The sequence below is a fragment of the Vidua macroura genome, chromosome 13, assembly GCF_024509145.1.
Source record: "Vidua macroura isolate BioBank_ID:100142 chromosome 13, ASM2450914v1, whole genome shotgun sequence".
NCBI lineage: Eukaryota > Metazoa > Chordata > Aves > Passeriformes > Viduidae > Vidua > Vidua macroura.
Window position 1 is genome coordinate 105330 of NC_071583.1, and position 123498 is coordinate 228827.

The 123498-nt window shown below is 41.2% G+C and overlaps 1 protein-coding gene and 3 long non-coding RNA genes across 10 annotated transcripts in view; 1 reads left to right on the plus strand and 3 right to left on the minus strand.

The window, feature by feature from the left end:
• Positions 1–11361, minus strand: part of LOC128814113 (uncharacterized) — a 15402-nt gene extending 4041 nt beyond the window's left edge. Inside the window, exons 1-5 of one of the 3 annotated variants that reach the window (XR_008439265.1) lie at positions 10998–11361; positions 8522–8590; positions 5587–7999; positions 4393–5502; positions 3025–3416 (exon numbers count right to left, since the gene is read on the minus strand). This is a non-coding gene — a long non-coding RNA (uncharacterized LOC128814113). Of the gene's footprint in view, positions 1–3024; positions 3417–4392; positions 5503–5586; positions 8000–8521; positions 8591–10997 lie in introns of those variants that run through there. The other 2 variants (XR_008439264.1, XR_008439266.1) reach the window with 2 other exon arrangements.
• On the minus strand, positions 1703–2793 carry LOC128814114 (uncharacterized). The gene is made up of 3 exons (XR_008439267.1): positions 2384–2793; positions 2277–2303; positions 1703–2169 (listed from the first exon to the last, which is right to left on the minus strand). It is a non-coding gene; the product is annotated as an uncharacterized LOC128814114 (long non-coding RNA).
• Positions 11362–38453: 27092 nt separating the features above from the next.
• On the plus strand, positions 38454–119500 carry FGD5 (FYVE, RhoGEF and PH domain containing 5). 3 transcript variants are annotated; one of them, XM_053989390.1, is made up of 21 exons: positions 38454–38624; positions 46067–49013; positions 67079–67208; positions 70022–70080; positions 70191–70221; positions 83135–83286; positions 85082–85238; positions 85667–85754; positions 88626–88676; positions 90200–90258; positions 94414–94512; positions 95984–96052; positions 101356–101439; positions 102972–103051; positions 107316–107415; positions 108926–109063; positions 110140–110242; positions 112263–112393; positions 114074–114202; positions 115884–116032; positions 116752–119500. In XM_053989390.1, the coding sequence occupies exons 1-21, from the start codon at positions 38612–38614 to the stop codon at positions 116786–116788; spliced, it is 4806 nt and encodes a 1601-aa protein (XP_053845365.1). In that variant the 5' UTR covers positions 38454–38611; the 3' UTR covers positions 116789–119500. The 3 variants fall into 3 exon arrangements, with proteins under 3 accessions (XP_053845365.1, XP_053845366.1, XP_053845367.1); XM_053989391.1 differs by having other exon boundaries at positions 94414–94485; XM_053989392.1 differs by lacking the exons at positions 112263–112393; positions 114074–114202; positions 115884–116032; positions 116752–119500 and adding an exon at positions 110847–110912.
• LOC128813930 (uncharacterized) lies at positions 61189–67986 on the minus strand. Of its 3 annotated transcripts, none has more exons than XR_008439211.1 (7): positions 67966–67986; positions 65895–65922; positions 65623–65697; positions 64401–64479; positions 62711–62853; positions 62062–62395; positions 61189–61322 (listed from the first exon to the last, which is right to left on the minus strand). It is a non-coding gene; the product is annotated as an uncharacterized LOC128813930 (long non-coding RNA). The 3 variants fall into 3 exon arrangements; XR_008439212.1 differs by lacking the exon at positions 67966–67986 and adding an exon at positions 67859–67942; XR_008439213.1 differs by lacking the exon at positions 67966–67986 and adding an exon at positions 67809–67896.
• Positions 119501–123498: the final 3998 nt, after the last annotated feature.

A 123498-nucleotide genomic window follows, 5' to 3' on the forward strand; every position in this document is an offset into this window, starting at 1 on the left:
GCTTTCTTTCCAAATGAATTTAGCAATACTTTCCTATTTTTACCAAGACCTATAAAAACGAAACATTTGCCAGGATTTAGTAGTATTCTACACACCCCCCTCCCTGTGCATTTTGGGGCAGCTTTGGGTCCCTCGGGGGGACGGCACCCGGCAGGAACCCCCCCTCATTCGCCACCCACCTGCTCCTCCGCCGCAGCGTGCGTCCCTCTCCTAGGGACCTTAGGGTGCCCCAAATGACACCAGAGCCCCGAGTCTTCACCCCTTTTTCCTGGCCCCCAAAGAAGGCACAGAAGGAGTCTAACTGCCCCGGACAGCAGCCCAGCACTTGCTTCCATCCCTTTCCACATGTACATCCCCCCCGCAAGGGACTCTGCCGCAACAAGAAAGGGGGGCAGCCCCCAGAAGGGTCGAAGCTCCTGCCCAGCCTCGCTGTCACGGGCGAGGGGCAGAGAGAGGGAGCGGCAGAGACGGCGGGGACGCGGCACGGACGGCACGGCACCGAGCGGGGGCCGCTCTCAGCGCGATGCCGGCAAAGCCGCAGGTCCGGCGGGGCCGGGCGGGGTTTGACCGGCACGGGGGGATCCGCCGAGAGCCTCCGGCCCCGTGCGGGGGGACTCCCGCAAGGGCCCGGGGCCGCCGGGCTCCGGCCCTCTGGGCTTTATGCTCCGGCGCCCCCGGCCCCGCGGCTGCGGGGAAAGAAGGAACGGGGCGACGGCAAGAGAGGAGGGCTAGCAGGGCGTGAGACAGCGTATGGAGGGAGGGAGGTCGGGCTGTGGAGGAAAGCGGGAGGGCAAGGGAAAGGCCGGGAGCGGGGAAGAGGGACGGTGCACAGAGGAGGGAGAGAAGAGGAATAGAACGGAGGAGCGGGGTAGGGACAGGGCAGTGGGGGTCGGGTTTGCGAGGGAGAGGAGGGGAGGGTCCGCGGACAAAGAACAGGAATACGGGGAGGAGGAAGGAAGGGTAGAGGGGGGCACGGGAGGGGAGGCCGAAAAGGGAGAGAAAGGTGCCGGCTTTGGGGAGAGCGGGAAATGGGGGAAAGAGAGAAAGAAGAGGAATACGGGGAGGAGGAAGGATTGGTAGAGAGAGGAACATGAGAGGGAGCCTCAGAGAGCCCCGACTCCACCCGAGCCCGCCCCGGCGGCCCGCCCTGCTCGGGATGCTGCGCTCGGCGGAGCGCGGCTCGGCGAAACTCGGCTCCGCTCGCTGCGTTCGGACCAACTCGGCTCGGTCCGGCTCAGCTTGGATCGGTTCCACTCCCTGGGGGCGGCGCCGCCTCCCGTGCAGCGCGCACAGCTCGGGGCTCTCCTGATGCCGAACCCCGCGGCCGGCCGGACCGTCGCACGGAAACCCCCCACGCCAGATTAGACCAAGCAGTTTCTATGTTAAACCCTTTTTGTCCTAGAAGAAAAAAACTTATCTACCTCCTGCGTTTTCTCATTTTTCTTCATTGATTTCAAAATCAGAGTATAAAAAAACTTCCCCTAAAAAGGATTTGGTAAGTAGTCAAGAAAGTAGTCCCGTAAATTTCGTAACCTGAAATATACTTATGTTTCCACGAAAACTAGACCACACAAGAGTCCTACTCACTATGTCAACCCTTATGTAAAATGCTTAAAAAAAAAAAACAAAACCAAAACAACCCAAGATAAAGAATTCCACAACCAAAACAAAACATACAAGTAACACTAACTAAAACCACCCATACAAACACACCATGTTTATTGGACACCAATCCTAAAAATCTATTTTCTAAATGCCTTGTTAAGTATACCTCTTCACATCTAACCTTATCCCTCACAGAATTCAAACAGTAAATACAAAAATTCCTCCACATAACATAAACTTAAAATAACATTTATACACTCTTATCCCAAATGACAATTAAATTACAATACTACAAATTACAAAAGACATTAAAAATAAATCCATGAAAAATAAATACATACAAAAAAATAAACAAACAAATAAACAAAAAAACCCCTGAAACCACAAAGAAGTTACCTCAAAATATCACACCTATAATTTAAAACAATAATATATCAAAAACAACACAAAATACCCACATATTCCAACAAAAAATTAATTCACAATATCAATTCCCACAGAAGTGAAAACCGGGGTCCATTGGCCACTTGCGGATGTGGTCTCGTTGTAACAGAAGCGGACCGCCTAGAGCACGCAAACAAGAACGGAGCCTAAGAGCTGCACCGGGAATTGAGACCGGAGCAAGAACAACTGCTGCCTGCCACCGCTCACTGCTCACCTTGCCCACTTACCTTGACTGCTAGTATCTGGTTTAGTTCCTAAAAATAACAACAAAGAAAATAGCTGTAATACAGAGGCACCATTTATACTCCCCCTGCAAAGACAAACGGTGACTGACCTTCTTGGGGGACCCCCTCACCCGGGACGGGGCCCTCTGCCACGGATTCCATCTGGCTGCGTCTGAAAGAACGTTAGCACAAAAGTCAGAGCACTGCAGGATAACTTAACAGCTCCAGGTAGCCTTCATCAATCTACAGATCCCATCTAGAGTCCAAATACACCCCACATTACAAATTTCCAGGCCCCAGGACATGCCCCATTCTAGACCTACACCAGGCTATGCAGCAGGGCAGAGCAGCTCCAGGCCAAATACCCAGACACCCGTGACACAGAACAAGACAAACAAGGGGACACAACAGGGGGAGAAAGCTCTGGGCGAGAAGAATGCCCTCAGGGAGCCAGAGACTGCAGAATGAGATGACCTAGCTGAGACTGATGGCGAGCCTCTAAGGCTCAGAGAACCCTGCAGGAACAAGATGCTAACTGAATGACCTATTCCAAGCAAGGCAGAGAAGGATGCCCGAGAACCCTAGCGTCAGAATGCTCTACGGATCTCCGCATCGCTACGAGTCCTAATCTGCTAGAACGCATCCTTGCCGTCACTATTGTCACAAATCACAGCTGTCGAGAACAGCCCAGAACAAGACCTCAAAAGACAGCTGACCGGATGCTACTCTGATGCCTGTCCGGGCTCCCGAGCCAAAGGTAAGAAGGAATCAGCACGGGGCCGAGGAACACAGAGATGAGAGCTGCAAAGATGGACGCCCGGGCTTCCGATAAGCCCCTCAAAGGACTAAGGCAAAAGACACAGAAGGCACGACAGACAAGTGACACACCGTGCACCGGCACTGCTCTGCCCTGAGCACGTCAGCACTGTGAGGTTTTTCCTTTATGTGGCCTAAAGGGCCACCCCCATCTCCAAAGCTGCCTCCAAAAGCCCTCCCAGCGCCTCGCTTCCATCCCCTCTCAGGGTCCCAGCCCTCGACTTATCTCTCGGACGTCCGGGGACGAGAATCCACGTCCGGTGCCGAGGAAGGCCGCCTCGCCCGCTGGCAGTTTCCTAGACTCACCGACTGTGGCCCCTTGCTCAGCTACAATCAAGAACACCAAAGAAACATGTTACCATAATCAGTATTTCACAGATTCTCTGCAACAACAAAACAAAACATACACGACAATCAAACAAACTAAATGAATAAAACCTCTATAATACAATTAATAATAATGCAATTTCCAATATTATAAATACCTTACTGATTAATTACAGGACAGTACCTAAAACCCATCAAAACGAACACTACATACTCACACTTATAAAACCCACTACAGCAGAATTATAAACCTACCCTCTACTTCATGGTATGACCCATATAACCGTTTGTAAACCTTAAACAACAAATCCTGTTAAAATTTTACTGTTTTAATTATATTTTTATAACATAAAAATATTACTACATAGTAAAAAAAAAAAATCAAAACAAATAAATCTAACAAATCCCACAACAAAAAATATTCAACAAAACTCAATCCCAAAAAACCCTTGCCATCAGCACCTGAAACAAGAACCATAACATTCAAGAAGTACACCATGTCCGTTATCATACATCAACTACGAACAAAATAAAACGATACAATCAATTCCTTAAAACCACCTCAAAATCACTACATCAAGGAACTTTGGAAAATTAAAAGCCGCGCTCCCGGCACCGGGCGGAAGGCGGCTTCCGGTAAGAAAGCGGCTCCTCCGGCGGCTCCTGAGGGCTGCAGGGGGCCCCGACGGCGCCCGAGCCCCGCGCCCGGAGCGGACGGAGCGGCCGGCACCGGCCGGCACCGGCGCAGCGCCCGCGCCGCCTCTCCCGCCCGCCGGCCCGGCAAAGCTCCCCGCGGCTCCGCACGCCTCGCTCCGGCGCGGCTCCGGCAGTCCCGCGCCAGCCCGGCCGCGCCCAAGTCCCCTTCCACCTCGGCAGCTCCCCAGGCAACGCCAGCAGCTCCCGCGCCACAGCCTTGGCTGCCGGGCCAGGGGCAGAAGAAGCGCCCTCCAATGCAGCGGCACAGCCCGATTCCAACCCTTCAAACGCTGCGAGAGCTGCAGCCTCCTTCAATTCAGCCCCCGGAACTGACGCCACACTCAGGTGCTCGCCTCACTTCAACAAGGGCAAACAAATGTGTTCTCCCCTTCAGTTTCATCCCCTGTAAGAGCAGAAAAGAAGGTACATTCCTCAAATGATGGTAAAAGGGGGATTTTTACCGCAATCCAAACCCTTTACAAGGACGGACAACACGTCCCCTACCAACTACCCCCTCCATTTAAACCTCAGGATGATGAAAATGGGGGGGCTACCCTCAAGTCAAAACCCAGCATACAACAACAATATTTTTCCCCTTCAATTTGAAATAGAACACAGGGATTCCCTGCCACCCCGGGATACCCCTAACACCATGGAAAAGGCATGTTTTCCTTCAATCAAGACCCTCAAAACCACGAGTGCATGGGAATCCCACCCAGTTCAAACACAGACAATAATGGAAGAGAAGCAGAACTGCTGCTGTACTCTTAGTAATCTCAAGTTTGCCTCCAGGACCATAATGTCAAAGGCAGCCATCAAAGTAATGGCTAAGTTGACCTTCATGGCCATGTGGATGATCATAAAGAACTGGACTTTGAGAGCTGGTGTTCAAGTCTCAGACTAGATAAAACATGTGCAGGAGCAATACCAGTAAAGCCTATAGACAAAAAGCTTGGTTGTTTTCTGCTTTAAAAAAACTCAGCTATCTAAATTATGGTTCAGTAACTCAGGTGAGTTCAGCCTGCCACATTCAGTTGAAAAAGGATCAACTAAGTCTACACTCTAAGATATAAAAAGCAGTTAAATTAAAGAGGTGGGACACACAGTATCATTCTCCCACTGAATGTAGGCCACAGAAGCTTCTCTCTGCCCCAGGAGCTGCAAGGAATTTGGGTAGGTGAATGACATCAGAAAATCACTATAAAATTCAAAGGCAGAAAGAGAAAATCTACCATTAAAAGGCAGAAAAATGGGAAAGGTTTCAGAAAACATCTTTGCAGCCCAAATAATTATTTCCAATTCCCCAGTGAGAATGGGAAACTGCAGCAATTAGGACCGCACAGTCCACAGCAAGAGCTCAGCACACATCCAGAGAGGCATTTTCCAGCATCTAAAATAAAAAAAAAAAAAAAAGGGAGAAAGAGTTGATTTATTTTGTTTTAAAGTTACTTTAAGTTCTTAAAACCAAACCAACCTTTGCTCTTGATTTTGGTCACTGACACACACACAGGAAGCCAGTGGTCACACAGGCCCTGCTTGCAGAATTCCTAATCCAAACCCTCGCCTTCCTTGCCCAGCGCTGAGGGAAATCTGACAGAGGAATAATAAAGAGCCTTTGCTGAGAGCAGTCATCACCCCTGTCTCCTGTCACCCAGCGGCGAGGGCCAGGGCGCTGGCTCGGGGGGCTGCAGTACCGCTCTCTGCCCACAAGGTGGCTGCACTGCCGCCGAAGTCAGCCCGGGGCTGCGACGAGCTTGAGGGGCGGGCAGAGAATGGACGCAAAAATTGCCAGAGCGTCCTATCCCCTTCAGCGCCAGCAGCTTTTCTTATGGTTTCAGGCACTTGATTGTTTCATTCCTATATAAAAACGTTATGGCATTATTTTCAAAAACCTGCACGTCTTGTCCGAGTTTCTTATATTCCTGTACATAATATAGTAGATAGAGAGGGCTTATTATAAAATGAATTTATAAATAAATTTAGATTGTTAATATATATAAGAAAGAAAAACTTGACAGGTTTTGGTATTCTATACTCATCCCTCCCTGTGAATCTTCTGGCAGCTTTGGGTCCTTCTGGGGGAGGACACCCAACATGACTCCCCCTGATTCCCCACTCACCTGCTCCTCCACTGCAGCATGGCTCTCCCACGGATGTTGGGGTGCCCCAAAAGAGATCTGAGCCCTCAAGCCTCCAACTCATCTCCCAGCCTTTTCTCCTCACCCCCAAAGAAGGCACAAAACGAGTCCCTGGACAGAAGCACATTGCTTTATATTAAAGCCATTTCCACGTGTACACGCCCCCAAAAAGAGGCTCTGCCACAACAAGAAAGGGCAGCAGCCCCCAGAAAGCCTGAAGATCCTCCCCAGCTCCACTGTCACAGGCCACCGGCCACCCCACGGCATGAGGGCAGCAGTTAGCTCATCCCTTCCCTACGACACTGCTGCTGCTGCTGCCCCCCGGAACGCTGCAGCACCGGCATCTGCGCTCACGGACCCGTCCAGCTGTGGGATGGGAGCACCAGGGACAGATGACGCGAGGCAGAAGGAGGGAGTGGGAGCAGAGAGGATACAGGAAGAAAAGGAAGAACAGGGTGCAGGATGAAATTGAAAAAAAACCCCAAACAAAACCAACAAAAAACTGGGATGGGCAAAAAAGAAAAAAAAAGTAAAACTCTGTGAATTAGACTGGATGGCCCAAAGTGTTGTTTTCCTTGTTTCACAGTACTGCCTACATGTAAGGAAGCTGCCTTTCCTTGCTATGACATCTAACACCAGCAAGGAAACTGTGGAAAAAATTAGGAAACTACAGCATTAGAAGCACTTCTAATACATTTAGGAAACACTTTCAGACGATCACAGAGAGCATATAACCAAAAATACTAATCTGCACAAGGCTTGAACTGACCAACCTCAGTGATTGTAAAGCTCATTTCAAAAACCTGAATTTTCACATTATTACTATTTTACCACCTATGAAATATAGTGCACCAGCCTTGATCTCAGAGCATAAGTCTGGAGTAATAGTAAATCACAGAATCATAGAATGGTTTAAGTTGGAAGGGGCCTCCTATGGCAGTGATATCTTTCACTAGATCAGGTTGCTAATGGTCCATTCATCAGACCCGTATCCCTCCAATATGGCAGTTACAATGCTGGGAGGCCCAAACCAGTGGATTTAGAGAAGTCCAGGTAGATGACATCCATAGCTTTTCCAGTGTTCACTAATGCAGCTACTCCACCATAGGACGCTTCTAGATCAGTCTTGCACAATTTGCCATTGGTGAGGTCATGTTGACTGTCTTTAACTGCCTCTCTGTGTCTCAAATGTTTTGACTTGTCTTCCAGGGGGATCTGCTCCATGTTCTTAGCAGGCATGAAGGTGAGGCTGACTGGAGAGCAGTTCCCATGGTCCTTGTTTTTACCTTTTTAAAAATGCATGTAATATTTCCCTTTTTTCAGTCACTGGGGATTTTGCCTGACTGCCATGTCTTTTCAAGTATCCTTGAGAATGGCCTGGCAATTACATCAGCCAATTCCCTCCGGACCACGGAATGCTACTGATTGCCTCCCATGGACTTTTGTACCTTCAGGTTCCTCGCATGGTCCCAAACCTGATCTTCATTTTCAATGGCTGTTATGTATTCCCCCAGTCCCTGTCTTGAGGGGCAGGAGCTTGAGAGATGTAGGAAGAGAGATTACCATGGAAAACTGAGATGAAAAAATTGCTGAGTATCTCAGCCTTCTCCACGATAGTTGCCTGTAGTTTTCCTGTCTTCCTTATGAGGAGAGCACGGGGAGTGTCATGCGTGCATTTTCTTTCCTTTCCTATTCAACATACTTTGTCTTGGCTTGCCTGACCTCATCTCTGCTCCAGGCAGCATATCCCTACAATGAAAGAAAAGCATACACTGAAGACAAGTGTGAGGTTGCAAGTAATTTGGAATTCAGCCATACATGGCTTCTAGATTTACTGCCTATTTAAGTGCACATATTCCAGAATTTTGCTTATTTCACATTCACAGAGGCATGTTGCAAGAATAGCATGCATATTCAAGAAAGGTCCAGTACAGCTGCCCTGACCTATAAAAACTGGCACTCAGCAACTAGCAACTACACGGTTATAGTGCTAACATTCATTGCAAGAAGCAATGCCAAAGCCAGCTGACAACAGAGGACATAAATCTGGAATTTGATATTAAAGAGACATCTTCCAGTTGTAAACTGTAGTATTCTTGTTAATAAGGGATTATACAGACCTGCAGCTGCACTGGGTCTTCTATAGTACACAAAGAAATTAGGTAAGTAAGAAATACCAGATTTGGAATGTAGAAGTAGAGATTTGCATTTAAAACTTCAAAAACTTGAAACAAATACCCATGATGTACCAGGCATCTAATGTATTCTTACCTTTACTGGCTAGTAAGTCTTTTGTGTGGACAGGCTTCTTTACCTTCTTTACTTGGCAGCTAACAGACGCTGTATGAGGAAGCAAAGGAAACAAGAAAATCAAAATTAAATTAACAAGACCTGTTTTATGGCTTTTGAAATGTACATCTCCAAATACACGTAGTTCCATCATCAATCGTATTCTGGAGAGGCTAATAACAAATGCCACATATTAAACAGTCACGAAATTGTAAACCTAAACCTCGTAACTGTATAAAGCCAATGTGAAATTAGAAGCCCTGTGTTACGGGTTTCCCACGCTCTTCATTTCATTCAAAAGCTGGAAGCTTTTGGAATGCCACTTATAACATGACCTGTATCAGCTGACTTTCTGGTATTACCTCTCAAGCACTGCATCAACTTAAGAGGTATGAATGAATGAGCCATGTGTGAAGGATTACCTGTATAATGCATCTCACTCATACACATGTATACAGACCACTGAAGGGTTAAAAAGGATGGTGTTCTGAAACTCTCAGGCTCCCCAACCCTCTTTCCTTAACCCCTTCCTCAGAGTCTGGATGAGATCAAGTGGTTGTGTTGATCATGACAATTCATCCCCAAGAGGCAGATGCTGGACTGCAAGGACCAAGGCAGTAACCAGTCTCCTACTGAACCGTATTCAGCCTTTCAGCACTTACACACTGCAAATCCACTTTTGCTGGCTCAGGACTCGAGTCAGGGAAGGTACGTAACAACCAGTGTTCATTCAAAGGCGTAGTCCTTCTATCTATACTCATTATTAATTCAACTTATTCAGTATTAATAGTACTAGAGGTCTATAATTTTACAACAGAACAATTATAGAGTAAACTGCCACAGCTGCTAAAAAACGTTAATATGTGGCATGGAATATAAGTGAAAAAAAATTCAGCAATGCACAGCTCTGCTCTAACACCTGGTGTCAGGGCCAAAGTAAGTGACCAGGTCTAACTACAACTCCCTCCTTTGATTTTCAGAGAGGGAATTTTTGGGGGTCTTACTGTGAGCTGGAGGGAAAGTCAGTCTAAATATCCACCTTCTCAAGCTGATGGTACAGCTTCTCAGCCAATCCACAACTAAATCCACAAGTTTTCACCCCTGGAGGTGGAAAACGGAAAAAAGTGTAGCTGTCATTCATATATTCCACTGCCCTCATCCCATTCACATGATATTGGACTCATACCTTCTGTTTTGAGGATATGTTCTAAGGCATGTTTCTTTTTCCTTGGCTTCAAACCCATCACTTGGCTTCAGTATCACCATATATATTTAGTCTCACTTACCCCATTTTTTGTTTCTTGCTTCTTTTACTGCTCCTTCCACTAGAAGCTAAACTTCTTTTTTCTTATCTTATAATGTCTTTCCCATTGCCACTGATCACCTTCAGGATCCTTAGGGCGTCATGTCCATGTGGGGCATGGGCAGTCCAAACAAAACATGCCACAGATGTAAACTGGTGCATGAGTTATTGCTGCTATTCATATTACTTTTAAATGCCAAAGGAGCTTGTAGTTATTGCTACATCATATTACTATTCATAGAGCTGCTAACATCAGTGGTTATTTTTCAGACCATTACTCAGGATACTGCCCTATAATTTTCTTGAACTTAATTTTAGTAGTCTGCTTCATTCTTTTTTTTTATTTCTCCTGAGTGCTGTGGGTGGCAAAATGTAAGCAGTCTTTGTTTAATTCCCTGCTTATTCTTGAAGGCTTGAATTACTTCACTTACCAAATCTCCTGCTTTTCTATCTCCTGGTCTATCATTATGCTAGCCAGTGATCCATACCTACAGTGAATTTCCTTTGATAGATATTTTTTTTACACTTACAGCTGCTGTATTTCTTTCAGCGGGGAGTATTAAACCCATTCCAAAATGATGCATGCGATGATAAGCAGAGACCTTTTTTTTTTTTTTTTAACTTAGAGCACTTTATATCATCTATTTGTACTCTTTACCAAGGTCCCCAGGCTCTCTAATGCGAGAGATGGAAGCTTGGTTGCATTAGCTTGCTGATAGGATTTGAGGGGGGGAATGAGATGGCAGAAAGCATCTCACGGCAGCACAGTGCTCTGACCCCCGCTCGTTCAGCAAACACAGCCCACGGCACTGCACGCGTCACCCGCGGCCAGGGCCTGCCCCTCGCTCGGGAGAAGCCGCCGCCGCGGTGGCAGCGTGCGAGCAGCCACGCGCCCGGGGCAGGAGCTCTGCCCGCCGGCCACAACCCTGCTCCAGCCCCACGGCTCCCCAGCGAGCGCAGGCACGGCCACGAAGCGGGCGAGCGGCCGGGGCAGAGCCACGGTGGGGAACGGAACGCCGAGCGGCCCCCGCCCGGCGCAGTGCCAGGCCCCTCTTCACCCCCTCTTCTGCCCCGGGGCGGGGGGGGGGGGGGGACGCGGGCACGGCGGGCAGGAAACACCCCGAGGCCCGTGGCCACCCGCGGTGATGCGCTTACTCGGTCGGGGTCCAAGCGCGCTGCCGCTAGCCGGGAGAAGAGCGGCAGGGCCGGGCGGAAGCGGACACGGGTCCGACGGAAGCACCGCAGCACACGGGGCCCTCCCGCCCCGCCCTTACGGCTGGGTCGTGCTCGGGTCCCGCCGGCCCCGGCCGCGCTCGGTGGCGGGCGGGTGCTGCCCGGCAGGGAGCACAATGCACGGCGGCTGCGCTCTCCGGAGTGACAGCAGCGTGCGCCCGCCGGTCGGCAAGACGCAGGTTTGGGGTGGCCAAAGTGTTACCGCTGGACATCGGCGCACGAAAGGGTGCTCGGTTCTCTGTTCCGGGCCTCCCTCGCCGCTGCTCCTGATCTCCAGCTAGGAAGAATGTGTAGCAATGAGAGCGCCAGATACTGCGAAAAAACAGATTTGAGAGCCCTGAACAAAACAGGAAAAGGAAGACGTTTAGTCTAAGCCAAGATTCCAGCTGTAAAAAATACATCACTTTCCAGCTTTCAGTTTTGGTGGGTTACCTATGTTTGTCTGAGAGTCAAAAAAAAAAAAAAAAAAAAAAAAAAAAAAAAAAAACAAAAAAAAACCAAAAAACACAAACCCTCCCCTAACACCCAAACACATTTTAAAATGCCAGCTAATCACTGCAAGTGTTACAGCAGCAGAGGAAAAAGGAAAATAAGCAGCCTATCATTTTTATAGGCTCCTTTGTCACATATGTACTTAAAATAAATCACCCAAATAATGGTTTTAATTCCACATTAGTGCATACAGCAGTTTACTGAGTTTATGGCTGGTGGTTAGGCTTTATGAACACCGTATTTCAGTGCTACAAGGAAGGAAGTGCTGAGCACAGATGTTTGCAAATAGCGATAATAGGATAATAAATTACTGCAAAGTAAAGACAAACTCTTGATGTCACAGACCTACTCTCTTATTTATGCAGAAAAAATATCTTAATGTATTCAATAAAAAGGTATAAGGAATTCCTGGCTGGTGCTGCAGTGGGCAGAGATACAGTGGGCTATGCCTGATCCCTTAAAGGCTGTTCTGTCCTTGTTTGAGCTGGCCTGGTGGAGGTATGTCTCAAATCTAATTATTTTAGTTTTCTTTAGTTGACAGCTGTAGCTGAAGTCCGATGATAAAGAAGTACATTTTGGAGACGGCAGAGGCTGGAGGGTGCTGAAATAGTTTTATTCTTTCTTGCAGGGCAAGGCAAAACCATTCTCCTCATCACCACAACTCACAGGAATTGAAAGCTGGGGAATAAGAGGGTTTTGAAGAAGTGAGATGGATGGCTCCAGTAGGAGCACAGGATCTGAGCCCCTTAAGATTTGATAATGAAAATAAAATTGCTGTAGGTCTATGCCTAATTCCTGCTTCTCTCTTTTTACTACCTGTTCCCAGTGTATGCTCGTTCTAGAGTATCAAAACTAGATAATCTGTTTCTGAGACAGATCTGTTTTTCACAGCACATGCTCATCCCAACTAACATCATGCTGCCTGCAGGCTTTCCACATTTTCCTTGCCAGGAAAATATCACACCTACTTTTAAGACATCAATACAAGTCAAGAACACTTGTTGATCCTCTGCTCATCCAAGCATAATTTTGGAGATTCAGTGTGGACCTGCTGGGACAAGCAGGGGTTCCAAGCAGCCTCTCTGATGTGAAGCATGCCACTTCTCGCAGTCACCCTCCTGTGTATTAGCTATTTCCTACCAGATGAGAGGAGGTGTGCAAATTCTTCTGGCATCGACTATTTTATGGCACATGCCACCTGGGCACATTCATCAGTATGCTTTTGGCAGCTGCCAGCTCTCAACACTGCTTAAATAGTTCTCTGCCCCAAAAGAATTTACTGATTTTCTTGATTCTTCCCAGAAGATTGTAAGTGAACCTGATGGAGCAGAAAGTGAAGAGAACATATATTCGTGGGCACTGGTTTGGAGCACAAAATTTAACTTCGGCTCAAAATCTTTTTACAAAGATCTTAGAACACTACCAAACTACAACAGAGGCTCTGCAAGTGAGTGAAAAAGCACACCAAACCTCCTTTGCCATTTAAAAGACAGAAACTCCCTAGAAGGCAATTATATTTAGCAGTCATGAGAAAAAATATATTAGGAGCAATCAACACAGAAAAGGTCCCCTTCTTTTTATGCTGTGTTGTCTACTTTCCTGCTCCTTCTTTAAAATAGTTTCTCTACATCTGAGACAAAATACAAAAATTAAAGCAATTTTCCTGTGTCCCTCATAGACAGGAGATGGTGATGTGTTTAAACACTGACCTAGTGTACAGAAACCCTCCTCACATAGCCACAGGGACATTATATATGTCTCACCTTCCTAGCGTAAGTTACTTTTAAGCACCTCTCGGTGGAAACACAGAGACAAATGCAATCCCGTGCATTGTGCTGCTTAGACCCTCTCTCCCACAGAGACATTTCCCTCCCAAGAGCAACAAGATACAAGGGGCCACTATAAGGTCAAACGAACCAGAACACAATGAAGGAGGGGGAGGCTCTATAGGCAATATATTCCCAGTATTGTCTGCTCCTTCAATAGCTCTTAAGTGCAAGAAAGTTAGCTGTGGCTCTTTTGACATGAAGTGCCCACCAGTGGTACTGAGGTGTTGCTGGATTGGAGTTCCAGAACTCACAATATTTCTGTGAAGGAGTAAGAATGTTAGGTGTTTGCTCCTGAAAGCTTCTTTCCCTCCAAACAGGGACTATCCCTCTGAGAGAGTCACAGGCATCTCACGTGGTTGTTTTTATTTATTTTTGGGGTTTTTTTTTTGTTTTAATTTCATTTCATTTTATTTTGTTGCCTTCCTGTTATTGGCAGAGGTTTTCCTTCTTTGACTGACTTACTTGTGTCAAGGAGCACATGTGAAGGCTCCTTGCTTTGATCTTTCTAAAACAGGTGGCAAGGCAGAAGTAGTGAGTGAAATATCTACTATGGCATTGGAAAGGCTTCTGTTGCAGTTTTATTATGTAGCTTCTATGCCAGTGGAGAGGCTGAAAGTGCTATTTCCAAGTGAAAGTGTCCATATTCATGTCTGCTATGTCACCTCATTTTACCACATTAAATGGTTGAACCCACATTTTAATTCAAGCTTATTGATAATGTTGGTAGAGAAGGAGAACACCAGCAACTACAAGCTGAAAATAACATTCTCCATACTTTTTGTCACATGTGCATGCTGTGCTGAACCTAGAGGTATTGACTGAAGAGAGACTTGTTCATCCAAAACAGGCATAGTCCATTGCATAGTTTATCCATATGATCACTCTGTGGTCACTAAGCCTGGTTTCAGAATTTAGTCATCACATTAGGCAACCAGTTACTGGGGACCTATACTGACAATTTTTGACTGACTGGCAGAATTAGACAAGGATCCATGTGGGACTGGGAGAAACCTAAGCAAAGCAAAGGGGACTTTTCTAGCTCTACTATCAGCTTCATGCCAAGTATACAGCAGGAAATACTGAATAGTCACTGTTGCTTGCTTTAACTAATGTGATATTTCTTACGCTCAGGAGAGAGACTGAGAGGAGGCATTGCAAAGCCACCCTTGTCACATCCTTCATTTTAAAAGAGGTTTGTTTTGTGGAAAAGGCACAAATTAATGATTTCCATCATTTTGCCCTCTCCCTCCTCAAAGTATTTCAGGCAAACTGGCCTTTTCCAACAGAAATTCCTTTTAACCAAAGTGTCCTAAGTAGCTGTTCTTGTAAATAGGGAACTGAGATACCAGGCCATAGTCACAAAAAAGTCTAATCTAGTCTATTAAAATCTTGAGTGGAGATTGATATCCACCTCAGGCAGCAACTGTTCCAGGGGCTGGAACAGTAGTATTATCTCCCTTTTTAAATGACTAAGCTCTGGAATGGAGAGGTTTTTTTTCCAGAATTTCTTATCAGCATCTTGCCTACATGAGCAACTAAATAAGGGTCTTACCACTCCCATTCCAGGGATAAGATAATTCATATATAGGTAACCATTTTCTATGCATCTTGTAAATACATTGGGAGGAGCCTAAATTTTCTCTTTAGTTGAGACCACTCTTAAAGAGAATTGGTCCAGAAAGAAAGGTTTGAAAATGTCTCAATTTCTACAATTTAATTTATTTTCCCTCCTTTTGCCTGAGAAGTTTTAAAGCCAAATGCCTGATTATAGTTTTCCAGTTGGGAATGTAATACAGCATTGGTGGACTCACTGCCAGTCACAGCTATCAACACAGCTTGAATGTTTCATACTGGAAGCTCAGAGATAAGTCTTCACTCATAGAGTTATTTGGTTTAATATTTTTTAAAAATGGTTGGGCAATTTGCCATCTGCCTAAAGCACTGCTCCAAATTTATCTGTTTTTTTCATTATTAATTGGTATATAATACTCTAAGGCAGATGGCATATTCACGTAAAGCAGAATGTAACAAAGGAAGGAATCAAATGCAGTCCTCTTGGCACTTTGTTTTCTTACTAAACCCTTATGACAGTTCTCCTTCTGACACATTCCTCATTATTTAGCTTACAAATTCATTATTTCCACTGTAATCTTGCTGGCTTTTGGCACAGGTATAGAAAAGCCAAGCAGTAATAACTGAACTAGGAATCTTGAGAACAGATGTCAATAATTACATGGCCATTTCAAAGTTCTTTGTGTTGAACCTAAATGTGAGATCTCCATTCTTTTCTTAGCTCTCCTGAGAGAGATATGATTGTTAATATTCATCTTCCTCTGATACGATTTGCTTTCAGAGGCTCCATGGGAACCAGCCAGATTAGAATAATATAATCATAGTAAATTGCTTGTGGCAAAAATTGTATATAAGGCCGCTCTAATATATACATTCAGTCTCTGGACAGCAACAAAGACATCATAACTGAATTAGACTTTTAACAAGATTTTGACAATTGATGAAGCAAATGCAACCTTTAAAACAAAAAGTTCCCTCCCCCTCTCCTTATCGTGTCTGAGCTGTCAACAGAGAAATCTGGTCTACCTCCTTCATGAATTAGTCTCTCTGTTTATGTATTGCCTTCCTCAGTGTTCCCATTTGCTACAAAGCTAGCCAACCCACTTAATTTTGTTTCAGCATTATTAAAATTGCTATTACCATTGCAAATGTTTCCAGGGGAGATAATATTAATAACAGTCTCTCCCATCAGATCCTGTCAGTTCCTAGGGTGATTAATATTCCTGTCTGCAAGAAGCGTCATATCATTTAGAGAGGGCATATTGCTTGACTCATAGGCTATTATTCCTCATGGTCTCTGATGAGTGCATTGTGATCTGCTATTATTGCTTTACTGGTTACATATCTTGAGATACCTCATAAAGCAGTTAGGAATAAGATGAAATTCAGATAGATTCAGATCTAAGAAATGAGACAACCTTACCGGAAGACCTTCAGCTGTTTTGTCCTCTTCATTCACCATGTCACATCCCCCCTGACCATTGCTGTCATCCTTTTCCTACCTAGGATGCAGATGGCAGCTGCATTTCTCTGTGCATGGCCAGCGAACATCTTTGCAAGTGCGATCACAGGCAGTCTGCTGGCTCCAACAACTTTTTTCCATGGGCTCCTAACAATTTTTTTCTACATAAATACCACATTGTGTCTGTGGGGAGCTGCTACTCTGTTTTGAGATGAGTAATTTCAACTCCTTGTCAAGAACTGTCTAGGAAGAATGGAGATCAGATTTTATTTTCATGGAAATAACCATAATCTGGATTTTCCCAGGAAGCCTTGTGATCCACTCTCACTTGCATAATACAGACTTGAGTGGAGCAATTTTTATTTTGAACACAAGGTGCTAACAGAGTCTGTTCCTGAATGCTCCATGAAAGGTGCACTTTAATTTATGCAGATTATATATAGCATGTGGGTTCAACAGCAAGTTGCCACGGCAAACCCGAGGTCAAATCTTGCTTCCACAAAGTCTGATCTGTGCCATAAACAATGGCTGATCTGATTTTCTGGTCTGGTCTAAATCAAATGTCTGGGAAGATTTGTCTTCTCAATATCAAAATCAACTATATGGCTTTAGGGCATATGTTGCAGATTGTTTACATCACCTGCTTCTCAAGTGTTTTCCCTCAAAAATCTTTATGGAAGCAGTCAAACCTTCCTGTCATTATGGGGTCAAAGCTGCACAGGAAATGAATCAGGGAATCAGGAGTGGCAGGTGGATTGCCATTCAGTGACAGGTTGGAGACAGATATTGAACTCCTTAGGTATGCAAAAGAAAGTTCACTTCTCTGCAGCACAAGATACAAGACAGCAGCAGCAGCAATGACTTCTTTAAGACTAAAGGACTCACTAACACCCCTCGTGGATATTTGCCCCTGTAGGCAAGTGTAGAAATGTCAGTGAAACATTTTCCCCTCTAACCCTGCAGCAGAATGCAAGCTGCGACCTTTGGGTCGCGTATCTAGCAACGGGGAGGTGTCAGGGAGTGGGCGATGTAGTGTCAGAGACCAGTCACAGCAGAGGGTGGGGCTGGGGGCTGTGGAACGACTTCATGCTTAGGATAGGCTGGCTGTACAAGATACTCTCTAAGCTACAAAAGACAGCAAATCCACTTCAAACATGAATGTAAGAGAGGTATTCAAACAACAGGGACTTATTAATTGTGTGCCTTTGCCAACAACTGCACCCGAATGGTGATCCTTACTTAATTTTTTAAAAGATAATAAATTAGGAAAAAAGTGAAACTTAATGAAAACTACTGGATTTGCTCAGGTCTGACAAATTAGTTTAACAATAAATCTAAGAGGAAGACCTCTTTGAAAAACAAGGAAAAAACCCCAAAACCTTCAATGCCTTTTAAATAAGTCAAAAAACCTAAAAAAACCCAAAAATGTTTCCTCTCAGTGTTCCCCCAGACAAATGTTTTCAACTCCTTATTTTGAAGGAGAATTTTCCTTTTAAAATCTGTCCTGAGGGTGGAACTAAAGGCTTTGGAAGAAATAATGACAGACATAAAATTGCATAGAATAAAAACTTATGCTTTCCATTCAAGTTTAAAAAAAGCACTTCGGATGGATTTTGAGATGACCTTTTCTGAGCTGGACTTCTGTTCTTGCCCAAAATAGTCAGTGTTAGTTTAGCTAACACTGGGTAAAATCAATCTTCCACATATCCTCTTCATGGGTTTTTAGACAAAACACTAAACTGAAAAATAAGTTTGCCCAACTGCACCAATGATCTTACAAAGCAGTAAAGCTCTCAAATACATTAATTGTATGAATTTATTTAGCACAATCACACCAAGATTAATATTTCACCAAAACCAGTGTGGAAAAAAATGAGAAATCCATTCTTCATTTATTGAAGACAGTCAAGGTGACTGTTTGCATTTTACAACTTTCCACCACTGAACTATAAGCACACGGTCAAACGTCCGGTCTGGAACACATTTTTATAGTTTGATTGTAAAGTCTTGGAAAACGAGGATTTATAATACAGATTGTGACAAGCCCTGAATATTCAGTGAATAAAATTCACCATCAAATGCAAAACCAATTAAATTCAGGAGACATATGTCCAGTAGAGATGGTCTGGTCACTGGTACAAGGCATCCACTTTGTGGACTGCAAGGGGGACTCCAAGCAAAGCAGACCATATGTAACAGAGGCAACAGAGAATTTGTGTAGCTGGGCTGGACTTATAGGCTCTCCAGAACATGAAGGGGTAGGTTGGTGACGGACACAAAAGCTGGAAGACACTAGATCCACTTTCAAGTGACTTACAGGATATATGGGCTAAAGCTTCCTAGGATAAAGTTGTTCTGTGTTTTGTATTGCAGTACAGCTTATTCTATAGGTAGACATAGAGACAATTTCCCATTAAAGACACTACAGCTAGCCCTGGACAATGAAATGAGAGCCAGCAGGGTTGAAACTCCCTTGAATCATTTATGAGGGGTCATCTAAATACAGTCCTTTCTGTTTGGAAAAGTGTAGTCTTTTTAGAGAAAGTATGCTTCAGAATTGAGTTGTTTTGTTTGTGGTTTTGGTTGGTTGGGTTTTTTTTTTTTTTTTTGTCATGGATAAATTTTTTACGTGAATTGTTTCAATATTTCTCCAATAAATCATCTTTATTGCACTCCTCAGGTCAGCATGCCTGCTCAGGTCACAACCTGAACTCCTGAGTTACATCCACACACTGACAAGTCCTTTGGAACCTGCACAAACCTGCGGGAATCACAAATATGTCTCTCTCTTCAGTCCCACAAAGAGCCTCACTTACAGGGATGCTCATTGACTGCTTCTTCAGGCTCTAAAAACAATGCATGGTGCTGGATTTTGGGTCCTTACCTGGCAGAATTCTGTGCTTTTCAACCTGCCTCATCACCTACTCCAGGCAAAACAAGGGGATACTGAAAGGTTCCTATTTAATCCCCACACCAGGTTTTTCTTTTGCAGAGGTGCACACACATTTGGATATCCATTAGTGTCACTCTGAATATGAGGTGCTCCTTGGGAAGCTAAATTAGCTAAACTAATCTTGAAAATCTAACATTAATCATATGTGAATTGTTCTGCTACAGGTGGAAAACTGTTCTTAACAGAGTTGAAGTAAGCCAAATACAGACATTAAAATTGGATCAAAGAGTTCTTACATACTGTGCTTGGTTTCAGGATAAGAAGGAGGTGTGAGGTTCTCTACAGCCACTGTACCTAAACTCGTCTTTCTGGTGATGGAGGCTGGCTATCCTCCTTCTTCAGTCTCTGCTAGCTGTACGTCTAAGGTACACATATCTGCATCATGCCCTATTTCCTCACCTGAGGCTAAACCCAAGCTTTTGGTCTCACTATCCACACATATGGAAGCACCACACTCTTTTTTTTCTACATTGGGAGTAGCCCAAAAAAATAAAAAAAAAAAAAAAAAAATAAAAAAAAAAAAAAAAAAAGTAAAAAGACAATGGTATTGACTTAACAAATCTTCACAAGTCACTAACTTACTATATTCAACTGATGTGTTTCATTATGTTTCATATGAGCCTGTCATGACTATAAATAAAAAATTGTGCAGCTTTGTTTACACAGAAATCTCTATCTCTGTCAGCACACTCTGAAGTAGTGTATCACTTGTCATGCCAAAGGCATGAAAGATATATAAAATGCATCTCCCTGAAGATCACCACAAGGAAACCATGCTTATTCATGCGGGCAGGAACAAGTTGTGCTGTGGAAGCAGCAGCATCTCAGTGTCCTATTATGTCAAGGTGACTTTTAAGTTTCCATTCAGATTTTAAACCCACTAGTTGTTACCTTGAAGCACTATCACCTCCAGGCTGTACAGAAAGCTGTTCCCTTTCATCCTTGAAGAAAAAGCAATGGCAAACGTGCCCACTTCTCAGTGAAGGCACACGTCTTTTCCGAGGCAAAGAATATGATGAACTAGTGAATATAGAAGGTACTTACAGAATTTCATTCACAACTCCTTTTATACTTGGGACAAGTATGACAAAGATTTTGCTTTCACTAAAAAGGGTATTAACACTTTGGTCTTTGCCATGGGGTTTACAGTATCCCTAAGGCTTGCACTGGAGTTTTCCTCCACTGTAAGACATTCAGAGCTGCCCGTACTAAATGTCAGGCACTTAATAGTGTTGTAAGATGACACCATTCAGCAGTATTAGAGAAGAGGCCTCTAAATTTCTATTCGGGCTCCCAGTGCAGCATGGGAAGAGCAACAGAGCATCACTGACTTCAGCAGAACTGCTTACAATTATATTGGAAGAGATTTCTCTCCACTAGTTGTACATAAATTACCTGTTTGAAAGGGATAAGCTCTAGTCATGAGCTTTATCCCTAATCTTCCAACTAACATTTACCTTCCCAACTGGAAAACTATAATCGGGCATTTGGCTTTAAAACTTCTCAGGCAAAAGGAAGAAAAATAAATTAAACTGTAGAAATTGAGACATGTTTTTTAAAAAATGTGTTCCACAAAAACATGAGTCACATTCATACAAAATATGCCCCCCAGAAAATCAAAACACAGAAAATTTGTTCCAGGAAAATAATTATTTCCCTTTTCATCATCAAAGTTTTTTTAGGGCAGCATATGCATTTTATTTTTTTAAATTACTCTAAAAAAAAATTGTCAGTGAGTGCATACTTGTATAAGCGTATCTATGTATATATTTATGCATGCAATAATCTGTGTATGTGTGTAAATACATACAAGTGCATATGAGTCAGGGGAGGTTTAGATGGATATAAGGAAAACGTTTTTCACTCAGAGGGTGGTTGAACACTGGAACGGGCTCCCCAGGGCAGTGGTCATGGCCTCAAGCCTGAGTTCAAGAAGTGTTCAGACAACACTCTAAACCCCAGTGTGGGGTTGTTGGGTTTCCTGTGCAGGGCCAGAAGCTGGATTCAATGATCCTGGTGGCTTTCTTCCAGCTCAGGAGATTCTATGATTCTATGCTTCTGCATGTAAATATCTATACACAGTAAACAGATTGTAATTTATATGCCTGACAGTTCAGTTGAACCTCATGAAAAGCCCATAGTCTTCAAAACTAGGCTGTCAACTAACAGAACACAGGAATTGTAAGGTTGCCTGGTGGCCAGGGCATACCATTATCATACGATGCATTACCTATCAGCCACCATGATCAGTCACTTAAGCTGACTTGACCCATCAGGAGTTTAAATGAAGTTGATTACATAATACAAAATAATGCCATTATGGGAGCATGGTCCTTGGAGATGGCTGGAAGACAAACACAGGGCCAAATTCTCTTACAGTGCAATCCTGGTGAAGCCAATGGAAACCTGCTGAGGATATGCATGTCCTATTAGGACACAAGAGCTGTGTGCTTGCTTGGTGGCAGTCATTCATCCCTCTGGAGGGCACCAGTTTATACTCTTGATCTTTCCAGGAGGTTTAGGGAAGAATTTCTGTCAAAGTCAGGGCAGATGATACCCATTTTGTCTATTAAACCTCAATCCATAGTCCTTATGGGCAGATACCATGGTTTCATTACTGTGGTAGCAAAACTTGCAGGACTACACAGCACTTGCTACAGACAGAACAGCTCTGTCTCTGTCTCTGGCTTATCCTGCAAAGGACAACTTTAGTAGCTAGGATGTTAAAAGAAAAAGCTGCATAATTCTTTCCAGGAAGTGTTTTCTTGTCATTCTGCCTTCTGGGCACATAGTCCACTCTAGGATCTACTGCACTGTGTCATTTTACAGTTGTTCTGCTCAGAGAGTGCTTAAAACTGAGCCAGTGGCAACAGAAGTAAAACAAACAAAAAACAAGGAACAAACTAGCAGGGTGGGGAGGAGGATGAGGGGAAGCAAGGGGCAGTCACGAAGTGAGGGATGCCCAACAGTATTTATCTGCTTTTGCAGATAAATTTGTTTAGCTTTTATTTAAGATGTCTACTCTTTGGGCAGGAAAAATATTTTTTTCCATGGCATGCATAACAAATAATAACAGCAAATTTCCAAGAAGGTTGTCAGGACACACTGCATCTTTATACATGTTCATACTTTGTTCTCCCAGAGATCCTAGTTGTGGGTTTAAAAATGACAGAAGTAAATTATTGTCCTGCTAATTAAATCCACATAGGGACCTGTGCTATACAGATTACATTTTAATTGGTTATTTTATCACTTTTTGCACTGTATCTGAAAAGCAGGTTTCATGCTAGATTAGCACAGATTGAGAAGATTAGTGTCTACGTATGTGTGGGCAGTGTATGTGATAAAAGGATGTGGATGGATAAATTGGCACAAAATTTTCCCTAGAATTGGATTTTTTGCAATTCACTTTCCTAAATTCTCCTTGCTGTCCATCAAAGAAAATTATTAACTTATTAATCTATATCTGGTCTACAAGGAAACTAGAGGTTGCTGAAAACAATTCAGGAGTTTACCCCTGCTGTAAATAAAAGATGGAATATGCAAATCATCAAGAAAGTCAGCTGAGCAAGGGTGTTTTATAGGTAGATCATGTAAATCAGCTGACTTATAAGTAGGAGAAAACCATGCAGTGAAAAAGTATTCAGAGAATAGAGACAGAAATAGGAGTGCTGAATCAATGATGTGAAGCAGAAGATAATGAATGAATTTGAAGTAAATAGGAGATAAGCAAGATTACCAGCTTGGTTTCATGTGGGCCACAATGGGAAAACATGACTATTACTAAATCTGAAAATGAAGAGGGTACAGTAACTAACACAGAAAGTACTAGGGTCTGGGTAACTTTTCTGTCTGAAAAAAAAAAAAAAGGGACAGTTAAATAAAAATCCTAGACGTGAAAATTATTCTGCAAAACCAAGTCACCATTGCCTTGTAGCATTCAGAAATTGTCTAAATTTTGTTTTAAGTTATAATTTGTATTTGATGGAGTCATTGCCAAAGAGATTAGCAAATCCTTTCAGTTCAGAGACATTTAAATTTAGCAGCAGGAAAAAGAAGTTTGTTGAGTGTGGAATCCACCCCTGCTGCTCCAAAACAATCAGAAACAGGAAAAAGTAATCAAAAGGGAGTTTTAATGAGTTATAGAGCTATTGTTTACTGGGGAGGGCTGAAAGCCTGAAGCCCAAGCCTGGAGGACCTCTGTGACCCTGTACTGCCTCTCGGTGGCAAAATATTTGCTTGAAATTACGTCAAAACAACACAATGTGTGTGTCTGAAGGCCAAGGGGGTGGGGGGAGCGCTGAGAAAAATAGTGGAAATTCCCTGAGTCTCTGAACGTACTGAAGGCTTTCCCTGAAAAACAAGGCAATAAACAGCAGCCGTATTCATACATTCAAGCAATGTACCACAGGCAGTGTCTCTTTCGGCTCTACCAAACCAAAGGCTTGCCCTTGTCAGACAGCCCCAGAAACAGCTGCACGCAGCTGTTTGCTCCACAGCCGCTGCTGAGCAGGGGTGGGCTGTGGGGCTGATGGTCCCAGGCACAAGCCTGAAGGGTCAGGTGCCCAAGGGGCATGAACTGCCAGAGTGTGTGCCAGGCCCAGGACCCTCTGTGGCAGCCAGGGTAAAGCAATACTGCCGTGGTCTCCTGAGCCTGCCAAAGTCAAAGCTTCACAGGGGGATCTGGAAGCTCTTCTGGAGAGGGGCTGAAAATGGGAAGCTAATGTTTCCAAGGAAATAATGATATAGAAGTGCTGGGGTTTTGAGGGAGGACACTTCTGTTGCTTTACCAGAACTCTCCCCCAGGTAAAAAAACACAAAATTTAGTGCACAAAGGCGACAGTTATGTTCCTGTAGTGCTCACCAGCAGTTACTTATTCACTAGTATAGGTCTGAGAGTAGCACCTACCTGGTCAGGGAAAGACTGTGTTCCTTTTTGTCTGTTCCTGTTGACTTATTGGGTGGAAAAATCTCTGCCAAAATGTTTGTGTCTTGCATTTAATGCAACTCATGCACCATGGAATTGGTATAGACACCTCCAGCCCTCCCAAAAGCATCCAAGTAAGAGGAAGACAACCAGAATGAAAATAAGCAAAAAGATGCAATGTTTCCTGTGGAAAATGGACACATTAAAATGAACATCACACCGCAAGAAATAGCAATGAGCTCTGTGACCTCTGCTCAGACAGCCATCAGTGATAGCAGAGGTGCAGAATGTAGTCCTGAGTTACGTAAAATAACAGATGACCTCCTCAGCCACATACTGCATAATCAAAAAAAATTGTCTACCTGTCCATCACAGTAATACTCCCAACAGAACAAACTGAGCAGGGTATAAGCCAGATCCTTGGCAAAAGTACAATCTGTGTGATGATCATGAGCTAGCTGGCCTGACTAGGCATTCCTCTCCTGTATTTTACAAACTGCCTTAATTCCATTCAGTGGCACCATGCACAGTTATGTGGCATCCCAAGAGATTCTCCTGGCAGCTGGAAGAAACACATTTTGCAATGTGGAGCTAGACAGGAAGCAACTCACAGCAGCTTCCAGGTTAACAGTCCCCATTAAAATTTTGGTTCTTCTAACACCCTATTAAAAGAAGGCTTTCCCTTTGTAAAGTACACACTGTCCAGCATCATGTTACTAACAACACTTAAATTTTGTCATTTTTAGCACAAACAGTCACCTGAAGAAGACAGATGACAGTTACTTCCCCTACAGGTAACAGGGAATGATAATTAAGACAGTACTCAATTTTTAATACAGATTGAAAGTGCTATTGACAAACTGTCAAACCAGACCGAATATTTTTATTTTACCAACACCTAGTACACTATCAACAGGTTTGTTAAGCCCGCAGATTTTATTTCACTTTCACCTTTGTTAAAATTCAAAATAGCCATGTTTTATCTGCACAAGATCCCATGTGGTCATATGGCTTTCCAGGGAATATAAAACAATAGCTCTGTCTAGAGTTGTGTCATTTTCTATTCACTCATATCACTCTGCCCAGAAGTTGAAGTATTTTAATTAGATATAATATGTAAATTCAAGTAAGAATTTAAAAGCAGAAAACCCCCATAAAGAGACTTTTAAAGTGGCCTCTAAAATGCAGATTCTTCATTTTTTTTGTAAGGCAAATTAAAGATTTTTAGTCCATTAACATCCACAGCACCTACAGCTGCCACTACAGCTGTAAGACAGCATTTCTGCAGCTCAGGATGGAACAAAATTGAAGCATTCAGGCCCACTAACTGCATCTGAAAATTTCATACACACTCAATAATATATGCTTCTACACTTATATACTGGTTTTCTAGAATGTGTGGTCATGAGCAGTACTTAAGACCCAATAAGATCTTACACTGATATAATTAGCACATCTAATTATAGTTGCATTTGGTATATCTATTAATAAAAAGCTCACCTTAATGTTGCACATGTGTGTAATAAGAACCAAAGTGGTTGTTATAAGACACTCTGTTACAATCGTAATCTACAATAACTGCAATATAAGTGAGCCAATACTACACAGTTTTTCAGCTTTTACCATGCTGAAAACTTAAGGTCCATTTTTGAATTCAGAATCAGATAATGGATTTGCACAGACCTACCAGTATGTGCAAGAACACTGTGTTTTCATTCATACAACAGATGCCTAATTAAATTAAATTAATTCTGAATTTTTTGGTCATATTTTGCTTATTTGCTTATTTTGTCATATTTTGCTTATTCTTCAAATTCACAAGCCCTCACAAGCACTTGTTCTGCTGTCAATCTGAAAAGTGCTAGCAGATCTCAAAATGTTACTTACAATTTAAATGCAAGACATCAGTTTGACTTTTGGAGCAGGCAAGGGAGGCAGGAATATATATATAAATTAAAAAAATATATATATATAAAATTTTAAGTCAGCAGCAAAATAAAATTTACTTTCTTGATGAAGAAAAAGATGGTTTGCCATGTCTTAAATCTATTAATGAAACTGGATGTGGGAAAAAAAAAGACATATAGTAATAGGGACAACTACCCCCACCTTCCTCACTGCTCACTCTCTCTCCTGCAATTGTGTAAAGCAAGGAAGTAAAAAGCTGGTAGAGAGAGAAAAACATGTTTTTCTTTGAAAGTCCATCTGCAGAAATATTTATCAGCTGTTGGCAAAACGCATACAAAATAATATTCTCTTTTTAAAAGCCAGGAGCAAATAGATCCTTTTTTCACTGAAAAATGGGGGGCATTTGAAGTCCCTGCTGTTGGAAAATGAAAAAACATGTTTTTAATTTGCTGATTTTGTGGAGATTTTTACTGCTCCCTAAAAGCTGATTAGGTCTTTTGCCACTCAGATCTGCAGTATTATCCGATGTATTTTTTCCCCTTGGTCAGTCAAAACCTTCCTTTTTCATGAATGAATGTCACCAAAGCTAACCATAGAGGAGATAATTAAAAAACCCACTCATTTATCCAGGTGCTGTAAATAAAGGCTAGATAATCAGGCAAGGATGGGTACATAGGCAGAAACATGCTGTGTGCACACCATTCACAGTAGCTGCAGCATTAGGAGCCTTGGCAGACTGCCCCCAGAAAGGTCCCGATTTTGGAGGGTGAAGGATGCACAGTGGGGGAGGTTTCTGTAGAATATACCAGATGCACAGTCCAGTCAAAGCCAACCTTTCCCTCATTTAATGTAAGAAGTCTGGCAGGTCTCAGCATCCAGGATGGTCTTGGGAACTAGGAGCAAAACCCTTTCACAGTTCACACTGACCTCTAGAAACAGACCTCTTTCTTCTCAGCCTCTCTGGCTCTCGTCTCTTCTCAGCTTACAGAAGAGAAAGTTCCTCTCAAAGGAAACATACTTGTTTTCAGAGTCCTTCCATACAAGTGCTCAAGAGGATCTGCAAAAATGGGTTTAAACTCATCTCCCACTAAGACGTACCCAAGGAAGGGAAAACATTGCTAGAACAAATTCTTGTTCTTAATTTCCCCACATCATTTTCTCAGTTCACACTATGCTGAAACCACAGAACTTCACAAGACTTTGAAGAATCCTTCATTATGACAGGAAGGACACTTAGAAAATATGTAAAGCTGCAAGAAATGCCCCAGAACTAGCATGACTTGAATTCTAATTTGGTGAAAAGGTATGCAGAGCAAAACAAGAAACTGTTTTTAAACAATTAAAAGTCTGTATATCTATCTGTTTTAATGATAGGAAATAATCAGCTATAATCACCCCTGTACAAAATGGTTTTATCACTGTTGTCTTAACTAAGGAACACGAAAATCCTGGAAAGTATGCTACTGCCATGGCTAAGCAAAAATAGAGATGTCCTGGAGTGATGGAAACTCAGGTAAAATGTTTTCTAGCTTCCTGGAAGGAAAAAAAAAAAAAACAACAAACAAACAAACAAACAAACAAACAAAAAAAAAACAAAAAAAACAAACAAAAAAAAAAAACAAACAAACAAAAAAAAACCCCCAATATCTTGATTTTAGGAAAGCAAAGTACTTTTATCCACATTGAGAGTATATAAGATAATGCCTCTGTAGCTTTGAGCGAACAATCTGAAAAATGGTGCAGGCTAAGAACCTGTGGAAGACTCCTGGTTACAGGAGAAAGGATAGAGACCGTGATGACATGAGGACAAGGATTTTGTCCTCATGAATCAAAACACTTAAGAAAATTAAATGGCTTTAAATATTGTCACCTGATTAAATTTTGTCCCTTTTTCTCTGTCTGGATCAGAAGTGGACTCTAGGACCTCTGACCCAGCTTTAAAGGTTCATAAATGCTACCACCCAGCATATACACTTGTGTGTCTTGCCACTTCAGTCCTCCACATTAAAACTCCTTCCGCTGAACTTTGTTACTCTCCTTTTGATGCTCATCAGTGAACATCAAAGTCTGGGATTGGCATGTAGACAAGAGAGGAGGAATCAGTACAGGAGAAACTGCAGTATGAGTCCACTCTTTATCAGACACTAGGGAATTCAGAAAGTTTTTTGTTTACAGCCCAGCTACAGGCAACATCTTTAAATCAGACTTCACACTATGTTCCACTTGAAAGGCAACCATGAATGACACAAATTTATGAGAAGTCAAGTTTCATTCATTCCAGGGCTCAATGCTTCTGAAAGAAAGTACTACCACAAAATGGGCAGAAGATACTCTTGCTCTACTTTGACAGAATGGTTGTACAAACACTTTCTTGTGGCTGTGTACACATTCTTCTCCTGGTGATGTCTAAAAATGTTCCAAATATATAACTGGGGACTGATTCATTCAGGAACAATGTTTATTTGGCAGTTCTGCCGAGAGGACATCAAAGAAGTGCTCCAAAGTAGGCTGCTCAGATACCTTCCACAGAGAAATTTCAGTGAAATGAAACCTAATGTCAAAATTAGGAATGAAAGGGATCTTTACACTCTTAAACAGCTGTAATTACTTAGAAATGCTTGCTGAAGGCAAAGCATGCCAGAGAGAAGAGAGAGATTTCAGCTCCACATGAGGAGCATTCCTGAGTGCGTTGGTACCATAAGGCTTTCATGCATCCTGTGTTGCTCGTTCACCAAATTACAATCAGTATTAGTGGAGCTTCTCACCATCCATACCAGTGCTCGGGAGCATGCTCAACAAGTTAATTGCCTGGCTTGATGAGAAGTTAGTCAGAACTGCAGGAGTGCCTCACATCTTTCCTCAAGTGTACTTCCACTTGAAGCAGATTGACTTGCACTGCAGCCAGGACATGGAATAACACCCTGGAACCACTTGGCCTCCTCTAGACATAGTAGAATAGAAAAAAATGCTCTCGGTTACCTATGAGAGAGACTGAAGAAACAAGGAGGGAGGTGCTCAAAATAGGAAATTTTGGGCATTTCACAACTTTTTCATCTCAAATAAGGATCCCAGCATAAATGGCCCCAGGGGATAGATATATCACAAGCAGTTTATCCCACAGTGCAGGCCACTGTGAAAAATGTTTTCATATTCTGATCACACCACTTTTGTATTACCTCTCCTCATGCAGCATAACATCACCTTTTAAGAGCTAAGTTTAAGTTTTTTCCTCAAAAGAACAAAGAAAAACCCATGAATTGGGAAATCATAGCAGCAAGCTTGTGTCTCATTACATTCTTCTCATATTTATGACTAGGCTAAAGAAAGAAACATTACATACAGCTTGTATTTAGCTTAAAACATACTGGTTTCTCCCCTAGTTTGGTGAGAGGACTGAAGGAGAGCTTGTCTGCCTTATGACCCAGATCAGTCAACTTATCAAGATAAATTGCTTCTCTTGGCAAACTTTGCTTCTCCCTTTAAAATTCACTTGCAGTGAAAGGACAGGCAGATCTGTGTGTATGAAAATCACAAGGAACAATGAGAAACCCTTCTGCTATAAGGCATCTCTATCCACTACTGGCAATTAAGGTGGCTTGGGTTACAGCAGGCATGAGCCACAAGTACATAACAGCTTCCCCCCGTTACCTGATGATTACCAGGGGTAGAGTCATAGGCAAAATAATTAGTCTAGATTTTGAAGGCAGCCACTCCAGGATCAACAGCATAGCTTGCTGGCAGGAAATCAGAGAGTCTGAGGGGATCCTCCATTGTAGCACTCTACTGTCAGGAAGTATTTGGTGAGAAAGTAGCTGAATGCAAAGGAAAGGGTGACTTCAAATGTTGCTATATCCTACTGCTCTCTTTCCTTAAGCCTAACACCAGGAAAATTACTCAGACATCCAAATTGCTCAGCTTTATGTGTGGAGCCGACAGGGGCTTTGCATTTGCTGTGAAAAGATGATCATGTAGGTAGAATTTATGTCCAATTCCAATAATAAGAAAGATTTCTCACTGTTTATAATTTTCATCTACTGTGTTTGTTTTTATGCTCTGAAACCCCCTACGCTGACCTGCAGGCTCTTTTAAAAGTACCCACCAAATCAGAGCTTTAGGGTAAAATTTTTGACACTCTGTATGAACTCAGAATTATAGAAGTTTATACTAATTTCAGCTATGCTTCACTGGCTCTGCTAGTAACAGGCCTTCAGTGATGTAAACTGCAAACTATAAGCATGCACATAGTTCTGTCCAGGAGTACAACAGGAGTTGCCCAGGAGTCCAGGACTGCATTCAAGCTGCAAGTGATTTGCTGAAAGCTCCACTTCCGACTACTAAAGGAGGCTTGATCATAAGTGGTAAACTAATCAAAGAGCAAAGATAAAATATCAAAAATATCAATACTTTTTAGTCAAATGATACTTGTACTGTCATTAAAAAATTGAAAAGAGAGAGTGGCAATGTTGCCGTGTTCAGTCACCTCTCCAATGCAAAGTCAGAGGGGCAATATTACAAATTTATATTCCAGAGATTGGTGGCACAGGATCAATATTTAATCATGAAGATGAAAAGTGTTTACAAATGCTTCCAGTGGATAGGATTATCATCTGCTAATTAACATCCAGACTGTTTAATGAGGCAGCAATGTAGGCACAGAGGTGGGAGCAGTGGTGCACAGAGAGGCACTTTGCAAGCTTTCAGGGTAGGTTATGGCTTGAATTATGAACTCCCACTATATCTGTTATGGCACCCCACTAGTTAATATGAGTCTTTGTCTATGGGTTGCTTCGGAGACGGTTCCTGTATCTCAGGAAGCAGGGAGAAGAGAAGTTTCCTGTTTTGAAGAAGGTTTAAGAACTACTTTCCTCCAATCAGGCAGCAGATGCCTGGGCAGGAAATGGAGAATGCAGCTGCCAACCCCACTCTGGGTCAGTGGTTGTGCTAATCAATGCAGCCAAGGTCTACCACGGCCAAAAAAGGCCCTAATGATAAGTAGGTTGCGCAGTTAAAGTGAGGATTTGTGGTGGAAGGTGCCTGGACTGAGACTTTCACTGGCGTGAGACCAAAACAAATCCAAGTTCTGAGAGGAAATGGGCGTTTGTCTTCCTCCCTATATGTAGCTCTTATACAACAGATTGCACCCAGTACATAGCCAAGATAAAATGAGGTCTGTAATTAATTGTTGTGGATCAAAACAATGCTCAGAGTAACCATCATTGCTGTAACCTTTTCTCTCATTGATGACCCACTGCAGTTGCATTTATCAGGGGGTATCAAATGCATGGTCCCATCACACAAAGGAAACCAGTCAAAATTTCTCCAGCTGGGTGAGTTTTTTTTGCCCCTTTTTAAAATGAAATTCAGCAAGAGTGTTTACTGACTCCAAGAACTGAAATTCAGCTCTGTCCCCAGTGCTGATGAGTTTCTTTAGGCCAAGTCTCAGCCTTTTTGACTTGGTGACCAATTTTAATTTCACTGACATCAACTTTACACCTGCATAACATTTGACTCTCAACGGTATTGCTCCTGACTTGCACTTGGTTATTTTGAGTGATGTCTGAAGCACCGTCTACCATCCTTCAGCTCACAGGTCACCATTTGATTATTTTTGATGTTATTTCCTCTTGTGCTTTGTATAACGGACAGTATCTGCAAGGGTGTGAAAGTCTGGAGAAAAACAAGTAACTGCAGTAGGCCAGTCCATCAAAATGTACTTTCAGCTACTTCTCTGTTTGTTGCCAGTAGAGCTGTATTGACATTTTCCAAATGCAGCCACCGAGTGTTTTAGAGTGCAGAACTGTCACATGCCATTGAGTAAAGATAGACATGTTTCTGGACACATCCTTGCCCAAGCTAAGTTACATTAAATGAAGTCATACCTGGGTAAGACATTGGCAAAAACTAAGCCAGGACATGAGAATTAGGTATATGGGCAGTTGAGTAGCAAAGAAAATTTCCATGGCAGTGAGCAATGAGTAGACCAAATGTGGGGTTTCTCCAATTTTGCACAATTGACTACAAATATTCTTTTCTTGCAATTATACTAAGCAGTAAAAAGCTCATAAACTTGATGCATCAGAGCAACCTTGATGGCACTGTGAGCCTGAATGGAAACACATAAATCTCCATCCTGAGAGGACTGGTGCTCTTGCTAGGGGCCCTGTACTGAAAATTATAAGTGAAGCAATCAGATGTTCATTTGATCAAGTGAGAGTCAAAGATATATTTGGAGTATTTCAGAATTGTATTCCTTTGTAAGGAATTAAAACACAGACTAGTTTTCCAGGAACTGACACCACTATCCTTGTAGCCTCCCTCTCCTACAGCACGCTGGGGTCTGTACACATCAACCATCTTTCAAAATCTAGTATCTCCTGTAGTCTGAAATGAGCTCTGTAAACTATGTAATGGACAGCACGTTTGCAGTGTTAGTCATTAATAATTGGTAACTGTAATCCCTTCTCTTTTATTGCAAAATAGTGCTGTGAAAAAATGTATGCTGTGAAGTAACAAATTGCTTGTATGGCACAGAATACTCATCATCTAGCTATAACTTTCCCATACTTGTTTTCCTCTCCACTCCCTTCGTGTTTGTCTTCATTCAGCTTCTCTTGCCTTTAATGAGGATGTAAAATCAGGGGCCAAGGCTATTGTGGTTACTGACAGTCTAGTCAGAAGGAGAGAGTCAGATAAACTTTCACAGGTATTGCCCCTGGGAAGTTTTGAGACAATTCAGAGAAAGACTTAAAATAATCCCTTATCTTTGTAGCTGGTGTTTTGAACATGTTAATTACTTGTAATATGTTTACCAGAAAAATGTTGTTCCTAATTAACCAATGATGTGAGGGGTGTTGATTGAGGACCAGTCAGGTCCAGCTTTATCAGAAGAGTCTATAAAAAGAAATTGATGTCTAATAAACTCAGCATTTTACCTTCTGAGACCTGAGAGTCTATATGTCGCTTTATTCACCTGTCCTCAATACAACAGCGACAGGCTATGACATCTATTCAACACAGTCTTTGCAATCAGTTTTGATGTAAAGAAGAACACAAATGTAGAGTGAAGGCAGCAAGCAAACTGTTTGTCATAAAAGGTATATTGGTGCTCAAAAATAGGAAAAAAATACCATTATATGCCAGGAAGTATTGTGCTGAATTGTGCTGAGATGAGCAGCTAATGCTGTCAAATTTTGATATGAACAAGCTTTGCTTTCAGACACTTCTGTTCTAGCCAGGCAATATGGGCTCCTGCAGGGTGAAGGATTCCATCTCAGTCTCCAATGGCCATGACAACATTTGTTTTAATTTCTGTCTTTCAAAGAAATTTTCACCAATAATCTTTGAGATCTCATCTGAGTGATGGTCCTTCAGCTTCCTTCTCTACCAAGAACTCTCAAGAGAATATTAACTTCACACTGAAGAAACTCGGAGTACTACAGAACTACAAATTTAAGACACATCCTGCCAATGCATCTCCAGTTCTAATACGACACATCTCTTGTGGCTTGCCAGGACACTGGGGAGTACTGACTGGTCAGGACTCTCACTACAGCACTCCCTACTATTCTGTCTCTGAGCCTGACTTGGTATCAGTCAGGCTTTTGAGCAGAGAGGAAAAAGAAAGCGAGAAAGTCTGAGAATGACATGCTAGTCACTGAAGGATATAAAGTTCCATAGACACTGGGAGCAATGACATCTGGCTCTAGTGTTATATCACAGAAAAGATAAATAACTGAAAAGTGTTTACCTACCAGTATTTACCATATTTACCTATTACAATGCTCAGCACATCACAGCTGCCCATATTTTACATTTAAATTTATCTGACATACCAAGGAATGCTTGTGGTTATTAAAAGATCTACACTTTTTTTTCATCCTGCTTTAGTAAATTATTTCACTTTTTGTGACATGCACACTTTACTGCAATAATTGAAATGCTTTTGTAGAATAACATTAAAGTAGGCCTGATCGGCATGAATCCATGCCAATGTAACAATTTTCCCCTACACATCCAGCCTTTCAGATGTCCCAAGCATACTTACAAAGAGAAACACAAGAGATTAGCTACCCTATGTATCCTGTGCTATAGATCTACACTCTTGCGTTTGCCAGGTCACCAAGAGAGATGTGCTGTTGAACCACTTCTCTCTGTCTTGTGGTTTCCTGGGTGGCATTCTACCAGCTATAATGCACCAGGTAATATCAAAATAATATGAAAATAGGTGATTTTTCAGGCAACTAACACCAGACACATATAAAGATTTCTAAAGCATTGTTGGTTTCTGAAATTCTACCTAATAGGAACTAAGAAATTTAGCCCAATGTCATTTTGAGGTCAAACACACCCTCCCCCTCCTCCACCCCCCAGTATTTTTAGTTCCATGCCAGAAAATTTCTTTTAGTAAGGCCACTGACACAGAAATACTGATAAAGAAACTCCAAACTCCAAAATGCAAACCTATAAACCCTAAAGAAAAAGAGACAAGAGGGTGAAAAGTCATGAAAAATATCCTGAAAGACTGCTTATAAAGAAGCAAATCTCATCTTGTCAAACACCTCTATGGAATAACATAAGGAGGCTTAAAAACAACAATTAGGATGCATAGGTAGTGTATTATGATAGATAGACACTATAGAGCTCCATTAAAATGGCAAAAAGAGTGCTAGCTTATGCTACAATGATAAAAAAATAAGACTCCAGCATGTTAGATAGCTCTGATCTAACAGGGTACTTAAGTATACAGAGTAACCCTACTTAAAACAGATTATATGCACTTGCTTAGATTTAAACATGTACTTAAAATATCTGCTGGATGGGGACCTATAAACCTGGAAATTCATCTGAGTTTTAAATTCATAAAATTAGTCAAATGGGTAGATGGGTTATGTTAATCCCTATTATGTTACATAATCCTTTCTTAAAAGACATCTCAGTATTAAAAATTAGTCAAAATTATTTTTAAATATATGTTTAATTTATTGCAATAGATGACTTAAGAAATTAGATGTGTTGATTTCACCTCTCATCAATTAAGTCATGGGTTCTCCCTGGGGAAAATGATTTTTCTGTTCTGAACTGTGCTTGCTTCAAGGAATGTGTTATGTGGTGTGGACTCCACCCTTTAAAACCTTAATTGCAGGATATGCTTGCAAAAGCAGAGATTCCTCTTCTGGCTGCACAAACTTGATTTGACCCTTAAGCATCTCCTGAACCTGTTCACATGCATTCACCTTCCCATTTTTCCATTTGTAATACAGATCATTCCCCATTATTTTTTAAGAGGATCACAGAGTAAACAGACAGATTTCAAGCAGTTCTTTTATGGTTCTTATTTGCCTTTAGCTACAAAATTCTCAAAACTTTTCATCATTTCAGTACAGGAAATTACACTCTGGATTGTCTTTTAGGCTAATAGTAAAAAGAATATAAGGCTTTTGCTTACTAAGTATACTTTAGTTGCACAGATTTTCGGGGGTTTTGTCTGTTGAATCCAAATTGTAGTCTAATTGCCCATGAAGCAGTTCTCGGAGCTCAAAATTTGTCTGAACTGCTCAAGAACACATTCCTTGGCGAAGAGTATAATATCTTGTAGCAGCGCATTGGTTGCATTTTTAACCACCACAAATCAGTTCAAAGTTCAAACCAATCAGATCTGATGAAAGAAAGGAGTCAGCAACTCCTGGAGGTACCCTGGCACCAGGCCCTTCAAATTAGGAAGCAGATTTGAGCACGGCAGTCAGAAACTTGTGAGAAGCACTCAGCCTCTACAGAGCTAGGTCACAAAATTAATCTCAGGCAATGTCTGCCCCTTAGCCAGGCTTTGAGCTAATGGCATGATGTCAGGAGTTGTCTCCTTGTCGTTAAGTATGGGGTTCCGCTGGAGTGCTCAGCTACTTCCACAGAAAAAGTAAAATTTTTCACAAATCAATTGTTTGGCTCAAAACCTATGAAGTACCATGGTTCTTTGTCCTATAGCAGACCAAAAAAGGTTTTGTGTGAAGGGCACTGTAGAAACAGTACATTAATTACGACACCATCTAGTCTATTTGCAAAATCACTTTTACAATGGCTTTGTTTAGATAGTAACATATTTAACCATTCTTCCATTATGTATCTAGATATGAGAAACTTTACAGTCTAGACTATGTTTTTGAGTTTATTAGGAAATTCCCCCAAATTCTGCAGCCAGCATTCTCAATTCTTCTGTGAAAACATATTTCTTGCCTTCCTGCTGCCCCTTTCCCTACTGTTTAGTTTTTTGCAGCTGCTTAACCAAAAAGTTATTCTCCTGGAAAACATATTCAAGGAATTTTTTTCCAAATCACTCTTACTGTGCTTGATTTTTTTAAAATTGGGCATTCTTTTTTCCATTGTGTCCCATAAACTTTTCCCCAGCATTTGCAAGATCTTAAATTTGTATTCTCAAAGCTATTTCATGTGCTGCTTTCTATTGACATCTTATTTATGTTGCTTGACACAAACATCAAGGCTGCAGGTGGCAAGAATAAAACCAGGGACCAATACATGAAGATGGGAGAAGGTTGCATGACAGCTGGTCATAGATGGATTCATTCCCTGCACCAGGGCACAGACCAGACACATTATGCTCTGAGGGACTATATAAGCCTTTATGTCAGTCAGAATAGTAATGAAAGAGTTGCTACTGTGAATTTATCCATCTCCAAAACCATACAGCATTGCAATGCATGCTTAGAGCCGTAGTGATACAACCAGGATCCTCTAGAGAATCAAAATCCAGCATTCCTGGATATCAGCCTCAGTGGGAGACACTCAAGTCCATGCAAAGAATTCCCATTTCCATCACTGCTACTTTCTCTCTTGAGAGGTCTGTGCACTACAGTGCAAGGCACCCTGCACTCCATCACACGCAATGAGACCGCTTTGAAAGGTCAAGAAAAAGAGCTTTGCCTGTACTATAGAGCACCTGCCAGCAGGATGATGTTAGTTATTAGGCCCTTTGCAAAAACACAACAGCATTTAAAATTAAGTTTCTCTGGATGGTGTTAGCAATTGTCATGGTTCCTGGGGGATTCAAAATGTCAAAGCAAGAACTGACAGCTTCAAACCCCTACTGGGACACTGGGCAGGAACAATGTGCTACTTCTCCCCATACCCAGCCTGCTGGCCTGCAGGACTCTGGGCTTGCTGCAAACAACCATCCTGCTCTGGGAAGGAAGGGTCTGTCCCCAACTAGGGAAGCGAATCTTGAGGTCAGCTCAGCCCTCCTGAGATTCCTTTGCCAGGGAAGGGAAATTTGCCAAGTTGTGCTTACTTGCGTGAGCAATACCAGCCCCACTGGGAAATGTAGCAAGGCCATATAATGCCTCCATTGAGAGGAAGAGGGCGATCCAATTTTGTTTGGGTGTCAGTGCTGCTACCAGCCCGAAAACTAGGTGCCTGCATTAACCTCATTTAGCCAGATGCTGGCTTATGGGAGAGGGCTGCACACAGCATCCTGCAGCTGCGTGAAACTGCTCTGAGCAAGCGTGGTTTGTATGCGAGGGACCGTGCCTGGCTCCCCTGCACTCAGATCCCGCTTCCAGCAGCAGGTGCTGTCGGCTCTGCAGGGATGCTCCTGGTTAGGGAAAAACGCCTGCGGCGGGGCGGGGGCCTCCCCGAGCCTCGTTCCCTAGAGGGTCCTAGGCTGGGACGGTCGTGTTCCTCGGGGAAATGGAGTGGGTGTGTGTGTGTGAATGAATAGATTGAGGGGGATGGATGGAAGGAGGGAAATTATGGAGAGATGGGAAGAATGGGCAGGAGGAAAAAGATGAAGAAAGGGAAAAGGATGTAAGGAGAGGGGGGGAGATGGAGGCAATATGGAGGGAGGAGAGAAAGCGGGAGAGGGGATGGAGAAGGGGCTGAAAGGGATCACGTAGAGCGCAAAGGGGGACCAAGGGTGGTGGAAAGGCAGTAAGGACACGAAGGGGGGAGGGGGGGCACGCGAAAAGGAGGCCGAAGGACCCCACCGCGCCTTTAAATATTCGCGCGCTTGGGCATCCGTGCCGCATCCATGCCCTCCACTCCCCGCGGGGACCCCCACACTCGCCTCGCGGCAGGCGCTGCTTGCACGCAGCCGGTCCTGCCCCGCCCGGTCCGGCCCCGCGCGCCGCCGGCCGTGCGGGGCCCCGGCGCCGCCACCGCCCCCCGACGGGCCGCGCGCGGGGCAGGGCGGAGGCGCGCGGCGCTGACCGCCCCCGGCCGGCACCGCCACCCGCCCAGCCCGCCGTCCGCGTCCGGCCGTCCCGCTGCGCTCCCGTGCCCCCAAGGGGCTGTAGGGCCGGGCGCGGCCTCGAGGGGCGAGGGCGGCGGGGCCCCTGGGGCCATGCGCTGAGCGCCCGGAGCAGCCGGCGAGCGAAGTTGGGGTGGAAGATGAACAACGCCGGTAAGTGCGTGGGCCCGCCGGGAAGGGTCTCTGCTTCTGGACATCTTTTCCCCGGGGCCGGCAAACGCCGGGCGGGCTTCATTCCTCCGGCACCCTCCTTCCCTCGGGCCGGCACATCCCATCGCCAGGATAGTACCCCCTGCCCGGGCACAGCTCCTCCGGGGCTCGCGTCCCCCTTCGTCCCGGCATCCCTCCTTCGGGGCCGGCAGATTCTGGGCTCTGCTGCTCGGGCTGGCACCTCTCCCCCGGGCACCCTCCGTCCAGGGCCGGCCCTCCTTTTCCCCTCGATCCGGCAGGTGCTCAATGGCTCCCCGAGGCTGTGAGTGCCCCATTGCTTGCCCAGCCGTTGAGGGATCAAGGGCGGGCGAGGTTAGGTGTTCCGGGACAACCAGGCTGGCAGACCGGCAAGGCTGCGCTTGCTAAGCGGCACGGGTGTGCGCCCACTACTCCCTCGGATACACTCAACTGTTCACGAAGTTCCTAGGGAATTTGCTGTGACTTTCTTTCCAAGAGTATATTTTTGGGGGAAGGTAATGTTTTTTGCAGAATTTGCTCTCTAAGGCAAACCCAAACCCTTCCTCCTCCTTTCTGTTAACTTTTCAGATTTTTCCTTGATGGAAACTGGGAAGGTGAAAGAGACAGAAAAGGGAACAAGGCATTCAACAGTTAAAACATAAAAAGAAGCCACTGGAAAATCAGGACAAACTTTAAACTGTTCACTAAGACTTTCTGATTTTCAGGGATGAGGCATGTGTGTGAAAAGCATAACAATACAGGAAACAATTATTGCTAAGTGGAATTATTTAGAAAAATTAAAAGCTGCTTCTAGAATTAAAGATGAAGAGCAACAGATCTTTTTTGTTAGCCCTAAAAATTTCCATTGTGTTTCCTTGCTCCGGGTGAATGTTGCTGGGCACCTCACTTGCAATGTATGGGTACATCCTGAAGCCCAGAGATTTTGCCACTAGATACCTTGCCCTACAACTGTTCTGTGTTGGGAAACTGAATCATTGTTTGCCAAAGCATAGTAGCATAGGATTGGAAAAGCTCTTTTCTGTCAAACCCAGCACTCCACTGTTGTATCAGTGTGTTATACCACTCCTCTGAGTTTAAAGCAAAAAAGTTCTCTTTCCTCTTGGAGTAGGGAGTGAGACACTTTCCTAAAATCTGGTGATATTTCCGTTCTATATTCTGATCCTGGTCTGGATTCTGTCCCTCCCAGGATACAAACTCATTTGAAAATGAAGCCAGCCAAAAAAAACTTCAGCAATGATGCTCCTACCTCTCTTTCTTCATCTCTCCATTATTTAAAACAGACCAGCTCTAATCTACTCCTGTTGTCAATGGAAGTGCAGGGTAAGGAATATTAGATGTATCCATTTGTAAGGACTTAAACTTTATTAGCAGTTTTTATTTTTGAGGAATGTAGGACCTAATGGGACTGCCTTCATTATCAAAAGTGGCACCCGTTGTTACTACTGCTTTTATTAATTCCTCCAATTATATCCTAAACAAAAACTTTTCAGGTAGCTCTCCTGCTACTCTTGGTTTCCAGACCAGATTCAACACCATTTATTCTTGTGATTACATTGTCCTTTTGCTTAAAAATAGTTCTTTTCCTCTTCTGGTGTTTACCTCCAAGTTGTATTTATAGAGTGCTCATATCCCTTCTCAGGCTTTGTTTTGTATGTTTGCACAATGCAAGGAATGTCTCCCCCATCAGTGCAAAGCAGAACTTCCTACTGAATCTGAAGGAGAGGGATATTTATTAACTGGTACATCTTGGGCACCAGCATTAGGCTATCTTTGTATTATAGTAAGTAATGCATAGCACCAGTAAGTAGAGTCATATGTGCAGGCATATATGGCAGCCTTGGTCCCACAGAAGTTAAAATAATGACAAACTGAGAACAGGAAGGGAGATATGGATTATCCTCAGAGATGCGAAACTGATACTGAAAAGATGAAGCAATCCACCCAAGGCCACAGGAAATCTGTGTTAAGAGACAAGAGACCAGACCAGCTTCATATATAGGACCTTCCAGCCTCTAGTAATTTTTTTGCCAGGTGCTGAAATGATGTAAAATAGTGTACAGACATTAGACTCCAGATTGTTCAGAGACATAAGCAGACTGTATATTCTTTCAGCTGCTACTGAAAGTGATATAGGAAAAGATGCTGTATGGACCTGTCAGAGAATTTTAACCATCTTCTTTGGCTTCTAGGAAGCAATATATGAAACAACAGGTTGTGTGCCTCAGTGTTAAGTTTCTGTTGTGAAAACAGAGCCAAACTGGTAACATCGCAAACACAATTACTTTAAAAAGAAATGTATGGTAGTAGTTTAGAACCAAGATTATTTGTCATGATGTGTGGTTTTTTGTTGCTGAGCCCACCAGCAAGACTTATATGTACAGTCTGCTAGAGACAGTGAAAACACAGGAGAATTTTTAGGATCAAGATGTTTTTGGTGTTAAAACATACCCCTTCTGATTTTATTGCCTTTTGATTTTTTTCCCTTCTCCAACACTGTTTCACTGTGGATTAGTATGCTGTTGTATTATATTTATAGGTGACTGCAGTAAAGCTATATAGTAACAGAAATTTGTAAGGTATTGATCTGATATCCCAGCATCATAATGCATTGATCTAATCATAGAGGATGTGTTCCTGTAACTGTACATAGAAGCATTTTAGTTCTGCAGAGTGGGGTGTGCTTTGACAGCCCAGCTGTTAATATTGCAGCTATGACTTCTAAGAGGATAAAATTCCTCGGGGAATAGTTGGGACAGTTACTACTGACTATAGGTCTATCTTCACACTGTGGAGCCCTCTTGCTATATGCAGAGTGCCTTTGATCACAAGAACACATACTGATAAGAGAGGATAGGTGCTTCTCAAAAGTATCAGACTTACGAAGAACATGAAATACCATTTTCGTAAATATCTGAGGCATTTAAGGGCCTGCTGATTTTGAACAGGTATTTCAAGTTCCTGAAGTCCAAATTCTCAAAAGCCATATAAGTATCTAATACCTGTTCAAGTCAAACTAGTACCTGAATCTGGACTGGAACCCAAATTAATAGGAAGACTTGCACTCCTATATAATTTGAAAATCCTAGTCTGAATACCTTTTCCATTTCAAGTGACTCCCATGCAACTGTTTCCACTTCTTATGTAATTTTTGTAATCTCAGACTTTTCTCCAGTAGTGTGAAATAAGTAATACAGCACTTATATACTGTAAAACAAAGAGAGCTCTTTCTGCATCAAATATTGCACAATTAATAATATGGAGGAAATAATAATAAATGGAATGTTTCAATGGAAGAAGCAATATTAAGTGCTGGAGATTGAAGCAAGGCAGCACTAACTGGAAATAAGGGCTTTATTTTTAAATGAATAATTAATTACAGGATTAAAATATGGTGATACTAAAGTGTATAGTCTACCTTTTGCTGACTTTAGACCAAAATTTTCTAGAAAATCTGTTTTAACTTCATTCTGATATAGCTATCTGAAATTATAAAGCTCCTGATCAGAGCTGAACAGGACTCTCTTGTGTCCTTGTCTGGATAGTCTCCCTCCACCTCCTGTTTCTCAGATACTTTCCATCTGTGGATTTCAATCCCTTCTTCCTGGGCAGAAGCAGTGGCAGACAAAACTGGTTTCTACCAGGATTCTTGGTCTGGTGCAGTCCCATCCCTCTGTTGCAATATTGTCCCTTCACCTGCCCTGTCACTTCCACCCAAAAGCTCTGTAAATCCCTGAACAATGCATTTCTGCCCTCTGTCCTCAGTGTCTTTCCCATTTTGACATATGTCTGAGTTGAATTAATGCCAAAGGCATGAAGGAAGCACAGGTCCCCAAAAGCTTGTTGGCCAGAAAAAGCTACTTTCAGCATCTTAAAAGAAGCGTGAACCAGATTGCAGCACCAGTCAAGGCTGGAACCTTGACTGCACTCTGCACTCTGGAGCTATGTACTTTCTTGAGCCACTAGCAAAGACCATGGCCCTGGGACATGTCTACATATATCCAGGCAAATGTGAAACCTCAGTGTTTAGTTAGTTCTTGGCGTTTTGTAGGTATGGTCCCTTATAAGCCCTAATTAAATTCTAGGCTAAATTTGAAATCCTAAATTTGAAAATATTTGAAAGCGGGTAGTTGCAGTATTTCTGGTAATACCACACTACAAAATGTATATTGTTTCAAAGAAACACTTGAACAGTAAAGGCTGCATGGGTTGCTTGCTATTCCAGGAGAGCTGTACCAGGTGACCTGCTAGACTGCTTAGAAACTTGGACAGGAGGAGACTAATGTAATGTAATTTCATATGGATCATAGCAGAAATGGAATTATGAAGGGTTGCCTGAAGGAAGGTGGGTAAGGAGAGGAAGCAGTCCTTGTCAGTACAAGGAAGCACTGAACAATAAGGGGAGGAGCAGGCTAAAGGAATTTGTATTCCCCAAGAGTTTCCTTTTAAGCATAAGGTGGGTGTGTCTCCCTCCAACATAAAATACATCCTAAAATAAACATGCACAATTATTTGGGAACATACACATTACTTATGGTGCAGTGTTGCATTTAGAAGTTACAGCCAGAACCTTTCAAGTGGCTCAGACAGCAAAGGAAGCAGAAATTGAAGCAGAATGAAATTGTGATAAAAGGCAAGAAGCTGTGGTTTCTTTTGTTTGGGTTATTTTTTAAACACTTGCACTCCTCCTGCTGCCCTTTCCTCACACTGCCACCAAAGAAAAAGGAAAATTATTTAAGGAGACTCATGAAAGGCAAGATCAATGGACAAAGCAGTTAGGAAAAAAGCTATCTAAGGAAACAGTAATGACCAGTAGTTGGCACAAGTGGGTAGGAGAAGGACATGACAATGCTTATTACCATACTGTGAACAGGATCCGTTACCATAAGTTCTCTTCCAACAGCACTGTTACTGAAGGTAGCTGTTGCACTAGCAGAAGGAAAAACTCAAGATTATTTGATCCTTTTGCTGTAGAAAATTATCACTGGAGGGAAAGTAGGTAATTGTTTAAGTTGTATTTCTTTTAAGTGATGTCTCCATGGTTATTTTACTTAAAGGAAATGAGTTCCTGTCATTAATTTTTTTCAAATTTGTTTATACAACAAAGCTTGGAAGGTTCCAGCATTCTCTAAAGTCCAGTCTTTTCCTCATTATTCACTGTTACAGTACAGACACTCTGAAAAGAGCAAGGATGAAAATGGAGAAACTTCAAGTTTTGTCACATTCCAGGAACAGACTAGTATTTGTATGCTACTCTTGGATATATATTCCTAGGAAAGGCCAGGCACTGCAGAGAGTGTTGTAGTACCTCCAAAATGATGGGTTTTTTCTTGGAGTTAGTCCTAAAAATGTCTTAGTATGGTGGTAAAGATGTAAAGACTCAGTTTTAGCTAATAACAAATTCATTCATTTTAGTACCAGAAAGTTAGTTTAGGATGTTCAATGATTTCAGTAACTAATTTAAAAATGCAAAAGGTAGCTCTCACTGGGGCACCAGGCTTACAAGATACTAAACCCATTTCTATTGCGTCCCTGTTTTTAACTGGCAAGAGTCTCCAGTACTCTGCAGTCTTCAGCTGCTGCCTGCAAAAGGCTACTTCAGCAAAGGTGGAGTGTTCAGCGAGTAAAGTTTCTGACTTAATGGGCAGGGAAAAATGAGTTACCCATTCTGTGATTAGACAGACACCCAACAGCCAATACTGTGAAACACCACAGTAACTACAGACTGGTAAATACACAGTTCTCTCTCCCTCCTTTTTCATTAGTGGAGTCTCCCACATGCCAGATGGATTGGGTAAAACTCCAGATACAGAATAATTCTTAAGTGGTATATGCGATAAGGCACCTGCTTATAACAGACTTTTTGTTCCTTCTGGGCTGAGATCACTGATTCAGTTTTTAACGTAGATGAAATCTCTCTGGTGTCTCATAACTCTAGAAAGACTATTTTCTGATTACATCAGAATGCCAAATTGTCAGCTTCTTTCTGAGTATCAGAAGAAATTTCAGGAAGGTTAAGAAGATCAAAAGAAACAGCCTTTTATGCCTCCCAGAGACTAATCAAACAAATAGGCCAGTATTATTTCAGTACAAATTACTCCAATTATACTAGGATAACAATAAGAAAAGTACTATGCCACCAAATATTGGGACAATCAAACAATCTTTTTTCAAGCAGTTTGCATTCAGTATTCCTTTATTCTTAGTACAGTGCACAGCTGTACTGTGCTGACTGCACTTCTACATATCTAAAGTCTGCATTTCAAAATATTCTAAATACAACAGCACAGTAGCTACACTTTCTGAAGCTCATACCATGATTTTGGATGGGTTTTCACATAGGAACAGTGTCCCAACTTTTGTCTTTTGAGATGCTGTTCTGTTATTTCTTGTGAGTTGTGCATGAAGATTATCCACAAAGAATTGTTTCTGTCTCTGTAATGATGAAATAGTTTGTCCTGTGCTTTTCTTTAGGATGGAGAGATCTCCTTTTTCCACCACAATACATAAATTAAAATTATAGTTTGAGATTTCTGATTGCTTAACTATGTAATTATCTATTGATGGCTAGGAAACAGCAATAGGAGGAAACCACTTCTACCTACTTCTTACCGTCTGTAACCATTTGTTATGCTGGCTTCTTCACACTACGTATTTTATCTCATAAAAAATCTCACAAGGGTGGATCCCTATTGCTGCCTATTTATGCAGTCTTTCAGCATTTCATTTAGTTTTTGAAGAATATAATTTCAGGACCAAGACAGCTGGAAATGGCTGTGGCAGGCAAGCTACTGAGTAAAATCTATATCATGATATAGATACAATTTAATTCACATAGCTTCAGTCTAATTTATTGCCAGTCTGCTTGATCTCCCCTACATATGTGTCAGCACTACCACTAGAAATACAAGGCTGGCCTTATGTTAAATACATAACAATAAATGTGTTAACATAAATATATTTAAAATACATTTTGATGTTCAGAGAAGTTTGTAGCTGCAAGGGATCCTGCAAGGCATTTACAGGAGGAATGGAGGATCTTTTGAGTAAAGGGCTGAAGAAGCTGTATGCTGAAAACATAACTTGAGTTTAAACCAGTAACTCTCTTCATGTTTTGGGTTGAAGTATGATACACCCTTGGCTCTGCAGCTGTACATCTTTCCCCAAGTGTGTTAGAGCTGCATCTAGTTCAGTTCAGATTTGACCTTAAACTATGCTCACTGGAATAGCTATAGTGTCACATGGAGGGACAATCCCTATGCTTTGCTCCTTCAGTTCTCTTTTCAGCTTTTTGTTGGCTGGACTACTTCTGCATTACAAGTCACTGATAAAGTGTATTGCAGGATATATTCTGCTGACTTTAATAAGAAACCAAGATGACTAACATGACTTTTGTCTCTCTTCTCCAGAAATCTCAAAACCACCATTAGCACCGAAACCAAAGATTATTGGTCATCTTTCTCCAGCATCTGTCTCCAAATTTTCTCCTTCACTGCCAAGAGCTGATATTCTTCATCACCCGAACTCTGTGTCTAGGGGTCCCAAACCACCTATTGCTCCCAAGCCAAAATTCTCAGCTGACACTGAGGGCAAATCCAGTGTTTCTAACAACAATAATTTAAATAAATATGCAAATGGGAAACTGGTGTGTCTTGATGGAGAGCTGTGTGAAGAAAACCAATGCAATGCTGATTGCCTAGAATCTGATGCAGATAGTGAATACATTGTAGTTCCTGAAGCTCAGCTGCCCAGAAAAGACTCTAATGATTTGGAACATGAGCATGATCAAAACCTAGATTCCTCTGTGGAAAATGAAGTCTCAGAAACTCCAGAAAAGGTAGAGAAGGAAGAGGATGACATTGCTAGTGATGAGAATACCAGTAATCGAGAAGTCATCGAAGATGAGCACCGTAACTCTTCAGATACTGCTGAACCAAGGGAACCAGACTCTGAGGAGCCATCCAGAGACTGTGGCCAGTCCAAAGCACTTTGTGAGGAGTCCTTAGATACCCCAGATAGGGATAACAATGCTACCAAGAATGTAGATGAAGATGAGGATGTTGTAGGTGATTGTACTGAAACCAAAATCCAGCAAGAAACTTCTTACAACCTGGAACTGGTCAAGAGCAGTAGTGATTGTGAGACTGACAGTGATAACGTCTTGAATAGAGATGAGAAACTAATGGGTGATACTTGTAGAGATATCATTGCAATGCCACTGCCTGCAGATGAATCAATCCCAGCTTGTGAGAAGGTAGGACAAGAGGAGGAGGAGGAATTGCCTGAGATTTTAGAAATGGCAGATGAGTGTCTAGCACAAAATGATGACCACAATGTGCATGCAGAGCTTGATTTGAACATGGAAGGGGACTTAGAAAATTATGACTCTGCAAGCCCTGACATGCTGCCTGAGGAGGCCAGTGAAGAAACAGGTCCTGAATTAGAACTGTGTGGAGATGAACTCGGTGCCAAAAATGGTTTAGCAGAGTTCATCCATGAAGCAGCAGCTGAAGACGAGGAAGTAGACCCAAATGAGCACAATAATACAAACACAGGAAATGCCAGTGATGACTGCCAGATCACTGAGAGGAAAAGTGAGAAGACATCAGAGGTAGCCTCTGAAGCAAGGAAAGACTCTGGAAAAGAGGAAGAAGAAACTGTAAATGCAGAGAATATGGATGATAGGTGTCAGATTGCACCTTGTGAGAATGAATGTCACAAGGAAATACCTGTGGAACATTCAGATGAGAATCTTCAAACAGAAGAGGCCTCTCTGCATGAAGATGGCATGATTTCTGATAGTCTACCTTGTAGTCCAGGGATGGAGCCAGACTTGGAAGTTGTAACCGTTGAAGAGCATAGTGAAAATACTGTGGAAGCCTCTAAGTCAGATGAGTTGCAAGTCAAAGAGAATGAGGTGGAAGCAAACAGCCTCAGCAAAAGTGTCCCAAATTCGCCTCAAGAGGTCCCACTTGAGGATGACTTAGAAATCTGTAAGCATGGCAAAATTGATGTAGAATGTGGGACCAAACATGTTGTGCATGAAAATCTAGCAGTCCCTGAAGTGGTCATCGTGACTGATGAATCAGAGGAAAGAGAAACTAGCAGTGATTCCCCAGATGATCCTTATGTGCTTCCTGAAGAAAATGATATTGTCCATGATGTGCAGACTGATTCAGGAGCTGATCACAGTAAAAGGGGTGAATTAGGCATGGATGGTGAAAACAACTTGCTGCCCACTGATCGTAAAAGTATTGTCACTAGAACACGATCTCTGTCTGGGAGAATGCCAGGCTATGTCCCAGAAACTGTTCCAGAAGAAACTGGACCTGAAACTGATTTATCCTCTTCCCGAAATGGCTCTGGGACAGAAGAATTGAGCAATAATTCCTTTTCATTGGAAGGAAAACCAGTGGAAGCCAACAGGGCTTTACCAACCAAGTCAAGACGCTTTATTTTATATCCTCGATCTTATTCTGTTGAAGGGAGAGAGATACCTATCTCTGTTTACAGAGAAAGTGATGTCTGTGTACTGGATGGTGTTAGAATAAAAAGGACAGAAGACAACTTGTCCTTGCCTTGTGTCAATGGTTCCTCAGGTAGTTTTTCCCAGCAAAATCATCTCTCATCATGTGGCATATCTACTCCATCCTCAGTCGTTGATATACCACCTCCATTTGAACTTGCCTACATCACCAAAAAGCCAATCACTAAAAGTTCACCTTCACTTTTGATAGAGAATGACTCACCTGCTAAGTATTCCAAGAAAAAGAAATCTTCTTTTAAGAGGTTTCTTACTCTAAAGTTCAAGAAGAAAACTGAAAATAAAGTTCATGTAGATGTTAATGTTTCTTCTTCAAGGTCCTCGTCAGAGTCCAGCTATCATGGGCCTCCCAGGCTGATGGAGCTGGAAGGAAGGAGCCTAAGTAGCTCACCTCAACTAAAATCGCATGTGGGGAAGTTCCGTGCATCTGAGTCTCCCTCAGCTGTTCTTTTCTATAAGGATGGTAAAAGAAAAGGAACACCCAAGTCCTTCAGCAGGAGTGTGTCAAGGGTGGAGTCCTTTGAGGACCGGTCCAGACCTCCTTTCATGCCACTGCCATTAACGAAACCTAGATCTATTTCTTTTCCCAATGCCGACACCTCTGACTATGAGAACATTCCTGCTATGAGCTCTGACTATGAAAACATACAAATTCCTCCTCGGAGATCCACTAGAGCAGGAACTTTTACCGAGTTTTTTGAAGATCCCAGCAGGGCATTATCTGCTGCTAATGAGAATGATGGCTATGTGGATATGAGCAGCTTCACTGGCTTTGAGAACAAGCAGCAAACCACAGACCAGGAAACAGAAAGGTACTGTAATAAATTATTATGTAAGACCTGCTAGACTTGGCCAAACAAGCAAGGCCTTCCCTGCTAGGTATCATAGGCAGATTCTCCATGTTGGCTGACTTACACCCCTCTCAGGAAATGCTTACAAGAAACATTGGAAGAATACAAGATAAGCCTTTATCAGTGAAAAAAATAAAAGACATCAAATTAACTCCTTACTTTGTAAATGAATACTGGATCTGGATCCTATGATTTGCAGGCAGAAACCAAAGAATATTCAAAAATATTTGGTTTATCCAATGGATCTAATTTTTGTGGCTGGCAGGGGAAATGGGGAGAGTTTGCTTTGTTGTTCAGTAAGAAGGGTTTCTGACTTATTGACTGAATGAGAAGAGAGCCTATGTGCTGGAAGTGGTCCTGCTTCTTTTTTAAATTCCTGACAATTTCTCAAAACAATAATATATACATCATTTATGTTTCAAAGTACATCAGTTAAATATAGACCAGAAAATCCGAATTCATTAACTAATCAGACTAGACAGTGAATTTTAGAAGTTGCTTTAAGGGCTATCATGGTCCTTGGACAGAGCTGCTAACTTAGAAATTAATTAAATAGTTCTGAAATCATTTGCACTGCTAACATGAATAGCAATCTTTCACCCCATTCCATTAGGTTATTTGCAAACATGAAAATGTCTTTTTCATAGGAACATAGGAGCAATGCATTCAACACCTTTGAATTTGAACTTGTCAAATTATAGCGTACAATCAGTGGAATGCAGAGATGTAAATAAGAAGAATGTTTTCCGTTAAGTTCATGTTTAACAGGTAATGAGATAACAAGGTGCAAAGCAAATGAATGAAAAGGAATGTCTTTAATGCAGTTGCATTTTGTTAGAGCTATATGAAAAAGATAAAAATCTTAAAAATAAGGTTTTCATGCCCATTTTCATTTATCATTCTCCAAAAGATTTAATACTTGTGTTTCTTTGCAACATTTATTGTTTCTGGTTGTCTCTCTTGTCATTGTGGATGGAACAAACCATGGGCATTTCACAAACCTCTCTTAGGGTACTTTAATCTTAGGGAGTAAAAGAACTTTTCTTTAACACCTCTGAATGAGTCTTGCAAACCATTTCTAAGACACAAATTATGTCAGATAGTGAGTAAGACATGGGAAAAAAGATTGCATCAAGGCTTAAGCAGTGGATCCAAACACACCTGAAGCTGAGGGATGTGGAACACAGGCCTGTGGTTTAGCTCTTTGTAGATGATGGCTGCCTGCCGTATTGGGAGCTCCAGTGATGCTGACACAGGGACATGGTGGAGTGCAGTGCAGCTTCACAGCACACACCACCACATCCCCAGAGCAGCAAAAGCTACATTACTCACTTGCTTTCAGTGGTTTGCATTTTACCCAGCACACTGACATTTGCTTTTGAAAAAGCCGGCCAGCTCTTTGTGTCCATGAAACACCACCCATTGTAGGTAGTTCTTGAAGAACCAAGTTAAAAATATTAGGACTACGTCAATTGCTGTGACTTGGGCCCATTTATGAACTTCCTGTGGAAGCCTGTAGTTTCAAAGGGAGAGCCAATCCAAACTGGTTCAGGAAGTCTCGAGGTCAAGGCATGAACATAATCTTCAGCCTGCTGCTTGTTGTGCATGCAGTTTTTGCCACTGGGGGTGAAATGAAGGCTAGGCTCCTGTACAGCCCCTTTATCAAGATAACCAGGGTGGAGGGGAAGAGCACCAGGCAGACATAATTACTGCTGAGATAGCTATTATTTGCTGTATTTGTCAGCATGTTTTGGACAAAGATATGCCTGAAAAGCTTTGATGAAATGTAAATACACATCCCGTGTACATACACATGCAGTCATATAACAGACTTGAAGAAACAGTGTATGGCCTAATTGTAAAGCAAATCAAATTGTACAAGCAGGTGCACCTATTTACACATGCATACATGATGTATGGACATGGATGTTTTATTTGCTGCTAAAGTAGTTTGGCCTAAAATGCCTTGCCATGGATTTAAGATTTCTAGTAAGAATACCTATCAAACATACCTCTACCACAACGGGATAAAAATTACTTTGAACTGCAGCTTGCTCCTATCCAGAGGTTTTTTTCAATGGTTTGAGAGTACAAGTGTGTTGGATTAAACCCTTGCAATACATGGTTTTTGAGCCCATGAACTTTTTTTGTTCATTCACCTGGAGAGCATTTGTGTTAAACATCTGGTGATACTTTATGGAATTGCTACATTTTTGATGAATAACCAAGTCCAACTCTTCTATCACACTTCAGAGAGCAGAATGTGAGTGTTATAAAAGATTATTATAAACCAGGAACCTTCCCTACTGTGTATGACTGGGGAACAGCAGGGCAGGGGGGGACTTCACAAACTCTCTGATGGGAAGATTCACTGTTTAATTTTCTTGCTTAAAAGGACAGACATTTGAAGTGTGCTGCTATGCAGCCAGCAGGAGAATCCTAACGGCAATACCAAGATTTTAATCAGCTCTGAGAAATACAGTTGTGGTATTGCATCAGATGGGCATGGAGGATGGCCACTAGAAACTCCTGAAGCCTTTCACTCCTTGGATAACAAATGCAGCTGAAACAATAGGTACAGCTGAAGCCCTGGATTGTTTTTTATTCAGGTGCAACCTGCCCCTTCCTATGACAATTAATTCAGGTGAACTCTGGCCCAAAGAAAACCGTAAGGCTATAGTTGTTTCTGTCCCAACAAAGAGCAAATGAGTGGGAAGCATTCTAGAGATAATCAAAATAACCTCATATACAAGGAGTAGTTGTGAAAGGAGAAGCAACACCAAATTTCCAGATGTTTCTGACATTTTCTAGAAAACATGGGCAGAAAAAAGACACACGGTTTATTAAGCTGGTTTTGACCTGTACAACACTTGCCCGTATGCTGACCATATCAAGACTTCTCATCCCAATGACCAGTTCAGTTACCATACTTTCCTGTTTATGGTAAAACTCCAGGAGAATTTTGTCAAGAAGATAAAATCAACTCATGCTTTGTTATTCTGCATGTCCTAGCTAGAGCTGCTCAGTACAGCTATAGCTCTGAGAGATTATCCAAACAAGATACACATGTTCAACGCAGTTCAAGCTGTCTTTTGGCTCACTGCTATGTATGATAATAGCAACGTTGCTGACATTACCCTGCATTTGTAATAGAAGCAAGCTATATCTATACTGGAGGCAAATCTACACAAAGCAGGCTTTGAGCTATAGATTCAGCATAGATTTTAGATAGTTGTTTTGGGAAAGATTTTCCCATCCTTTCCTTTTCTTGCTTACACAGGAAAACAAATCCCAGCTGCTGATTCCACTCAGTTCCTAGTTCTCTGCTTCTTAAATCCCTTTTCTGGACTACACTAAGCTAGCATCCACCCATAGCATTGATGAGAAGCTTTACAAGAGACAGAATTTTGGTTTTGTAGGTCTACAATTTGGTTTTGTAGCATTTCTCGGGGCTGGTGGATATATTAATGTTTGTTATGGAGATAGCACAGAAGTGGTCTACTAATGGGGCTTAGCTCCTTTAAAGACCTGTATGGGTCAATTGTAAGGAATTTTGCTGACAGTCATTAAGCTGAAGAGAACCAAAGTGATCATGAGCATTGTGAGAGGTTTTTAAAAGAAACATAATTTAAAAAAAATCACTCATAAAAATCTCTACATAGTTTTTTGTTTTTTTTTTTTTTTTTTTTAATGTCAGTGTGAAATGTGATGTGCTCTAGATCTTGTAGATGGGAGAAAGTCCCATAAAAATACTGTCACAGAGGGAAGGAGGATCAGGGATTGAGTTTAGAGACAAGGAAAAGAGACGTTGTCGCTTGTGATCTGGTGAATAGGATGGAAAATAAAATCTCATGAGCTTTCACCAGTTCTTGAATTTTGCAGCAGAAAGAAAGCTTTGTAAGTGCATTGCAGAATAAGGGATCCCGGTACTATACTTGACTTCAGGCCATGCACAACTTATTGCACATCTTGACAACAGCCGCAGCCAGCTCTGACACAAGTCATGTTTTTATTTCTGTTTACTTGAGTATTGTCTGAATTGCATCAGGGAATTTGAAGGTGACAGCGGTTAATGCAGAACTCCAAGCTGCTCATAGACAGGGAGCAGTCTGCTGGAGATAACCCATTGCTGCTGAAAGCTGGGCACGAGGCATGCTTCACCTTGCACTGTTAAGCATTAGAGACAGAAAATATTAAGTGCTCTTGGATGGCAGAGTTTTTCTAAGAAGCACCTCTCTAGAGGGTATCAGTAATGCCATTAATACCAAATGAATTAATACCAAAGAATGAAAGATTTTAATACCTCGCCCACAAGCAGATATCAATTTTTCAGCAGCTCCGCGACTGCTCTCCTGATTCGTCATATCCTTGGAGCTGTTTGTCTTGGTTCATGCTGGGGATGCAGATGTGTAGGGACAGTATAGGTCGTGAGAAAGCCCCCCAGCACAGCTTTGCATTGCACATCATCATCCTGCATACATAGCACAGCCGCAGAGAACTGCCGCTGCTCAGATGCAGCATGCTGGATCTCACCCTGGCTTTGTTTATGAGAAACTGCAGTCTCATATACCTCCCAGGAAATGGTCTGGAGACCTCAGCCGATGTTGGCTTTATTAGTAGATGGACTCCATTGTGATGGCTATTTTAATTATCAAAATACAGTGCAGAAAAGGAGTGTGTACACATCACCCTCTTCATGTCCTGGGTGCTTTTATGCCTGGGTCAACTTCTCTGTCTTCACTGTTTTCATTAAATGAACCAGAACTACATTTCAATGGGGTTACACAAGAGGAGAGAGTCTGCTGTGTATTGCAGAATTGTCCTGGATAATGATTATGGAGCCAGAAGTGATATTGGTGAGATTTAAGCATTCCTAGCACCATGCAGAAAGAAAGCATGTGTTGCAGACAGGGTGATGAAATGTTTGTAATGGTCAGACCTTTTACTGTCAATAACATGACATGTTATTGCATGCCTTATTCTATGCATACCTTTCTCCTCTCCCACCCCCACCAGGAGCCTCACTGAGAAGATTTATTGAAGGAGAGATTGCCCATTAGAATGCTGTAGCCTTTCCAGAATCCACTGCTCCATGACATGGGGTATATCTCTAGATTAGATATGTAGCAAAAGCATCAGAATGCTATTGCATTTTAAATGCAAATCCAGTCTAGTAGTTTATGTTTTGTTGTGCCACCCAGCAAAGTTATTTATAGTGCACAACGCATTTTTAATTATCCTACAAGAATTCTTCTTTTACAGGACCCAAAGAGGGGTTAATGTAAAAACTCCCTCTAAAAATTTGATGTTTAGTGGCATACAACAGTTAATTTTACTTTAATTGACCAATTAGAGTTAATGGATGGAAGAACATATTTAAGAGGTGCTATTTGTTTTGCCAAGAACCCTCTTAAAGAGCTTATAAAAGGATCCTTTCACTTGAGTAATTGGCTGGATTAATTAGATGCTATCCATTAAAAGCCTAGAGCAAACAGATTTAGACCGATCATACTCAAACTTTTTTTTCTCAAAAGAAATACAGCTAGGTACTGATGAATTGAGACAAGGGATAGCTGCATATGTCTGCTGCACAGTCTCCATCCAGCTATTCTCAGCTGTCCCAAATTATGTACCTCTTCAGTCTCTTGGTAGTTTGTCCTTATGCCTTGAATATGTTCACTAAACTTGGATATTAACCCACTGCATCCCCTGATGGACCCTCAAGGCAGGTGGACCTCATCAAGGATAGCTAGTTTGGTGTTTCTGATAAGAGTTTCTTATCCTCTTACATTTCAGGTCTCAGTCTGCATTCTTAGTTCTGAGAGTTGGCTAGAAGAACTCAGAAAAGACTCTTCCTTAGCACACATGTCTACAGAAGTAATGGACTGCATAGAGTACAACACAACTTTGAAGTCAAATCTTCTGGTCCTTAAATAGAAAAGGGCAGTATGTGAGGTAAAACTGGGCACCTCAAAATCTTTCCTTCACTCTTTCTACTTTCACATTGCTAGCCTTAAAAAATCCAGACACTGGCAGCAAGATAAAGCTACATCACAGTGAATATATCCAGGGTAAAGAGCCACTGTGAGAGTGACATATATTAAGCTGTCTGGACAAGTAATTTATCTTGCCATTTGATTGCAGTTTTAAGAAAAAACATTGCTTCAGTGGCTAAAAGAGAGATAAAATATGTGTGCCTAATTGAAAAGTCCAAGAAAAAAAACCCAACAAAATAAAGGAATTCTGTAGTTCACGACATTTTTCTGATTGCTTCATTTGCAAGTAAAAAAAATAGCTACTGAAGTAAATTCTGAACTAAGCCATATTTTTGAATTGCAGGATTAAAATGGTTTTCATTTTCCTCAATTATCTGGGAGAGGGGCCAGAAGTATTTAATGAATTCATCCCAGCCAAATATTACAAATCTGTGTCATTTTTAATCATTCCAAAGCTGATTTTCGAACTTAAAAAAACCTCAGCCAAGCAAAAGTACAGCCAACTCTTATTTTAATCTGGGAAATGAACCCGACCTCTTATAAGACAGAGGAGAGCATTTTCCTTCAGCGCTACAGATTAGCAGTTAAGCTCTGTTTCCCTCCTTCTGGAAGTACTGTTTTAACAACTGGGTGAATCTCTGAAATGCAAGAAAACTGAGTTCACTTGATCCTAGCTTCACTGCATTTTTCCCCTGGTTTGTCCCCAGATTTGGCTGCATGGTGTTGATAAAGCAATTGATCCTGATAGTACAGGGAAATAACAACTTGCCTTCCATATTAAGAGTCCTGCAAGGCAGAATGGTATTCATTATGTTGAACTTACTGTGAGTATTTTCCATGGAAAGTATGGAATAATGAACTGGCAACAAAATGAAAAGAGAACATAAAGACTCTGATACCAAGTTTTAGTGTCTAAATTACACTACCAAAAAATAAACAAAGTAATAATAATCAGGAGCATATCCCTAATCGCCAGTCTATGATATGTGCCATGTTAACAGTTTAATTTTGTGAAATGTATAATCTTTTTCTAAGAGGATCCAGGACTTATAGTCAGAAGAACATTAGTAAATGTGTCATAGTTGGAAAAGTGACTATATAAGTGGAATCTGGATGATAAATGATACTACGCCAGATGCTCATGTGGGGTACATCTGTACCTCTGAGGATGTGAACAGCCATTTGTGATTTGACTGCCTTAACGATTTGTGCTAGTAACTGAAATTAGAAGGAGCTGAAACATTTTCCAAAAGGGAAACATTCACAAAAGGACTGTATGTGAACCATACATCTGTTTCAACAGAATTTAAAGGAACTCCTATATGCTGTAGCCTAAGATACAGAAAACCTAGTCTCTGCGTCTCGTAGGTCTGCTTTTCCAGATCACTTTGAGTGATGACTTTGAATCAGTCAGCAGTGGTAATTAGGTTATGAGTTTCTCACAACCCAATGCCTAAAACACCAGCCACAGGGAGAAGGAAATACCTACAGGTTTTGGTCACAAGACCCAAAAACAGACACAGTCCTGTTTCATTTCTAGAACATCTGAAATAATTTCTTTTCAGTTGTCTGAGGTACAAAAATAAATTCCTACACCTCAGATGTTGCAGCAAAGAAAAACAGTGGTCTCATGGTCAAGTCCTGTATGAACTGAGCTAACACTCCAGACCTTGCAGTAATCAGAGTTTTTCATTCTACATTCTGCCCTCTTGGGCACTCTTCTGCTGCTGGATCTGACAGACAGATGTTGTTACTGCATTGAAGGGGATCTCTTAAAGCCATACATTACAAGTGTAATTTCCATTTTGGAACTGGCAATTACAAACCAAGGGTGTCCTACTGTTCCTAATACCAGTTTTGAAATTCCATGTTCTGCCCTTATTCTGCTATGTGCGTAACCAACTGTTATTCTACTTATGCATGAATGAAATTTAATTCAGTAATACTATAACAATGCTTAGAGATAATTCTTGTATTAGGACGCATTATTATGCAAGGTGTTTTTAACTTCACTCCTAAGCAAGGTACTATTTGTAAGAAATTAGTATTTTCTCTGTCATAGCAGATTCAGACTTTGTAAAGTATTGGTGCTATGTTACTGCTACTTCTCCTAATTTTAGAAAAAAATATGCTTTTTTTGAAAAGAAAGGAAAAAAAACTCTGAAAACTGTCATTATCTGCATTGGAAGTATCATTTTCTCTGTGGTCTAAAAGGCTCTAGGAATACTAATTTTAAGTCTTTTCCCAATACAACTCTAAAAAACTTTTTAAAAAGGTAATGTTCTCTACCACAAAAACCAATGCCTCTGTCTTCCACCAGTTCTGATGTCTTTTGGAATCAGATGCCAAGATTTCAAATTTGTATTAATAAACAGGTCACTAAAAAGTCTGTCTGCAGCAAATGATGATTGATTCAAGTTCAGTTTTGTGTTTGTGTTTCACTGACACAATTTCCAAGCTGGCATCCTCCTTTGAGTTTTCACAACTATTATCACTTACAATTATGTTAAACTGGATATTCTGAAAGGATTATAATGAGTTGCATCCATTTGCTGCTATGATGATCAAATTTGCCTGACACCTAATCACATCTCATCCAGACTAGATTCCAGAATCAACAGTGTAATCCTGGCTGTAGTCTGAGTTTCAGGAGTATTTGTGCAAAAGTACAGAGCAACTGCTGTAGTGTACAAACCTAGATTCACTAAGGAAGAGGACTTGTAAAAATATTCTAGTTCTGTGTAGCTCACTGTAGTCAATAAGCTCCTTGTGCAGCTATGAAACTGATCTGGAGCAGATTCTTACCTATGCAAAATTTTAAACCTGTTTATTATGCTTGTTAGATAGCAGAACCATCCATCAACAGAGAACATCTCCAGGGGATCCCTGTGTGTGACAAACATGCCTTGGTTCTGCTTGGCTCCATTTGCGAAACTCCCACACAATGATTGACACAGATCTTTTTCTGAATTGTCTGTCTGCAATGTTTTTATGAATTCTAATTCTTTGGACAAGTAGTACTGCTTAAATCTTACATTATTGATGTTCTCCAGTGTGAGCCTTTGTGCAGAAATCACCAACTTGGCTGCCTGAAAGCCACTGTCAGCCTACAACTCAAGAACCATCACTGCCAGCAGAAAACAGCAATACTAGCAAGCATGACTGTTAAATAGTTCCAGGTAGATTTCTGCAACTCAGCTTGGCCATAAGAAAACATTACTCTGTGCCTTAAGCATGGGCATCATCCTGGGGTACCCATCCCTCTGTCTTAAGGACAAAGTGAAATACCTTTTAGTTTGCAGTAAACAGGAAGAAGAGAAGTAAAACTGTGCCTGAAAGGAGATGGACAAAGTAGCTCTGGTTAAGACCCTGGCAGGGAACCACCGTGTCCAAAGCCTTCAGTCTAACCTGTGCTGTAAATGTGACATTGCTCTGGGATTACCCACTTTACACAAGTGACTGCCAAAGCACAAAGTTAAGAAACATGCCAAAGATCAAAACAAATAATTTGTAGTAGAGCAGTGGTTTCAGCTTTGCTTCTCAGACAGTGGTCTCCCCAGAGAAGTGTACTTCTCATATTCTGAGATGACCATCAGGTAACCAGCTGAAAGTCACTTCTAACGTGTATTTCTTCCTTCCCTTTATTAATGAAGTTCTAGGTGGTTGGCTTATTCTGTCACTGATTTATAGAGAGGAATAAGTCTTACAGAGGGTTGAGTGAAATCAGAGGGTCTTAAGTTGCTCAAAGATCACAAATACAAAGTGAGTCCACTGAAGTCAGGGTGCATCCTCCCCAGTTTTACATCATTGTATCCAAAGTCAGACTGTCGCTGAAATAAGTCATTTTATAGAGGAGAATAGGGAAAAAAAGTGCTGGGCGGTTTCATAGTCAGAGGCCATTTGTACAGTGACTAGGGATTACTCAGCAAATAATTTGATACCTATAATGATAATTAGTGGATATGTTCCTTGTTAGCATCTGTCCCTTGACAGAAATGCAGAATGTAATTTCAACATAATGCAGATGTATGGTGTGCATGGTCTGGGAAGGAAGAAGAGTTTCACAGCACAGTACTTCTGTCACTGCCAACCACTCAGGTCTTCATTATGCCCACCTCCTTTGCATTGCAAGGATTCAACATAGCAAAAGGTTACCACAGATGGGGAATGATAGGGTGATGGAGATCAACAGGGCTATGATTTAGCAAGGGAAAGAAGGAAAAGAGAAGCATAAAGAGAATCTTAAGGGAAACCTCTGCTGGGGCTGTTGGCTATAAAAGCCCTGGGGTGCCTGTGAAGCTAAAGATTTATTGAAAGTAAAAGGTCAGTGGTGGCTTACATGTGATGATATTAATACGTTCAAAGGAGTCTCTAAAGCATAGAGCTGCCTTTAGCAATATATTATGTATTATCGGCTGCCCCATTGTACCTTCTGGCACAGTGGGGCACTGGGTGTGGTGCAGCTGAGCGTCAGCCCTTGCTAGTTCATTGCCAGGTCATCTCTGGGGAGGAACTGTTCCCTGTTTACAGGAAATGCAGGACAAGGGCCAGAGGGCCGGGCTGAGCACAAGCTGAGGCCACCACAGCTCACTGCCTCTCCCTCATGCCTGGGAGAGCAGGAAGGAGGTATGCCACTAGTCCGAGGCCCAAGGACACTGTGTTTTGTTTCCTGGCATGTCCAGCTTTTACTGCTGCTTTGTTTTACCTAGTGTTTTAAAACCACAGGACTGGGGAGAGTAATGGTGCTCACAGGCAGCGGTGTACCCCAGGGTATGTCACTGAGCCTGAATTGTGGATTGGCTACACAGGTTCCTCAAAGCTATCCATCCTAGCACGTCTGGGACATGGCAAGTGAAACCTCACTCTCTGGCTCTTATCACTTCTCTACTGATAGCGCCTCAGGCTGGGCCAGAGGACATTCCCAAACACCTTTGTGCTCCTCACTTCCTCCATTCCCTTCCAAAACTAGACCTGCACCAGCACTGTTGATCTGTGACCATCTCCAGGAGCAGTGATTGAAGCTGGGAGAGTTTTGTCCCTAAAGTTGTCTGGAAAACAGCAAAAGCCTTATGCATCTGACCAAAAATCCTCTTCCCCTCTCCTGTATTCTGTACCACAACAATGCAAGAAAGAGCAATATTCATATTGAAATGCTTGTGGAATTAGAAAGAGCACCTTTCTGGCCTTGGCAGGCAAACAGCTTATGCCTCAGAGTGTGAAATGTGATTATCCCTCTGTTACCTTGCCTTGACAGGCTGTGTATGTTATTAGCAGGCCTCATGTCTTTCTTGACCTTTTCAGACTTCAGATACAATATTTGCCTTGATGGTCTGCCATAGGAAACTGACTGGCTAAACATATGCTGCACTAATCATTTCCTTTTATTGGCTTTAAATGCATTTGGACGTTATTTTCCTTTAGTAATGAGCCTTCCTTTTACAGAATGAATTAAAACAATCATTTATGGATTGGATGTAATGGATACAGAGAAATAAATAATGAGTTTTAATAAAACAGGGTACTTCAGCACCCCATTGCATCTCCCAAATTACTATCACTGCATTGAGTTCATATTATTTTAATTTTTTGCAATAAGAATGTCACTGTCTAAGAGTTTGAACTAGTAACTACTGGGCTTGAGACTTGAGATACTGCATGCAGAAGAAAGGTAGATTCAATCTTCTTGGCCCAACAATGGAGGGTGGGGATCTTTGCAGGTGTTGATTATTGTTCCTTCCCACTGGATGGCATCAATTTTATATATGTGAGTTTTGCATAACCCAGCTGTGTCCAGGTGAGATTCTGGTCTTGTATCCAATACGTTATAATTAGTTATGAGCTAAGATTCCTGTGACAGAGGAGTTTAAATGGGCGCAGGGTGGGGTCTGTGGATGGGAAGGTTATGGCACCAATTTAGTAGTCATTTGTAAATTTAGCATATGTGATCTGAGTTGATGTGTCAAGCTCATCACCACTCAGCTGGCTTCGGGGAAGATATACTTGTGGAGGATGTACTCTACAGAAAAAGAATAACTGCTTGTACCTTCTGAGGTAGTTCATATAAGCTTGCTTTGTGATTCAGGTCAAATAATTGCCAATGCAAACACCAATACACACAGAAAAACATTTCAGGTCATAACTGTTGTTCATTTCAGAGTTTTGGTGGATCTAGATGAACTCAACACCGCAGCCATTCTCTCTTTAGGAAATATTTGAAAGGATTGTCTTTTAGCAGTCCAGAAACATGGTTTCACTAATGAATGGGTGAAACATCCTAGACAAAAAAAAATTCTGTTACCCCACAACAGGCAGAGCAGAAGTCAGTGCTTACCTCAGAAACCCAGACAGTTCACTTTCTTCCTATTGCCACTATGTATAAACATTGAATATGGTGAGCCCTGTGTTGATAATTACTGGCAAAAGCACCTTTAATATACTGGTTTCACTGTAGGAATGGAACCAAGGATGTGATTTCTAGCCTCTTCTATTACTTTCTTCATCGTGTGGTGAAATTTTTGGCCAAATACTGTTATGATCTTTACTTTCAGACACTTTTGAAACCATAAGAAATTTTCAGAAAATATATCGGGGCTCTTTGGCCTTCAAGTATATTGGTGCTAATTAATTTGCATCATCCACTTTTCAGTTTGCAACAGATGCAAAGAAAATAACTACTCTTTCACTGTCCTGACACTGACTGAGGAGATAGAGTGAAGGACCACAGGGAGGTAATCCAGGTAGTCCAGGTATCTGAATGCTGAACAGATACCTGTTAACTAAATGATGTCACAATGGTTGAAACATCAGCACACCCTGGACACTGTTTTTGGGACTCATTAAGCAAGGTATCCTTTGCTGACCTCTTGAGTTTTATTAGCTGGGATCATCCTTTAGGCAGTATATACCTTATGGAGACAAATTATGAATTCATTTCAAATATGAACACAGTAGAGGTTCCTTAAGTGCTGCACTTGTTCATACCCTTCTTTAGACTGAAATACATTGAAACTTACTTCCAAAAGAAATCAGTTTAGTCCAGGGAAACTAATTCAGGTTGACTGGTGATGATGATTATTGATAAGCCACCCAGTGGCTTTCTTTTCCATTTTTTAATATGGAAATCCAATTATAGAAGTCCCCTGTCGTGGGACAGACACATGAGAATGATGGAGGTGCTCAGGAGCTGTGATGGGGTAATCTGGATGTCCTCACTGGCCACATCACACTTGTTTTGATTGGAGATGGGTTCAGTCACAGGAGTCTCCCACTGACCTGCTCCCTCCCATATGATTAACATGGAGGGAAACTCCCCCTCCTGAGACTCCAGCTGGAGTACTGCATACAGGTCTGGAGTTTTCAGCAAAAGAAAGACATGGACCTGTTAAAATGGGACCAGAGGAGTGGGGAAAAAAAAAAAAAAGGCTCAGAGGGCTGGAGCACTTCTGCTATGGAGACAGGCTGAGAGAGTTGGGGATTTTCAGCCTGGAGAAGAGAAGGTTTGGAGGAGATCTCATTGTGGACTTCCAGTACTTAAAGGGGGCTTTTAAAAAAAGAGGGTGTCTTTTTACATGGGTGGATAGTGATAGGACAAGAGAGAATGGTTAATGGTTTTAAACTAAAAGAAGGGAGATTTAGATTAGACATTAGGAAGAAATTCTTTACCTAGAGAGTGGTGGCTTGCCCACTTTCCACCCAGTTGGCAAGCTGTGAATGTTGGAAAGCTGTGAAGCCCCCATCCTTGGAAGCACTCAAGGCCAGGTTGGATGAGGTCCTGAGCAACCTGATCTAGTGGAAGATGTCCCTGCCTGTGACAGGGGGATGGAACAAGATGATCTTTAAGGTTCCTTCCAATACAAATCATCCTATAATTTTGTTCTATGATTCTGTGATCACTGTGGCAGTAAAACTGCATGACATCTGAACCCTGCACAAATGCTTACTGCTTCAAGGAGATGCTGTATTGCTCTTGACTGATCAACAAATTTCTAGCACACTTCCACTGTCAGCTGCAGAACTAGTTGCCAGGTAGAAATATGCTATAACTCCGTGCAACACACATGATGATACCTTATAGGCACTAGGGTGGATCTACTGCACTAGCATTTGAAGGGACATTGCCAGCATATTTCAACAGCCTAACCAGCTTCACTTCGTATGTACAAAAGGAGCCACTTGGTGGAAAGGATGAATACTCCACAGGTATCATAAAGCATAGCTGAGTATCATAAAGCAAAGGACTCCCCTTCTCCCCTCATGATTGCTGCTGAGGCAGAAGGCAAGTGAGATTTATGAGCCTTTCTTTAGGATGCATGGCTTAATTCATTGAAAGCAAACTGCAAACAATCTGATCATTACTGGTATCACCCCAGTGGAAGTCACAGGCCTTAAGTTTAGATTTTCACCAACTCAGATTTGTTTGGTTTGGTTTTCTTTGTTTGTCTGTTTGTTTTTTTGGTTTTTTTTCATGCAGTTGGTGACTCTAAAGAAGGAAACAAAACATCACATGGGAGTGTGGCCAAGAGATGAACATGCAGCCAAGTGCATTTGTATTGTTTTGCAAACAAGAATACATGCTCTTCATAGGCCATTATTATAATAACCTTGGCTGGGTACTTTTGCCACTGTTAAATCACTCACTTAAATCCTTGTATGTCATTAAAGCTGACTGTATAACTTCTGAGAATCTTTAAAAATTGATGTGATCATTGCTGAGGAATGGGTTAGAATTTGCAAGGTCATTTGAAGGACAGATGTGAAATTAAAAGAAGGGTATGTATCTCTCTTAGAATTGCACAATCAAGCAAGAGAAAATACAGTATTTTTCAATTTGTGAATAATGTTCTGTGAGTTCACACCTGTTGTGTATCTCAGCAGTGCTCTCTCATGCATGCACCATCTGTGCTCAAACTTCCCAGCCTGTGTTCTGCAGGGTTCACAGGTAGTAGAGACTTGTGTCTGGACTTTATTTAAAACCTTCTAGTACAATGATTAGTTCAGCTTCCCTCTCCGCGATGGCTTCACCTTCCCCTCAGTCACTGAGGTCACTTGAGGTCAAACATAAGCATTCTATAGGGGCAGGATAACTGGAGAGTCTGTAGACTCCAGAACACTTTTTCTGATGTAGCAATACATGTGCAGAGGCAAAAGTACACAAATAACTAATAGGGTGCATCCATACAGCTTTTCCCTACTCTATACCTACCAGAAGCTCTACTAATTATAATGTAACTGCTCTACTAATTATAATGTAACTAAAGACTTTTGCTGCACCATATCCTCCTGCATTTATTCAGTCAATTAAACGTCAGACTGTCCCAGAAGGCCCATTGCTCCCTTTGTTGTGGTGGCTTACTCTTGGAATGATGACAGCCAATTGCTGAGGAGCAGCAGATAATGTTCCAGCAATCTGTTCTCATCCAGCCAAATCATTGCTACAAGGAAGAGAATTCATTTGGGATTACTGTGTCTATTGAGATACTGCAAACTCTTGGACTATCTCTTCCCTTATTCTTCACACCCACACTTTTATTTGCATCTTCCATTGCATTTAAGTTTATTGCTTCCAGTAAGCTCAGTTAGCAGTGCTTTTAATGAACTAAAGATTAGTATCACTTAGTCATTCCTGGGCACAATTCAAGCCTTCAGAAGCTAGGAGTGCTAGGAGATCACAGGAGCATAGACATAAAAGATGACATGTGAGTTCATTGGATTAAGTGTGTGCAGGGTATCAGGAAAGGTGCACTTCCCAGGAGCTCCTGTGATGATACAGAACAGTCTCAGAAGTAAAGACCTGAGTGCTATTGGAGTGGTCAGAGACGAGGAGAATGGAGATAGTGGCACAAATATACCTTTGCCCATCCCATATCCAAATGAGATCTATGAAATTTTGAGACTTCTCTTTAAACTTAAGTTGGTGCCACTGGGATGCAGGTCTACTGCAAACAAAGCCTATGCAATAGTTTAGCAATATTGCAAGTTCTGCTGCTGTATGAACCTTTAATAATGCCATTCATAATGAGGCATACTGAGGCATTCTTCCCAAATTATGATGTGTTCTCATATCAACAAAATGCAGTCATTTATCAGACACAGAGAAAATAAAGGAATACCTTAATTTCATGTCTTCTGGGACAAACAATTACAAACTGCAGAAGGACTGTGTGAGTAAGGACTGAGACTGGCTAAATTATTAATAAGTCTCCTGAGCTGTTCCTGTATTTTTCTTGCTCTTGGGTTGAGGTGCCTCTGCTGCTGAAGCTGGACAGGTTTTCAAAAGTGTGGTGATGCCACCCACACTGAAAAACTGCAGACACTACTAATAAGCCATAGTAGACAATGGTGAGGAACAGAGTTACTGCTTGGCCCTTTGCCCAGCCATGACAAATGCACTGAGTGGCCTGTGAGAGCTCCTGGACTCTACGCGTGAGGGAAAAGCTGGAGGCAGAACAGAAAGGCTGACTGCCACACTTGCATGGGGGAGAGGTAAATGCAGATATGTAGGGAATTTCCTTTCTGAAAGGAAATAGGAATCTGGTCAGTGACCTTGGGAGTCTCATCATTGTCCTCTCACTTACATTAGCTCGTCTTTGCCCAGCCTTCTGTTACTCTAGTATTGGCTTTGATGCCTTGGGTTTGTTCACATCTGGGATCTCCAAGTAGACTAAAGAAAAATAAAGGGATGAAGCAGAGATGTGAAAGGAAGTTAGTGTTTCAGAGGAAATGAGAAGTATAGAAATAATACAAACTGAGTAATCCAGGCCGACATTACAGACTGACCTGGCTGGCCAACATGTCTCCTAGAAAACATGGAGATGTCAGATTTTGTTTCTCAAGGCAGAATACTCACCTTCTTGGCGGAACATGGGAACCTTGCCCTGGAAATGTAAAAAGCTTCGGGTCACTGTGGTCTATAAGGTGTATATAAACTCCCAGAATCACACTGTGGTCAAAAAACCAAATCTGATCCTTGAATGCAAAAACTCAGTAAAGTCAGGTAGGAATAGATGGGTATTACAGCTGATATTTGCGGCTTGGTATCCATCTTTTGCCAGTGCCGGAAAAATGAGTTATATGTTGCGGTACCAAAAGCAGTATCAAAACTGGATGGCAGCAAAAGCTGATGCCAAAATGATTGGTAAATTGAATAATGCTAATGCATAATTGGATAAAGTTCAGAGATTTTAGAATTATTAAATCATAAGTGGCATGGCATAGTAAGACACCAAAATCTTTGCCTATTTCATATAAAAGTTAAAATTAAGGGACAACTTGAATACAGCTTGTGAGTACACAGTAACAAAATCTGGAAGACTGGCCACCAGTTCAGCAAAGGTTTAACAAGATCCAGCAACTGGAATTTGGAGCTAGGCATGTATAGATCAGCTTTAGTCATGCTTTGTGGAGGTTTTGAGATCACTGGCAATTTTAATTGAAAATAATTTTTTTTTAAAAGTAAAATGCTGTGAAGCTGCAGGCCTGTATTGCACTGGGCTGTGTTTTACACCAGGTCCAGTACTATTACTGCACAGCTTTCTCTGGATTTCTGGAGCTGAACTCATGCCCCCTTGAAACAATCTAAGGATTCTGGAACCTGAGTATCTTGTAGTTTAATTGATTACATTGGTATTACCATTATACTTTTCTTGTCCTTTTGATGTTTTCCCTGAAAACTCATTGTCACAATATCTAACTTCCATTTTAAAATGTTAGTGTGATTTTACTGAATCTGTTTTGAGGGGTTGGTTGACTAGGGAGGAACAAAGCAGTTCTAGTTCCAACTAAGTATGACGTTTTTACTCCAAACTGGGCCAGAACACTGATCTCTTGGGGAAGCTTGAACAAGTTCAGTTAACTTCCCTTTGCTCCTTTCAGAGTCTTCTGCTTGTCTAAATGGTTGCCTTTGAACCTAGCAGCCAAAAAAACCCTGCTTGATAAATCTTGCTTTCCAAGTTCTGCAGGGATTCTATATGTCTGAGCAACAGTGAGTCTGGGAATAACACCATTGAACTAGTCTGTTCTATTTTTCTGCAGTGCCTACACTGAGCCCTACAAGGTTTGCCCAGTCTCTGTGACTCCAATGGAAGTTGTCACATCAGATGAGGAACAAAACAGTTCAGAAGATGATGAAACCAGCCTTGGTGATCCCAGTCTCACCAAGAAGGTAAAAAAAAATCCCTAAAAATGGTTAATGCATGAAACCTGGAGAGGGAAAAGCAATTTGCAGAAGATCCTGGATTCTTAGCTCTCTGCTTTTTGTCTGGTGCTCATTTAGAAATGGCAGAGCTATCGGTCCTTTACTCCCCCACTGCACTAGGAATAATTTACCTCTACAGCACATTGCAAAGGGAAAGAATGTAGTCTGAAGATGGACAGTGGAGGCAACATAAACAGCAAGAAAGGCCTGACTTGGATGTCAGGAAAATGTCTCACTCCACAGCATTTAGTTGCCATCTTGAGAATTTAAAATTATATTGAGTCAAAAAAGACAGGTGGAGAAGACCTGCACTGTGCACAAACAGGGACCAGTAAGCAGAGTCTCAAAGGTCTCAAAACAAGCAGTGCAGCTACTGACTCAAAAGCAGCAGTACATAAGAATATCTTTGCTGCTCCTTACACATTTTCACTGGTTTCCAGACTCCAGGAATCATTCTGTTTTGCAAACCTTTAACATATTAAAATATGCACTCATGTGCACACATACAAAACTGAAATGTTCTGGAGTTGGGAACTACAGATTTGTGTGCCTTAAGGAAGCGCCTACTTCAGATGCCTTTCAAGGGACAACTCTTGAAAGAAGTTTTATATAATTACGCAGATCCTCCAGGACAGCTGCAATCTAGCTCTTCAAGGATGGGATCTGGAAGACAGATATGGACAGATATGCTCTTCCTTCACTCTCACTGATTCACAGAGCTAACCTGAAAAAGTGAATTGTTCTTGTAATGCCTCAGTTTACTTACCATTGGCACTACTGTAAACTGCTGCATAGTGCATAACACTTACAAAAGGGGCATTATGAAGTCACTCAGCTACCGAGGCTTATAAAACTGCTATGAGCCTCTGATTGTGACAGTAGCACTCTTGTCTGAGTACAATCAAGCTACAATACAGCTACACTGAACCATCTCTGAAGTACAACACACACATAGTAAAATGCATGAGGAGATACAATTTGTCCATGTTAGCATGGCAAGTTAGTGGCACACACAGCGATGGAGCTTCTGCTTCCATGTTTTCACGAGTTGCCCTGCTTTGATATGCAGAGGGTACTCCAAAAGAGTACTCCAGAGAAGTGACTTGCACAATGCTTCTGGTTTAGAAAACGGTTCTGTGATCTACTCGTGCTGCTCTTAGGCCAAACAACTCCATCCTAGCCCCATGGAGGCAGCTTTGCCCCCAGCCCCACAATTTTTTTAAGCTAGATCTGTTTTGTTCAGTTTTTTAAGGAGACCAGTCTGGTTCTGATCAAGGTCATACAACCAGCTGGATCAGCACAACTGAGAGCTGGCACTATGCTTAGAGGGGAGTGACTGCCACTGTCACCAAAGTGCCATCAGTCTTTAATATGTCATAGGCAAAATTCAGGGACTTCAGTGTCACATGGCCTGTCCAGAGCAAGTCTGAGGGTGTCTCTATGTATTGTGTGTCTTGGTTTTATTTAATTGCTGTTTGTTTAACCAGGACATTAACTCTGAGATACACAACAGTGTCTCTATACATATTTCTGGGAGCAGGGGATATGCATGGGGCCTGCAGTGGGTGCAGGTCCCTCAACTGTTCACTCTCTGAAACAAAGTCCAAGTGATTATTCTAAGACTGCAAAGCTGCCAGCATTTTAGAAATCTTTACTCCCTGAAGCCAGTCATGTGCCTAGTCCTGTGGTATAGCTCTCTCCCAGCTCTCTCTTCAGAAGCTGCCCTCTGGCAAGCTTCAAGCCTTTGCTTAGCAGATGGAGGCCATGGCAGCCATGTAGGGACCCTTGACTTTCTGCTTCACTGAGTCTTCTTACCAGCATACTTGGTCTGGCAAGCAATGTCACAAAGACTTGATACTGCACTCAGTTCCCCTGAGTCCACTTTAGGTCACTGAGGGCTGCATTTCTTTGCAACTACTAGACCACTGTTTTAGCGCCTTACTTCATCACTGCTGAAAAAGTCAAACTTTTCCCAGTACATTCCTTTCAGTACATATTTCTATGCTTTGGCCATCTCTTACCATAAGGATGAATCATGAATTAGGAGCAAAATACTATTAGCCACTTGCAGTTCAGAGCCATACAGTTTGCTTCTTTCACAGTTATCTGTGTCTTCCAAGATGCCTTCCAGTTAAATAGATGCCTCTGAGATTTCAAATAATGTTGTCTGGTGAAGCACTGAACTAATTCTGGAGATATTTATGGCCATTTAGTTTAGACACTTTTTTTATTGTGCAATATGCAATAAATTATGCAATTAAATTATGCAATTTATGCAATAAATTTTTAATTTTATTTTTTTATTGCAAATTATGCAATAAAGCCCTTTGCCCCATTTGCTTCTACAGGTCTCACTGACAGCAGTCAGAACGGTTTGGAATATGACCGTTTTGATAAAGAATTCCCCTTTCCAAGTAGTATATCCTCAACAGCTGTGAAACTAGCCTGTTCAAAGTTAGGCACTTTCTGCTTCTTTGACAAATTTTGGTCCCATAAAAATCCACAGAAAATTTCACTCCTCCTTCAATAAGAAGACATTTTTCAAACTTGCCATCTGTATTAGCAGTTATTATGTTGTACTGTATTAGTAATATTTGAACTGGGGAAAATGGCCTGGAAAGTCATGGAAAGCCCAGGATGCCAGACACCAAACAACAAAGAATTAAAGTCTGGTCACTATTTTTACTATAGGAATACGTCAGTTTGAAGTGCTCTCTAACACTGCTTTACTTTGTAGAATGAGAAATCTCTTAATTGCTTCTGACTTCTTCTGTTGACAGAAAGAAGGACAGTCCAGAGCTTACCTCATTGCCCAGGAACTAATGTCATCAGAAAAAGTGTGAGTTTGTTTTTATAGTCTACCTGTTGTGCTTCTAAAATTAAAGCTATGCAGTCCACCCTTCAGTATTCATTTGATGGCAGTTAATAAAAGTTTGTCTCTCTCCCCAGATATGTGGAAATGCTCCAGTTGTTACGTATGGTAAGTAAATAATTTTAATCACTGAAACCTAGATACCCTTTTATTTAGCTGCAATTTAAAAGACATAAAAGCACTGAAGGGATTTAAGTGAATTTGAGGAGGAATGGCTTACTTTGAACCATTCAAATCTATTATTTGTCATTTAGAGGGAAAAGCATTGGCCAGCAGTCGGGGCTTCTTGAGACTGGTGTAAGATGCATAACAAGCCTAGTGCAGAGAAGGAGATGGTGATAAGCAGGGGTGGACACTCTCCCTTCAGAGTGAGACAGATGGGAATAGAGCTTTGAAGCATGGGGATTTGGTTTCAATGGATTCACTCTGCTTGCATTTGAACTTCTTGTTTTCTAATAATGCAGTATTGGTAATACCCGGTGTGCTCTGGGTATCCACACTGTGTCACAGTGTTTTGGTTTAAGACAATTCAAGAGGCAGATACTCTAAAATGAGTTACCTCCCCATTGATTTAACAAATCCCTTTCCACCAATAAGGAAAAGGAACAGGAGTAGATATAAGTGAAAAGATAGCAGTCTATAAAAAAGAAACAGCAACAGGCAAAAAATAACAGTAATCTTCACTAGTTACAAAGTTGCTGAGCTCTCACGAACTCCCGGAAACAAACTCCGAAGGGCAGAGTAACCCCTCTCCCAAGACGGCACCCTCCGCTGCCCAGAGCGTGTTGGAGACAAAGGGAATATGTCAGACAAACCCCCCTCCACAGGCAACTGCATGTGGGGAGACAAAGATGGCAGCAGCCCTCCCCCCTCTCATTTCTCCAACAGCAGCAGCTCCACTGACAAAGGTGGTGGCACCCTCAGGCATCTGGAGCTTGGGAACTCTGAATCTGCAGTGAATCTGCAGTGCCAGCCTCTCTGCCTGTCCCTAGGCTGGCAGCATCCAACCAGCATCAGCACTGCAGCCTCCAGGCCACTGGTGCTGGTGCTGTGCTGCTCTGTCGGGTCCCTGTTCTGATGGGGGCTAGGGAGAAAACAGACTCTCAAGCACACAAAGAGCAGTGGCTCAACCCCAACCAGGGCCAGCCTTGCACTGCAGGCAGATGTTGCAAAATTCACTCTGAAAGCTTTTGATTTTGAAATGCAGCCTCTCAGATTGCTACTGTTGCCACCCAGAAGCAGCTCCCTCCTAAAGCCAGAGGGGAAAAAAAAACAAACCAAAGCCTCTACCTGCACTGCCTCAGCTATCTTGCCCTGCAAGAACAAAAGGGAAAAGAGCAAAAGCGAAGAGAGCTCTGTTTGGGCAACCTGAACTTGAAAAAGATGGGCACCCTCTGGTTCTGCTTCTGCTGTGCCATGGGGTGGGTCTTAATGAGACTAACAATTTTGGTCTCGGATAGGTATGGAATACCAAAATATTCTGGGTTAGCCAAGACACACAGCTAATTACCATGGGGAAAATACAGATTCTGGTGCCAGGAACGTGTGAGAGAACACCCAGAAATAATCACTTTTAGTGCCTGATAGAGAATTCTTGCATGGCATAAACTGACTGGCAGCTTTGTCCTGGAATACTCTGTGTCTCTTTACCAGATCTTCCTCTGCTTCCCTGGACACTGGTACACAGCCTAGGTAACCTTACTGTCAGTATCTTTCTTGGCTGTTAGTTGAAAGGTAGTAAGGAATTATAGCCACCACACAAAGCATACTGCTGCTATTTCCACTGCTGCTTGAAAAATAAATTTCCTGAGAAGGGAAAAAGTAACCCCAGGTTGTCCTTGGAGGACACCCCAAACACTAGCAGTGGAACAGGAACCCTGATGGGGACAAAAGTAATGAGGTTAGAATTCAAAGGCTATTAAGTGTGATGATGTCACTGAATTGGGAGGAGCTGTCAATTCCCTCAAGGGCAGAAAGGCCTTGCAGACAGGCCACGAGACAGATGAGCCATCATCAACCATATGAAGTTTGACAAGGACAAGTGCCAGATTCTGTGCCTGGGACAGGGCAATCTTGGCTGTATATACAGACTGGGGGACAAGAGGCTGGAGAGCAGCGCTGTGGAAAGGGACCTGGAGGTCCTACTCGATGGTCAGTTGGATCTGTGTTAGCTGCGCCCCAGCAGCCAGGAGGGCCAACTGTGTCCTGGGGGGCATTAGGCATAGCAGGACCATCAAAGGATTGTCCTGCTCTGCTCTGCACTGGTATGATCTCACTTCATGTCCTGGAGGCAGTTTTGGGCACCACATTATGAAAAAGATATTAAGCTATTAGAGAGTGTCCAAAGGAGGCCAGGAGGATGGGGACATGTTTGGAGGGGAAGCTTTATGAGGAGTAGCTGAAGACACTTGGTTTGTTCAGCCTGGAGAAGGAGAGACTGAAGTCAGACCTCATTGAGATCTTCAACATCCTCTTGAGGGGCAGCAGAGGGGCAGGTCCAATCTCTTCACTCTCATGATTCAAGAGAAAGGCTGGAGCAGAATGAGCAGAGGTTTAGGTTGGGTACTAGAAAAAGAGTTTTCACCCAAAAGGCAGTTGAGTACTGAAACAGGCTCCCCAGGGAAGTGGTCACAGCACCAAGCCTGAGTCTAAGAAGCATTTGGACAATGCTCTCAGCCACAGTGTGGAATTCTTGGATTGTCCTATAAAGGGCTAGGAGATGGACTTGACAATCCTGATTAGTCCCTTGCAACTCAGCATATTCTGTGATTCTGTGATATTGCTGCCTGCTCATTGTGCCTCTCAAGCAATCTACCAAAGCAGCAGAACCAGACACTTTAAGGGACTTAGATGCTTAGCTAATTAATTTGCTAGTACTTTGATAAATTGGTAATAACCTGCCTAGCCATTTTCCTCTTCTGCCCTGGCTATCCTCTGGTTTCTGCACCATCAAACACATTACTTGACACCAGTGAAACAAAGCACTGGTGTTATCCACTGTTCCCTGGGGAAGCCAGGATGCTTTCTTCACCTGTGGGATACAGGGCTTCTGACCATTGAGAACACGCAAGGAACTCCTTACTGGAATTTATTATTTCCTAAAGTGTCACCAAGAAAAAGAAAAGGCTCTGCCAGCTTCAGAGAAGAGAAATGTCTTATACAGGAAATTACCTTGCACAGAAGGTATTGGTCACTCTGCACCTTCGTTAAAATATTCTTCATCTATTTAGTTTTCCATTTCCAAATACATTTGTGCTTTGATACATTATAGATAGCATGTAAAAGCACACCTATAAAAGTGCATATACAGTGGAGGGAGAGCATTTAGTGGAGGTATCTAGGAGAGGCCTCTCATTTGCATTACATCCTGGCATTTTCCATCTACCTCTAAGAGATAAAAGTGGCTTACTAATGCCAGAAAACTTTTCAATATATATATCCAAACCTGAAATGCACTTCAGTGCCTTTATCCACAGTATAAATGGCTGCACACCCTCATGGCTGCTATAGCATCATGTTACTGCCAGGCTGCCTTGCCTATGCTATTACTGGGTCAGGAAAGAAATGCTTCAGGACTTTCCCCATCCCTTCCCTTTTCTGCTTCCTCTGGTAAATCCCTGTGTAGTGCAATTTGTTTCCCTGCCTGCCCATCCTGCTGGAGTAAAGGGATCTTATGAATATTTAGCATGTTCTCATTATTTCCCTAGTTATGAAAGAAATTAAGGAAAAGAGAAAGAGAAAAAAAGAGAAATTAATGTGTCAAATGAAAGTAAGAAATGGGCCTAAAGTAAACCCTTGAATGAATCCACTGGTGGGCAAAGTTAAGCCACTTATAGGTTGTGAAACGTCAGAATAACTGTAACCATGCACTGTGACATTCCCTGTCCCATTTCCATGGCTTAGAAAGTTTAATAAAATCTCATCAATTTTAGAATTGGAAGGAGCCATCAGACAGATAAGCAGTCACCAACCATACAAAGTTTAAGAAGGGCAAAATCACAATTTTGATTAATTATTTCCTTATGCAGTGGAAAAGTTCTTATGTGTCTTGACCCATATACTCCTTTAGGGGTTATAGGAGGCATTTCTTCAGCAGAGCCAACAAGCAAGTTTCTCAGATAAGATTTAATTGTTTGTATGAGTTGGCTTTCTAACTAGTAAGGATGTGTGAATGGAACCTGTGCCAGAGAATGAGGGAGAAGAGAGAAACAGGCAGCCTGTTTTCACACTTGTCTGCTAGTTCAGGCACTTTTGGTTTAGAAGAAGTCAAAGTTCTTTATGGGAACAGGCTCAGAGGGTATGTTTCTGAGTTTCATTGATTGCCTGTCACCCTGGCATACCCTGTCTCTACTGGTATAGGCTGACGTCTGTATGATACCTACCTACTGCGGTGGCATTCAGAAATAATCTACAGGTTTCTCCATTGCAAACACATTCAATCTAGAAACCACTGTCACTTTTTCCATCCCAATTAATGTTGGATCTTTATATTCGCCTGTTGCCCAGTGTATTGTTCAGAATATCTAGAGAAACTATTACCAATATTACAATATGCAAGTCCCTTCGAATGTAGGGGTAATGTTGGTTATTGCCTAACCAAAGCAATATTTTTCAATACTGCCATGACACTAAAAGTTACAGTAATCTAATTACTCCTTTTTCCATACTTGAATAGTTTTAAGAATAGCCACATCAGCAAAAAATCATACTTTCATGTGCACTTGCTGTTGACAGAAGTTCCACTGGCAGATTTCAGAAGCAACCAAGAGTGCCCAGAGTGACCAAATTGCTCTCAAGGTACAACACACCATTCACGGCCAGTTAGGACCTTCCTTGACAGCATTCCTCAACCCAGGCATGCATTTATGTTTCCCATCACCAACTTTCTCAAGAAAACAGTTTCTAAACGCTTAGCATCAAGTCTCAAGTTTCATCTTCTCATGTAAGCCCACATATTGGTAAGAAAGGCAAAGAACTAAACCACACCCTAGCTGCTTTCAGAAAGGAAAAAAAAGGCTTTTCTTAAGCCTGCAGCAAGAGCAGTTTCCCTTCTCATTTCCAGGCTTGGCTAGTGCTGCTGTTCATTCAGCATAACAGATTCTGTTTGGCCTTTTAGTGGAGACTTTAATAAACTGATTGATTGCCAAAATGATGACATTTCCATACACCCACTCTGCTATTGAACTGAAAGACTGGAAACATTGTGTTAGCTCACAAACTTGGTATCCGTTGGTGTGGTAGTAGTGATAATAATCTAAAAGGTTAGCTGTTACTTGCCCTGCTCAAAGGCAATGCAGTTCTGAAGCAGTGAGTTCAGGACTCATTCTGGTCTGAGCAGGTGGAACTGGCAGGGCCTTCTAGTCCAAGTTCATGACCTCTTGGTACTCACAGTTGTTCCAAAGTCAATTAGTCTTTGAATTTCCTTCAGGATCATTGAATCTTCAAACTTTATCATTCTGTCTCCTATTATGTTTCCCCAGCAGTGCAGGCTGCACTTGACATCCTTTTCTTAGTACTTGCTCCTGAACAAAATGCTGCAGGTGGTTTTCTCAGCCTAAAATTTCACACCAAATTTCAAACCAAGCTGGTTTATTTGCTTCCCCTCAGCTGGTCTGTTTCAAATGGCTTTACAAGATGTCACAAATGAAACCTAGTGTGACTCAGATTGCTTCAGGATCCCAGTCTGTATGGGACCAAGCATTTGCTTGATAGTGTATCATGGTCACGTTTATTTTGCCTTTCATTTTTGATAGTGGACCATGTTCATGTTAATTTTGCCTTTGGCTTTTGTACATAAAATCTCTGTGTGTGCATAAATCCCTTTGAAGTTATTACTTCCCTCCAAGATATTTACTGAATTAAGGACAGCTCTGCACTGAAAAGACATCAGCCCCAACATCTCCTTTGAAAAAGAAAATTGACCCCGTTTCCTGGTTTGCATTTTCCTCAATTGTTAGAAACAATTGTTAGAAACAAAGAGACCCAGATTTATGCTTCCTAAGCATTTGGAGATATATCTATGAATATGATAAGGATCAATATGTGCTGGTTCTCCAGCCTTCAGAGCAGTTTGGAATTCAGCCCTGCACTGAACATCCCAGTGTTCATGACTGCAAAATAAATCTTAGGATGAAAAAAAGAACAAAATCTTAGTGCTCAAGCCTCTAACTTAAGTTTAATCCTCATTGATGAAACTCTACTTTCAGAATTCTTGTGTGTGGCACATTCTCAAGAACAAAAAATAACTGCCTAATTTAGGAACCACTGCTATATGTTAGACAAAACAGAATTCCATCTTTCTAATTATTATTACACTTCCAGTGAATGATTTACTGAGTCTTTTTTATAACTGTGAATTTCTTGGATGATGTTCAAAGTTCTGCTGGACCAATCAAGTCATTACTTCCCTAATAAAATGTTTTACTGAATGCAACATGCTGGCTAAGCAAAGAGCTAGCTCGCTGTTAGGCCCTCTGAAGCTCTTATAACAGCCTAAGGACACACTGTTACAAAAGAATAGCCTGCCCTCACTTACACTAGGCCGATGTTTTTATTATTCATTCATTTATTTATTCATTGTTGTGCTCAACAGCAGTGGGAAAGTAACTATATATTGGCTGGGGAGCTTCCACAGTGGGAATGTTGAGCCAAAATAGCTTTCAGATAATCTGCATATCTCTTAAAAGCAGAAGGAAGCCACACCAGCACATCTGGATCAGGACAATACCCTGGTAAAAAGCTGCACTGATACAGTATTCTCAGTGCATACTGTACAGTCTGCTGGTTCTGAAATTCATTTCCAGTGTTTTGGATGAATGTGTCTATTTGGCTGCATATGAGTGTGTGCTAAGGTCAGGGTTCCTGACCTAGATTGGACCCTGTATGGCAGGATAAGAGACTAATTGTGGCTGCTGCGATAGCATTTTCTGCTGTTCATCTGGCATTGTTTCTGCTGAGTGCAGTAGTGAGAAATGTGAGATCACTGCTCCATACAGATCAGGGGTCATTCAGTCTGCTACAGGAGATGTGCCACTTTTTAATTCAGGAGTGCCACTTTCATCGTTCGGAGAGGGGCTGCTGACTGTGATGCAGATACCTCCAAGAACCTCCACGAGTCAGACTTGGTTCATAGGATACTGTAGAGCACCTCATGTCTGCACTTGGCTTTAATATGGAGGCTGTCTTTTCCCCCCTTTGAACTCTTCACCCTCCCCTCAGGTATAATGCCTAGCTGTCCAAAGGAGCTTTGGATTCTGCAATATGCAGAATCTATTAAATCCACCTTCATTCTAGAAGTGAGAGTGGTTGTAAAATCCTACACCCTTTTATGCAATTAATGTAGACTTTACTTACATAATTTGGGCTGCAATAAGATTTCCTGTTGTCCTCCCTAGCCGCCTTACAGAGTGTTAAATATGATGACTTTCCATTAGTATCAGTCCATTAAAATACCAACTTGACTAGGTAAGCAATTGCAATTCTAGATATACGTGTAAAATTATTTTGTATGCATGCGTGTTGATGTATGTATGTATTTTGCTGAAAAGCATAAAAGTCTGGATGACAGGTGGGTGTTGTGGTATGAACAAGGTAAAAACACACTGTGTGCAGACGTGATTTCTGTAGCTGAAGTGCCAGTATCCCCACATGAAAACAAAGGCAGAAAAAAACTATGATCTTCCACTAATGCATCTGCTTTGTACACTCACACCCCATTTTTTTTTTAGTGTTATTCCCTAATGGAAACTCACACATCTCTTTTGAAAATTGTAGAAATATCCCAGAGGAATTTATTCACCCGTCAGACCATTCCCTTTTCTTTAATACAGACTAGAGATATGTGCAGAAAAGCTGATTCAGCCATGACAGCAGTAGAGGTCAGACCTCTGCTTTGTGTAAATTTACATAGTTTTTCTCTGGCAGGTGACTGCAAGAACAGCAGATGATTAACGTCTTCAAAGCATTGCATTGCGTCCTTTTGAGTTAAGATTTCTTTACCTTGTTAGCAACAACATGAAGCTATTTAAAAATCTGGGAAGCAGTTCAGCTCTATTCTGCTTTGTAGAACCTTTGTTCCTCCCAATGAGACAATGCAATAAAGAGCAAGCTGAGACTTTGTTTTTAAGACCTGGAATCAAGGTCACCTACAATCCTTAGACTGCAGGCAGAGCTTTTCTAATTCAGCCACAATCTAGCAATCTCTTCCTTCTAGTACAGTGTGCACTTTTTGTTCACAGAAATGCTATTTGTTTCAGATATTTCTCTTGGCCTAAGAACGAATGACTTTGCTCTACAATCATCATTTTCTACTAGAACGTAACAGTTTCCAGCTCAAATGCAGGCCTGATGCTAGAAACACAATGCTGTGAGCCAGTAAGAAGGAACCTCAATGTGCAGAGGAACTGCAGGTCAAACCATAGGACTAAAAATTACTATTGGCAAAGACGATATTAATGGTAACCTACTGTCAGGATCCATCCCCAGACTGGCCACTAGTTGTTGGTGTCAGTGCTTGGCACCAATCAATGGTGGATGGAAACTGACTGTCACTGTTAATTTGTTATATTACTGCAAAACTTTCATACTTTCTCTCTATGAGTTCTCATGGGCAGCTCCTCACAACACTGACTCCTTTTCTCTTTCTTCCACACAGCTGGCTGACTGCTTCCTGTCCCTAGCACAACCACCTGACCCTTACTCCTCACAGCAGCACAGCCAACTGACTCCAACTCTCCTCTTGACCAGCTAACCCACCCTTTTATAACACCCATCCTTATTGGACCATTCTTATTGGACACAGCTGTGACCTATTAAAGGCAAGGCTGTTCCTACTCTTTGGTAATTAGTACAGCTGCAACTCCTCAGGGGTGAGATTGCCTTCAGCACTATCTTTATTCTCTCACAATCCATCCTCCCACAGTGTACTCCCTTCTCATTTTGTTTTCCTGCCATTGTGGTCAACATGCAAGGACTAGGATTTTCATTATGACTAGATTAGAATTGTCTATGCTAGTGCTTTAGAAAATGAAAAATAAGAAACCAAATCAAATCTAGCAACTGATCAGCATTTCTTGGACAATTCTAAAAGGTCTTCTTTCAAATAGAGCTGTCTGTTTAGCTACACCTGTAAGCTAAAATCCCAACTTTTTCTTCTTTTGTGTACTCAGCTTCCTAATATTCATAGTTGCTTTCAACCCATTGCAGATGGCAGAACCATTAGCTTTTTACAGTAAAGGTAGAAAATAACTTCAGTCCTATCACTTTCTGACTACCTCTACTAGACTGGTTGTAGTAGTTCCCATTGGGATTCATTCATCCCCATTGGATGAACTGATCTAATTTGGCCTGTTCTGTTATATACAGGAAAGAAAAAAAAAAAAAAAAAAGAAACAGACATTCTGAATTCAGAATGAATTACTGCACTCCTAGTTATTTTCAAGTAGAAGTTGAAGAAAAGGAGTCACCCAACATAGCATATACTTATATGTATGTATATATGTATAGAGAGGCATTTTTTTTCTCCAGAGTAAGCTACTTGCCTGATAAGTCATTTAGCTGACAAGAGATTGCTTTTCCTTCCTTTCATTAGGGTCCTGCAAGGTTAAATGCTGTCATTTAACTCACTTTGCTAATAAAGGCTAACTAGCAGCAGGCCTGAACCACAGAAATGGTTACAGTGTATATGGGATGTATCCATCTTGCAAAATGTTTGTTTACATGTATATAGGATTGCTACAGTTGAAACTTGCAGGTGGACTCCAAAGCACATTCACCCCTTTGTTGGAGAGAAACAATAGACAAACTCACTGTTTCTGCATCTGTTCGCAAAATCCTGGAAGCTAAACCCAGAATTAACTCTTGTCCCATTAACTACACCTCTTGCCCTTTTATTAGAATATCACATTTCGTATAAATGTTGAATCCTGTACAGCACTTTCTTGATAAGTGCTCTACCAAAAACCTCTGGTTGCTGGCATTGCTGACTTCTTTGAAAGAGTACCTAGAAATAACTGCCTGCTACAAAAGTATCAAGGTTGCTGATCCTAGGTAAATTGGGCCACCTTTCTGTAGCCTGGAGCCATGTACCTAATTTTTTTTTTTTTTTTTCCCAAAACCTCACACCCTAACTGTTTCCTGTTAGTATCAGTCAGCACTCCCAGCATCAGTAAAGCATCTCATATCCCAGCATCCTGCGGGGAGGCTCATCACCTCAAAGAGGGCATCAGATTCTTTTCCAAGAGCCAATCGTGTGTCAGTTAGGCAGAGCTCCACATAAACCATAAGATCTTGTTGAAATCCTGCATTCTTCCTGGTCTCACTCTTATAATAAACTCCAGGTTACAGTCCCTGTTTACAGCAGAGAACAGAATTCTTCAGAGGCATCTCTGGAGGGAAAAGACATAACTTGTGTGTATTAGTGATGTTCACAAACAAAAGAAGGAAAAAACCCCAAACCAACAACCTTTGTGACTGTGGGGTTTGATCCTCTTTGTTTCACTTCATTATTTGTAGGGTTTATATCAGGGATGTTAAGGATGTGGCCATTTAATGGCTATAAATGGGGTTATTTATGGGTGCTCAAAATGTAATGAAAAGGTTTATGTTTAAGAAATGTATTTTTATAGCTGAGTTGCTAAACTTCTGTGTCACCTAGACAGCTTGGGTTATGCTTTCCCATGCACATGCAGGTACAGGCATAAGACTGGTGTGAGATCTGTAAGCTCATCCAACCCTGGATGAGATTGAGCTTTGTAGCTATCACACCAGAGTCCTGAACTGAACAACTTCTGTTCATGAAGCTGTTTTAAGAAAGTTTTGATCCGTCAGAGAATTGTATGGACTCAGTGTTTAGTATCTCCTGTACTTAGACATTGGGCTTTTGTGAGAGACTTGGAGACCTTCAGGTGCCATGACTAATTACAGTTAGCGAGACTGGAAAAGCACTTTGCATCTTTGCATTTGATTAATAGCCTCACAGATACTCAGCATTTTCAACAGTGACATAATTATTTTTAATGGATGTTTATAGTGATTACTGTTATGCTGCAGGGTTTTTGTTAATCATTAGAAAGCTGGCTATCCAGGCAACTGGAATTTAATTATTTGTCTGAGAATTCATTATAATAAAGGGTACAGACAATTAATAACTAATTAAATCTACTGAGATGCTGTGGGAAAGGAGTGTTAATCCTGTTGCTTATTGTGGTGGAATGTGGACAGATACAGAGCTGTTTGATGTTAATTTGGAAAAGATGACATCTTTGTAATGTAATAGATTACTTAAGCACATCACTAGTGAACTACAAACTGTTCACTTGTCTAGGCACAATAAGCTGAGAGAAACCTTTAGATTCTTTCCCTTTCCCTGGTCTGGATTAATTATAATGACTGAGAGCTTTGAAAGGTTGCAGATTTCTTTGAGTTAGTAAAAGCATAGAGAAGAGAGATTGATTGGTTTAGTTGCTTGAAAGACTTCTGGATTATACACTGGCTGAAACATGAACTTAGATAGGCTAACTCACATCAGAAAAAAATGGAAATTTAATAGCACAACATTGGGATTATTTATGGTACTGGGGCAGGACATGTTGCAGAAATTAGATCCAGATAATTAGGAAGCATGGTAATACTTTTTCAGAAATCTTTATGATGTTGTTTTATCCAGGATATAGTTAATCAAAAATAAAACTGTCATCATGATCTTCTTTTTACCTAGTTCTAGTGGCTTTTCAGAAAACAAATGTTTCAGCTGTTATAGTTGCTAAAAAGCCTCAACATTGTCTATCTGTGACTCTTGGCTATTATCCATTAGATAATCCAGTTCATCCCTGTTCATAGAGAGCCAGTGTGGACATTGCAGTTGACAGTTACAAAAGAAAAGCCAGGAATTAATCTGAGGAAACTAAAACCTGATCTTGCCTGGAGTCAGTTCCTATCCATGAGAGAGGAATTTTGAAGTTCTTTGACTAGACTCTCTCCTATTCTGTAAGAGCAGAGCTTTTCAGCAGGATCACAGTCATACCAAACAGATCTCACCATGCTGAAATCAATAGAGCAACCTTGATTTAATCAGTCCAAAGTGGGCAATCCAACATAAGTATAGATGCACAGTGAAGCATACTCTGATGAGTTGCTCATACCTGGACATTCGCAAGTTTTATGGAAGTCTGTTCTTTTTAGACTCCTCCTTAATAACTATCTACTTAAAAAAAAAAAAAAAAAAATTAACTAGACAGAAGCCAGAGTCATAAGAAATGCCATGATAAATCCCAGTATGGCCCAGGGAAGTTCATAAGAGTGTCCCTAAAAGTTCAGGGAGCAGAATTTCATTTCTTGGCAACTCAAACCTGGGAAAGCATTTTGCTATGCTCTCTGAAATAGGTGCCCTATTATGTACTAGAGTGGGATATATTTTAATATAGAGGAAATTGCCCCTATGCCTACATAATTTATAAACCACTTCATGATGAAAGCCATTTCTAAGATGAGGAAGAAATGACTCAGTTTTCATAGGGAAAATTATTTGTTCCATACCTTAAATTTTAAGTTCAGAAGTGTAGCTAGTGCAATTTCTAGCACAAGGCATGTAGTTGTTCACGTTTTTCATGTCAAGATATTGGATCCACTGAGGTGAGAATCTCACCCTTCATTTTTAAAAATTATGTTTTGGGTTAAGAAACACTGTAAAAATGAGACAAATCACACCCAGGAAAGCGGGCAGAAAAGGCAAGGTAAATAAAAAGATACCAAATCATTCTATACATAAGGGTCTTATGGCTTGATCTGGTGAAATGTTCCATTTTAGGTTGATAGCATTGCGAATTCAGCTGAAACAGTGTATGGACTAATGGATGAAAGAAAACATATTCTATGATCTCCTTGCCATACTAAACACTATTGCTGTTGATAGCATATCTTTTAATTCTTAGAAAGCATAGTTTAGGAGTCAAAAAATTGTAATAATCATTTCAGAAAAGATATTTTAAGTCTGTTTGCCTCATTTCAATGCTGTTGTTCACAGGATTTCTATGAAGGTATCTTGAAAGTGCTCGGAGGTGATGATGAAAATGAACAAGAGGAAGTTAAACTCAAGCAAGGTTTAAGTGAACTCCCTGAAATTTATGAATTACACCAAGACATCCTGGAAGAACTGGAAGAGAGAGTCCTTAAATGGCAAGTACAGAATGGCATAGTTTGATGGCCTTAACATACCCTCCACCGCAGGTTGGTGAATTCATTGGTGTTCCTTTGACCATCCCAGCAGAAATGAACAGAGCAGAATCTGAACTACTTTGGCAGATTTTGCATACAGACAGGAAGGAAGTAAATGTAGAGGCTGTCAGGCTAAGAAATCAAACACTGAAATATGTGTGCAGTGAATAGCCCATGACTTTGAAATGGCCCTGTCAGTCAGTGTGAGAACAGCCAGCTTCATATGCATTATCCCCTGCCACTTCTCAGTCACCACCAAGTGGCTTCTCACCCATGGCCTGAAGGTCACAGACTCATGTTGTGGAAAGCAGGAACAACTTACATCAGAACTGATCCTAAAGATCATCTGCTTACAGAAATCTACATAGCAGCTGTGTAGGTCTCAGTTAAGGGACAGCCCCTTGCTCCCAGCACCAAGGCAGGGATCCACTACCCTAGGCTTCCAAGCCAAACAGACTCTGGCAGCCTTTTATTAGGACTCCATCAAACATCTTTACAGGAAAAAGTCTTTCCATGAGAGAATAAGACCATGTATAGGACAGACAATGCTCCAAAATTCATTCAGCTGAGGAGACCCCTGACTTAAGCCAGGCTGACAGGTTCTATTGAATGATGGAACATGAAGCCCCACACCTCCAACTTGCCAAACTCCAGGAGGCATTGGTCACTGAGAATGGATGATCCTATTTCTGCACAGCCACTGAGCAATTAAGGAAGTCAGTTAAACGAATAGAATTTTTCAGTAACAATCCTAATGTAGGGCACAGGTCTCCTTGCAGCCCTGCTCTTCCCAATCAAAGCATACAACAAGGAAAGGAGAGTCTAAAGGGAACTGTGTTTTGGTTTGTGCCCACCAAGGGACTGTTGAGAGAAAGATTTTTAAAGTGTCACCGATGATTTATGATTTATACACTTAGAATACAAACAGACATAGTGTTTCTGGGATCTAAAATGTCTTAGGTATTAAAGAAGCCAGAACCCTACTCTAACAGCATGCTGCCAGTTCCCTAAAACAAAAGAAACACAACCATAAATACCCTAAAAGTTCTGTCCAGAACTACTGTGTGGCACTGGGGATAAAAGAGGACTTATTTGTATATTGCAAATGCTGCCAGCACAACAGATACACATATGTTATACGCCTGCATTCAAATAGGTTCCCAGGTCATTACCACACTTGAAGCTTCCAGTAAGCCCTTCCCTGTGCCTGCCCTCCCCCAGACACTCTGGACATCCCCAGGAATTCACGTTCCTCTTTTAAGAATGATTCCTCTTTTGTGAACTCATATTTTGTTCTGCTCTGTCCTTGTACATGCTTTATAAATATTTCAACACGGTGCATCTGAATACTGCAACAGATGACGGTGAGGCAGTGCTGAGAAACAGTGAAGCAGAGCTGAAGATCTGATATTACAACAAATGTTATATTCTCCCCCACAACAGTGCTCAAAGCACTGCAGCAATTGGAAGGTCTATTTACAAGAGCAGGAGCCATGTCCTGAAAGGAGGCTCACAGTGCTGCTATGGCAGAGGCACAGCCAAAGGACCAGCCCCCATGGTGCCCATGCTACAGCAGCCTGTGGGTGTTGTCAGTCTGTCCTGAAGCACTCCTTCTTTCCTGCTGTTCAGCCTAGGCTTTAAGTGCACAGTGTATAGAGCCACTGTGGGTCTAATGCAATAAGCAAGAAGTATGGCTCTACTTCTTTACTTTTAATTATTTATTTATTTGCTGCTTCTTTTCTTTCTGTGGGCTTAGGGATGAACACCAGAAAGTTGCTGATGTTTTTCTCTCCAGAAAATCAAGGCTGAATCACCACAAAACATATATTATGCAGTTTGACAGGAATTTGGCTTTGCTAGATGAAACGTGCCTTAAATATTCCCAACTGGCGACCATGATTCAGGAGTTTGAGGTAAGGCCCACATGTTTTTTTACATGCACTAATGCATGGCTTTGCCATGGGGATTACTCAGGGATTTCTATTTTTTCTGGGACTCCACTAATGTTCACACATAGGGTGGAATGGAAGAATCGTCTTCTTTTTACAGCTCTGGTGCTAAAATTGAAGTGAAAAGTTCACTTGTGTGTGCTGTGTTTGTTTCTGTCTCTGTTGCCCACACGCTCCTGTGTGTCCATACAGAATTTGTGTTGGTGAGTCGACAGATCCATGAGTATATTTTGCTGAAACATATTGGAGTGGCTTCTCAGTCACTTATTAACTTATCAAGCTCTTTGAGGATGAGTTAGAGTTAATAACTAGGATTAAACCTAAGATGACAATTTGCTGCTGAGCTCGCATTCCCCCTGATGTCTGTGTTTCTTCCCTTCCACTGAGGACAGCAGAGGTCCGGTGACAGCCCTTACAGTGTGAAACACCAGCTTCTGAAAGTGGTACACCGTGTCTTCCAGTATCGTGTGATGCTCACAGGTCAGTAAAATCACTCTCAAAAGAATCCAATAGAAACAATGCCTTGATGTTCTGTGCCTCCACTGTGCTACGTATTGATGCCATAACAGCTAAAATAGGGCTAAAGCATTATGGGATTTCCTGGGAACTTCAACGCGCTTAGTTCAGGATTCAGGAAGTGTCAGGCAGCCTGGGAAGAGGCAGGCACTTCTACAGGACAGCCATGTTGAAAGGCCACAAAAAAGTATAATCAGGTGATTTTAGCCATTCCTTCTTGGCTTTTTCCTTCTGTGAATCAGGAGAGTCAGAGTTCAGCCTCAATACCAACAAACAGGTTTGATTTTTTATTTTATTATGTCAAGGGTAGTTATCAGAGACAGAAGAAGACAGGTGACTTCAGCAAGGAGACTCTGCCCTTCATCCCCTATGACAGTGGCAAGTGCCATCTTCTTACCAACAAAGCAGTTGTACCCAGTACCACATCATAAGTCCTATGCACAGTACACCAAAAGCTAGTGATTAGTCAAAAAAACAGTCCAATTTTACTGCATTATAGCAGGCAGAGATATAAATTTACATTAACAGTACACTTACAGATTTTACATTTACAGTTATACCTTCCCTTTATATTCAGGACCATATGTATAACTACTACCTGAGTCTCTCAATGAGGGCTTATATTCCTTCTCTGCAAGCCACCCCAAATCTAGCAAGTCTGAGCCTGTGAGGAGAGTAGGCTTTCTGAAGCAGAATGTGGCCCCTAGAAAGAATTGTGAAGTTTAGAACTGGCTAGGGAAGGAAATTGTGAAATGTAACAATGAAACTCAGTGTTGTCACGTAATTTAGTCAGAAAACAAAAGAGCAAGGATCCACAAACATAAAGATGGAGAAATATTTTGGAAGTATGCATATGTGTGGGTGGACAGGGACACAAGATTAGTTATGCATGGGACAGTAAAAAGGAAGCCATAAACCCTGCCCATACAGCCGATGAAGGGCACAGCGTACTAGAAGGGGTTTCTATAAAAGCAGCAGAACAAAGTGACCATATGAAAACTTTATTAACTGCACAGATTACCAGCAATTTCATCTTGCTCCAGACACTTTGATCAAGGATGCAACTCATTGTTCACAGCTGGGTTTGCTTTTTCAGTACAAGCAATACAAATGAACACTGGATTCCAATACTAGAACCTACTTTCTGTCAGACTTTCTTCCCTCTCGTGTTGTGTCTACATTAAGGGCAACTTCCCAGACTTGTGGCTTGCAGTACTTAGCAGTCTCTCATGATCCGTAGTGTTTATGGCGCATGAACACAAATACTGCATTTATGTGAAATGAATTGGCATATCCCCCTCAGAAATAGCCCTTCTATCCTCTGTTTTCCCATTTCTGTGGTCCACAAGACAAATTGCAAACATGCAGCATGGTATTTTGTGAGAAAGCTGGAAGGGCTTCAGTGAAGCTCCAGTGATTGGATTCCATCTATGCTTGAAACAACTTGAGCTCCTCTTTGTCCTATGTACTGACACTAACTGGGAAAATGAAAGCTTTTGTGTCTACTGAGATGAAGTCTACTGGATTAACATACTATATAAAATAGGTTTACTACTTTAGTTCTTCACCTCAAGAAACCAAGCCCCTCTTTGGCTGCTAGGATGGAATGAGTCTGGAACAATGCAGTCCTTTAGATTCTCAGGTGTACTTGTGTGATAACTGGTTGATTCTACCAGATAAGGAAGGGTATTTATGAGGATACCACAACCAAAAGGATTTGTTCACTCAGTCCATAGCTGAGGACAGAGCTTGCAGTGGTGAAAAGGAACACTAAATATTGCCTAACCCTAACCCCTTCCTGCCTGACTGAGTGCAGGCAGATGCTTTCTAGAATGCAGGTAAAAGCCAGCTGAAGTTCAGGATGCCAGGGAAGGCACAGCACTAGAAAGAGAAATGTGTATGGATATGACATTCAAGGGAACAGACATCCATGCCTAGCACCATTCTCAGCACAGAGGTCTAGTTCTTTGAAGCAGAATTTAGGAGTCTGGACTAATCAGCAAGATAAGAATGAAGTATTTCCAGGGTAGGGTCTTTAAACTGTAGCACTTACATACTACAGTTTTTAAAAGCATAAAGACCCAGACACAGAATAAGCAGGTGTTCCAAGAAAAGTAGTCCAAAAAAACCACTTGTTAAAGGTTTGTATATAATGCAAATATAATTGTTGTCACACTAAGCGCTATTGTATCTATCTTACAGAATCTGTTTTCAGATTATGATTGAATTCAGTAGTAATTATTTGAACCCTGCTTGTACAGAACTAGTGTCTCCTTCCTGTGCCCATAAAAAGCATATGATTAATTTAGTCTAACTGCAACTATAGCCAACAGCATTCATTCAGATGGGAAACCAGAATTAATTAGAAAAAAAGTTATTTGTAAAGTGGTGATATTCATCAATTCTCTTGACTGGGAAACATTTTGGACACAGTTTATTTATACCTGCCAAGTTATGTGAGCCCAAATCTGTATCAATGCTCTTGCATTGATTCTCTAAGTAAAATGCCATCAAAGGTGAATTTTGCTTTGGAAAGAGGCTATATATGCACTTAATGATTTGGGAATAGGGTGCTGTGGGACATTACTGTGGATGGTCCATTCCTGGAAGCATTCAAAGCCCAGGTTGGATGGGGCTTGGGGCAACCTGGTCTGCTGGAAGATGTTCCTGCTCATGGCAGAGGATTAGAACAAGATGATATTTAATGTCCCTTCCAACCCCAACCAGTGTCTGATTTGGTGATTAGGATTTAATGATTAACTAACAACACTACAAATTATGTTGATCTGAATTCTGATTGTTGGATGTCTGTGTTTGTTTGATCATTTACTACAGATTACTTGAATAATCTTTGTCCTGATTCTACAGAGTATGAAGCCACACAAGGTAAAATTAAATTGGTAGAAGAAAACTTCTGTTTTGCTAACATTGCTTCTAAAGAGGTGCAAGATTTCTATACTGGTAGTATATATAAGATTATTCTTTTCAAGATTTTGCATTAGTAGGTTAGATGTAAAATCTATAAGAACTGATTACTAATTTAGACAAATTATTTAGGACAAGAATAGTATCTTTTTATTTTTAATTGAAACATATGGGCTTCCTATAGTTTTGGCGTGATGGAACTTAGGGAAGAAGAAAACATCTATACAGGCATACTGCAGACACTGTAGTTTTGCCCCAGTCATTGAGGAAATCCTAGTCCTCTTTGGCTTTGTAAATATTTGGCCTGTTGATTGTAAAAGCAATTTGGATGGCTCCCCCTGCCTCATTGTGTACCATTACCTATGGTATGCCTGCTGTGCTCTGTGAACCTGGGAGAGAAACCGAGGAGATTTGAATTGCATATCTGTAGTCTAGTTTCCTTAAGGCTACCTAAAGTTGAAAGACATTGCATAAAAAGCAGTTCTGCAAAATCAGGAGCAAATCCACTGCTAACACCATCCTTTACAATACATGAGATAGATAAAACAGAAGACTCTTACTACCACTGAAATCAAAGCAAGATTTAGTTGTGATGTCTGTGGGAGTATTTTCCAGGCTGGAGTAAGCAGCAGTAACATTGTATTAATGAAATCAATTCACCCCTCTTACATTGATTATAAATTCAAACCAACTCATATCAGTAAAGTCAGTGGTTGACTGAAAGTCAGTTTATTCTGCCCAAGAGCAGAGACTCATGCAAGATTTAGGACCCTAGTCACTTACGGTAGAACTACAGCTATACCAGTAATTTAAACAGTAGCAAGGCTGACACTCAAGCCCTCTGACCATAATTGCCTATCTCATTTTGGTTAGGAGATGCTTGTGTCATTCCTAGCCAGCATGCTCCCAAGTTATGGCTAGAAATTGATAGAAAGCCCAATACCACAGGGGAAGGAATGTGAAATAGGGACCTGAGCCATGTTATGCCACTGCTCTCAGTGCCAGCAAACATGTCCTAGCCCAGGTTATTTGCCAGTGGAGAATCCAGGAGTTAATTTGTGTCACCACTTCATGCACATTTCTGTCAGAAAGGGATGACATGTCCTCTTTCTCAGCAGTAAAGAGGTACAGTTTAGACTGCCATGCTATTTGGTGGCTAAAGTTGGGTTACATTCATCTCTCTATATAACAAGACATTGACAAAAATCTGCAACTAGAAAACATTAGAAAAAAGATTTAGTGCCATCCTTGGTGCTTAAAAGGGACGTCATAAGCTCTCTGGGTCAGCACAAGCATGATGCAGTTTCGCGCAAGACAGTGATGAAGAGAGGAAAGGGAGACTGTGTACCATGTCAGAGTTGCTAGGCTGTTACATTATGAAAGTGACAAAGAAGCCAAAGGATGCCCTTGCAAACAGAAGGGATTTGAGTTATTTTTCTACTCTTTTGTGTGATGTATGGTGTTTGTTTTCCTTCATCCCTCAGCTGCCTTATTAATTGTTTCTGAAATCACGGACCAAGCCAATGACAGCATGCTCCAAGCGGTGAGTCCTACCATGACGCATGCTCCCCTGATCAATAGTGTGTTTTTTGCACATCTGTTCAAGTGAATGCATATGTCTGCTAGATTCTGAAGCCTCCTCCAAGGTGAGACTCAAGGGCTTATGCAGATCTGGTTTACAGTACTGCAGATGTGGAGTTGGTCTGTGCCTTTTAGTGCAGCTGTGCAAGATGTAAGACACTATAGCCAATAGCACAGAGTGGGGTTTTTTTTCTCCCTCTTGGGTTTCAACTCACTTCTTTATTATTTCATTTTCTGAGCAGTGAGAGGGCTGTAAATAAGCACTCAGGCATCAGAACATGAAATTCAAGAGACAAAGAGAAAAAGCATGACATGTAGCATCATCACATTAAGATGATGCAGATGAAGGAAAGGAGTGAAATATCAATCGTCTTAGTAAGAGCTTGTTTTCAGGTAGGCTTTTAAGGCTGAAAAAATGAATGTGCATGAATTGTTAGGGAAGAACACACTAATCAGTTATGAAGATGAAAGAACAGATGTAGGTTGCAGGGAGGATGTCTAACAAGCCTAGAGTTTTGTCATAAAAAGGAATGTAATCTGACCCCTTTGTAAACTAGACTCTGAAACTACAGACTTACTAAGCAAAGTTTTCAACTGGTTTGATTCTGATTTTCCTTCTCCTCAGGCAAAGAATTTCTAATCATAATTTCCCATTATTAAAGCAGTCTTTGTACCAAAAGAAATATTTCATCAAAAACCTGAGATCTCATGAAAAGCTTCCAAAAAAATCTCAGAGCTTTAGGGATATCTGTGTTAGAGGTTCAGAACTCTAAGAGCTCAGTTCCTAACAGATCGAGGTCACGCGTTCCTGTCACCTCTGCTTCCTTAGATTTCACTCAGATATATGGGATATTTATATAAATACTTTTCTGAAGTTAGAAGTATATGTAAGTGGCCAAAATCAAATTTGTGTTGTGTTGCCATGAAGACATTTTGTCTCTACTAAGCCATGCTTCAATTTGAAGAACATCATTGTATCATCTGAGTCTTACATATGTCACAGACTATATAATAATTGCTATTAATAATGTCTGTTTTGGAATAATTTCATTACAAATTCCAAATAAATTTTTACACTTATATTTTCTCATATCATCAGAGCACATCTATTCTTCTTCAAAACTTTGGTATGGAAGAGATGAAACAAAATCTTCTTCTTTCCCTTTTGTGTGAATGTGGGGGGTTTTGTGAAAGCACAGGTTCATGAGAAACAAAGTTCAATTTTCTGCTAAGTCAGAGGTTGTCCTCCTGAATTAACATCCCAGACAAAAATCCACAACCAGCACTTCTTTTCTTTCTCTCTTAAAAAAAAAAAAAAAAGAAAACATCAAAGCAAATAATTACTCTAATTACAGAAGAAACTGAACAATGCCACTTATTTTAGAGCATTAATAAATTGTCAAGTACCTGGCTGAATTTCTAAGAAATAATTTAGGCTTGGCATATACCTGGAAAGAGGAAGATTTCTGTTCCCATGTACCAGCTCATCAAACGACACTCCAAAAATCTCATAGGAGCACTGAATTAGGATCTACATTTTCTACAGAATATCAATGACCCATTATTAGCTTTTTTTGTTGTTTTATGATAATAAGACTCTAGCAGTTTTTCCTGGGAACTATTAAACCAGGATTTTCAAGCAAATTATGACCATAACTATCTCCACAGTGTTTTTAACCATGCAGGAAAATATTTCAATTTACAGATGTACAAACAGAAGTACAAGGCACACCATCACCACAGAGTATTATGGCTATCTGTAATTCCAGGAGATGAACTAAGCAGGGTTTGTACTGCTCTCTGAATGTCTACAATCTGTTAGAGACCCTGAGATGCTAAGAGCTATAAATCACTGTTGCTATTAACAGCTGATGGATTCCTTGGGGAGGTGTTCCTGCTGCATAGACATCATGATAAAATTATGGAAGCTGCAGTTCACTGCTAAAATGGCAGTATTTCTGACACCCACTTCTGCAGTACTGTCTGGGTGGAGCTTTGCTTTTATTCCTTAATTGTAGGCTTGTGAAGGATCTTTGAAAGAAGAATGATGATAGTTTTAAGATCAATGAAGAAAGCTATATCAACTCAGAATTTTTGGAACCTGACAGGAAACTATGGCCCCCCCCCTCAGCTGTCCACATTCCCAGATAAACCACTATCCTTAACATGTGATGGGTGTTTGACTTCCTTCAGGAAATGAGTTCAATATTTCTCTGTCCATTTCCTGGTGAACATGTGTCCATGTTGCAAACATCAGCATTTCAACAGGCTCCTCTGCCAGCAGTCTTGAGAAAAGCTGGGCTGCTGCAACTTCTCTCACTCTGGTAGAAACCCAGATGAGTAGTACTAGCACTGGCATGAGTGTGCTCACAGGAGAACACTGCTTTTTCTGCAGATGAAAAACAGGTTTTCATTGTGGAAGCTGCCAATTGGACAGGTTTTGCTAGGCTAAAATATCCTTCAGTGACAGGAAAGTCCTTTGCAAATACCTTTTGCAAAAGTCAGCTGTCCTATGATCCCCGGTATTTCTTGTGCTATTGCTTTATATGTTGCTTCTATTTTATTTGCCTATAGTATTTTAGAAGTGACCTGAAAAAATCCATTTGTTACTTCCTGCATTGCAAAAGAGATACCTGACAGCTCAAATTCTTGAAAATGTGTCAACTGTCAATTACATTGCACGGGCACAGTGAAGCCCTGTGCTGGTCAAGCCTTGTAGGTATTCCCATGTATTTGATATCCAGTTACTGATTAAGAACTAAGTATCATGCTAAACAAGTGCAATATTTCACTAGGGCAGTAAGATAGGGAGATTTCAGGCTTATTCAAAAAGCAAGCCTAGATAGGTAGATGAATTGTGTTAGCTGAAATCCAGGGTAAATTAGCCTTGACATATCATTATGTTAACTTGGTATGCTCCTTCTGGTGTCTGTTATAACTTTCTTAAGTAGCTGATCCTGTAGACACGACTGATTTGTATCAGGCATTTATAGCGTATGATCTAATCAAGTCTCACTAATCCCAGGGGTAAATCAATGCCAGTCAATGGAGCAAAGGAAAACAGACCATTGACTGTTGAAGCAGAAAAGTGTTCTAAAAGGCTATCATGAAGCTGTATCAAGTATGGTTCTTAGTCAGTAGCTTATCTGGGCGTATAACTGAAGATACAGGATACAGTGTCTAACTTAGATAAGAGACTCCTAATTTTTAGGCATATTCCAGTGAGGACTCACTGCTGCTGGGCAGCCCATTCTACTGCTCTGATCAGATAAAAACCACAGCTGAATCCTATGCACAAGCCTCTATTTTAACAGCCTCATCTGCTAAATGGAAGGAGATTCAAAAAGACTAGCAATATTGCAAAGGTACAGACAATCCCTTCTTCCTTCTTACTTTCACCTGATTTTCTTTATGGGAGCACTGATTTACCTAGGTTAATCTTATTTACCATCTTCGTGGATAAGTTCATGCCTGGTGCCAGTGCCCACTGGCTGACTGTACTTTAAGGCCAGGTAAATAGTTAATAGTATCAGAGTTGAATCATAAACTTCCTAGTTTTTGCAAAGCATCCAAACACATAATGCAGCTTCATTGCCTGCTTACTAGTGTACCCTCTAGATCCCCTATTGCAAAGGCATTAATCCATTATCACAGAATGTAAATCTTCAGATAATCCTAGCAACAGTCTGAAAGTATCAAAGTATGCTTTGGATTATCTGTGTCATGGCTCTTATGCATAGGCCTTTGGAGCAGATACTGTACTTTGTCTCTGTCCCTATTTTATTAGTTCACAGAGCCAGAAAGTAGGCAAAGAAGCCAATGTATAAATACCATATGAAGTTAGCAGTTCCTTTGGAAGGTGCACTGGGGAATTACAGGTAAAAGAACTGTAGAAGGTCCCAGCAGATGTGAATGCAGGTGATGAGGTTTTGTAAAATCCATAAGGTAGGAAGAAGACTTTCTCCGTGTAAATCCTTGGTCTCAGTTCTCTCTGAAATCTAATTCTGTAGTATCAGTTCTAAAGAAATAAAATGGTGAGGAGGGGTGAGGGAGAATTTGCCTGCTTGTATAAAAACAGTCGCCATGCAGTCTTCTAAATGCTGTTTTTCTTTTCCAGGAAAACTTGCAGAAGCTAGTACACATTGAGCACAGTGTAAGAGGGCAGAGTGACCTCCTCCAACCAGGAAGGGTGAGTGCTGCAGGCAGACCTATGCTGGTAAGGGCATTCTTTCTGGCCAGCAATATCTCTGTGTGGATGGCCATGTTTCAGACACCTACAGGTGTTATTTACTGAGCTATCGTGATACAAGTTGGAGCACTGGTTTGTGTGAAAAACATCACTCTGGCAGTGCACAAAAAGAAGGTCATGCTGAGAAAGACATGCATTGTCTCTACTTTTACATAGAACAGCCATTTGGCTTTTCACTTCAGCAATCCTCAGACACACCCCAAGTGTAGTGTATCTTGATGGAGCTACTGCTTTCCTCCTTATATAATCCTTCAAAAGGCTGCAACTCTAGCAGGAATTGCTTTCAGCCTGAAAAGGCTCTGTGCTTTATATAGCTGGCTAAGAACCTCAAATTAGGGCAATTTTTTTTTTCAAATTTATATTTTCACCATTCCCTCATGGTGCTTTTAATATAAGATGCTGTTTTTAAGCAACATATCAACAGAAACATGAGAGAGTGTACCGCTGTCTTGCTATCCATATGAAATGCAAATTTCTTCTTCTGACTTTCAAATCTGTCCAGTTTCCTCAGCTCCAACCTGCTTCTACACGTCAAAAGATTTCTTTCTTGAGTTCTGCAACTCTGATTTTCCCTTCAGTCCACCAATATCTTTAACAAAATTCATGAAGCAATTTTCAAAGCATGCATACTCATAGCATAAGAATACTCATCAGCCAATATTGGAAATATTTGCTTTTCTCTCTAATATCAGTATTCTCACTTGCCCTTACCAGGTTATGCTTTAACAAATTCTGCAAAGCTCAGCATACAGAATTTACAGGATTTGTCTCTTTGATTATAAACTATTATAGAGTGGAAAAGTGCACTAGATTCTGTTCTCCATCTGAAAAGAGCAGTGACTGTTAATCCACTGATGTAGTTCAGTTAGTTATGGCAGACTTTTTCAAACATTACTGCAATTAAGTTCTAGTTTGCTGGTTTAGCTGCTTTTACATACACAGTCCTACTAACATACACAGTAACAAGATGGACTGAAATGGTATTGTGCTTGCAAAATTGTACAAATTATATATGCAGGTATAGTTAAGATGGTGTAGCATACTAAAACCCAAGGTTCCAGCTTTTCTCATTGGTCTGCCTATTTTAGAGGACTTTTAAAGACAAAAATTCTTTTCTAAAGCTCATTATATGTTAGTTTTCAATCTGTGATAATCACCTCTGAGCACAGTCCACAGTGCAGAAAGAGTGTGCTGAGGACAAGTGGGTTTCCAGCCTATTTTGTACTGAACAAATGCAAGCCATGAAGGGCAGCAGAGCTAACCCAGGCAAAGATGAAGCCAGATCATAAGGAGTAAGGCTAGAAACAAATGTTGAGGTTCTCTATCTCTTCTTGTGCTGATGAATGGTGTTAAAGTAGCTCCTTCCCCAGGAGAAATACTCTCTCAGTAAGTTTCAGAATGAAATCTCAGGATTACAATCTGCTGTTTTCTCCTTCAGATCTTTGTTAAAGAGGGAACCCTGATGAAAGTCTCTGGCAAAAACAGGCATCCTCGACATTTGTTCTTGGTAAGATTTTTTTTTTTTTATATTTTTACTGTCTCTCTCATAACTCTCCATGCATTTATGCAACCCTGAAGCCTGGGAGATTTTAGGCTGCAAGTCATTTAACCATCAACAGTGATGTGGTGAGTTAGTTCCTGTTGCTAACAGGGCTGTAGTCCTTTCACACATCCCACGTACAGGAATACGTACTGTGCAACCCTCCAGTTGTGCTGTAGTTACATACAGCCTTTACCAGGATGTAATTCTGCAAAGAATTGCAAGTTTTCAAGGGGATGAGGAAGATGAGAACTCCTGGATACCTTCAGGAATTAAGCTGCACACTTGAAAGTCCTAAGACCTTTGAAGATTTAATCGGGAGCAAGAGAGAATACCCTACTGCTAAAGTAGTTGAAAATTTCCTTTGGCCACACTTGGGAGGGATCTTTGAAACTGAAGAACTTGCTTTTAGCTCCTGCTGTCCACATATATGTAAATTACCTGATAATTTTGTGCATTGCCTCAGTGTAGTTCCTCTAAACACACACCTCCAGCTTAGTGTGGATTAGAACAACAGTTTTCAGCGACAGTTTGCAGCATTCTTCTAGGATAATTAGGAAAAATGGACCTTTCATCACTTGGCTGGAATACTCTTTACAAGGGTCCACAACCCTACTGCAAGTATTTGCAAATCAAAACAGATGAAACCCCACTCTTTTGGGGTGTTTTTGCTTTTTATATTGCATCACACGCTCCATTGAGCAGTTAAAGAGTATCTGAGGCTCTTGAGCTCTATTCTCAGCTTTTCAGGTAGCACATTTTGTAACCGCATGCATTTGTATGCACTTTTCAATATTAAGGGGATTATGATACTTGCCTGTGTCTTAGGACTTTGTTACCTGCTTACCTATTAATGTTTAAAAACTTCTTTATAGAGCTCCCTTCCAGAAAAAAAGAAACATAAAGAACTGAGAATTACTGCTGCTATTAACATTACAATATTGCTTGCAGACTAGATTTTAAAATAAATTAATTATATGCCTGGAATACATATTTGCTGTCGCCTTTAAGTGCTGACAGCTTTTCACCATGGGATCATTGTAAGGAAGAGAGATGGCTTATTACAGAAGCTATATATTTTGCATTAATCCTTCTTATTTCTCCCTCTTACTTATAACTCCTACTTGTGCATGAGTGTATGCACAAGCTTCTTTCCCTCCTCAATCACATATTGCCATCATAATCAAAGATCAGATGGGATGGGATGAAGTGCTGGTGATGCACTTTTTTGATGGTTTCAGTGGTTTCTGTGAAAATTCAGACTTCCATGTACTGAAAATTATGGATTTCATGCAAATCTTCAAATGTGAGATAACTGCAGTTCTGTTTTACAGAGTCAGCATCAATGGACTGTAACAAGTGCAATAAATGTCAAAATCATGACTTTGTTGCATTCACAGGAAAAAGGCTATGCCAGAAACTCTAGAAGCTGGCCTTAAGAAATAATGTTCTCAGCAGCAGTAACTCTGAAGTCTACTGATGACCACTTAATAACAGATGATAATTACATTCCTACTGATCTCTCTTCTGAAACACTTGCCTTTGCTAGTGTTCAAAATTATTTTGGAATTGTGGCTAAAGCTGTGACAAAATTCCAAGACATCACTACCCTTTAGTCTTCCAGTATGTTTGTTGCTGCCATCACAACCCATTACTATAGCAAAAACTGAAGTGCTACAAACTTAGCTATTGTAACTGATACAGAGAATTTTAAAAGAAGATCAGAAATCAGGTTGATAATAAATGCTGAGAGGAAAGTAATTTAAACGTGGGGTAAACTTATATGAATTTCAAGTCATTCAAAATGGTTGTATCAGCTCAAAGGTCACAAGTCACATGAGGCCAAAATTACTGGAACAGAGCAAGCAGAAATTACTTTCTGTCTCTCTCTAGTTTAGGAAATATTTCCTGGGGAAAGTTCAGATGCTCAAAGTCAGATGTTAACTGCAGAGAGAGAAGTGTCTCTTGACAGCTGCAGACATTACAGTAGCCAATGTCTTGCTAATAGATGCTCTCAGTATTCATAGAAAGTGTTTTTTTCTTCCTTTCAATCAGCAAGGCAAACTGTGACCAAATGTGCTGTCAGGCGAAGAATGGGGTGGAACTAGTCATAATGTCACTTTCAAGAACCAAGAGACACATAAACCTGGTTTCTTTCCTGGTCTAATACACTGAAGTTGCAATCACTTCAGGCTTCCTGTATTGTATCTATAGTAGGGGTGGGGAGAGGGTGACTGGATCGTTGAAACTACTTGAAACTTATTGGCAAATATCTACCTTCGGGTTCAGTGATTTCTGTGGATGAAAAACGCATGCCAAAACCCCAAGACTAGAATAATTTCCTAAACACTGCCTCTTAAAACTGACATTTATTTAAAGTCTTTATCTTCTAAAGACCATATTATAATTCTTTGAAGCCTCTCGCAAAACTCAGGTTTGTGTATTAATAAAAACCCAAACCTTTCAGAATTTCTTTTTAATGCTTCGCATGTCAGCAGTGACTCAAAAAGATCACCAGAAGATAGCATGTAATAGATGTAGTTTGGCTTAGCTTTGATGGAATAAGTGTATTTACCTTCACTGTCCCAAGGAGATTTTTACATGAATAGCATTTTCTGAAGATCTTAGTAGCAAAGTTACTCTGGCTGAAGCTAAATCAAGTCCAGGAACTGGAGAGAATTTCAGAGCAAGAGTACACACTGAAGGATAACCCTGAGAATTTAATCCCTACACATCTCAGGAGATGAGCTGATCAAACCGAAGTTGTAGCTAGAATAGGCTGTAAAACTTGGGTGTGTGCCAGACTCCTACTTGACTTGTGCTTTCAAAGTGTGCTTTAGTGGTGTGCTCTGAATATATATCTGCCCATAAGGAGCACTGTATGTCCGTGCACAGCCCATATATGCATGACAGTGTAAAGACAAATTTCAAATGTTTCTGCAGGTGTATGATGTATGTATCAAAATGTTACTTGAACTGGCTGTTTTGTGCAGGCTGATGGTATTGTTGAATCTGGTGTTTCCTGGCAGGATGTTTTGTGAGTTTTGCTGTGTGTCTGTTTCCTGAGTCCAGTCTCTGTTTACAAGGATGTTGTGGCCTCTGTGCAGCACAGTATGGGCTGCTGAAACTGGCAGGTCCCCTAACTGCCCCCCCAGCCACAAGACTTTGCAACTCAGAGACTGTCTCTTATCTCACCCTTCTAAGAATTTCTCTACAAAGGCCACTTGTTTTGAAAATGGGTTGCAGGAAGCTGCTATCAAATGGGAGACTGTTTAAAGCTGTATCTGGCAGGGTTGGAGTATAAGAGATTTTTGCAGTCGCCGTCTGAAAAGCACAGCTCCAGCACACATTCAGACTGCTCCACTGACACTCAGGGTACGTTTATCTCTGATTTGAATAGAAGAAGGCAGGGTTCATAATTAGCTAGCCTTTAAAACATTCAGAAAAACCAAACACTCTTTTAAACAGAGAGTGTATTACATATGGATGCCAGCAGTTCAGCAGGGCTTAAATTTGTTTGGATCAATCATCTTGAACGCTGTAGGTTAGAAAACTTGCACTGACTCTAATGTTACTAGGTACCTGTCACAACAGAGAGAATTATAAAAAGAAGGTGGGGGAAAGGAAAGCAGTAACAGAAAAAAAGGGAATAAAAGATGAGATATGTCTGTCTTTCTCTGTGCAGAAACAGGGTATGTGCTCCAATATCAAATTCTGAGCAGTCCGCAAATACCAATTATTCAAAAGTATTCTGGCAAACAAGAAGTGTGTCTGAAGTCCAAGGACTTGTGGGAACTTCCCATAGGGTTCTAGCAGTCCATCTCCTCTACCGCAGATTTCTGAGAGGCTGCAAGATCAGCCTTTATCATCAGCCAGTCCTCACTGCTTGAGGGAGCAGTGGACAATTGAAGCAGGAAGATGCATGAAACCACTGGTACTAATACTAGTTCTGTCCATACCATTCATATGGCCATCACTAAGGTCTTTGCAAAGGAAACAACAGTGATTGCAAACCTTTTCTTCATGAGTATGTGTGCCTTGCTTCACAAGCTTTGAAATATTTGTCATGATTTCACTGTGTCAAGTTGTAGCTAGTGAGACCTCCAAATTGCAGCCTACTACCAAATAGGGGAGAAAAAAAGAAGGAGGAAAAAAATAATGGGCAATTACAAAGCAAAGTAACATTTAGTAAAATCTTGGGATATTAATCAAGGTTGTCATGATAATGGTATGCACCATAATTTCATCCTTTATCAATAGTAATAAAAAAATAAGCAGGTTTTTAAAGAGATATATAACTTTTAAAATACATCTAAAACATTGAGTTTGCTATTCATGAAGCCTCATAGCAGATTATGTCAGGATCCTGAAAATCTCTCTCAGGAGTTCATTTCCTTGGGTTTAGTGCCCAGGTGCTGCAGGGCCCATTTTAGAGCCAGTGCTCTTTAATATCTTCATGAACAACAGGGATGCAGGACTCGAAGGGATACGAAGTAAGTTTGCCTATCATGCTAAATTGGGAGAAGCTGTCAGCTTCCTTGAGGGCACATCTCTGCAGAGAAACCTCAGCAAATTAGAAAGATGAGCAATCACCAACCATATGAAGTTTAACAAGGACTAGTGTTGGGAAGGGGATACCCTGTAGCGTAGACTAGGCAATGAGATGCTGGAGAGTGGCACTGTGAAAAGGGACCTGGGGGTCCTGGTCAACAAAAGTTGAATATGAGTCAGCTGTGCCTTGGCAGCCAAGAGGGCCAGCCGTGTCCAGGGGCACATCAGGGTCCGTATCACCGGCTGGGCGAGGGAGGGGATTGTCCTGCTCTGCTCTGCGCTGGGGCAGCCTCATCTGGAGTACTGTGAGCAGTTTTGGGCACCACAGTATAAGGAGCTAAAGCTGTTAAAGAACATCCAAAGAAGGAACACAGAGATGGGTAAGGATCTGAAAAAGAAGCCATACAAGGAGTGGCTGAAGCCACTTGAATTGTTCAGCCTGGAGAAAAGGAGACTGAGGTCAGACCCGATCATGGTCTGCTGCTCCCTCAGGAGGGGCAGTAGAGGAGCAGCACCAGTCTCTGCTCTCTGTGACAGGATCCAAGGGAACAACATGAAGCTGTCAGGAGAGGGTTAGGCTGGCTATTAGGAAAGGGTTAGGTAACAGTCCCAGCAGTTCATCGAGTTACAGCTTGTTCCGGGTATACCCCCAGGAGAATGGGCAGGCAAGCCTGCAAGCCATATTGCAAATTACTGATTTTGTCTTTCTTTTCATATAGATGAATGATGTTCTGCTGTACACATATCCCCAGAAGGATGGCAAATACCGACTGAGATACACTTTGGCGGTGTCAAGCATGAAGGTAATGCTTCATCTGTATTAAAAGCTTGAATTAAAGTTTTATAGTGAACTGCTGCTGCTTTGCTGGCTTATGTCTCATATCCAGCAAGGGGAAAGAGGGGACGGACCTATTATCAGGGCATTCCCTTGTCTCTTACAGGAGACAGAAGGAAAAACTGTAGAAAACAAAAATAAAAATATTATCTCTAAGTCTGTGACTTAGTATGACAGCCTTATTCAGACTGCATAAATAATGCAAGCCAAAATCAGTTACCCTCTAATCATGAAACAGGGAACAGAAAAGATTTATTATCCCATTTTGTCTCCAGCCATTGCATTCTTGTTCCCTTCAATATATTCACTAGAGCTTAGTCTGCCTGGTTTTAAACTCCTGCTACTCGAAATTTACACATGGATGGTTTTCATGTGCCTTTTAACTATTTTCATCAAAAGCATTAATGGTTAAAAAAACAATTAGCCAACTTTATGGGGAAAAGGTGTATTGGGAGCAATTTCATGCAAAACCAGTTTCTTCTTCAATAAATTTATAAATTGCAAGCACAATTAAGCTGTCCTCACACTCTTTCCCTAAGTACTCATTGGCACCAGAACCTATGCAACCGGAAATATTGGACCAAAGAGATCTATTGGACCTTCAAAACTGTTCTATAACTAATATTCCAAGTTGTATTTATGTGAAAGCAGATTTGAAGTGATGAGTCAAGAGTGTGATGATCTAGAAAACACACAAGATGAGAATTACTAATCATTCATTTCAGTGGAATGACATAGGAAGTTTAAGGTGTTGTGAAAAGGTAGCAGGGGTTGATCACCCCAGGGACCTGAGAGTTTAAAACTAACTCAAGGATCCCAGAAATTCCTAGGAATTGCCAAAATATTCTACTGTTTAGTGAAAAGGAGTTTTGGAGCAAGTTCTTACTGAGGTACATTTGAAACACTGAGTCACTAACATAATGATGCTTGTTAATAAAAATCTATGAAACCATGAACCTACGTTTCTCCTCAGTAGCTGTTGCTATTAGCAGGCTACTAATATACTCCATGGAAGGGAAAAGGATTTTAGCTGAGCTGTAACTTTTAAGTTGGCTTTTTTTTTTTTTTTTTTTTTTTTTGCTGTTAAAGAGCCGTGCTGCAGACACACATTTGCTGGACTGAAGTGCTTCACTGTATAATGCCTGCATGTCAGAAAAAAAGTGATTTCTATTCATTACAAGCATAGACCAAAATGCTCTGACACTTGGCAGACTAAATATCTCCTAAGTTTGTCATATTAAAACCGAACTCTCATAGATACTTCATCCTTATAGACTGGATTACATTATTTTTTCCCTTCAGCATACCATCATATTGAAAAAAAGATCATACCTCATTACAACAGCAATAAAAAAACCCTAATGCCCATCTTTTTGCATTGAAATATGAAACAGATGGTTGGGATATAAGAGGTCATATGCATCGAGACTTGCGTGGTGTACTGGTTATAGACAGTTTAACTCATATCTACGTTCATGTTTTCATGGCATTTGTTTCTAGGTCAGTCGCCCAGTGATAGAGAAAGCCCAAAACATCTTGAAGATTGAATATGATGAACATTGCCTGACCCTGTCAGCAAGGTACTGTTCCCAAATGTCCATGGCAGAGGGTATTATATTCTAGAGCTGTATCTCTAGGTTAGTCCAACCAGTACCCAAGACTGAAATGGTATCTCATTCTTTTTTAACTAGTGTTTTTCAGTCTGCTATTGGTGACAGACAATGGCTGAGTACTTGATTATGCAATCAACATTCATTATAAATGCAAGGCTGATAAACTGTAACTAATTCAATTAGCATGCTCCCTAAAGACTAGAAGTTGGGTCTTGATAACATCTTAAAGAGAAAGGAAAGAAGAACCCTGGGTACTTTCCATTATCTTTTGCATTATTTCCTTGCGACACTAGGAGTCTGTTATATCTCCCTTTTATAAGTTCTCTTGTTACCTCATATCTCTAGGGCTGTAAAACTCCTGGAAAAAATAGTAATTAGGTAATACCATGCAACAGATATAAAAGTATTTAATAGTGCTTAAGCATCAAAGTCAAAATTAAACCTTACTGGCAACCTCATGGGTTTTTCTAATAAAAGGAATTTCACTAATGAGCTTGTGTACTGCTAGTATTGATTGCAACTGGGAGTCAAGATCTCCATCCTAAGATCCCAAGCCAGTGCCAAAAAGAGGTTGTAGATCAGTTTCTGATCGGAAGATAGCAGTGTACTCGATTTTTCATTCTTCTAGACCAAAACTATCCTGTTAAATTACATACAGCTATAGCAGAAAGGTAACTGGTTTGTTTTCCACATGTAGTTTATTACAAAAGATATTGCACACTACAGTGGTATTAAAATTAATTCTTCAAAATAACAAGGTCTTCAGTGCTTTTAAGTACTGACTTTCCCACTATCAGTCTGCAACTACAGTGTGCAACAGAATGCCTAGAAACACAGCCGACTTCCTAAATTACACAGTGCCAGAGAAAGATAGGGGTGGCACTTTCTAACTCAGAATCAGAGCTTGGAGCTCTCATCCTTCCCAGAGCACTTACCATCTGTAGGGAGTGCTCAGCTACCAGTCAAAGCCTTTTGGTCCATTTCCTTTTATAACCATAACCATATCTGTGATTTCCATGGACCTTCACACTCTTCACAATCCTCAAAATATACTCACAGTAATTATAAATTACCTTCCAGTTATAAAAGCAAGACATGTACAGTCCTTCTGTATTGTAGAGGGGACATTCTGTTGCATGTCCCCTTTCCCCAGACCAACTGAAGTTGTCATTCCTAGAGAGCAGCTTGGGATGCACTGCTTGCATTATTAGGATGTTTCTTTGCCTTTTGTACTCATATCAAGTCCATGTTAATTAGGATAAACAAAGTATGTGAGGCAACTGTGAGCTGCGTTTATTTGTAGATAGAACCAGGACCTGAGACTAAGGTTACCCTTCTGATAACAGACAGACAGAGGCTGGGATAGGGCCCCTTCCCTCTCCTTGTGCTGCTCATTCTGTGACCAATCTGCCATAAGTCACCCAAGAACAGTTATTCCTCCTCCTTTTTGTACTGGCTGGCAGAGCTAATGAGATACAAGTGAGCCAGTAGCCAGCACACTGTCCTAACTCCATTGCACAACGTCCTTGGCCTATTTCACTCACCAAAAGAAGCACCAAAGACAGAAAAGTGCAGATGGCTTCAAGTATCCCTAAAAAACGGTATGTTTTACTGCTCACACTGCGGGGCTGCAAGCTGCACTAAAGGCCAGTGGTTAACAACCGAACTGCAAACCTCAAAGCCTTTGTATTTGTATGAGACAAGGTGAGTGAACTGAGTAAATACAGCATGAGTGCCAGGAACTAAAGGCAGTAGACGAAGGATGACCAAAGCTCATAAGTCAGCATGGCTATATGAGCAGATGGCACTGTAAAGTCTTTCATTTCCTGCTGAAAATGGCTCATTCACCTGAAGAGCCATGTTATTGGTTTAGCAGGGAGCTGCTAACAGATTTGAGCACATCACTCCTTTATGGAGAAGGCCCATATGCTCTTGTATCTTTATTTGCATTCCAAAAATATTAGTCTTGGATACAGGTATAACTCTGTGGTGCTTATATAAAATACCAGAGAAAATACTAGGAGAACACAGTCAGTATTACCTCCTGAAAGGCTAATTCAGAGTGATAATGGTAGCACTCTGACAAAATCCCATCCTGGTCCAATTTCTATGTTCTGTGGATGTCCCCTGCTGTCTAGTGAAATCCAGTGACGACTTGACCCCCTCTTTCTATTTGCTTAATGATGAATATATGAGCTAACATGGATAACTGATAGCTCAGCACAGAAGATGCATCCCAAAAATCCCACAAGGACCAAATGTGGCAATGGTGAATCAAGGGCTGAGCTTCTCTGAGTGTCAGAGGTTCAGCAAAAATTCTGCTGAGCCTTCATGAAACCAGTCAAATATCTAATTAAGCACAGGCCTGTGCAAATTGACATAATTGATCTTACTCATCAGCATATGGGTGTTATTCCCACATTTAGTCACTAAAAACCTGCAATTACTTCATAGATATTTTTAATTGAGTGGAAAAGAGGCTTAAGGAGCCAGTTCGATATCAGACTTTTGCTAGCATGTTTTCCTTCTTACCTGTCTTTCCTAAAGTGTCTTTAATTTCCACCACTATATGGGCCATCATTTTCTTTGTGTTTCTTTTGGGTTTTAAAAATCATATCTTAATTCTCAAGTGAAGAGACTTTTCATTAAAGAATTAGCAAGACAAATGTTTAAATCAGGAAAATCAGGACTTCTTTTAGTGTTTTCTAGGCAGTGGACATGATTTGTCTGGAAGATACAGACATCTTCAGATTTCTCTGTAAGTGTAATTAGATAGGTGGTAACTTAGGGAGTAATAAGGAGTGACTAGGCTAAATAGAGCTCTGAGCAACCTGGTCTAGGGAAAGGTGTCCCTGCCCATGGCAGGCCCATGGCACAAGATGATCTTTAAGGTCTCTGCCAACCCAAACCATTCTGGGATTCTATGACTAGTAGAGTGACTCTTTACAGAGGTGATCTCCTGTAACATCGCTCCTTGGCTTAGCTAAGGAGCCTTAGCTCCTCAGCTCCTAGGAAGCTACCCAATTTGTAGTACATACACTAACTAGCTCAGAGTTTCTGCTCCAGACTTGTTGAATTTTGCACAGGCTGATATTTGTCAGACAAGGGCTTATGCTTATAGTGCAGATGGATACCAAGTCAAAGATCATCAAGAAAATCAGGCATTTCCTCTTTTTTTGTGCCTTTTTTTTTTTTTAAGACCACAAAACACAAATTGTTCTCAGATGTCTTGTTTGGTGGTCTTCATGAAGACAGTGTGAGGAAATCACAGCTGAACAGCAGCTGGCAATGATGCCACTGCTAGTTTATACAACAAAGTCTAGTGGGTAGCTTTAATGTGAGTGGCTGGTATGATCTGGAGAGGACAGACCACACTGAGTTAATTCTCTCCTGTGACTAGAAACCGCTAGAGCTGTGCAGAGTTTCAGATGAACAGGAAGTGCACAGTTTGAAGTCACAGCAGAAAAAAAAGCTAAAACAGGCAGGACACCTCACGGCTGTAACAGAGCAAATGCATCTGTAAAATAACAGGCACCCACCCTGCTGGTTTTTGGGGATAGGTGGACTAGCAGGGAAATGCGAAGTGCTCGCTGGTTTGCCTTGTGCACAGGGGGCATCTAGGGGTGGGTCTGAAGAATTACTGGCCTCCACGCGTAACTGCAACTCCAGAGAACACCCAGCTTCCTTCACTAATTGCTGCCCTGGCTTCTGCTCCAGGAGACTGGAGGTTGTCTGTGAAGAAGCTGAAGGAAAATTGAATCATTCACATCTCTACCGTGGGCGATACACTTCTGCATTTCCCAACATGCAATTCACCTAAGCAGCCCACTGTAGAGATGAGCATAAACTTGCTTGCTTTGAGCAACTCATATATGCCAACACTCTAAGCACTAGAGGGCCTAAAAGATAGGGCAGACAGGACAAAAGGAGACACTTCATATTGTCCTGTGTGATCTAGGATTGAGCAGCTTATAGCAAAGCCAGAGACTACTTTGAAAAATTTTCTGGGCATTTAGTTCCTTCTCAATCACAGTCCTAAGCATGGAGCTACACTAATCATCACTCTGAATATGTCCAACAGTCAATTTTGTTGCTAGTCAGAAAATTATAAGTTCAGTGCAGTAGTGGGGAAAAGCAAACATTCATGAAGAGAAACTTTTCTCCTCTGATCAGTTTGTTTCAGTCCCTGCTGTACATGGCATTGATTGCTCTGCTGTATTTCATTCCCCAGCTCTTGCTCAGAAAGGGATGACTGGTACAGCTGCATCACCAAACACATCCCAGATGACTGCAAAGCTCACGAGACTTCGACTTTCCACAGTAGCGTGGAGGTAAAAGGAGGTCAAATCTTTCAATGCTTGAAAAGGAAAGGGAGAGAAAGAGAGAGAGAGGAAAGGAGGAGGGTTATACAATATGGAGTTCCTAGTAGCCAGACATTCTATTTTCATTTAAACAAGCATGCCAAGCTTGAACAATGAAACTCATCACAGCTCATGGGCCACCTCTGAAATATCAATCACACTCCATACTCTGTGGCCTTTGCTTAGTTTTTCTGGAGGAAGATTGTTTTGTCCTAAACGGCAAACAAGTACTTATTTTGGATTAATTAAAAATAGCTACAAACTTCATAGATAAAAAAAAAAAAAAGCCCAAGCTACCCATTAATTACACCAATATCATATACACAATAAAGTCCCTATCAGTGCAAACCCCACCAGTGGTATTGAAATTATATGCAATTATGCATATTATTATCTCATTATTTTCAGTTATTCTACTCCCAGTTAAGGAGGCAAAACCTGCATCTGATAAAAAGTAAAAAAGCTATTTTAGATTATGTAGAGCCCCAGTTTTACTAAATAAGAAAGAGTGCTGGTGAGGCCACATCTGGAGTGCTGTGCCCAATGCTGGGCTCCTCAGTATGACACATGGAAACCTTGGGAAGAGTCAACAAAGGGCAGCAAAGCTGATAAGGGACTGGAGCACCTCAGATAGGAGAAAAGGCTGAGAAAGCTGGCACTGTTCAGCCAGAAGAAGAGAAGGCTCAGGGAGCATCTACTGTATGAATACATGGAGGGTACAAAGAAGAAGAAACCAGACTCTTCTCAGTGGTGTCCAGTGACAGGACTAGAGGCAGTGGCCACAAACTGAAACACAGGAAATTTCTTCAAACAGCAGAAAATACTTTTTCACCCTGAGGTCAACTGAGCACTGGCACCCAGGGTCGCCTGAGGAGGTTATGGAGTCTCCATCCTTGGAGATGTTCAGAAGACACCCAGACACAGTTCTTGCCAACTGCCACTACGTGGCTCTGCCTGAACAGAGTGGTTGAACCAGGTGGCCTTCAGAGTTCCTTTCCAAATTCAACCATTCTATAAATTAATTTTTTAAGACCTCAGACAGTAAAAAATGAATTCAAAAACAAATCAGGCTTTTTTCCTGGCCTGTATCTAATCTACTTTTAAATACTTAACAGAAAAAAAAATTGAAATTAGTCAGTTTAGTAATCTAAACCAAATCCTTTTTCAACAAATGAAACAATAATTTTCATATGCAATTATCAGATACTTGTCTGATGTGGAAGAGTGTCAGGGCCTGACCAAAAATAGATTTATGTGGATTTTTACTTTTTGTGACTCTGGCTTTAACAGCAGCATGTACTAATTTTTCAATGCTGAAGCAGCTTCATGTCACTTATATAAGTGCATTAGGAGTGAGAAAATTTGGGGATCTTAGCAGGTGAAGGTACATTGAAATGAGAGAATTGTATGTAATGCAACAGGGCTGACTAAGTGGACTTAGGAAGTGTGGATGCTTCTTCATTTATTCTTTGATTTTAAGCTAAGGGAAAAGTTTGGAATACCCTTGGGTGAGAGGCCTCCTACACTCGTGCCTGTGTCCCATGTCATGATGTGCATGAACTGTGGCTGTGACTTTACCCTCACTTTAAGGCGACATCATTGCCATGCCTGCGGGAAGGTAAGAGCTGTGCAAGCTTCTCGGGGGGGTATTTATTCACACCTCTAGGACACTGACTGCCACTGCTGTAACCTGAAAATTTGTAGCATCATCAAGATCAGAATTCGACTTCTCACAGAACCAGTGAGCGCTTTGCTAAATTAGCTAGTTGGGTTTCTAATGTTACTAAGAAGGAATAACAGTAACCTTGCCTTAAGGTCAAATTACCTCCCAAAGGCTAGTTGTTAAAGGCTGACAGGGCAATTGTTGTTGAGTGCAGCCCTTACGTCTAACACACCGAGACAATGAAGAAATACACTAAAAATACAGGCTCTGTTCTGGACCAGAGCAGTAGCACAACTGCTCCATGTCCTGTCCCTAATAACAGCTGGCAAAATGATCTTCCAAGGAAAGTGAAGAAACTCAGCAACAGAGCATGGTTTGATCAGTGACTAAAGGGAAGGTTTCCTCTGTGCTCCAAAGAGATGTTGCCTTTTGTCCTAAAGCTCAGGGGATCTATAAGCTTTCTTGGTTTTGTCCCTTAACCTCTGACTATAGAGATTTGCCTGTATACATAAACCTGCAGTCCTGTTTTAAACCACAGCTGTCTTTTAACCTGATTTTTAAATTTATTTTAATAAAACTACCAGCAATTTTTGATTGGATAAAAAAGCATTTAACTTAATCTTTTTTCCTAATTCCACTGAGAAAATCAATCTGTACATACACAGGGTTTGGAGGAACACACAAGCTTGTTTAAGAAAATAATGTTACTAACAAACCTACGAAAACAGAAGTCATATTAAAGTGGTCTTTCTGTGATTCAGTGGTAGGGAAGGTGTAAATTCCTGGAGAGAAGGACACAACAATGGTGTTAAACGAAATACAGTGACCAATTCTGCTTGGCTTACAACAGTGTAAAGCTACAGCAATCACATTTCAACCAGCAGGCTTTTCCTGACTGCCACAGATTCAGGAAAGAGTCATGTCTGATCCACTATCCACTTCCTCTCCCAGCCAGCTCAGGGGATTTGTTTTGTATATGCATATCTATAAATTTATATTGTAGTTATGTGTCTCTCCTCTTGCTGAAACAGATTGTATGTCGAAATTGTTCAAGAAACAAGTACCCCATGAAGTACCTCAAAGATCAAGCAGCCAAAGTCTGTGATAGCTGCTATGTGGAACTTAAGAAAAGAGGTAAGATTCCTTCATTCTTGTCAAAACTGATAAATCAATTTCCTGCTTGTATAATGGGGATGACTTAGGATCTGCCTTCTATATTGTATTTTGTTAAATAGTAATCCTCATTTCAAATTTGAGGCATATATATTGAGGCTCTGGGAGAGCCAGCTGTATAGCAGCTAAAACTGTTTAGCGAGCCATAAAATCAAGTTTAGCAAACTTTTTCAGACTGGAACAGGGGAACTTAGGTTAGCTATACAGTAGAAATTCTTTGTTCAGAGGGTGATGAGGCCCTGGCACAGGTTTCCTGGAGAAGCTGCAGCTGCCCTGTCCCTTGGAAGTGTTCCAGGCCAGGTTGGATGGATCTTGGAGGCACCTGGTCTAGTGAAAGGCGTACCTGCCCGTGGCAGGGGATGGAACAAGATGAAGTTTAAGGTCTCTTCCAACTCAAACCATTCTGGGATTCTATGATTATAAGCCAGTTCTTTGAGAACTCCCCTGGCCTTTGGATAAACCAGAATAATGATAAAAAACAATGTCCTCCGAGGAGCAGCTGAGGACTGAGTTTGCCTTCTTTGAAGATAAGGAGTCTGAAAGGTGACCTCATTGCTCTCTGCAGCTTCCTGAGGAGGGGACATGGAAACAGTGGTGCTGATCTCTTCTCCCTCTGATCCAGTGACAAGACACATGAGAAAGGTTCAGCACTTCAGCAGGGAAGGTTCTGACTTGACATGATGAAACCTTTATTTTCCCAGAGGGTGGCCAAACACTGGAACAGGCTTTCTAGAGAGGTGGTCTATACCCCATGCCTCTCAGTATTTAAGAGACATTTAAACAATGCCCTTAATAACATGCTTTGATGTTTGGGCAACCCTTAATTGGTCAACCAATTGGACTAGATTATTGTAGGTTCTTCCTATCTGAACAATTTTATTCTATGATGTAATTATAGGTGATAACTATTCCCTGTCATTTCTAATTAATTATCCATTAAAATAAAACAATGTCTTTGTGGTTCTTCACTGTCCTCATCCATGTTGTAGCTTTCACAAAAAGAAATACTGAGGCTAAGTGCAGAGTCACTAAGAGCTGTTCTGCAGGGTGAGTTTATCTAGTTACAGATGAAAGTGTGAATTCAAAGCAGAAGAGCTACTGCCTATCTAGAATTTTGTATTATTATCCTACTATATAAGGATAGTATATCCTTATATTCTGATTTAAGTATACATCCAAATAAATGACAAAAGAGGGAGAGGGGTTACAAATATATAAACAGAGAGTGAACAGGAATTTATTTTCTTGCACAACTACTCATGTAGACAGTCTCTAAAAGTAAGCTTACTACATTGCCAGAAAAAAAAGTCATGGACAGATGAAGTTTTGTTTTTCCCTCCTGATTAAAGAAATTCACACTAGCCAAGAAAACACATAAACAGATGCTGTCACAAAAGCAAAAAAAAAAAAAATCCCCAAGCCAATGTGTGCCCAGAAACAGTAACTCAGATTTGTACTAAACTAATGCTGTGCTTTACTAAGAGCTTTCAACTTATGTGTTGCCAGAATTGAAATCATGAATATATGAACTCAGACATGTGGGCCTAATGGAAATTTTCAGATACAGAATAACTGTCTCCCATGTACCATTCAATGAATGGTTCATACAGAAAGAATGTTGCATTAGTGAATCTATCCTGGAAAGGTGTTACAGAACATAGAGGAGAAAGATGTCAAAGCCATTTGTTAATGCTCATTTTAAATAAGAAGACAACAAGCTGTGTTTTGTGCTTTGTCAGCTTTCTTGCAGGCCTTTTCAAGAAACTTTAGGTTAGTACCATTAATTGAGGGTGCTATGGAACCCACTCATTAGACTTAAAAAGGTGATTTGAAAGAAAGGCTAAAATAAAAACTGTGTGTAGGGGAGGCATTGCATGTTCCTTAGTTATTTGTATTAGTGTATCATGTGTCTAGCTTAGCCTGATATATACCAACTTATCCATTTGCCCCCTTCCCTTTCTGAATTTTCTTAATCTTGCAGAGCGGCCACTAAGTGTGAGCTTCCCTCCAACTTCATCCAGGTGTTCAAGCAGTGCCTTCTCCTCTGTTTTCCACAATATTCATTATTCATCTTTTAAGAAACAGAAGAAAATCCCTTCGGCTCTCATGGAGGTAGGAACCAAGCTGCCTGAGAAAGGCAAGGAGCTATAGAAAACTGTGTGCTCATATTTCAGCAGCTATGTTTTTAATTTATACTGTGTGCAGTGGGCTCAGCACATGCCTTAGTTTACTTTCATTCATCATACAATTTTTTTTTTTTTTTTGCTTTTCACAGTAGTGTTTAAAATACAAAAATACACTGAACTCTAAAGATACCACAAAAATGTTTTGAGCCCACTGAGAGAGTGAGAGAGTATGGTACTTTAATTTGCTCATCAGCCTATGAAGTCTTGAAAAAATAAAAATCTTATCAAGGTACTAGATAGAATAGGGCAGATCAACAGAGCATGATATACTGTTCATCAGTTACCTTTCTTAACAAGACCCTTACTTCTGAAATCTTACTTTGATTTCAAGAGAAATAAAATAACGCTTTCTTAGGAAATAGACTTACTTAGTGGGTACCCCTTGGCAGTCAATTCAAGAACATACATGTTTCACCAGGCACTTTCCCTCCAGCTCAAATGAAACTATTTCAAATCAAATGGGTAAAATTTTGACTTCACCAATGTAAACAAAATTCCCACAGATTTCAGTGGGGCCATGATTTCTCCAATTGTGTTAGTTTTCTTTCCAGGAACAAGGTGCCGGTCATGTTGATGATTGATTCTAGATAGCTCAACTGCCCACTGAACTTGAGTACAGTAAGGTACTCCCATTTCCTGCAGGCATTTCTCATTGTATTAAAGAGAGTAGGGTGCAAACATCTTGCTGAACTCATTGTGCAGTTGAGACACTGGAATTTCTTGAGCTTTGTTCATGAAACTCTGCCAAAGATACAAGCATGTAATACAAACACACAAATTTAGTACTAAAAGAACTAGCAAGCAGACTTTCAACCCCATGAGGAAAAAAGCATCACCTTTCTATCCACAGGGAAGCAGCACATCTTTATTAACATGAACTATCTCACAATAGCATTACTCCAAGTCCTGAAACATTTCTGTTCTGCTGCAAAACACTGCTATATTAATTCTCAGTCATCTCTTGTATCAGTGTTACAAAAGCTGGTTTTGAATCTCTGCCCTTTGTTTCCAAGTCAAATACTACTATAGTTTACTGCTGAAACTAATGTTGTACACTGCATTCTATGGGTGCATCTACTCAAAACCTGGATTTTTAAGAACATTAAGCCCTTAGACCTCAAAATATTTCTATGAGAGGAGCAAGTCTTCTCAAAAATATTATTTCAAAAATAAAACCAAGTCATTACCAAAGTGATTAACATAAATTAATATAAAAACACAGCAAGGCCTTATATATACCAACATCTCAAAAGTGTTCAGCCACAAGACTGCAATTCACTTCTGGAAGCATATACCTTTAAAATACAAAAAGCACCCAAAAACCACCAGATGTGGGAAAAGGGACAAGTTTGGCTTTTCAGAACACAACTATAAACTTACTGACCTCAATAATAACTCAACTGTATATTTTCCATTAGAGTTACTGAGAATTAAATTTAAATATTCAAACAGTTAAAAAGAACCGTAATACCATGCTTATATTTTTTCTTAGAGGTATCAATACCTCTAAGGTTTCACTTAGTGGCTGGTGTGATGCAAACATGCATAATCAGGAGGGGAAAAGACTTTACTGTTACAAATCCTGATTTCTCCTCCCATGCTCCAGGTGGCAGCCTCAGAAGAGGGAGCTACCATCAGTGGTTACCTCAGCAGATGTAAGGGAGGCAAAAGACACTGGAAGAAACGCTGGTTTGTTATCAAAGGCAAAGTCCTCTACACCTACATAGCAAACGAGGTACTGTGCAATCTGTCTTGAAATAGTTTTCTATCTGAGACTCCTTTTTTACTCCCTACGGGCAGGAGACCAGTAAATGGGAAAGGTATAAACTGTAGTTCTTCCAGCTACCTGCTTCTGAGACCTGGTCCTAATAGACTGACTCAGCCACAGTCCTAGCTGGACCTGTCACACACTGCCCTTCATTATTTGATTTCTTATTATTCATACTATTATAAATTGTCACTGGGAACCTTAACATACATATTTACACCTAATAACTTCAAGATCCTTAGGTGTTCTCTGGTGTACTTAGTAACTGTCACATATTTTTGTAGATAGAGGGTACTATGATCCATTTCTGGTGGGGAGGAGAATCTTGTAGTTTAGCAAATATAAATAAGACATGCTTGTCCAACTAGCACCGACAGGGAAAGACAGGAGGCAGACTGCAGAAGTGAGAACAATGCCTTCTGTGTTGGACTGCAAGCTCTTCCTCACAGTCAAGGAGGCTGGGTATCAGCTAGATCATTTTAATGTATTTTATCCCTTTTCTTATTTTATAATAGCTGTAATACAGATAAACTTGAAGTGTGATATAAAGTTTGGTTATAATGGATAGATTTCATACACAAAATCATAAAAATTCATTTTGCTCAAAGAAAGGATATAGAATGCAAAAACCTGTCAAAGCAATGCTTGGTACTTTAAGCCTTTAGAATACTTTGCAAACATCAGATATTTAAACTTGCATTACCATCACCCCTGTGATGGTTACATGAAGCAATGTTATCCCCTTTAAACAGATGAGGAGATTGAGTCACAAAAGGATTCATGGTTTGCCCAGCAGTTCAGACCATTAGCATCAAATTCTGTATCCAACACAATTACCTTATCTCTTTTAACCTTAAAAGTGATTATTTCTAGTTCAGCAATAGGAAAACAGCAAGAATGGGTTACTTTACATTCCTGGTCTGCAATTTACCTTCTAAAAGCAGAGGCAAAGGCAATACACACATATAATCTACCTAAATACAGTAACCAAAACTGCAGCTATCAGTAACAGCTGAACTGCAATTTCGTTAAGGCTTATGGTTTTCTTTAACTTGTACAAAGCTGTGTCTGCCAAGCAAAACTCATGGAAGTTTCTTGGGAGTAAATTAATGATTAATTGCATTACGAAGTAGGAAATTTCCAAGCAGCCTTTTGGAAAGCATGTGTGCCGCTTGAAAAAGAGCAGATTTCTAAAAAAGTCACTAGTGTTGTGAAAATAAATGACAAGGTACCAAAAGGACCACTACTTGCAGCCAGCAAATAAAAATGATTAAAAGAAACATAACTGGAAGTGAGTCTCGGGCTTTCAGAACTGCTGCTGTACTCTTAGTAATCTCAAGTTTGCCTCCAGGACCATAATGTCAAAGGCAGCCATCAAAGTAATGGCTAATTTGACCTTCATGGCCGTGTGGATGATCATAAAGAACTGGACTTTGAGAGCTGGTGTTCAAGTCTCAGACTAGATAAAACATGTGCAGTACTCAGCCACTGCTGTTTGGGTTAAAAGCCATGAGTCCAGCAGAACATCCACGCTACTGCTTTTGCAGAACTGTCACAGAGGGGTTGTATCATTTGCTTTTCAGAAAGAGCCCTCAAACTGTTACAGGCCTTCTCTTTACATTTTGGTTCACTTCTTCTTTGCTTTCAGGACAAAGTTGCTACAGAAAGTTTGCCTTTGTTGGGTTTCACCATTGCTCCAGAAAAGGAGGAAGGAAGCATGGATACAGTTTTTCATCTCTACCACAAGCAGACGCTCTTTTATAGCTTCCGAGCAGAGGATAACAATTCAGCACACAGGTATGGGGATAGATTTCCACATTAGCTAGTGAGCTTATGTCGGGATGTTTCCCTCCTTCAATTCAGAACACCTTTATAACAGATAAAACAAACACCTTTCAGAATTTTGATTAAGCCAGATTGCATGTGACTGGCCTGACTGACATTAAAAATCTACCTGGTGCTTTTCAGTTCCTTCAGGAAGGAGAATTTGCTCCCTTCTGTAGGTAAAGAAAAGACTGAGCCTCAAGAGTCATAGCTAGAAGTCTGTCAAAGGTGATTACTGTAGAAAAACTTCTAGTTTGCATGTTAAATTTACCCATTTCTTAGTTTTCTCATCAACAAATGATTGTTTGGATTTCCCATTCTAATGTTACTGCTTTCACATAATAAGATAGTCACAAAATTTGTAATAAAAAGCTAGCACCGCAAGACACACAGAAAAATAAATGAGTATTTATAGGAGGTTTTGTTGCTTTAAATCATACTTCACCAGATTCATCTTTCCTATTCTAAGAAAGCACTATCTTTGAGATTTTGCAATAAATTACTGGTCAAGATTGTACTAAAAAGCAAGAGTCTCAGTACTCAGCTCCCTGCTTTAATCACAGAACTATTGTTCCTCATTAGAGCTGGGATGGAAAATACAGTCTTCTTCATGCTTTATGTTTTTAAAGTACTTATTTTTCTTAAAATAAAAAAAATTTATATGTACCATTTTTCTTTCCTCTACTTTTTAGGTGGATTGAAGCCATGGAAGAAGCATCCATATTATAGCAGCTTTCACTCAATGAACTTGGAATAAATTCTCAGATTTCTATACATTTCCAGCAACCCTCTTCTCACTTACAAAACTGAACAGTGTATTTCAGGCCCACTGGCCACACACACTGGATATGAACTGTTTCCAGCTTGCTCTTTTTCTTCCTTCTTCTTACATACACATTGTTGCAAATGAAAATTTCAAGATAAGAGATTATTTATGGTGATCTTTATGTCTGTGCAAGTTCAGCCTGTACTATAAGCTTCTCTTCTGATCCCACAGTAAACTAAGTCTAACATCAAGACCACAAAATACATGGAAATATTGACTATAGTAAGTTAACAGACTCAGTTTTACTTATTCCAGACCACTATCGTATTTCATTGGGTTGGTTTTGATGTCTACCGTGACATAAGAAACAATGCAGTAAACAACAAATGATCATTTAAAGCACTTTATAATTTTTTATTGAACTACAGCTTAATTTTCTTCATGTTCCTAAGGAGTTCTGTGGCCTGATTTATTACTCGTCCATTAACAGGCGCCAGCATGAAATTATGCCCCGCGTATGCTAAATTGCTTCCACAGAAAATGAAGGAAAAGCACCTTCAATTTACCTGGTCTACCAACACTTCACTGACTATGATCCAACATAGTTACTTACTATCAATTTATAATTTTACACAAATCACCGTATAATTTATGTTAAAGGTTTAGTTTTGTATCACTGCAGTACTTTGAAATGCACTCGAGTAGCTCTACAGATCCAGATGCTGAATTTTATCTCTCTAAATACTTCAGACTCAAACCCAAAGGTTATTTTTAATTTATTATAAAACTACAGACAGTTTTTATTTAACACATCTACCTAGTAGTGTTAAGATTTTTATCATCTATTTAAATACTGTATCTTTATTTTCAAAATTCCTGTTGTTTCTGCTGTTGTTATTATGAAAAATGTCATCAAAAGTTTAATCCACATAATCAGCACAGCATTTGAATTATGGTGGGTGGACTGAAATGCACTTGTCTGAACCTGCTCTGCTGGAGTCATTTGGAACTCCTGTGGCCACACCTGTCCTATGTCAGACTGCTGAGGTGCTTTACACCAGCTGAGGATATAGATCTCTGGAGTTTGGGGGGTGGGGTTTTTTGTTTGGTTTGGATTTGTTGGGGTTTTTTTGGTTGTTGTTGTTGTGTGGGTTGGTTTTTTTTGTTTTTTGGGTTTGTTTTTTTTGGTTTTTTTTTTTTTTTTTTGCTTTTGTTTGTTTGTTTTTGTGGGGTTTGTTTTGGTTTTTCTTGTTTGTTTGTTTGGTTTTGTTTTCTTGTTTTGGTTATTGTTGTTGCGGTGGGGTTTTTTAGTGTTTCGGTGGGAGTTTTTGTAAAGAAGATTGAGAAGTGATGTTCTAATCGTTGCAATACAGTGGTTTTGTCCTCAGTCATAATATTTAACTGAGGAACAGAATGACATCTATGATTAAAATATATCTTTGTATAAAAATAACATGCTCAAGAATTTACTTACATTAAATTATATTGATGGGAATTTTTATTACTTTTATTTTTCACTTTCTTCAAGGAACTTAATGGAGATCTGAATTTTTGACCCTAACAAATTTTTTAGAATTGTCCATATTTTTAAAGGTCTATAATATATATCCAAATGGTAAGGTAGATCAGTTTATCACCTGGATAAACAAACTTAAAGAAACAAATACACATCTACACTAAATAAAAAAATCATTTTTGGGGTTTTTTTTGATACATCTGAGTCTGACCATTTTTTTGACCATCTGAGTCTAAGCATATATTATCACATGCAAACAGAAACCAAGAATGAGAAAAATAAAACTTTTGTATTCTTTAGTTAATGGATGAACAGCAAACTTAACTTTCATGTAAGAGCCATGGCCTTGCTACCAATACACTGTAAATGTTTATCCCCCCTTGAAAACATTTTGCACTGACAAGAAAAATAAGACAACATTGAATACAGAGCAAGATCTCTAACCGTGGTCTGAAACAAAACAAAACTGCACTACAGGATGACAATATTATGAAGACTTAGGTGCTGACATGTAGTGACTGTTGTATGAAGCTTTCAGTTAGAAGCAGGAAATGCACATGAAAAGATTTTGTTGTAAAAAATAAGATACAGTGCTATTAAACATTGGTTTAAGTAATGTAGAGAAATAAAAGAGCAAAATATAACTGCAGTTCTACAGGCTTTTCCTTTACACCATTACTACCTTTGAGTCCAGCTTTGCAGTTCCAGTTACTGTTAATGGACACTTGCCTATTAAACAGTTTTCTGACAAATAAGGAAAAGCATCAAATCAGAAGATGGTACTGGAGGCCTTCTGGTAGAAACAGGATTTAGACCTAATTGGTTTGATGATGTCTTTCAATCACACTGATTTATCTTCTATAAAGCCCATCTGCTTTATTTCATCTTGACTTCAGTTACAGATACAAATGGTCTCAATGCAGCATAAAGACAAAAAAAAAAAAAAAAAAAAAAAAAAAAAATGTCCTCACAATCTCACAATTTCAGTCCTACTGTTAACTGAATTTGAGCAAAGCTAAGCACCAGAGATAGAAATTTTAATTTCAGATTTAACCCAGTAATCACCTTTTAGAAAATGCTAATATATTAAAATAGAGGTATATATTCAGTTTACTACCTGACATTTAATTACACAGCTTTTTCTTACTAATTTATAGCTAGTATTACTCCTTCAAAACAAAAATTTTGTTCCATGTCTTCACAAATATAGTAAGTCACAATGTTCGAGCTGATCAGCCAACACCTGTGATCAAGCTTCTCCCATTTGTTGTTTCAGAGTTTTTGTTTATTAATTGATTCATTAAAAAGCATTAAGGTTACTAGTTATTATCTGCAAATAATATTTAGACGTATTTTATGGTATATGCCTAGTTAAAATCTGGTTTTTAAACAGTTATTAATTTTTTCTTCCAAATCAAAGTACAAGTATTTGGAGATGGAGAATACCAACATGACAAGATCAATCCTATACCACTTACACAAGTACTGCTGGTCAAGACCTTGGGCTGCTACCCTTCCTGAGCTAGTTCTCTGCTTTTACCACACAGCTATGAATACCAACCAGGCTTTCCTATTTGCATGCTGCTTTGATACAAAAGCAGTAAAAACTATGTTGGCTGTTACAACATTAAGTGAATATCACTGCTTGTGAAGGTGAAAGAAAGAGACAATATTCAGTGAGGGGAAAAGGTATTCCTTTAAATACTAAGGGAAAAAACACTAGTCTAACTCCATAAGTAACTGAGGAACATAACATACAAACTTCTGTGTATTAAAAGCAATGTGATTCTTCAGCCTGGGTAACACTGTGACACCACTTTTCATCAAATTTTTACAAGAAAGTTTCTAGACTCCAGGGCATTGTGGTATGAGGTCAAAGGTAGACCTTGATGATCATAGAGGTCTTCCCCAACCTTAATAATTTTATGTAGTGATATTTTTCTGCAGTCAACAAAGCCTACAGCAGACAGCAAACTCACTTTTACTAAGAGACAAACAAGGAGAAATGAGGGCAAACCTCCCACTTGATGGAGGGCACCAGCTTCCCTCTGCACTGCCCAGCCATGTCCAAACCCAAATGAAAGGCATGAGGACTCATACTTTAAAAATCATCTGCTAACATGTAAAAGAGACATTTAAATTGAATGTGGCATTAACAAGACCAAACAGTTCTGTTAAATCCTTGTCAGTCACTTGTAATTGTTGATTTCTTCCATACTAAGTATTGACTCATCTCTGACAATTTACCTTGAAAGTTCCAGAAAATTTTAAGCAACTGAAATGAAAACTTAAAAAAAAAAACAACCAAACAACTGAGCTCTACAGTACTATCTATCCCAAATATTCAAAACACATGAATAACCTCAAACCCTATTTGTATTTTATGCTACTTGGCATGCCCCAAGTTTTGATCCCTCTTAGTCAATTATGTACTTTTACTGCCACCACCATGGCCAGAGAGAGAGCCTTGGCCTCTTGCAGCCCACACGTTCAGCAGGTGCGTTTGAAATTGACCACCACTTAAATCCTTTCTCAGCTAAGGCTGGGAGCAGTTCGCTCTTTCCGGGCAGGAACTGCGGCCCGAGGAGAGGCCCCCTCGGGCCAGCCCGTGCTCCCTGAGGAGAGCAGCCCGTTGTCCCGTGAGGAGAGCAGCCCGTGCTCCATCAGGAGAGCAGCCCGTTGTCCCGTGAGGGGAGCAGCCCTGAGGAGAGCAGCCCGTTGTCCCGTGAGGGGAGCAGCCCTGAGGAGGGCAGCCCGTTGTCCCGCGAGGGGAGCAGCCCTGTGGAGGGCAGCCCGTTGTCCCGTGAGGAGGGCAGCCCGTTGTCCCGCGAGGGGAGCAGCCCTGTGGAGGGCAGCCCGTTGTCCCACGAGGGGAGCAGCCCTGTGGAGGGCAGCCCGTTGTCCCGCGAGGGGAGCAGCCCTGAGGAGGGCAGTCCGTTGTCCCGCGAGGTGAGCAGCCCTGAGGAGGGCAGTCCGTTGTCCCACGAGGGGAGCAGCCCTGTGGAGGGCAGCCCGTTGTCCCACGAGGGGAGCAGCCCTGTGGAGGGCAGCCCGTTGTCCCGTGAGGAGGGCAGCCCGTTGTCCCGTGAGGAGAGCAGCCCTGAGGAGGGCAGCCCGTTGTCCCGTGAGGGGAGCAGCCCTGAGGAGGGCAGCCCGTTGTCCCGTGAGGAGAGCAGCCCGTTGTCCCGTGAGGGGAGCAGCCCTGAGGAGGGCAGCCCGTTGTCCCGCGAGGGGAGCAGCCCTGAGGAGGGCAGCCCGTTGTCCCGTGAGGGGAGCAGCCCTGAGGAGGGCAGCCCGTTGTCCCGCGAGGGGAGCAGCCCTGAGGAGGGCAGCCCGTTGTCCCGTGAGGGGAGCAGCCCGTGCTCCATCAGGAGAGCAGCCCGTTGTCCCGCGAGGGGAGCAGCCCTGTGGAGGGCAGCCCGTTGTCCCGCGAGGGGAGCAGCCCTGAGGAGGGCAGCCCGTTGTCCCGCGAGGGGAGCAGCCCTGAGGAGGGCAGCCCGTTGTCCCGCGAGGGGAGCAGCCCTGAGGAGGGCAGCCCGTTGTCCCGCGAGGGGAGCAGCCCTGAGGAGGGCAGCCCGTTGTCCCGCGAGGGGAGCAGCCCTGAGGAGGGCAGCCCGTTGTCCCGTGAGGGGAGCAGCCCTGAGGAGGGCAGCCCGTTGTCCCGTGAGGAGAGCAGCCCGTTGTCCCGTGAGGGGAGCAGCCCGGTGTCCCGCGAGGAGGGCAGCTCTCGGTGCAGCTCGCCCTCCCGGCAGGACCTGCGGGATGAGGACAGGAGCCCTCCGTGAGGAGCAGAAGGGCAAGCAGGAGCTGATGTGTGCCGGCTGGAATCCCCAATCCCCTGAGGGTCGGATGGGAGAGGGGGTGAAACACTTGGCAGAAAGCCGTGGCTAGAGAAGGTGGTATTTTAATTTTTGGCTTTCTCATCATCCATATCCATTTTAATTGGCAGTTAGATACATTTCCCCCAAGTCTGCTTTGCCCACGACTGTAATTGTTAAGTGATTGCTCTGTCTTTATCTTGACCTATGAGCTTTTTCATGTCATTTTCTCCCTGTCCTTCTATAGAAGAGGAGGGGAAAATGAGTGACTGGGTTATCATGTGGCTGCAATCCACAGTCATCTCACCACAGTGTGGTGGATAAATATAACTATTTTCTTTGCTGCCAGTCTTGTTATTAACCTTGACTTGTAATCTCACTTCTCTTTGATGTTTTTCACCTCTGGCATCTTCTATTAATTTATCTCCAGTCATAGCTAAGGCCAAAAAGCACTTTTTACTAACACTCCTTTATATATCTGTGTATATAAATTTAGCAATTTTCATCATTATCTAATACAATCTTGCTTATTAAATAAGTTAAGGGTATACACTGTAGTTCTACACTTCATTGAAATTGTTGCAAAAACCACAGTGAATTTTGTCACAATGTTAATGCAGCTTTCCTCAACCTTAGCGTGCGTGGTGGAGCTGTACAGCAAGTATGATTGCTCTCCACCAGAGCTCAGAGTAAAACTGCTGCAAAACTTTCTCCTGGTGGCAGAAACAAGGAAGATGGAGGAGACAAAGCCTCCTGCCTTCTAAACCTTTCCTCAACTTGCCCATCAGGAAACACTGTGGGGGGGAGCCAGCCATTCATATTTAGCTTTAGCATTTTCCATTTTTCCTTTCATTCAGTCACACTTTTATAGTATATTTTATGAAGTTAAAAGAAAAATCTGCTTCTAAAGGTATGCACATGTCCATATTTTGAGAATTTGAAAATTCTTCATGTATTTAACATTACAGTAATGAACACCCACAATGAAGACATCTTTGAAGCATTTTCCTTTATTTGTGTATTGCAAAAACATCTGCACATCACATGGTTTAATAATTCCTGTTCTCTGAAAGTAACACTGTAATTCGTAGGTCTAGCACATTAATCATACCCTTACCTCAAGAAGCCAGTTCTTAGAAAAAACTACAACCTTCCAAAAAAAAAAAACCAACAAAAAAATCAGCATACTGACTGTGTAACTATTCAGTCAACAGCACCTCTTGTTTCTGTGATTCTTGCATTCAACTGCTAGCTCTTCCATACGTTTTCTTTCAGGCGTTACCTTATTCATCTAACTGCTCCTTAAATTACTTCTGTAAAAATTATTAGACTCAAGGGA

Excerpts from the sequence above, each read along its gene's own strand:
- FGD5 (XM_053989390.1), top strand. Across the intron at positions 49,014-67,078 it reads ACAGACCAGGAAACAGAAAG|TGCCTACACTGAGCCCTACA; the intron begins GTACTGTAATAA and ends ATTTTTCTGCAG. Across the intron at positions 112,394-114,073 it reads TCCCTTCGGCTCTCATGGAG|GTGGCAGCCTCAGAAGAGGG; the intron begins GTAGGAACCAAG and ends CCCATGCTCCAG.